Below are 104,599 nucleotides of genomic sequence, written 5' to 3'. Positions count from 1 at the left end.
ATCATAAAAGTTGTCGTTGGGGAAATGTCTGTATTGTTTTTGCAGAATTGTCCCGGTAAAATCAGTGCTGAACCGAAAACTAATTCTGCAAGTGTGCTCTGCAAATCTTCCTTCACAGTGTTGCGAATTGCTAGGAGAATGAGTGGCAGATTGTCTGACCAGTTTGCTTTGTTTTCGTTCATAGCCAAAGATGCTTTTAATTGTCCATGAAACCGTTCCACCATACCATTTGCATAAGGGTGGTAGGCAGTAGTTTTAATGTGCTTTGTTCCCAACAAATGGTTGAATTCAGGGAAAAGAGTTGATTGAAACTGTGAGCCCCTGTCCTTTGTGATTACGAAAATCGCTATCCAATCTTGTAAAATTGCTCTGGCTATTGTTGTGGCTGATATGTCTTTGTCTGGCATTGCTGTCGGCCATTTGCTGAATCTATCGATTATAGTAAGGATGTGGGTGTGTCCTTTTGAAGTGGGCAAGGGTCCAACCAAGTCGATATGAACATGAGTAAACCTAGCATCTGGTACACTGAAAGTTCCTGAAGGTGATTTTGTGTGCCTGTGAACTTTGTTTTTTTGGCAAGGAATGCAAGTTTTTTTCCAACTACAGATGTCCGCATTCATATTTGGCCAAACAAAATGTTCCCCTATTAATTTCACGGTGGCGCGTTTTCCTGGGTGGGACAAATTATGGAAGTGTTGGAAAACTTGTCGTCTGAGGCTGGGTGAAATATAAGGGCGAGGGTGTTTTTGTGAAATAGAAATTTGTTGTTCTGAACGGTATCAGCATTTCTTTCAGCTTCAGTGAAGTTTTGTCCATTATAGCTGGGAGTGTGGTACCAGCTAATTTCTCTTGTGCTATTAATTCAATACTTAGTGGAGTGGAATTTGAAGAAGCAATTGTTGCGCGAGATAAAACGTCAGCTAGAACGTTTTCTTGTCCTTTTACATACCGTATATCGGTAGAATATTGAGCTATATAGTCAAGATATCGAATTTCTTGTGGACCGTATTTGTCGACATGTGTGTGTAGAGCAAATGTTAGGGGTTTATGATCCGTATAAATGGAAACTTTTCTGCCTTCGAGGAGATGTTTAAAGTGCTTAATTGCAAGGTAAATTGCAAGTAGCTCTCTCAAGAAAGTGTTATATTTAGTCTGCGCTTTGTTTAAGTTGGCAGAGAAGAATGAAATAGGGGTCATCTTGTTGTCAGAAATTTGGTGAATGACAGCTCCTACTGCTATTTCTGATGCGTCCGTCGTAAGTGTAAGTTCCGTTTTATCGCTATCTTGGATATATATAAATTTGGTGAAGTTTGCCAAACCAGTTTTCGATTGTTCAAAGGCCTGTAGTGCAGGTCCTTCCAAAACTAACTGTTGGTTTTTGGTTCAGTTTTTTAACAAGTCCGTTAAAGGTGCAAGTAACGCAGAACAGTTAGGCAAAAAGCGTCGGTAATAGTTAATTATGCCTACAAAACGGCGTACTTTTCTGACAGATGTCGGTAGAGGGAAATTTGAAATGGCAATTACTTTTTCAGGAAAAAGAGAGATTCCATCCTTGTCGATTAAATGTCTGAGAAATTGAACTTCCTGGTGGCCAAAAATACATTTATCGGTGTTTAGTTTAAGACCAAAATGTGACAGTCTTTCGAAAGTTTGTTCCAGGTGTAACCAGTGTTCTTCGAGGTTTTTGCTGGCGACTAAAACATTGTCCACATATGCGGATATGAACGGCAGACCTCTGAAAACTTCGTCAATCAAATGTTGGAAAGTTTGACAGGCGTTTCTAAGCCCGAACGGCATCCTTAGGAACTTGTAAAGGCCAAATGGTGTGTTCAGTGCAGTTTTATGAATGTCTTCTTCTGCAACTGGAATTTGAAAATATGTCTTTACGAAGTCCAGTTTGGAGAAAATTCTGGTGCCTTGGAATCCATTAGCGAAATCATGGATATGGGGAATAGGATATCTATCCAGACCTGTTTTCGCGTTTAAGTGTCTAAAATCTCCGCACGGGCGCCATGTGGTGTTATCAGCTTTCTGCACCATGTGGAGTGTGATGACCAAGCACTTTTTGAGGGGCGTATTATCCCCATGTGGAGTAGGTTTTGAAACTCGGATTTTTCCAATTTGTATTTATCCAGTTTCAAGCGTCTGGGGGTTGAATAGACGGACGGTCTTGTGGTCTTAATATAGTGGTTAGTGCTATGCTTGATGGGGTTCATGTTTTTAAATGGCTGGGAAAGTTGAGGAAATTTTTGGAGTAACCGGGAGACGTGTAAATGTTTGGGTAGGGCAGCGCTGATTCCGGTGGTTAAAAATTTCGAGGTAGTTCCTTTCACCGAAATCTTCGTTTCATTGTCTGTCAATGTGTGATGAGTCATGTCGACGGACAGGTTGAAATGGGCTAAAAAGTCTGCCCCCAAAATTGGTGTGGTCACGCTTGCTATGTTGAAATTCCAGAAAAAATTCCTTCGCATTCCCAGGTTTAAGTTTAAAGTTTTCTCGCTCGCCAAAAGTGGGTATTTTTGTACCGTTGGTGGCTTGTAGGCTGAAAAATTGGGTCCCTGTTGTGTGACCATGCAGTGTCGGTATGACGCTGATTTCCACTCCGGTGTCTATTAAAAAGTTATATCTGTGGATTTTGCCACAGATATAAAACAGACAACCTTTTTTTTGTGCTCCAGTCGTCGTCGTTACTGGCTGGAAGGTTCGTTTCCCTGCGCTGGTTTTTTGAACGCGCAGGGTGTAGTGCATTTTCTCGCGTCAATGCTGAATCTCCTGTGGTAGAAGCAAACATCTTGTCTATCTCGTAACGTGGACCGGTTCCTGCTTAAACTTCTTCACCTGTAACTTTGTCATGTGTCGTTGTAGTTTCTGGGATAATGTTGACGCATTTGAAGTACGTCGGCTAGCTGCTTTGAAAGCTTTTTAACCGTAGACTTTAATTCAGCTAATTCTTCGTCGAGGTTTTGGTCATATTGCCGTTGGTGGGCGTATACTTGTCGGCTCCAGGAACTTTCATGAATTCTGTCGGCTATGCCGGCGAGCTTTTCTGTTGCCTTCTCCTCTGACATCGGAGCGAGGATTTGCTTCGTAATTTACCCAACCAGAGACTCCTCATGATGCTTTCCGACATTTTGTTGTCTCCCAGCAAGGCTTTCATATGGCAAAGTAGTTGAGAAGGCGTACGGTCTCCTAACTCAACTTGTGTGAATAAGGTATGAAGCATGGCTTCGTTGGAAACACCGGTTCGTTGCAGGATTGCTTGCTTCAACGTGTCGTACGGTCTTTCCTCAGGTACATTTTCGAGAAAATTTGTGACTTCCTCTACCACCTACAACGGCAGTTTTTCCACTAGGTAACAATAATGCGCACGTTGTGACATTACCCGTTTAGCGTCAAATATGGCCTCTAATTGGACGAATCATATTTTTGTATTTGTCGGGTTGAAGGGTGGAATATTTAATGCCATGGTTTTGTTGTAGGAGTCCGTCTGTTAAAGTTCCATTTTGTTTTTTGTTCTTTTTTTGTTTTTTTTGTTTTAGATAAAAATTATTTTTCGTGCGTGCCGTGGATTTGTGTGGAAGAGTTTAGTTTACACCGAGTGTTTCATTCAAACATATTCTTTTCGTTTTAAATTAAAGGGTCACAATCTTTTTCTGCAGACCAGGAAAAAAATAATCCTAACTCGCTACAAAAAGAAAATAATGAAATGAATGGAAGGAAGGAAGGAAAAAAAAACTCAATTACTGAATAAAATAAACATGTCGTTTATTTTCTGTTGAAAATAAATGGTTTAGGTGGAACGCGTGTTCAGTTCAGTCGACGACTACGCACGTGAAAAAAAAGGAATAAAGTAGTGGAAAGAGAAATGGCAGTCCAGCATGTAGAAGAGAAAAGAGAGAGAGAGAGAGAGAGAGAGAGAGAGAGAGAGAGAAAGAGAGAGAGAGAGAGAGAGAGAGAGAAGGTTGACCTCAGTAAAGCCACGCATGCATGGTAGCAGTCGTCCACATGGAAGTGTCTTCAGGTCACAAGCTGTGGACGCGAACTTGTCTGGATGACGAACCAAGGCAAACGGGAAGAAAGAGGAAGTTGAACGTTGTTGTTGACTTTTATACTGACTGTGCATGTCTGGATTTCGCTTAAAAAGAAGTGACGTCACCAAAGTGTTCATGTTTGCGTGCACCCGAGCGTGCATGTGTGTGTATGTGGATGTGTATATACGTGCGTGTGTGTGCATACGTGCGTGCGTATGTGCGTGCGTACATGTGAGGAAAAAAACATGTTCGAACACTTCCCTAATAAGGAAAAAGCATTAACATTTAAAACTAATGCTATATTTATTGCATATATATATACCTGTCCTAAGATGTGTATTACGTTAATACTATCTATATCTATCTAATGGATTTAGTAAAAGCGAGGATTCCTCTCTATATTTGATCAGAATAACTTTAACAATAGAAGTTATATAAAACATCTGTTCGTCACAGATATAAGCTAATTGTTGCTATGTTTTAAAAAATAATTCTGTTTCCATTTAAAATTATTGATTTTTATACTTAACCGATGAAGAGTTCTTGCTTTGATTACTAATGTTATAGAGGGAATCCAATCACACCATAAAGATAACAAGCCGAGTTCGAATGAAAGTCAATTTTCTGTATTAGTTCATATGCATCATAATGCTAAATTGTGAATAAACGTTGACGGCACTCAAATTTATATTTTCCGATTCAAAATAATACAAATAGTTACATTTTCACTTAATAAATAATATGGAAATTTACATTTTCGAATTATTAATAATATAAATATTTACATTTTAATATTATAAATGATACGAAAATTTATGTTCCAATTATAAATAAAAAAAATTAAATTTTCCAATTAAAAATAAAACAAAAATCTTGATTTTCAAACTATGTAGAATAACAAAAATTGCATGTTCTAATTAAAAATAACCCAAAAATTTGCATTATTCATAATTGGAAAATTAAATTTTTACATATATGGAAAATACAAAAATTTACATTTTCCATTTATAAATAATAGAAAAATTTACATCTTCCGATTCTATCTGATACAAAAATTTACATTATCTGATATAAAAATTAAAATTTTTCAATTATAAATAAACAAAAATTTACATATTCTATTTAGAAAAAATACAAAACTTTACGTTTTTCAATCATAAATTATACAAAAATAAACATGTTCAAATCATAAATAATGCACAAATATTCATTTTCCAATTAACAATAATACAAAAAATTACATTTTTCAATTTTAAATAGTATAAAAATTTCGATTTTCACTTTATATAGAACTAGCAGGACCCATGTACCTGCGCCCCCCCCCCTCTTAAAAAAAAACAATTAAACTACAGTTGTTAGTAGGAACCATTGCCAACCCAATAAAATAGCGGCAACTGGTGCCCGTGGCCAACATGAATGTATCGTGCCGAAGTAACACTGTTAGTATCTATAAACCCATTCTTAACATGGGGATTTGATTATCTGATGTGATTATTTTGTGCTTTCACCTAACGTGTCAAATAAAAGTAGGGTAGGTAGCAGGTGTGACCGTCCATAGGTAATCTATAATGAAAATAAAAGAATGAACTAAAAATTAATTATAATCCAGTGCATTTATTCCAGAGGGAACATTGTGTCATGAGAAAAAGAAACAAGCAGAAAACACTGTGGTGGACCTGAACAATGATTCCGTAGCCTTTAAATTTTTCCTTTTCATTGTGTCAATTTTTTCTGGCAATTATTATCGAATACAGGTTTAATTTTCACATAAAAAAAGAAATTTAAGGTAGTATTTTAAACGACTGTAACAGTCGGGGATTAATTTGTAATGATACAGTTCTAATAAATGGGACACAGTTTTTTATCAGTTGTTAATGCTGCACCTAGCTGTTACATGTCTCCCTTTTCTGTTGGTAAGGTGTATACAATTTTTTCTAAGGTATTTTCGTAATGTGAAAGCTAAGTGTGTAATCTATGATAAGTGCCATAGAAATTTGCAAAAAATTGTAAAGGAAAAATCTAAATGCTAGTGGTAGCATTAACAATGGGAGTGGCCAAAAAGTGGGTACTAACTGTTGTAGAACATTATAATTCCAAATTTAAGCCTGAAAAATTTAGGGATAAGTGAAAAATAACATAAACTAAATGGTAGGGGCAGCATGGTTCAAGTCGACCAAATTAAAAAAAAAATTTTTTTTGTAATCTGAAAGTTATGGCTGTAATCGTTGATAATCACTGGAAAATAAAGTACGAAAAACTGAAAAGGTGAAATCAAAAGACTAGGGTCAGCATTGTTCAGGTCCGCCAAACAATGTTAGGGTGTACCTGAAGAATTAAGACCCCCCCCCCCCGATTACCAAAGTTGACTTTGTCGCAAATATTTGTCCATATTTTAGTCATTTTCTCTATAAACCATTAATAATTAATTGTTCAAAAAAAGCATAACGTTATTACATACAAACTATACATTGGCGACAGTTTTACATGTGATATTCATTTTCATACCCGAAAACCTGTAAATGCTGTCTAATCATATGGAAAAGATAAAATAATAGCCAAATAAACTTCCATATTTTTTCTTTTTTTTTTTTTTTTAGGGGGGGGGGAATCTTGTAAAAAAAAAACACAAATATTTGGGAGCTAAACTCTTCAACATATAAATATATATGAAATGCATCGATTTGAAACATCACCAATCCACACAAGCAAACAAAAAATACATAAATGTTTATATATTTATGAACATGCTCTTTGTTTTCTCAATTTGGCTATTGGTTTTTGAAAATTTGGCTCTCATTATCAATTTGGACTTTTTTTTGCCGTTTTTGGCCTTTGTTCTGAAAGATTTGTATCAGATGTTTATTATAGTCTGGCAACCCCAATTAGGATCAACTATTGGACAAGTTTACCTCTAAAAGAAAGCATAATGTTAACATGTGTGAACGAACAGTATGTAAACTGGAGTAAAAAAAAATAAAGGGAACGGAATACAAGTCTTTATTACGAAGTGTGTTCAATGGTAGAAAAAGTCGATTACAAGGGCTGTGTAATTTTTTGTTGTTGCTTTGACAACGACGTTGACAATGATAAAAGAGATTCTTATAGTGGATAGCGTGTTTCAAACTTTGTCAAAGAAAGCAAGTAAACTGGTTATTGAACATTAAGTTTATGAGTTTCTCTCTCTTGTATTTTTCAATCTTACATGACTGTAATGACCTATGCATTAAATGAACTTGACACCAGGCGAAATAATATGTCTCATAGTGACGCCATATTCTAATGTTAGTAACCATTTATTTATAAAGTGAAGAACTGGATTCAGAATATGAGAATTATCAGAGCTCAACCAATCAGAATGGACATACTTTTGTGAGGGAGGTTTTATTATTTATGAATTGGAAAGATTATGTTAGATCTATGTATGGAGCAGCCAGTTATGGACGGTGTAATTACAGAATCTGTGGAACATGTAGAATTTCTCCTGATGACAACTGGTAGCAGTGGTGGAATTAAATATTTAGAGAGAAAAATATGGACTTCTTTTCTATAATGATGTTGCGCTTGTAACAGTGTTGCTCATAGGATGTAATGTAGTATTTTATTATCACGACTGAATCTGTCTGAAATGGTGTTCGAAAACTACATAAAATAGTGGCTATTAGCCTATCTGTATGTAATTTGTATGTGGCATCTGTTGTTGCAAATCTACAATACCTTTGCCAAGAAAGGAATTCCTGCGGTTACTTTATAAGTATAGAAGAAGAAGAATAGGAAGAAGATAAAACAATTTTCAATTTCTCATTAAAAATAACAGTAAAGTTTGCATTTTTAGATTTAGATGATATAAAAATTTACTTTTTTTTAGTTTTAAATAATACAAAATTTCACATTTTCCGATTATAATTTATTTTCTGATTACAAATGATGCAAAAATTTATATTTTTCAATTATAAATAAAATAAATATTTCAATTTCTTATTGAAGATAAAACAAAAATTTATATTTTTGCAGTTTTAAAAAATATAATAATTAGCATTAACTGATTATAAAAAATATAAAAATTTACATTTTCCAATTTTAAATAATACAAACATTTATATATTCCGATTATAAATAATACAAAAATTTTAATTTTTCAATTGTAACCAATACAAAAATTCATATGTTCTAATTAATATAGTAATTTATATTTTCCAATTTTTTTTTTTTTCAATTTTCACCCCAAACAAGGCAGTGCCACTTTGAAAGGGACATAATTTGCAAGGACATTATGAAGGGTTATGAGTAGAAAGATGTTTGTTCACATTACACTTAAACTTCTGCATATCAGTACAGTTGGGAAAGCAAAATCCCAGAAGGGAGTTCCAAAGACCTGCAGTTCTGGGGAAGAAACTATTGGAGTAAAAGGCTTTCTTGCACCTAGGGATCTCTACTGTAAAGGGGTGAGACTTAGTGGCTTGTCGGGTTTGTCGGAGGTAGTTACGTCGAGGAGGTACAAGTGTTTTCAGTTCGTCAGAGCATTCACCATTAAAATATTTGTACAACAGACAGAGGGATGCAATATCTCGTTGATGGGACAGAGGTTGGCGACTCTTTTTTGAACCCTGTCCAGGAGTGAGAGACAAGCAGCAGATGCACCAGCCAAGATGTGACAACATACATGGGCGAATGTTGGCCTTATAGAGGTACAGGATACTTTTAGGCGTAAGTAGTTTTCTAGCACGGTAGAGGGAGCCAACATTCTTTGCAGCAGCCTTGGCAATGCTTTCAATGTATCTATTCCAGTTCATATTCCCTGTAAACGTTAGGCCAAGGAGTTTAAAAGAAGTACTTTCAGGCAATATGTTCACCATTGCTATTGGTGGTAGAGAAGATTTCTTGTAGTTATTGAAGGAAACAAGCTTAGTCTTAGCAGCATTGAATGTGACCATCCATTTTTGTCCCCATTCCACTACTGATTGGAGGTCATCCTCTAGTGTTTCTGCTATTTCCTTGGATATGTGTTCATTTGTTTTCCCCTCATATCTGTTATAGAGAGTGGTGTCATCGGCAAATATACCCATCTCCGAAACAATTTTATCAGGGAGGTCATTTATGAATATCAGGAATAATAGAGGTCCAAGGATAGACCCCTGAGGTACTCCCACATTTATGTCATATTGTTTAGATGTACGACCGTCGAGGACAATTTGGATTTTTCTCTTACTTAAGAAGGATTTAATTACATTATGTATTCTTCCAGTGATTCCATATGATCTAATTTTCCTTAGAAGACCATCGTGCCATACCCTGTCAAAAGCCTTAGATATATCAAGAGCTACCGCTCTACCCTCCCCTGTTTTGTCCAGTGAACGGTATATATGTTCAGAGACTACAGTTAAGATATCTGCTGTTGAACGGGCTTGCCTTAATCCATATTGTTTGTCAGTCAGGAGTTTAGCAGCTGTTAGGTGCTGGACTAAGGCTTGATTAACTAAGGACTCAAATATTTTGGCGAAAAGCGGGAGGAGGCTAATGGGGCAATAATTTAGTGGGTCAGTTCTTTCATCAGAATTCTTGAAGACTGGTACCACAGAAGCGGTTTTCCAGCAGTCGCGAAAGCAAGATTTGTTGAGGCATTTATTGTAAAGTTTGGAGAGAACTGGAGCAACCTCGACAGAGCATTTTTTTAATAGCACAGCCAGGATGAGATCTGGTCCACATGCTTTTGATGTGTCTAGGTTTTTTATAATACCATGTACCTGAGAAGGGGTAATTTTCAAATCGTCTAGTGTGGTGTCTGTTCATAAAAGAAAGTCAGGGAGAAAATGGTGTGCCGGGTCCAGTGTGGAGTTTGAGGCAAACCGACTGGCAAGCAGATTAGCCTTGTCAGTTGCCGTGTAAGCAACCTCATGATTGTTTGCTAGTGAGGGGAATCGTTGACTGCCCATTATTTACTACGCTGTTGTAGATTTTCCAAAAATCACGGGTTCCTAATTTCTGTGCTTTGATGCGTTTTCTGGTGGTTTCAGAGTCATCTGTCTTAGCTGTCGCTATCACTCTCTTACAATTATTTCTAGCTTCTATATACTTCTGTTTGTTTGAGCTGGACTTATAAATAATACAAAAATTTAAATTTTTAAATAATAAATAATACAATAAGTTACTTTTTCATTTTCAAATTATAAACAATACAAAAATTTACATTTTTCTGATTATAAATAATACAAAAATTTTCATTGTCCCATAACAAATAATATAAAAATTAATATTTTCTAATTATAAATACTTAAAAAGATGTATGTTTAGTTTATAAATGATTCAATAATTTACATTTTTCAATTATAAATAATAAAAACTGCACATTTTCAATAATAAATAATATACATTCATATTATCATTATAAATCATATAAAAATGTACATTTTCTGATAATTAATAATATAAAAATGTACATTTTCTGATAATGAATAATATAAAAATTTACATTTTCTGATTATAAATCATATAAAAATTTACATTTTCTGATTATAAATCATATAAAAAATTTACATTTTCTGATTATAAATGATATAAAAATTTACATTTTTACTTATGAATAATAGTAAATGTTGTATAAAAATTTACGTTTTCAATTATAAATAATATGAAATTTACATTTTCTGATTATAAATCATATAAATTTTATATAAAACATTATCTCTCCCCCCCCGTCTCTCTCTCTCTCTCTCTCTCTCTCTCTCTCTCTCTCTCTCTCTCTCTCTCTCTATGTACTGTGTATCTCTCTATGTATCGCTGGATTGGTAGTGTGGTCGATTATAAACAAAACAGATATAATTCTTGCACTGTTGAGTGTCTGACTCTCTCCCTCTATCGCACTCTCTATCTCTCTGTCTATCTCTCTCTCTCTCTTTATATATATATATTGTTTTAACAAAATCAAGACATCAAGGAATAGATTGATAGCAACAAATAGTGTATTTCATGAAATACACTATTTGTTGCTATCAATCTATTTCTTGATGTCTTGATTTTGTTAAATGAATACATGGATGCTCAATTATGAAATATGATAATTTTGTAGCTTACAGTTTAAGTCATCTCATTTTAACTTAAAACCTATTGGTATATGAATGGTTACCAAATTTTCAATTATATAAACCCTGTAAACTTCGGAATACTATAAATAAGACTATATATATATATATATATATATATATATATATATATATATATATATATATCTGTCTACCTATGTATCTGTCTGTCTATCTATCTGTGTATCTCTTTTTTTGTATGTGTGGCGTTTGAGCGTCCATCTTGAATAAGGGTTTTAGTGTTCATCTTTTGTATTCTTGTGTATAAATCGGAATAATAGAATTTTTTGGTCGAAGCCAATGAGAATCGGCGCAAATTTACTAGGGAGAATATATTTTGAATAGCGACATGTAATAATAGTTGTATGTTTATGAGTGTTCAATCCAGTTAATAAGGGTGTCAGGTCCAAATAGTTGTATTGGCTATATAGTTACCCAGTCTTTACTGGGAGAATGGGAGGACATATCAGGAGGAGGAGAAAATACAAACTACTTCCTCTGTAGATCTGGACAATAGTGATGATGACTCTCCTCAGATGTAATATAGGATTTAACTTTAACGAATAAATGTGTATAAAACGATGTAGTAAAGTTACATAAGATGGGGGTTGTAGGTTTAGACATAAATTTATCTTTCATTAATTATTTATTTTTTATGGTTTCTTATTGGATGATTGGTTTCATTTAACTATGTTCTATTTATGCATATTTTCTGCATTGTGCATAATTGTGTAGCATTTAGGATGAACACCTCTAGCACACCCACGTATATGTGTAAACTTATCTATGTGTGGAAAGGTCTCTACCAAACTCCTGTCAATTTTTTGTCTATAGACTTGAAACTTGATATATAAGGAATTTGGAACAAATTTGATTTGAGTAAAAATAACTGCTATGAGGTCAAAATTTAAAGAAAAACATAAAATATACATTGTTATTGAAAATCTACGGTATTTTTGTTAAGAGGGAAAAACTCTGCCTCCTTTATTATATACAAAAAGAAGATTATATAAAAATGTACATTTTCTGATTATAAATTATATAAAAATTTACATTTTACGATTATAAATTATATAAAAATGTACATTTTCTGATGATAAATTATATAAAAATTTACATTTTACGATTATAAATTATATAAAAATTTACATTTTACGATTATAAATTATATCAAAATTTACATTTTACGATGATAAATGATATCAAAATTTACATTTTACGATTATAAATGATATAAAATAAAATAAGACTGCATAATATAAAATTTCATATTTTCTGATAAAAGTTTAAATTTTCTGATTTCTGCATTGATTTTCTGATAGAGAAATACTGTTCAAGCAAAGCAATGGCTTGGTAAGTTGTATTCGAGCTCTGCTCCATTGGAAACAATAGACAAGAGGTGGCGTGTTGATTTTAAATGCAATCGTATACACACAAATGATGCTGAATGCTCAGGTTGTCACTATTCAGCAGTTGTCCTGCAAAACATATGTTCACAAAAGTTCAAATTGGGTTAAAATTTTGACACATGCTATTTGAAGATTTGTATTTTATAAAGAGCTTTTTCTTAATGGATTTTTTTTTTATTAGTGGTTTTATCTTTATCTCAGGTCCGGTATTTATTGGGTTGCGGTCTATTTTTCATCCCATACTTAAAAATAAAATTCTACTTTTTTAGGCTATTACATTTAAACAATCTAAAAAAGTTGATTGTAAAAAGAAATAAAACAAAAACCACTATCTTAGACTTTAGAATTGAAGTGGGGAGAACTTTTGCAATTAAAATTTAATGTAAAATGATCCCCAATTTTGGACTAAATAGCGTTTTTATGGATATGTGACTCTTCTTTTTTTTTTTTAAACTTAAACATTTTCTTAATTTCTTTGGTGTATAGTTTGGAGAAGGTAACTAATGTATTTTTTCTGATGAAAAATACATGGAAACATTTTATACATAAAATAATTATATTTTTCTTTTTATTTATGGGCGTATCTTTTGAATGGTGATCATCCTGTGATGAAGTGATTCGAACAAACACTAAAAAGCAAATAGCTCTAATTGCTACTCTTTTTTTTTCTCCAATTATGCTCTCTTTGTCACTTCTTAAAGTTAGTAAGTTTTCACAAGGATGTGTTTTCTCTTCCCTGCAACCTCTTTCCATAGAAGAGATGTTTCGAGCCTCTGTTATTTTCATGGCAAATGCTCGACTGAACTCCAATCTATAGTCCTCCTCCCTTTCCAAACTTTCACAAAAAAACACCCGACTAGTTACAGCCACTATATACAATTTCCCCCACTCTCTATCTGTGCCTAAATCTAAACTCAGATTCCATGAATAAAGCTTCTTTGCCAAAACTGCTCATTTGTGGAACATTCTTCCACTGGTCTGCTTCCCAGTTGAATACAACATGATAGCTTTCAAATCCAATGTAAACAAAGTCTGTTAAGCCTGTTGGGGACTTGCATAAGTTCTCCTAAAACAAATAAATAAAAAGAAATACACTACTGTTATGGGGTTAAATGGTAATAAACGAAAGGAACACAGGATTTTTTAGGAACGAAACATGTATTCACATATATTACAGGCAAAGTGAGTTGAATCATACCATTCCTCAACGGTGGGGCGTTTGCACACGACCTGCTTCACCGAGTGCCAATCTCTGACTGCTGGGCATCAGTACTCGATACCAGAAATGACGTCATCAGAGGAAGTAACGTCATGAGATAGTCCATTAATCCCATGGAGGATCATCTCTAACAGCCTCTCCCAAGCTTTTTGTTCGTAAAAGCTGTCAGTATCTCTTCCTTTTAGGGTTTACCATCAATGGCTCGGTAAACTTTCTCTTACGGAATGACCACCATAGTTCAGTGTTGGTTGAGGAGGTTCAAGATCAAAAGTTTCGAAGACAGTGTCTATCGGCTAATCTTCTAATGGTGAACTGTCGCTGGTTTCAACTGATCGACATCTTCTTAGTTGGTTCTGGTGACGTTTGTGGGTATATGTTGGTTCTTGGATGATATATACCATGTCACCAAACGTCCCCTCCAACTCCGGTTGGTAGTTGAACATTTCTATAGCATTCCATATTATACTTTGGGAAAAAGCAAAACTGTCGTCCCTGTGTTCCGTTCTATCGAATATTTTTAACAATAGCTCTTCTTGTCTCTGTTGTTGAAGTAGCATTCTCTCTTCCAACGCTTGTTGCCTTTCTTGAAATTGTAACTGTTCTTTTAAATTTTTCTCAGCTTTCTGCTGCTGGTCCATCTGAGCTTTGATTAGCTGTATTAATACTGTTTTAATTATCTTTTAATTGCTTTTTTTCCAAATGCACAATGAAAAAATTTATTTCTGTTTTTGACTGGAGAAGAGAGATAAAATAATCAAAAAAATAAAAAATAAAATGTCCTATCCTTGAGTGTGTGCGTATGAAGAGGTAGCAATTTATCCCCTGTTTCTTGGTAAAAAACCTTAGAGATAATCCAATATGAGGGTGGACAAAAAAAAATTTTACTTGCAAAACAAAAAAAACAAAAATGTGCTGTGATACAATACAGTTGCAAAAGAATAAAAATAATCGTGGAATTGTCTGACAGTTAACTAAAATGGCTCTTTTTTATGTGTGTGCGTGTGTGGAGGGGGGAGTTGTCCCCATGAAGCAAGAAAAAATTTTTTTCACTTTAGAACAGACAGTTGAAAATAGAATATTTCAGAAAATTCCACTCAATGAAAAATAAAAGTATTTCCTTTTAGTCCAAGTAAAACGAAAAGGGAAAAAAGAAACATTTCTCTCTTGTTAAAATATTGCATGAATTAGCAGCACAAAACAAAAACAAAAAAAAACTTCATTTCATTTGAAAAATTTTCAAATTTGCATACTAATAACAGTCGACATTTTACGATAGAATTGTCCTCACGATGAAAATTGGGTCAACATTTTTCTCTTTTTTCTTTCTTCTTTCAACAAGCAACCAAATTTATTTTTAAGCATTACAAAAATGCGTTTTGTACAGTTCTTTCCAATTTAAATATAGAGACAAAAAGAGTAACTTGCAATTGCGTCGATAACTTTGCCATGTGTTTGTTTTCTTTTTTTTTTGTTTTTAATTTTTAGAACGTAATTGCCAGCCGATTTCTTAGCTTGTAAATCCGACTTTCTTTTGAAGTCAATTAGAATTTTTTTTTTCTGTTTTTTTTTTTTTTTTTTTGTGGAGTTAATCCATGTGAATGTCGAATCCGACGTCGCCAGTTGTTACGGGATTAAATGGTAATAAGAACGAAGGAACACAGGATTTTTAGGAACGAAACATGTATTCACATATATTACAGGCAAAGTGAGTTGAGTCATACCATTCCTCAATGGTGGGGCGTTTGCACATGACCTGCTTGACCAAGTGCCAATCTCTGACTGCCGGGTACCCGTACTCGATACTGGAAGTGACGTAACCAGAGGAAGTGATGTCATGAGATAGTCCATTAATCCTATGGAGGGACGTCTCCAATTACTCTCAAATAATGTAAAATAAACTTTTTTTTATTTTCGTTAAAAGAAAAGAAATTACTTTTTTGTCTGTGCACAAAGGTGGCAGTCTGTATGAAAGAAAGAAGGGAGGAAGAAGGTGAACACTTGAGAGCATGAGAGAAAGAGTTCAACTTCATGTTGTGGCGAAATGAGAAGAAGAGAGTCAAGCTATGTTCTTTGACATGCGAGAAAAACTGTCATCTCAGCTACTGAATTCACTCAACAAGCGTTCGACTTGCGATTTGTCTTTTTACTGGTGTCTGTTGTTCCTCTCTGATGAGAGAAGTTCTTGCCTTTTTATATTTTTTAGAGGCTCCCAGAGGCTTGCAAAAAATAAGTTTTTTAAATCGAGCCCTGCTTGGTCAAAAATTTATATTTTTGACAAAGAAACATGCTTTCAACTATATCGGCCATTTCTCATGCATCCTGCTTTTTGACCCAAGAGGTTTTATGTGGGTGAATGCTGTAATGCTCACACAAATGAATTTATAAATTTTAATGTGTGTGTCTTAGAAAAATAAAATAAGAAACAGCACAAGCCTTCCCCACAAAATATCAAATTCTACCCAACTTAAACCATTGACAATTACTACACTACCACCTTACATTCATTAACACTTATCCTCGAGTAGCCTTCAGGCCTTGATAAGTGGTGACTTTCTTGTAAAAGAAAAAAAGTGTTTTCAACCAATGAAAATCATTTTAACCCCCAAAGTACCAAGTGTATGTCAAAATAGTAAGCTGGTGGAAAGTTAGAAACTCTTAACCAACCAAAATATAGAGACTTCACCAGCTGTGCATGGAAGAACCCCAAAACGTTGCTCATCCCTCCCCACTGGGCCGGAGGGAGGCAAGTCATAAAAGAAAAGCACTCATTGACTCTTGTAGCAGCCTTCATCAACTCGCGCACATCTACACACGCACTTACAAGAACAAGATAAACTAACATTTTACAATAAATTTATATGCCGGAAAGTGATCTCCACTCTAAAATGTTGTCTCTTTAATTTTTTTAACATTAAATCTTTTAGGCTGTTTAGATATAATCGCCTAAAAAAGTATAATTTGCCTAATTTTGTTTTGTCAACTTCTGTTTTCGAAATAAAATAATTAATCAAAGTGTAGTATCTGTTCTGTCATGAATCTCTATATGAAGACAGAATTCCGCAAAAAGGGGCACTCTAGATTGGGATAAAAAATAAAATTGCCTCAGTAGAAGGATGTCTCCGTTACTGATCAATGACAGAAAGATGAAGTACAGCACCAGAACAGATACTACACTTTGCTCCTATCCCAAAGTTTTTTGCTTATTTTTTTTCATGAGAAATGTGATATTATCAACACCCCTCTTCACAAACTATTAAGAAGAAAAAAAAAATAAGAGGAAAGACTATAACAAAAACTAGAAAATAAGTTTATAAGCAGAGCAAAGGTTATAGGGAGTGAGCGTAATAGAAAGACAATAGATAGGAAGTTGTTTGCGAAGGCACACAACGGCAGCTGAAATACGATTGTTAATCAAGGTGCGACAGGTGACTGGGACAAAAGATTGGACATACAAGTCTTAAGTTTGCAACAGTTGAGGAAAATTTCCAGCTTGGGATAGAAGGAAGTCCCCCCGAGAGAGATTGGAGTCAAAGCCGAATGAAAGTAGATTGGGCCGAGAAGAATGTCGAAGACTGGTGCGACCAGACAGCTAGTGACAGCCAACATTTGGAGTTCCTTTGTCTATGCTACATGACGGTATCTCTCTCTCTCTCACACACACACACACACACACACACACACACACACACACACACACACACACACACAAAGCTTTACATCAACGTCTTGTGTTGTTTTATTGTAGCACGACCACAAAGGTGATCATCGAGTCACAAAAATACTTTTAGACTGAGGTCATTTTTATGTTTGTCCCGATTCAGAGTGTCTATATAATGATGGGAGAAATATGCTTATTCAATTATATTTCACCTTTTATTCATACCAATCCTCTAATTTATGAAGCTTGAAGTAACTACAGAGCATATAACAAATAAATGACAAAAAGTCTATATTCCAAATTTCAAGATGTTGACCATCTTGCCATTTATTTCTTCAAGTCTGTTAAAACTGCACAACAACACCTGTTTCGTAGCGCAAAATCATTCATGTAATTATTATGTCAATTATTGAATTTATTTTGGACTAAAATCATCAGAAGAAAAAGCATTTACCAATTTTAAAAGAAAATAAAGGTATATAGGCATTATTATAAAATCCGAAAAGTGTCCTTGTGTATAACGTGGGGAGGCAAGTAAATAGCGACTTTTTTTTTCTGTGTCCTCTCCACTGAGTAATATATATCTACCTGAGCTGCATCGAGCAAATGCATATGGACAGCAATAATAAAAAAAAAAAAAATGAAAAACTGCAAAATATAAAAGACAAATCAAATCAAAAATATTTCGTAATTTCTTTTTCTGTGGAGTTTTTATAAGATTCTGGGTATTACTGTAGATTAACATAAAAATTAGGATTTAAAAATTTGTTAACTGTCTTAAAAAGCTAGAATGGTCAGGAAATAGGGAATCATCTTACAATTTTAATGATCAAGCTTTTCAGGGTATTTAACCATACCTTTAAAAAAAAGTAGCACCTTGGTTTTTTTAGGGGGGGGGGGCACTAAGCTGCCAGATTCTAAATTTGAGAGAAGTGATTGATGTTTCTGGTCTTATATGATGACGTCACACATCCTTAAACGCACTCGGTGGCCTGGGCCGGTGCTTGTATATTTGTAGCGAAAAAGAGGCTGATGATTCCTTCCACCACTCGATTTCACATTGTGATGATGCCGCCCCTCTACGCTGAGTCCACGTGCTTCTTGACGATCACAGCATAAAAAGAAAATACAACATCGACGGTAACTGGTTTCACTGAGTTGTCAGAAAAGAGCTAGCTTTATTATACTTATCGCTTTGCTATTTACACATTTTTCATTTTATTACAAAAAAAAAAAAAAAAAAAAGAAAAAAATCATTATTTAGTGATTCCGTGATGTTTAACTTAAGCAACCTTGAACTTGGAGTGGACTTGTAATAACAGAAACTAAAGACGACTTGACTTTTCCCCAACTGTTTTCTTCTTTGCTTTTTGGCTTACAAGAAAATCGACCTCCTTGTATGGTAAGATTTAACTTCAACTTTCAGCTGATAATTTAAAATTTTTTTTCTTTGAAAACAGAAAGTAGAAAGCGCCCCCCTCCCAACTATATATAATTATTATTTATTTTTAGAAACTTCTTTAGAGGAGAATATTACAAGTATTATGACAACTTACAAGGTAGCGAATTACTCGAATATCTTTTTGTTTTTTTGGATGGGGGGGGATGCATACAATATGCTTTATTATACGTAAACTCTTAAAGTTCATTTTAAATCATTTCCAATTAATTAAAAATCGTACAAAGTTCATTATTTATATTTTCCGTAGTAAATTCGATATTTTGGTACTTCTGCAGTTTACAAACGCCCTCTTCCTAGGTTAAGAATGGATTTCTAAATGTTATTTCAACACTGTCCATAAACTGCAGAAGTATCCTTTTCAATTTCAATAAGCAATACATAAAATGTAAGTCACATAGAAACGAGAAATAGTCACTTAAAAAGATAAATGTCTGACTCGGTGTTTCGAAAGTGAGACGGACTTGAACGAGAATCACCCCACACCTATAATTTTTATAGTATGTTTTAGTATGTAGTGAAGTTTTCAAGGTTGGAGGTGTTTATTTCGAAAGCCGTTTTTAACATGGGGAAGTTGGAGGTGTTTATACTACAATGCGTTAGGTCGTAAAAAATACTAACTACAAAATACCGGTTAAAATCAGAGGGGGGGTATTTCTCGTTCAGGTCCGCCGAATGGGATTTTTTTTTTTTTTTAGGGATTTTGTAGCATTTAAATGGCTTGGTGTAATTTCTGCCTGAAAAAAAAGGTAGAGTATTATGGTTTATACGTGATTTAAAAACCGAAGAAGCCACTCTGCAAATATAGGGTGGAAAAAAGACAACGGACCGAATAGAATTTAGAGGGGGGTTGCAATAATTTGGAGAAAACGCTGGTACAAGTTTCCATCACTTTCGATAAGTAGAAACGTAAAAAAAAAAAAAAAAACACAATAACAATAAAACCGCGTGCCCTGACACAACATTGTTGTCAATAAAAGCAAAAAGAACGTAATGCTGATTCTGTTGTGGCCGTTGTAAATTTATAGATGTTTAGGGGAGGAAAGAAAATGACGATATAATCTTTTAAAACTTGGGCCTTTTTTTTTCTTTCTTTTTTTGTACTTATGCATGTCACCGCACTGAAATAATAGCGTTATTATTTAGAAACCCATTCTTAACATGGGAAGTGTGTTTTGTAGCTATTACGTACTTTTCTAATAATTTGCTAAACAAAAATATCGTAAAAATGAAATTTAAAGTGAAAATACGGTAATGTCGCTCGCTAAGTAATTTAAACAACTTTTAGAAGTTGTTTAAATTATTTGTCATTCTAAATTATATATATTGCCAACCTGGATAGGTCCTGCCTGATTCCTGAACTGTCATCTAAGCTTCGGCCTCTGTCCCATCGACGAAATGTTGCATCCTTCTGCTTGTTCTACAAGTATTTTAATAGTGGATGCTCCAACGAACTACAAGCCCTTGTACCCCCTCGACGTAAATACCCACAACAAGCAGCAAAATCCCACCCCTACACAGTAGAAATCCTAGGTGTAAAAAGCCTTCTACTAGTTTCTTCCCCAGAACTGCTAGACTTTGAAACTCCCTTCTGGCTTTCTGCTTTCCCAACTGTACTGACATGCAGAAGTTCAAGTGTAATATGAACAGACATCTTGCTGGCTGCTCAGTGCTCGCTCAACTCCCGGCATTATCTCTGCAACAATGTCCCCGATTGTAGCCTCCTACATCAAAGTGGCACTGTGCCGTGTTTGGGATGAAAATTGACTTAAAAGAAAAGAAATGTGAGAATATTATTGAAAATGACAATATTTTCTTTTATTGAATTTTTTACAAAAGAAAAAATGATTCTTACCATTTTCTCAAAAACAAATCAGGAGTGAGTGTTATGATACAATGTCATTTTTTTTTCATAGCAATAAATAAAGAAAGCAAATGTTTGGCCACCATCAGTAAAGACAAAGGCATTAATTTTAATTTAACTTTCATTTCTAGGCTATTATTGGATTTTTTAATTTCAATTGTAATGGGTAGTCTGAAACTTTTGTTACTCCCAACTGTAAAATAGCAATGATAACGGAACAAATGATACAGCAATACTAGATTCAGTTTTATTAAAGAGCAGTAAAACAAAATAAGAACACTAAAATACATATAGTAAATACAATAAAAAACAAAAAAACAAGTGAAGCCTGCATGGTGCCCTGTGAGTGCACAGTGAACGGATCATAAAAAATGACTAAGTTCAGCATTTTCCCCTCCCTCCATTTAGCCTGAAAAATCCCCAGGGAACATCAAACCCTGGTGAAAATGAACAAACGGTGTAGTTTTAGGCCTTAAATTTGAGTTCTACACCAAGCAATAAAAAATAAATAAATAAATGACCAAGTCTATTATTTGTCCCCCCTCCACCCAGTTAGCCCCAAAAGTCCCCAAGGCCTTAACATATTTAAATTTGAGTTCAGCACCATGCAAAACTACTAAATAGAGAAAGAAAAAATTTTTGGATAAATATGATAAAATAGTCCCAAAAATGGAGTGTTCTTATTAGTTCTAAAAGAGTTATCACGACGTATAGGCAAACAAATTATATAAAAATCAGTTAGTTACACTTTTTCAGAAAGTTTTATAAAAATCCAACGCATCAGTTTTTTTTAATAAGCACAAAAATGTCAATTTTAGACATTTTAACCCGAAAGGTACCCCTAGAGGATCACCGCACTTTTCCCAGAAAATCTGTTCTGTTACTTTTTTACTCTTATCATGTTTAATGTTTGTGTAAAACTTTTTAAAAATTCCAAGACTTAGTTATTGAGAAACATGCGGACAGATGAACGGATGAGGGTAAATTTACAGGTCCACCCTCCTTTTGTCGGGGGACCAAAAAGAATGTGCAATGGATTTAATTTATTAATTTTCATCGACATGTTCAGTGTTTTTTTTGTTATATTCACAGAGCTGTAAATTTACATATCCCCGTGCGTGTTTCTCAGACAGATAGGAGAGACAAATGAAGAGGTCTAAAAAAGACCTCCGAATCCTCTCAGTTCACCAACCAAAGAGAAGGAACTTTCTCTTTTCTTCACTGTCTCATTTCAGACGTCTTGTTCATGATGAAATTTCCTCTAGATGTATCTAGATCTATTAATTTCTATTAATTTAAATCTATAATTTATATCTATTAGAAATTTAAATCTATAATTTAAATCTATTAGAAATTTCCTCTAGATGTATCTAGATCTTGTTCATGATGAAATTTCCTCTAGATGTCTCTAAGTTGGCTTCTAATGAAAATTTCATCTTTTTGTTAATTAACCTTAAATGGAATTTTCTATTGTCAACCTTGTTTTTTAACTCAACATCTAGTCTTGTTGTATTCCGAGTGAAGAGTTTCCCAGAGTCTAAAATGGAACTTTAAAACTTCAGGGGTATAACGTTTAGTTTACTAACTCCACATCCTTGACAGAAATGCTCCACGTTCTACAACTAAAGAGACTCGTCGGTGTGTATTATTGAGTAGAGGCTTAAGCATACAAACTACTCTTAATACATCACATGCTAAAGATTTTGAGCTTGGAAACTGTACATTACTTATTTATTATCATAGAAATGCAATGCTAAAACATTAGTGCACATCATATGCTTCTAAGAACTATCTATAATATAAATCTCCCCTGTCTGTTTAAATGTATGTAGATATGTCTCAAAACTTTTGACAGAGGCGATGGATTTTCACGAGATTGGTATAATTTTGAAGCTCAACCTTTCAGACAACAAATATAAAAAAAAATTGGCTAAAAATATTAATTCTTTCACTTTCAACTGGGCACCTTTCTACAGGAAGGGGTCGTTTTTTTCCGCCAATATTTTCGAAAGTCATCCCCTCTTTTCAATTGACTATCTTTAATTTAAACCTTCGCCACTTCCGGTTTGGCGATGGATGAAACGGCAGACATCTTGTTGGGGGGGGGGTCACATTCTTTTCCTCCTTTGCGGTACAGGTTCGAGCCTGCCTGCCTTTTTTTTTTTTTTTTTCTCAGCATACACCTCCAAACACCTGAGCAATGCCAGGCACCCAGGCTAGTTTATTATTAACTTATACTTTTTTTTTTTTATTACACTTTTAATCATGAATGCATATACAGAGAGACATGGGTGGCAAATTATGACCTGTGGGCTCTCTTCCCTTGAATTTCTTGCTTTGTATATCACAAACTGATTTTATGTTTTAATAACAAAGTATCGTATTCACAATCTCTGCATTAAATTCTAAAAACGTTCCTCTAGCAAATTAACATACTTTTCTCAACAATTACTAAATAAAATATAAGAAAAAAAAAAGCTAATGTATTCATCTACCTAATTCAGGGGCAAGGATTAAAGCTACTGTAACCAGATATGGGTGTTTCATCACAAGGTGTTGGAAATAATATCCAGGTGGTAAGAGGATAACCCTGGCTGGCTTGGAGGACCACCCCAAACTGACAGGCAGTATCGGTCTGTAAAAGATTGGTGAGAAGACAAATGTGGGGTAAGTTTTGAGATCAGAATTTGCTAGAATGTGATAGTAGAATCAGAAAGTTCTGTATCTCTTTCCCATCATGAAAATATGTGACACAAAGGTCAGAAAGTGGGATTGAAGAGCCAACATCACAGAAGAACACTCTGGCCTGCAAAAAATGCCTGGGCAGCTCTATTAGCATCCTTTGGTAAGGGCGCCTCAGGCGATTAGTAATAAAATAACTCCCTTCTTGAAGAGGAAAGGCAAAGCCTGAGAGGGTGGATCTCATAGAATTATACAGAATAAGATCTGAGGCTTGTTCCTAAAGTAAAGCCTCCTATTTTTTTTTAACTCAAAACAACTAAAACGTTAAAGAGCTACGAAGACAGGAGTGGTACCATTTAAAAAAAAAAAAAAAAAAAAACTTTTGCCAACCTCTTTTGATGCCTTGATTGTAAAAGCTCGGAGCATGCTTTGTCACAAATTGCCACTTTGAAATCAATAAACCCATCTCTTAACTGTGCTGACATCAACTGTAGTGGCTTTGTAAATGTTCAATAAGTGCCGGTGAATGTTGATCGGTTCAATTTTTCTTACATGGCTGAATTTAATGACGCATCTGCTCCTGGTGCACGTCCATGACGTGGGTTGCTTTCTTAGTCTCACACCATCAATATCTGCAACAGAGATGAACTTTCAGATCATGAATGCATAAGTTCAGTCATCATAACAATGCAATTTGTAATTACTTCTAATCCATTTGGGCGGGATAAAAAAAGAAATAAGATGCATTACTTTAGAAAGATCCCTCCTAACGCAGTCAACAAGAAAATAGCTATTTCAAAAATAACCTAGACTGTTGGTATTATTGGCTAGGGGAAAAAATTCCTGGTATAATAGAATCCGGAAAGTTCTCCAATAATAAACCTCATTTTCAAGAACCAATAGTGTTCAAGAACCAAGTGTTCTTTTTTTTTTACTCCAGATGATAGGAAGGCGGAGCGGGGGCAATCAGAGACAGACACAGCCAAGATGTCAGTTTATGCCTTTATCCCAGCCAAGAAGATATTAAAAAAAGTACACCATATGATTTAAGAAACGCATTCCTTATACAATTTTGTGCTTTACTAAATTGAATATTTAACATGAGGAGACAACTTTGCAAAAAAAAAAAATGTCAAAAATGGTAATTTTTCTACATGAAGAAAAAATAAGCATAACGTTAGAGTAGTGGAAAATTCCATTAGAAATTAACAAACTAGAATTATGATTAAGTCATGAGAGGAAGTTCATGGCAGATAACAAGATAAATCCTGCCAACTAAGGGAAGAATATGTTATGTATGAAACTTATTATCTGCAATCTATTTTACATGTCCACAATGTATGAACACATTGGGTGAATTAGATGTCAATTAAAAAGCAATGCTGAAAAAGAGTGTCGTTCTATCTCAAAAAATCTAGTGAAGTGGTTGAATCAACCCAGAGAGAGCAAAAGGAAATATATAGGTGGCTAAGTGAGAGATGGGTGACTTGTTAATTATAGAAGGTGCAACTACACTATAATAATGAAATTCAGAAAATGAAAAAAAGAAAAAACTATGGTATCTACTCACTTTTTGTATTAATTTCAACTAAAAACAATGATATCTACTTAATTAGCATGTACTTTAATGTTATCACATTATTAAAAAAAAAACCCTTTTTTTTATCTTTATCATAAAAAACCCTTGCCGTATTTATTTGGGAACATCTGACATAATAACAATGAAAGTAACTCAACTCACTTATGCTAAAAACAAGTCAAATAACTCATTTATGATTATTAACACAGAATTTATTTAAAAATTGTTTATAGTTACACACTATTTACCTCCCCTTGGAACGCTCCAGTGTGTTTTTTTTTTTTTTTTTTTTTTTTTAGGCAAACATTTTATTTTCGCTAATTTTCATCCAAAAATATTTCTTTAATAATTTTTTTACTTCCTTTTTCTTATCATTTTTCATAATTTTTGGATATGTTACTGTAACATGACAATTAAGTAGAAACAATTGCTTTGCCTTGAAATTCAATATTAAAAATTTTGAATTTTGGTATTATAGTGTAGTTGCACCTTTAGTATATGAGTACTAAAATGGACTTTTTTCAAACATAACTCAATCCAAAAAGAAATTGGGATTTACTTTCCTTCTCAAATTATCTAATAAACTTGTCATGAAATTATACATCACACGTTTATCTGTTTATTCATTTCCAGTTTTTATTTTTTCATCCATCTGTGTGCTTATGATTTTCCGTTGATTGATTCTACACACACATACACACACACACATATATTAGAATAGAAAAATGTAAGCATGTAAAGTAATATAGTTAAGCTTAAATATGGAAAAGTAAAGGACTAGTTGTTAAAAGTGGAAAAGAAAAGATATTGTAGTAAAAATTTAAATAAATTTATAACTTAAAATATTGCAGCATTAAGAATTTATTTTTAAATTCAATTTAACATTATATAATCAATTCTTAATGCTGCAATATTTTAAGCTATAAATTTATTATATTTTTTTACTAGAATATCTTGTCCTTTTCTTTTTCAATTTTAACAACTAGTTCTTTACTTTTCCATCTTTAAGCTTAACCATATTACTTTTCATGCTCGCATTTTTCTATTGGAATCCATGATTTTTCTAGGCTTCCAGAAAATTCACTTGTTCTTTGTTTAATTTCAGTCTTATTTTTTTGCCCCCATAAACATAACATACAGATATGTAATAACAATGTACGGCACTCGTCTACTTTCAATAAAATCCCTCAATTATCTCCCTTTCATTCTCTTTGTTTCTCTTGTTACTTCTCTTTTCGCAAGAGCGGTGAATTGGTAGCAACAGTAGTCGTTGAAGCGACATGGTTGCTATGGAAACTAGTCATAAAAAAACGTCGCTCACCTCCTTACAAATTTTTACGATTTTGAACACCAGTAAATTTATAACTTTTGTTTTACTAAACGAAAATTGAAAAAAAAATTTTTCACAATATAGCTGAGAAGGTGATCTATAAACTGTAATAATCGTTTTAAATTTGGTCAAAAAATGAGTGAGTGGTGAAGCTTTAAAGCAGTTCTAAATGACTAGAACTGCCACTTAACCATATATTCAAACACTACCGTGTTTGAATGATATGTATTTCCATGCCTAAAATTCATAATGATTTTTGGAACACAGCTTCCAAGCATAAGGGTGGGTAATGTGGGTTATATTAGTTTTATGCAAAGATAGAGTGGAAGCATATTATGAAAATTCAGATACCCTTGATTTTGTAAACTTAATAAGTATTAAACCTCAATTAATGAATTTCATAATTTCATAATAATTTCAGTTTCTTTAAAATATTTTAAAGCCATAATATGGACACAACCTTACATTTGAAAATCCAAATATTTCAGATTTGCATTGAGTTTGATCTTTAGTCATTAGACATCAATTAAGCAAGATTCCCTGAATTTCAGTTTCTTAAGACTCTTTAAGCTTTCAATTTTAGACATTTTTCTTGAATAAAAATCATGTAATAGAATTTTGATAAAAATTGGAATAAGGATTCTAGACATAAGATTAGTAGCATTTTGTCTTTATTTTAATCTTGGTAAGGGACATAAAACTAAAACTTTAGTTTGAAAAATTACTCATACCTACCATCTATAATATAAATCTCACCTGTCTGTTTAAATGTATGCATGCCTAAAACTTTCGACAGAGGCAACGGATTTTTATGAAATCGGTAACATTTTAAGCTCAACCCTTCAGACAACAAATATTGAAAATTTGGCCAAAAACATTAATTCCTTCACCCTCAACTGGGCACTTTTCTACAAGGAGGGTTCACCTTTTTTGCTGATATTTTCAAAAATCATCCCCTCTTTTCGATTGACTAGCCTTAATTTAAACCTTCACCAGTTCCGGTTTGGTGATGAACGCAACAGCAAAGATGTCACTTTTTTTTTTTTTCACGTTCTTTTCCTCCTCCGTGGTACAGGTTCGAGCTTGCTTTCTACTACCACTTTTTTTTTTTTCTCAATACACACCTCCAAATACCTGGGCGATGCCGGGCACCCAGGCTGGTTTTTATATATATAAAGAAAAACCCTTTAAAATACTCTTAAGAAAATGAAATTTAAGCATTATAATTTTCCTTACTTTATTGTAAGGGTAAACAGCACAAGGCTCAAGCACATAAAATCAATGTCTATTTTAGGACCAACACTGATTTTCATTCATGATCTGCCAAATCTTATCCTGAGATCATTCATTGACATCTATACAGATGACAATACTACCTTAGCACTGACAATCAAGATTTTGATAACTCCCCACCCCCACTCTCTCTCTCTCTCTCTCTCTCTCTCTCTCTCTCTCTCTCTCTCTCTCTCTCTCTCCAGACCTAGAGCATGTGGTGCACTGGAGGAAAAGGTGGCTTGTTACATTTAACATCCTCTAAAACGAAGTTTCTCTCCTTTCATAATCAATGCTTAAATCCTTGTTTTTACCCCAATCTAAATGAATGCCCCCTTATATCCTTGAAGAAGTCCCTTGTTTTGATAAGCTCCTTGGACTAATGTTCACTTCAAATCTGAAATAGAAGACATTTATCCAGTCTGTTTCTAAGACTACTGGAAAAATCATTGGATCATTCTATCACTGAGAAAGTACTTGACTCCAAATGAAATCCTCTACCTGTATAAGATATAGATATGTCCTAAGATGTAAATTAATGCTGGATTTGGAGACGTGTCATACAATGCACTCTTTCTTGCAAAACTGTTATTTAAGTGTTTAGCAAATGTACACTGAAAAAATGTTACTGAATAGCAAATCAAAGTCCATGAAAAATAAGAATCAAAGTGAAAGAGAGCAGTGATTTTTATTTATTCATTTATTTTATTATTTATTTATTTTTATTTTTTTTGTATTACCTCAGGAAATCATAAATGGTGAAAAGTAATGATAGAGTGAATAAACAAAACGATAACTGTCTTTTTCTAGAAGTGGGTATGTGAATGATAGGAGTTAGATTTTTTTTTTTTAAGTATGACTTGTTTGAGAAAATCACTTTAGTTTGAATCAATCTAGGAAATTACAAAGATGAAAGAAACTTCCTAATAATGCTGGAAACCTGCATCAGATACTGTCAGGATGTGTGACCATATTAGAATTATGTATGATGTCTGTGTTTATAGTCCTATGACTGGAGAGGAGGAAAAAAAAACCTTACTTTATTAATTTAGTAGATGAACTTGAAATGGTAGAAATTTAAAAAAAATATGATAGAAATGGTAATATAAGATTCATAGCTTGGATCGGAGTAGATAAAAATGCCGGATATGTCCCTAGTGTATTTACTTCCTCTTCATGAAGTAGGACACAGGGTCAAGTGGTGTTTTGGACTGCCAGGTGCATTAGATGAAGTGTACACTGGCATACAAAAAATATCTGAGCATGTACATGTCAACAAAGATACTCAGTAAAGTTGTATGTCCTAAGTATAAATGTAGTGATAATTATTTCAATACATGTTGCTGTATATGCACTGCTTCTTTAAAATAGAATATTATGAAATAAAGTAATATTGTGTTATGGACTGCAAACAGGAAAGCACAGGTTTCCTTATTCGATCCTAGAAAGTGCCAGGTCTCCCCACTAGTGTATAATAAAATTGTTTATATGTCCCTACTTACCTGTCTCCCCCTGCAAGGGTGCAAAGTTAAACACAAAAGTTTTTATTATGGTAAAAATCAAAATCCTCTAAAAAGGGTCATTTTGAATTAGAACAAAGATAAAAAGATTACCCCAATGTAGAAGGATTTCTACTTTGACTGTAGACACAGCAGATACATTTTCAGCCTGCCATTTAGTAAACAACCTTGAGCTATACTTTTCATCACTCTTCAATAGAAGGAACACGAAAATTCAAAATAAGTTCTTGACCCTTTTCTTTTGGCTTGTTTCCTATTCATATCCAGTTAATTATTTTGTTATTCGAAGATCAAAAGATTTCTTTTTTTTTTTTATCATTTTTATTTTGTCCTTATCATGCGCGCCCCCTCCAACTAGAGTCAGCCATCTTGTTTATCACTTTTTTTCTCTCTATTTTCTAGGAAAGTTCGACTCCCATAATTATTGCTTGTTTTTTTGTTTTTCTTGTAAGCATGTTTTTCTTCTGACTGAGGAGCTTATTTTATTTATTCATTTTTGTTTTCTTTTTTGTGTACTCTTCTGTTCGTTCACTGTTTGGCTTAGATACTTGCTGTATTCTGATTTATTGGTTTCCAATGATTCTGCTATCAAAGCAGCTTTCTCTCTCAGGGTATTTTTATATTGTTAGGTGCAGAGATGATTTTATTTTTCTCTTCTCGATGCTTCTTGATGTTATATATAGAATGAAAAGGATACCCATCCTAGAATGGGTAAAATTAATTCCTCCAAACAGAACAATTTTACACCTCTTATATCCTCTAACAAAGATTAAAGATATGTCATTTGGATTATTTGGACTACTATTTATCACACAACATTTTCTCTGTTGTAACCTCCAATGCTAGAATTGTCTGCAAAGATCAGTGACATAATTGATAAAATTCTTAGTAAAATTCAGTTGTAAGTGATACGCTTCAGGAGATTGATAGTTTAATCCTCAGTGTGGGCACTACGAAGAATACAGCTATGAATTATTTAAGATTTTTACCCAGTCATGGCTGACAGAATAAGACCATGCTACCTCAGGGTTCCATTAGAAATTCTGTGCAGAATCTCCAGTTTGACAGCATACACTTAAAGGTCGAAAAATATGTCAGTAATCTGAATAATACAAATTACACAAATTATCAGTCCTCATCTAAAAAATTCAGAAACAAAAATATAATTTTAAAATTTTTATTCCAATTTTGATCAAAATTCCTTAAGTGATGTTGATTCTAAAAAAAAAAAAAAAAAAAATCTAAAATTTCAGATGTAAATGTTCCAAATTGAAATGTTGAATATTTTTTAATTGATGTTAAAATTTCACAAAAATCTGAGGTATCTGAAGTTTACACATCTTTTTTGTACCTTTTCATAAACTAAATTAAAGTAAATACATCCCATACTACCCACTTTATGCCGAGCAGCTGTGTTTCAAAATTCATAATGATCAAGTAATTAGCTGAATAGCGAATCCTTTACATAGAAATATACCAACATATTCACCTGACTTTGTAAAGATACTTGTTAAAAGAGGAGGAAAGAAAATATGCTGATGCAGTAATGGATGGTGGTTTGTGAATTAAGTTTAAAATTTGATATTTTAGAATTTATCATAATCATACATTTTTTTTTTTTTTGCTGATTCATAGTTTGAGAAACTTCCGTTGTAATTATTTCTTTGTAAAACTATCCTTTTTTTTTCTTTTTTTTTTTTTTCTAATGTCCTAACATTGCCTGGGAAAACTGAGAAATTAAAGATGATCAATTTCAAATTTATGAATAGAGCCGAAGGGATGGAATTTCAGTGTCAGTTTATTTAGTAAAAGTTTTCTAGTGAACTTAATCAGAAATGACAAAAAAATGCTTTGCTAGTATTTACACTAATATTTATATTCATATAAAATAACATGAATCTGTAGAGATAAAATCTCCAACTAGATATTTTCATAAAGAAAAAAAATAATGTCCCAATCCATATAGAAAGGAGAAAAAATAAAGAAAATGTCTTGATGAAATAATGAAGTAATTTCTTACCAAATTTCAAACGGCAATGAGTAGGGTTGCCAGACTCTATTTACTTTCTCCCTTCTCCTAAAAACTTGAAATTGTTTTATCAAGCAGTTTTTTTCTTTCTTTTTTTTTTACTTTCTAAATTTTCAATGATTGGGTGGATATATACATATCTATATCTATATAAAGTTGATTTTTTCTTTTCTTTTTTTCACACTTACATTAATATTAAATTTAATTTTTCTATTGAAAAATTATCAAAATAGACTTATTCCTGGATATGTAAGCTACAAAATCAAGATTAACAAATTTGCATATTCCTTTGAAAAACTAACTTTAGTTTTTTAAAAATTCTTAATCAATAAAATCAATCATTTTATTAGTTCTATTTATGCATATTTTCTAAATTGTGCATTGTGTAGCATTTAGGATGAAAAAGTATTTAGATATATACAGTAGACTTGTTAAAGTGACCTTGTGTGTGTGTGTGTGTGCGAAAAGTATCTACTAAACTCCTCTCTGAATTTTATGTCTACTGACTTGAAACTTGATATATAGGGGATTTGGACCTGTGGAACAATTTCGATTTTGTTTTTAACCTTCATAGTCCAGTCGCTTGATTTTTAATCTTTCGGATCCATCTGTTAGTAGCTTAGATGTTAACGACAGTGGAGACGGTTGGGACGCTAAACGTTTTGGCTTCAATTCTAGTGGATGGCACCCAAGTTATTTTTTTTTTTTTAAATTTAACTTTTGAAATCATTACTATATATTAGATAATAATCAATAGAGACTTGGTTTTATAATAACGAAATCTGCATAAATCAAAAAAATATTTATGCATATTTTACAATCGGGCAATGCCGGGCGTCCTGCTAGCGCGCGTGCGTATGTGTGTGTTATATATATTTTATTTATTTATTATAGATATATATATATATCTCCAATATATAAATTATAAATCATTTTGAAAATATGCTTCGATATAAATATTAGTAGAAATTTACACCGCCAAATGTCAGATTTACATTAAAAGACCACAAAATAGACATTAATAATAACCCATCTATTACATTAATATCTCCATGTGTGTCAGACTTGTTAGCAATAATAAAATTATAAAAAAACAACTTTTGATGAGTGGTGGTTGGTGAATAAAGCCTAAAATTTGATATTTCATAATTTATTTAAACTTTCATTTATTTAAATGCCTTAAATAATTAACAAATTTTCTTTTCACCAAAATAGTCTGCTTATTTTTACATTTAGTGAAGTCATTTTTGTTAAGCTTTATTTGTTAAAACTTAAGATAGACAACTCTTATTGCATTTGATTTAAAAGGAGCTATCACCCTTTCTGATTTTTTTAGGTGATTATTTAAAATACTGTCTACACTATTAAAGTCTCCACGACGTTGTCTTCATTCTTAGCATTGTTCTTTGTCTGGGAACCAAACTATTGCTGTTCGACATATTCTTTGGAAACATTCGGTTCTTAATGCCAGTGCAATTTATGCTCCCATTCTTAATGTTGACGATCATGATAAATTTTTACAACTTGCAGACTACTGTTGACTGCATACCTTCGAGTGATATTCAAATTATTGCCAGTCATTGGAACACCCACATGAGCACAGCCAACATCAACAACAACCATATTCTTGGGTGATTTGCAGTTGTTGAGATAATCAAATGATTATCCATCATGTGATGGATGACAAGGGCCTGTCATTCATCACATTATTAACCAGGTTGAAAGGCTAAAATACTCTTCTAAGACAGGAATGCTGCAACATTGGCAGTATTTAAGGTGATAAGTATTACTGCTGAAACTACCATGATATCAACCTAAAGTTGTTTTTTTTTTTCCAAACATAAAGAAAGTAACTCTGTATTGACGAATACAATCATATCTTATCTTCTATTTATAAAAGAAAATAGATGGCATCCGTATAAAAATAATTTCAACCTAGTCAAAGTATTTTTTGGAAAGAGTTAAATCAAAGTGAATGTTATTATTCTTAACAACATGCTGCAATGATTCACCAAACAAATGATGAACAAAAATATTCTGAATTTTTTGGATGGGGATTGATTACTCATATGTTTTCTTCAGACGACTGTTCTCATATTTGGGTGATATAAGGTCTGACCTTTTTTAGGGGTTATCGAACTTCGGAATCTGCATCGTAATTCGAATGGAACCCTTTATTTAATCCAAAGGGCCAGCATGCTCCTGTTCCATCAGTCATGACTTGGTATTTTGAGTGTTGCCTTCACTAAGGAATAAACCTTCAATCTCTAGAAGAGTGTAACGTACAAATGAATTTTACCAAGTACATTATCCACCATGCCATGGATATATGCAAATTACTTAGGATTTTTACTCCGGCATGGCTGATGGAACAAGAGCATGCTACCCCCATGGATTAAATAAAGGATTCTGTTAGAAATTTTCTGCAGATTCCTGAGTTCGACAAGATACACCTGAAGGTCAAAGGTTATATCGACCGAAATGTGAAAATAACTCAAGATGAGGATGGTAGTTCAAATAATACAAAAAATCTGATATCAATTTCATAGGAAGAATGACAAAAATCAAGTTACATTATACATAGATCTAATGATTAAACATTCCTGGATCCCAAAAAACACTCTTCAGGATTTATATTTTATTTCATTTGTTTTTATTTTCAGCAATGGATATGGAATCCTATTATGGAGATTTGGAAGGTGATGAAGAAGGATTAAGTTACTTTGAGCGAGATGATTTTGATGTCTATGATGATGTGTATTATCCCAAAATGTCTTTCTGGCTTCTCTGTGAAAGTTGCCTCCTCCCTGTTATCCAACAGACTGTTAGTACCACAATGCCTTTGATGGTAGCCAGTTTTCTATGCAAGCTTGTGTCCAGCCTCTTGTCAACAGGTAAGCATCAATTTTTTTTTTTTTTTCACACTTGTGAATTGTCACTTATCAAGACTAAAAAAAATACTCAAAAACAAGTTAATAGGATAGAATGATTGTCGGTTGATCAACAAAGTAATGAGAGGACTGGGAAAGACTTTTGGGATGAACTCAGTTCAAATTACTTGGTCACTCTGGTTTAGAGCTTTATGTCCCTGTTTTGCATTGATGACACAAGATTTTTTTTTTTTTTTTTTTTAGCATTATCATTTAATCTTACATAATGTTGAATTCTAATAATGACCTCATTAAAATATTCAATTCTGTCCTGTAATCCTTGCATAATCTTTTTTTTTTTTACTAGAACGTCACCACTTATCAAGGCCAAAAAGTCACTGGAGGATAAGGGTTAATGAATGTAAGGTGGTAGTGTAGTAATTGTTAATAGCGTGAATTGCGTAAAATTTGATTATATAAGGGGACGACTCAACAAGAACTTGTTTACATTGGACTTGAAGTTGACCATATTGTAGTCAACTGGGAAGCATGCCAGCGAAACAGGCAGGCAGTTCTAGGTAAGAAAATCATGAAATTTGCGTTTAGATTTAGACACAAATAGAATGGGGGAAATTGTTGATAGTGGTTGTACTTTTTTATGAATGTTTGGCAAGGAAGGCCATAGATTGGAGTTCAGTCGAGCACTTGCCATGAAAATAACAATAGATCAGAGATATGCTCACAAGATCTCTTCTGTGGAGAAAGAGGTTGCAGGGAAGAAAAAATGGTATCCTACTAGGTTTTGAAGCCGGTTTTGAACTCTTATAAAGGTAGGATAGGGTGCGTCGAGCAGCTGCTGCCCAGATGTGGAAACGGTATTCCATTTTAGGATATATTTGGCTCTTATATAGATGGAGAATCGCATTGGCAGTGAGTAAAACAATTAAAAATATCTGATAGTTGTAATTATTGAATATCAAATAATGACTTAATGATTATTACTGATATCCTTAATGTACAAGAACACTCAGATTGCAAATTTGTGATGTTTGCATTTTACATAGCAATGTTTGTGATTGAATGTCCGAAAAGTTAATAGAAACCAAATAAAACAAATTTGACAAAAACTGCATGATATATTACTAAGTAACTAATTTTGTTTCTATTTAGCTGAATCTTTTTTTACCCCCCCCCCCAAAAAAAAATGGTACCATTTTATGGTTCTTTGTTCCCTCTGTTACGTTGTCGTATCATAAAATGAGCGTTTGTTGTATATTGGTTGAAATTGGAATGGAGATGATATATTAAAACGTGTCTATTTATAAAAGATTGAGTGTTTAATTATCTTACCAGTGTTAATGTCATTGTGTGTGTGATCATGTATTTGAACATACCTTCTGCCATTTTGTTGGTCCATCTGGAAATTCTCGTCTGGGAGGGAAACTTGATACCTGTTTTTGGGGACGAAGATTTATTTCACACCAAGACAAGAAATTGGTTCTATAGTTTTTTTTATTCACCTTCCAGTTTGTTCACAGAAGGTTGGAAAGTGAATTTGGCCTGTGTTTTCTTCTAGGTCTTATTTCTACCACGTCAGCATTTGTTCCCCACCCCCAGCGAAGGGGAGGAGACAACGGCGAAGCCGTCCGCTCTTGTCCAAGTTGCAACCAAATCTCCACGATTCAGCTAACCTGATCACGTGACTCGCACGCAATCCAATCAGCTGATCTTGACTTCCAACGTGTATACACTATAATTCACCCCCCTCTCCCTCTCTCTCTCTCTCTCTCTCTCTCTATCCATTCTCTAACACCTCCCTTTCTAAATTATTTGGTATTTTATGGTTTTTGCTCCCTCCTCAAATATTTTGCATTTCATTCCACTTTTTATTATCATTATATTATTATGCTTATCGCTCCGTCCATTATCATGCTGTGCATCCCTAAAAAAGGAAAGTGGAATATTCCAAATAAACCTTGTCACGTGTTAAAAAAAAAAAATTGGTGTCGCTGTTGAGGCAAAGCTAATAAAAATTATTTGTCTTTCTTGGCCTTTTGGCTAAGATCAAAGTGTAGTATCTGTTCTTCAGCTTACGAAACTTTTGCTCTTAGAAGGGATCCACCACCGGGCTCTCGGGCTAGGTTTAAGGTGTTCATTTACTAACCTTCGTTTGCAAGGACCAGACCCCCTCCTTTGGGGAGTCAGGACCTGAAGGACCGACTCCACATTTGTGGGAGCTAGGACCCGAAAACCGATCCCCTCTTTTGGGAGACTGGAATTTCGGGACCAGCACCACTAAGCTGGTAGTTGTGACCTGCTTTTGTTGGTTTTTTGTTTTTTGTTATTGTTTTTTCTTCGTTTTGGTCTCACCTCTCGAGACCGAGATGGTCTAATTTCTCCACCCTTAATTGCCTGAGCAGCACTCTGACCTGCCAGGCCAAAACTTTGTCTATCCTTTCGCTGCTCTCCCAGAGGATTGAGCAGACAGGGTTCCCTTTATCGCTTCTGTTTGGGTAGCTAAGTGGGCAGGGGGACGTGGGGTAGGGTGGGTGCTTCGTCTCGGCTCCCCTCAGTGGGCGGAGATGCCTATCCCCTCTCGCTCTTAATTGCGACGCGGCGCCCTGTTCCGCTAGCACCCACTGCGTCTTCCTTCTCTGCTCTCCCCCCTCGCGGGGGGATTCGAGCTGCTAACCAGGCATCCCCGTGAGGGGAGGCCGAAACTCTTTTTTCTTCAAGAGCCCGCCCCTTCTAAACCCCCCTTAGTTCTTCCTCCCCCCCCCCGTCCCCTCCTTTTTTCTTTTCTCCCCACCCACGCTACACTTTGTTCGACGTCACGGGGTCAGCGAACTTTTAGTAGACCACGAGATGCCGTCCAAAAAAGGGGCAAAAGAAAGCGCCACTCCCCAGGAGGGTTCCCCTCCGAGGGGAGCAAAATGTGCCAAAAAGGCTACAAATGACGATGAGAGGGGAGAGAAGCAGCCCGCTGCTCCCCTAGATGTAGCTGAGCAACTGGGGTTACCAAACCCACCCCATGCTCCCCAAGAGGTCAGCACCCCCAAAAGCGGAGCCGACCAAACCCCAGCAATGGCAGATCCTCAAGAGACTCCAGGGTCCCAGTCGATAGAGAGGATTCCGGAGGAGGAACCAGCCATGAAAACCAAGAAGGAGGGGACACCAAATGTCCCACTCCTCCCCGCTTCTGATAAGCCAAAGAAGGGGGATGTACCCGATGCGGACGGGGCAACTAATAGAGATGCCGAGCGAATTAAAGAGACGCTAGCATCTCTAGAAAGACTCCTGGGGCCCCCTCCAAGTTGGAAGGATCCAGCAACTGTCGCAGGCAACAGCCCGCCGAAAGCTGACCCACCTAGGGTAGAGGCGGCAAAAGGAAAATCTGCCGGCTCAACCGGGAACAAACCTCGGACCACAAAAGAGACGCCAGCGGAAGGGGAGACAACTCTAGAGGCAGGAGAGGAATGGCCTGCCTTACCTTCTGCCAAAGGCTCCCCCAAGGATTTAACGGTGGAACCCAAAGATGGGGCAACAACAGCCGCTAAGGTTAAGGTGCCACCCACCAAGGAGTGCCCCAACAACAACAAGAATAGCAACCAGGAGGCAACCCAAGCCTGGGGCCCACAAAAACAACTGTCTCCACAGGAATACAGGGAGCTGTTTGAATCTACATTCAAGCAGTACACTGATGGAAATGTAATTCTGCCTCTTCCTGGAGCTGTGGAGGAACTGGAGCAGCGGGTTTTGTCCTTCATCACGACTGACAACCGTAGCAGAAGCCTGACAGGAGTGCCGAAGGAAACTATGGCGCAGCTGCTCCAGGACCTAAATGTGCCGGCGAGCTACATATGTCGTTGTAGCTACGCCAAGTGGGAAGTCCTGCTGCCCGATAAAGAGGATGCTGAGAGACTTTCCAGGAACAACCTGACGTGGAAGCACCTCTCCATGAAGCCGGAGTATCAGGGAAGAAGGAGGACAACGGTGTCGATACTGGGTGTGCCCTGTTACTTGGGCTCGCGTCAACTTGGTGCGGTGCTCAGCCAGTATGGAGAGGTAGAGTCGGTGTGTCCGGTTAGAGGCCCGCGGAACCTCATGACGGGAGATTATAAGCTGGTCATGAGAGTCGACAGGAGCGGATTCAACAAAATTCCGGCGGTGTTTAAGTACCGAGAATGGACAATGTCGGTGATAGTAGAGGGGAGGAAGCCACATTGCTGGCATTGTCAAAAGCAAGGACATATGTCCAAGGACTGTCCCACAAGACCAGCGGCTAAGGCACCAACCAAGCCGGCAGAGACCAAGTCAACCACATCTGCTCCGGCGAACCAAGGGAACGACGACGGCTGGAGCAAGGTCGTCCGTAAAAACCGACCAGGACAACAACAGACAAACAGCAGACCTCAGAACATCAACACCAACAACATCAGCAAAGACAATGCAAAACCCACCAAGGACAATACAAACAATTTAAAAAACATTGCAGTCAACACAAACAAAAACACACCGGTCACCACAAACAAAGACACCACAAACACAGACAACTCAAACAAGAACACCACAATCACCACAAGTAAAAACACCACAAACACAGACAACTCAAACAAGAACACCACAATCACCACAAATAAAAACACCACAAACACAGACAACTCAAACAAGAACACCACAATCACCACCAATAAAAACACCACAAACACAGACAACTCAAACAAGAACACCACAATCACCACAAATGAAAACACCACAAACACAGACAACTCAAACAAGAACACCACAATCACCACAAATAAAAACACCACAAACACAGACAACGAAAGCAAAAACACAGAACAGGCAGACTCCAGGTCTACGAATAACGGAGGTCAAGAACCGTCCCCGGAAAAAATGGAGACGGTGACGTCCAGTAAAAGGAAGCTTCCTTTCTCCCCAACAGAATCGGAGGAGGAAGCGGGCTCGGAGGAGATTGTCAGGGAGCCCGAGGAAACAGGAGTAAAGAGAAAGGGGAGAAGGAGGAACAAAAGAAAGAGGGAAACCACTCCAACGGGGGATGTTACCAACAACGAAATGGCTCCACCGGAGGAGGGGAACAACATCACCAACGACACGCAGGCGGAACAAGCCGTAGCCCCTCTAAACGCTTCTCCACAAACCCCCCTTTCTTCCGCGGCTCCTGAAGACAAAGCGGACCAGAAGGAGAGCATACCTGTCAGGACGGAACGCACGAAAAAGCTTCCGTTCCTGCCAGGAAGCAAAATATGTGAAGTTGGCCCTACGCAAACCAACACCGATTTGAAAGGCAAACCTAAGGCCCAACTTCAGAAGCTAAAACAAATGGAGGCAGTAGAGGGGAAAGACATCACAAACCCTCTGCACTTCGCGGATGCCCCAATGCTGACCACCTTTGTGAGAGCAGACAGGGACGGCAGAACCAAAGGACTATGGAACATGCTGGAGGCTGCCAAGACGGCTTTTGAAGAAGTCAAACTGGTAGACCTCGAACACCCATCTCTTCATAAACTTTCTCTAAGGTGTGAAGGAAGGATCCCCGTTTTTGTGCACCCCTCATTTTACAGGGCACTTAAGTTAACCTTCCCATTGGATGTAGGAGGCGCCTCCCGAGACGGAATATTTTCATCCGAACTGCTCACGGGCAGTCTCGGCCATGCCTGCTGCGTCCTCACCCCCGAGGATTTCAGACCCGTTTGTGACACTGCTTAAGGTAAGTGAACATGTCTTTGAACTTGGCCACTTTTAATGTGAGGGGCATCAGGTGTCGAAGCAAGGCCTCGCGCGTTGTTAGAGACTTGGTGTCCCTTAAGGTAGATATTGCCGCTATCCAGGAGACCCACTTTGTTTGTGACGAGGATTGTCAGGTGCTGGTAAACGATTACGATGTCTACTCAGCATATGGCAATACTTATAGTCGTGGAATCTCCTTGCTAGTGAATCGCACCCTGTCAGCGTCGGTGAATGTTGTTCACGCAGGCGAGGACGGGCGGGCGGTCGTTGTTGATGTTGCCATTAATTGCAGTGTTTTTCGGATTGTCGCTGTTTATGCTCCTAATTCTCATGGAGAGAGGGTATCCTTTTTTCGACGGTTGGAGGGCTACTTAGTGGATCCGGAACGGTTAGTGTTAATGGGTGATTGGAATGCAATCCTTGATCCCAATATAGATAAGGTCGGGGGGGCTAGCGGGTCGGTGTGGTATGACAACAGTCTGTCTGACCTGATGGCTTCGTGCGACCTCGTCGACAGATTTCGTCTGGATTACCCGGGGCGGGAGATGTGGACGTGGCATTCCGTAGTGCCTTCCCATCCGAGTACTTACTTGGATCGGATGTTAGTTAGAAGAGGCGACGTAGACTTTCTATCGTGCCCCACGTTCCACTTGCTAGGACACTCGGACCATAAACTCGTTATGGCCCGTTTGAACTTAAGTGCTAGGCCCAAACTAGCCGGATACTGGAAGTTCAACAGCACCTTGTTGGAGCTGGAGGACTACCGGTCGAAGGTTACCGAATTAATTCAGCGGGCTTTAGTGGGGGCGGTTACAGGGAGTAAGTGGTGGGTTAGCCTTAAGGCCAAAATTAGACGCTTCTCTGTCCAATACAGCCAACGCCTCGCGCTAGATAAGGCCAAGGCAAAGAAGCGTATAGAGGATAAGCTGACCCGGGCGGTGGAGGGGGGGGACCCCCTAGAGGTAGCACTAGCTAAACAGGACCTCGGCCGCTTGGCTAGCGAGCGGTATGAAGGTCAGGTAGTTAGGGCTAGGTTAATGAAAGTCTCTAACGAAGCTGTTAACGTTGACGCTGTTGAGCGTAAGGCTGCTCTAAGACGCGGTTCGGACGGGTACATTCGGAAAGTGTATAACCTGGAAGGACACGCTCTGGTATCGACGCGGGAGATTTGCGGGGGGTTTCGGAAGCATCTATCGGAGCGCTTCACCCAACTACCCGGACTCAGGGTCGATGAGTTTGGCAGCTATTTGGCTGACTCGCCCCGCCTCACGGCGGCTCGAGCGGCTAGCTGTGATGGTCTTGTTACGGAACATGAGGTCATTACTGCGTTGAAGCAGGTCGGCTACAACAAGTCCCCGGGGCTTGATGGTCTACCCTACGAATTTTACTTGAGGCTGTCGCCCATGTTGGTCCCTATTCTGAAGGATATGTTCAACCATTGGTTTGCCCAGGGATCCATCCCTGGACAGGTGACCAAGGGAGTGATCACATTGCTGAGGAAAGGTCAACGGCATGGTGGGGTGGAAAACTTTGATGACTTTAGGCCCTTGACTCTGCTAAACACAGAGTTAAAGATTTTGGCAAAGATTCTTGCGAATCGCTTGCAGGTTGTCATCGCTGACTTGATCGAACCCGACCAGACTTATGCTGTGAAGGGGAGATCGATTCAAGACAATCTTCATTTGATTCGCTCGATCATAGAGGGAACAGAAGACGACACGGAAGCCGCGCTGATCAGTTTGGATCAGTCCAAGGCGTTCGATAGGGTCGACCATCGGTTCCTGGGATCTGTTTTAGAGGCCGCCGGATTTAATCCGGACTTCCGCAAGTGGATCTTTGTCCTGTATGATAGGCCGGCGGTAGCGGTGCAGATCAACGGTAAGCTGTCGGAGTCTTTCGCCGTCTCCCGGTCGGTGCGTCAGGGTTGTCCGCTGTCGCCTCTTTTGTACGTCCTGGCGTTGGAACCCCTCCTTCGCAAGTTAAGGGACGAGGCGGCTACACCAGTCCTGCGCGGAATAGCCCTCCCTGGAGGCACACGAGCCAGGGTTTCCGCGTTCGCCGATGACGTCACCGTGTTCGTGTCTTGCCCCACGGACGTTCAAGCGGTGGTCGAGGCGCTCGCTCGATACGAAAAAGTCACAGGGGCCGTCTTCAACCGCAGCAAGTCTGTCGGCCTGCGGTTGGGGGCCTGGACCGGGGTAAACTCGCTTCCAGGCATCTTCAGCTGGACCGATGGTCCGGTCCGTATTCTCGGTGTCTGGTTTGGACCGGGACTTCAGCTGGAGAAAAACTGGTCGGAAGTATATGGCAAGGTCAAATCGTCGGTCAAGACTTGGATTCGAAGGAAATTGTCCTTGAAGGGTCGGGCGGAGGCGTGTGCTACATACGTCTTTCCGCTCATCCTTTACCGTTTGTCTGTACTTCCTCTCCCTGCACAACGCCTAACCCGCTTACAAGGGTGCCTCGACTCACTGCTGTGGGACGAGGGTAAGCACTATGTGTGCAGAGAGGTCTGTGTCCAAAGTCCGAGTGAGGGAGGCCTGGGTCAGCCCAGTCTCTCGTGTCATAAAAACGCTGAGAGATTGGCTTTCCTGAGCCGTTCGCTAGAGGAGAACGCTCCATGGGTCCCTGTGGTTGAGAACTCGTTTCCCAATCTCAAACCTGACCCCTCGGTAGAAGGTCGTCGTAAACCGAGGGGGGAGCCCAAGTTCTTTGCCGAATGCCGGACCGCACTTAGAGCATTGCCGGGGACCAGTGTCCTCGAACAGCCTAGAAAGAGCCTTTATCGGGAGTTAGTGGTGGGTACCGCGAAGGATCCTCTTTGTAGGCGGTTAGGTTGGTCGATGGAGGTTATCCGCTCTCAATGGAGTTGGGCGCCGGGTCGGGATTTTTTGACTAACTCTGAATTTTCCCTGACCTGGCGACTGGTCCGAAAAGCACTGCCCCTCTTCGACGAATTCAGCAAGTACAAACAACATACAAGTGCCTGGTGCCCGCGCTGCGACGAACACAAGCTCGAGACCCTCGGGCATGCGTTTTTTAGTTGCAGCCGGATCCAGGCCCTATTGGAATACGTCGAAGGGGTAACGGCCCGCATCGATGCCGAGTGCCCGCTCGAACTCGACGAAGGATATTTTGTTTACAACATGGAGCCGCCGTTCCCCAGGGAGGAAAGAATGGTTTTCCTGGCGATCCTAGCAGTGGCGCGCATGGTGATATGGATCACGCGCCTCAAGTTGGTCCGCGAAGGGATATCTGTTCCAGATCGGGATCTGATCGTTTACTTTAAACATCTGCTTAAAGTAAAGATCAGATGCGATTGGAGGAGGTTGCCTCGAGCGGAGTTTAATAAGAGGTGGGTGCACAACACTAGTCTGTGCATCCGTCGAGGAGCGAAGTTCCAATACGTGTTCCCTCCTTAAGCATGGCACGGGCGGTGCTGGGTCCTTCGGAACCCATCCCGCTTAGTTTAGCATAATCAAGTAAAGAGACTCTTGACTGGTGGTATAAACGAGATCCCGCCCCAGTTATTATTTTTGGTGCTAGAGAACCTCTGAGTCCACCCACTCCCCAATTACCTGTTTTTTATTTTGGATGTAATCCTGGTCTTTCCCCCCAGTACTCAGAGGTCACCAATCAACCCCTCCTCCCGTTGTTTTTTCTTTTCTCCTATTAAGGCTTCACCCCAACCCCATATAGGGATCACCCTGCTTGTTTTCGGTTTCCCGGAAAACAGTGGGGGGTCTAGACGTTAGATTAGTAGGGGGGGTCAATACTAACAAACCAAGTAGGCTTTATTTTTTATGTTTAAATTGAACTCTTTTTTACTAGCTTGCCCCACTCCACGTGCTTTTACAAATTGATTACAAACTGTACATATTTTTAATGAATTTGAACTTTTTTGGACTTTTAACAAATGCACTCACACACACTATTTTGTTTTTTGTTTTAAAAAAAAAAAAAAAAAAAAAAAAAAAAATGCACACACAACACACAGACAAGTTTTTTGTTGCAAATTGTAAATATGTTATTTTTACACTGAACGCTGGGGTTATTAGTTAGATTAGGATCCACAGAGTGAATGAGGTATTTTGGTAAATGTTGCCAGTCAAGAGTAAGACTCCAAAGTCTGCATTTTCAATAATGTCAAATAGTCACAAAGACCCTGTACCCTCCCCCTCCCAATTTCTTATAGGGCCTTGTGCCTAATTTTGTTTTTTGTAATTGTTGTATGTTTTTTATAAAATTTCAATTTTTGTGAAAATATGTATGTACTTTTACCGAAAATAAAATATATAAATAAGATCAAAGTGTAGTATCTGTTTTTCAGGTGCTACATTTCAATTTCTTCTCTCTCAGTAGGAGAGAAATCCTTTACAACTAAGACAATTTTTTCTCAACATTAAAAAAACGACCCTGGTGTCTAAATCTGTCCCCTGGGGAGGCATTGTGACTAGGTACTATGTTTAATGTAACAAAGTTTTAATATTAAAAAAGTAACTGGAAAAAGTGATTTCTGATTTAATTACAAAATGCCCTGGAAATGTCACTTCTGATTAATTATAAAATGCCTTGGAAAATGTCCACTCTGATTTTTTTTTTTGTTTACTTGCCTTCCCACAAGGGCGGAATTGGACATGAGGTCGGTTAAAAATTTAGGGGGAAACTAGCTCCCCAAAAGGGGCTCTCTGGTCAATAACAAAAATAAGAATTGTATCAGGATTTCTCCTCCATTAACCAAGACCAAAAAAGGGGGATTTAAGTTATTGGAATGCTGAAACTGATACTACACTCAGAAATTCATGTTGAAGCAATGGTTACCTAATCCCTAACCGTGTTAATGTTTTTATGTATTACTTTTGAAAAGTTTATGATTTAAAAATTACTTTATTTCAAGTGGGTTTCGGGATATGAAGTCAGTCTCGGAAATTACTCAAACCGTTTACGATTTAAACATTACTTTATTTCGTGTATATTTTAACAGTGGGGGATATTAAATCAGTCCCGAAAATGGGTGAAACCGTTTATGCTTTACATATTACTTTATTTAATGTATTGATTGAGATTGTCGGACTGACTTCCTCATCTTGGTTGTTATTGTCACGTTTCGGCCATTTTGCCTTATATTGAACTGGGAAACCGTTTGTTAGGAGTCTCGAACCCAACCCTTTATTATTATTATTATGGGGGTACCGTGTTCGGACTCCAGCTAGGCTGATTCTCTGTTTTGAATGTTATTTTTTCACTGCCTTCGTTCAGGATTGAACTCAGCACCTTTGGGTAACTGTAAACTTTGGTACAACGTCTAGGACCACTATATCACTAGGACAATTCTTAGTTGGTTTTTGTTAATGTTAAACCTATGTTGTTATTCAAGGTTTTCTCTCTCTATCAGAGGTGTCCAAATTGGTTTGCTCAGTAGGTTGTTATGTCTGAGCATGTGAGCTGTTTCTTTAAGTTTTCTCACTTTCCAGTGGGTCTCTGTGTTTATTATTTTTACTTCATCCCATAGGGGGCGATGGTCCCCCCTCTCCATCCAGACATGGTTGGCTATACCCGATTTTTCTGTCTCCCCTTTAGTTACCGCTTTTCGGTGTTCTTCCACCCTTACTTTAAGGGGGCGGCATGTTTCACCCTTGTAAACCTTTCTGCAACTGCATGGGATGGAAGTATATGCAGTTTTTGGCCATGTTCTCCTTCATGCGGGGCTTCACTCGTACCAGGTGTCGTCTGAGTGTTGACTCGCTCTTGAATACCGTCCTGATGTTGTAGGGGGCACATATTCTCTGAATCTTTTCGGAGATGCCTCGTATGTATGGTAGGCAGACCGTTGGAGGTTTTTGGGTTTTATTCTCCTCTCTTATACTATTAACACGTCTGGTGGATAGTATGCTATCAGGGTAGTTGTTACGACGGAGGGTATTCTTGAACCTGACCATTTCTTGGTGGTATGTAATGGTGTCGCTACTTATTGTCTCTGCGTCGAATGAGATAGGGGAACGATATATATTAGCAGAATATGCGGCATCACCTGGGATTGGATAAGATAGGTGAAACATATATACTATGAGAATACCCAGTAGTTATTGATTTGTTTGTAATGAAATAATCAGGCCAGGCAATATATCAAAGTTATTATTTAAGTAAGGGGGTTAAAGTTATGAAAATTATTGTCAAAATTAGTAACATATCCAAGAATTATGAAAAATGATGAAATGTGAGTTACTCACCCCAGATAATATATCAAAGTTATTATGTTTGTAGTGGGTTGTTGATAATGTGGGTTAAAAATATTAAAAATAATTGTCAAAATGAGTAACATATCAAAGAATTAAGAAAAATGATGAAGTGTGAGTTAATTGATAGTCATGTTTTTTATGAAATAATCAGCCCAGAAAATATATCAATGTAAGTTTTTAGTAAGAGAAGGCGACGAGGATGGTTTAAATTATAAAAAATTGTCAAAATTAGTAAGATATCAAAAAATGACAAAATGTTATTTAATTGATTGGTGTGTTTATAATAAAATAATCAGCCTTAACAATATATTAAAGTTATTATATGAGTAAAGGGGAAGAAGATAAGGAGGGCTTAAATTATGAGAAATTATTGTCGAAATTAGTAACATATCCAAGAATTATGAAAAAATGATGAAATATTAGTTAATTGATTGGTGTGTTTGTAAGGAAATAATCAGCCTAGACAATATATCAAAGTTATTTAGTACAGAGGGAAGGGCAAAAATGTGGGTTAAAATTATGAAAAATGATTGTCGAAATAAGTAACATATCCAAGAATTATGAAAAATGATTAAATGTGATTTCAAGCATTAGTGTTTGTAATAAAATAATAAGCCCAGACAATATTTCAAAGCTATTATTTTATTAAGAGGGGGCGATAATGTGGGTATAAATTAAAAATGATTGTCGAAATTACCCAAGAATTATGAAAAATGATGAAATGGGAGTTAATTGATTAGTGTGTTTGTAATGAAATAATCAGCCCAGCAAATGTATCAAAGTTATTATTTTAGTAAGGTTGGGCAACAACGTTGGTTTAAATTATAAAAAAATATTGTCGAAATTAGTAACATGTCCAAGAATTACGAAATGATGAAATGTGAGTTGATTGATGTGTGTGTTTGTAATGAAATAATCAGCCTAGAAAATATATCAAAGTTATTATTTTAGTAAGATGTGCGATATGGTGAGTTTAAATGATGAAAAATTATTGTCAAAATTAGTACCATATCCAAGAATTATTAAAATGATGAAATGTGAGTTAATTAATTGTTGTGTTTTTTTATAAAATAATCAGCCGATACAATATATTAAATTTAATATTTTAGTAAAGGGAGAGGCGATAATGTGGGTTGAAATTATGCAAAATTATTGTCGAACATAGTAACATATTCAATAATTATGAAAAATGATAAAATGTGAGTTAATTCACCAGTGTGTTTGTAATGAAATAATCAGCCCAGGAAATATATCAAAGTTATTATTTTAGTAAGGGGGCTGTACAGTTTTAATAAAAAACTAGAATAATATTATTGTGCCTTCATTCATGCTGAATAGAACGCTCACAGCATGCCCAGCAACAATATATTACATAGGAAAAATGCTGCTGTGGAATTTCCACAGGTCCCGCTAATTATTATTATTATTGGTATACAGTTACTCTAATGATATCGTTTTAATAAGCACTTTTTTAGATGTTTTGTTTTAGTTACACAATTTTTGTAAATAAAATATTTTTTTAATTAATAAATAAACACTAGTTTAAAATCAGCAATATTTTTTCCTAAGAATTTCAGTTAATCTTCATCAGGAGAGTAATGTGAGAATGTGTAGTGCAACCGAATATCTCCTCTGAAGTCCGTGTAATATTCGTAACAAAAATCACTCTTGTTTACATAATATATTTACATGCTGACAAAAAATTTAAATCATCTCCAAAACTTTTTTAGTGAAAATGTGACCACACAACTGAAGATTCTAAAAAAGTAGTCTGTATAACAATCATCAAAAGTGGGTAAATGTAGAGCAACTTTTGAATGCAAAATATTCTATTGAGAATGAAAATGACAGTATTCATGCATATGAAACTTGCTGCTTTATTCACTCAGCTATTAGTTGAAATGTGCATGCTATGTATTATATTCACATTTACATGTTAAACAAATGTTACGTTCAGTTTAATGTAAATGTTAACATTATTAGAATTTATTTCTGACAATTCTTATAATCTATAATATAAATCTCACCTGTCTGTTTAAATGTATGTCTGCCTAAAACATTCGACAGAGGCAACGGATTTTCATAAGTTTGGTATCGTTTTGAAGCTTGACCCTTCAGACGACAAATTTCGAAAAATTAACTAAAACGATGAATTTCTTTACCCTCAACTGGACACTTTTCTACAAGGAGGAGTCGCTTTTTTCGCCAATATTTTCTAAAGTCATTGCCTCTATTTTTGATTAACTAGTCGTAATTTAAACCTTCACCACTTCTGGTTTGGCGATGGACGCAACGTCAAAGACGTCACTTTTTTATTTTTCTCAACACACCCCTCCAAACACCCGGGCAACCCAGGCTAGTTTTATATATTTTGTATTTGTATTACTCTCTTTTTTTTTTTTTTTTTTTTTTTTTTTTTGTCATGGTTTGGATTTTTGTATTAAATTGCTTGCAAGTAGTTCCATGGAAATGACGAATGCTGAATTATGACTTTTTAAATCTAGTGTACAGAGAGTTGTCGCTTGTAATAGAGCACATATGAGCGTGTGAAAATATCAGCAGCAACCAAAGTATAGCTGGCTAGCAAAAATATTAGCAACAGCTGTTAAAGCATGTATGCAAATTAGCAAGTGTGTGCAAGCTTGCATTGTTTCAAAGGAATAAATGCATTTCATTTGCACTTAAAAAAAATGTCAGATTTTTATTTTTTTCCTTTTTTTATTTGTTTATTCCTTTATGGTGGTACCAGACAGTATGTGGTTCCAAAGGGTTTGAAGTGTAACAACACAATTAAAAAGTAATGGACACGTTACACTGAGACAAGATGTTGTCACCTGGAATCTCTAAGCACTTTGATTCCTTCAAGATTATACTATGAAATTCATGCTATAAAGTTTATTTGAAAATTAATTCATCTCAAAGTAAAAACTAAGTTGACATTGAAATGTCAGATAGTTCCAGAAGTTTTTCTTTTTTTTACCCTAAACAAGGTATATTGCCACTTGGACTTAAGGGGGTACTAATTGGAATCATATCTATAGGGATCCTATGTAGGGAGTTGAGCAGTAAGAGGTCTGTTCATGTGACACTTGCACTTCTACAGGTCAGAATAGTCAAGGAAACAGGAAATGGGGTTGGTGGGGTGTTAAGTCTACCAGTTTGAGGAAAAAACTATTAGTGTAGGAGGCTTTCCAGTGTCTAGGGAGCTCTACAATGGAGGGGTGGGATTTTGCTGAGTATCATGTTAGTCAAGGGTATTTATATTGAGGGTTACAAATGCTACGAGTTTGGCTCAGCACATTCCATTAAAATACTTATAATATAGGTACAGGAATGCAATATTTCAGTGATGGAGTTTGGTTGATAGTGTGGGACCTACTAGGTTAGAGCACTGCCACCGAGAGTAAGAAGGCCTGTTAACTGAAAAATGCCTGCAGGCAATGTAAGTAAGATTTGTCAGACTGTCAGTACTATATGAGGGTCATTTGAAAAAGAGCAATAAAACATTTTTAAAAAGGAACACCGTTTGATTAATACTGAAACTGAACTTTATTCAATATAAAATATAAATATTATCTATGTAAAATTAATTTTAAAGCAATATACAATTTAATACTGATAAAACTGAATTATGAATTTAAGAAACAAAGAATTGAAAAACATATTAAACACCAACGATAAATAATTTTAAGAACGAAAACAAACAATATTTGTTTTCATTCTAATATACTTGACACCACTTTTGTTTGGAAGTAAAGAAAAACATAAGTTAAAACATTAGTAACTCATCTTGTCTTTGGTAACATTTATCTTCAGAACAGGATCACAGTGTAGTTCTGATGCTACACTTCATTTGTTCTGTCCTCGGTCAGTGGAGAAATCCTTCATGACTGAGACAATTAAAATTTTATTTTTGTTCCTATCCAGAGTGCCCCTTTTTGGGGAGCTAGATTTCCCACATTAAAAACCGACCTTGTATCTAACTGTATCTTCATGGGGAGGCGAGTAAATAAATTAAAAAAAATATATATTTTTGAAAAATATTCTCATATAAAAATTATTTGTTTATAATTCTTAAAAGAAACAATCAGATTTGATATATAATGTTCAGTCACAGCTAATTTTATTAATACCCGCATGGTGAATAATTTTCAAACAGATTTTAAAAAAAAAGATAGAACATTAAAATATTTGGAAATACTCAATGAAAGGTTTTATTTATTATTAAAAACATTTTGACAAATATACTCATGTAAAAATTATTTGTTTATAATTTTAAAAACTAAAACAAAATGAAATTTTCAACCTTCCTGATAGATTTTTTAGCCTTATAAGAAAATAAACAGTTAAAAATATCAACATAATATTTGGTGTATTAGCAATAAATAGTATTTTTTCTTTAATTTATACTAGCAGGGGGGGTACCTGGCGTTGGCCGGGTGTTTGTAGGTGTGTGTAGGGGAGGGTAAGTAATAACCCTGCTTAAATATTATAAAAAAGACAATGTTAAAAAAAATCGGAAAAACCAAAACGGAAAAAAATGGTATTAATAAACCTGTCGGATCGAACCTGTGTGTATAGGGGGGAGGGGGGGGGGTAAACTAAAGAATAAGCAAAGTAATAAAAAAAACGTTGCTCGGGTGTTTAAAAGTGTAAAAGAAAAAAAAATAGTTTTGGTCAGGAGGCGGATTGAATCCGGAAGCCTTGACACGGAGGTGGAAACAAAAGCCAACTACTTAACCGTCTTGACCACGAGTGAGAGTAATTGATTAGCATGTTAAGTCAAGAGGGAAATAGCACAAATCTTATAAAAGTCGATGTAAATAAATCTAGATGCGACCCACGTTCCCAAATCCTAGATATTATTATCTAGAGGGTATATAAACACTTCTTAGCGATAGTAATGACCCTGGGACCGTCGGGGAGGGGGGGGGCTTTTCGAGACATACAAAAAATGCGCGCGCATTTGCCTTTTAGACTAGCGGGGGTACCCGGCGTTGCCCGGGTGTTTGGAGGCGTGTATGCTGTTAAATAAAAAAGAAATGGGGGGGGGGAGACCCGAAGCCCTGAGGTGAAGTTTGAAAATAAAATGTGAAAAAAACATGAACCATTCGGCCAGCCAGAATGAGTTACTGAAAGATGTTTGAATTTATTTAAGTAAGAACCAAATTGACAGGTGCCTACACGGAAGTCGTAGAGCATTACGACTACGACGTAAGCAATAGCTATTCAGCAATGAGGTCAATGACCAGGTTTGTTTGTTATAAGCGAAGTAAAAAAAGAAAACCTAAAAACGAATGGTAAAACTTAAGCAGGGGTGGGGGTAATGAAAACATCGAAAAAAAAACAAAAAAAACTAACGTAAGGCAAACAAACGATTTTAAATGTAAAAATCGAAAAAAGAAAACAAAAACGAACACGTGAAAAATGGCTTAAATAAGCCTGTTTTTATATTAAAATTTAAAAAATCGGTGGGTACCCGGGTGTTTTTGGGTGTGTGGTCAGGGGTGGATAAGTGAAGTAAAAAAAAAAAACAGAAAAACGAACGTTACCTGAAAAATGGCTTAAATAATACTGGTTCAATATTTAAATTTAAAAAATCAAAAAACAAAAGACATTTCACACCACGATTCAAACCCAAAACTTTTAGATAACGAACCAACGCGCTAACCAACTGGGCTAAGGCGACTTACATGAAATTTAGTCAGTTCTTCAACTATTTAAAGTAAATCAGGTCATGACGTCATCTGACGCATGCATAGAATTGATCGTCGTCATGAGGGGGCGATTTATATAGCCGCTCCCTGTTTATTAGGAGGAGCGAAGACGAAGTCGACATTGACCAAACTGGCTCTGGGCCTGTGATTAGAGTTGAGGTTCGTTTTTTTTCATACCGAAAAGCGAATGTAAAGCGTGCCGATGCGGGAAATGTGGAATAATTAACGTTTGAAAGTCAATAAAATTAAATAGAGAGGCGAGCTCCGTGGATAATTCGTAGATATTACAATTTATAGATGATATAAAAAGTTTTAAAAAGTTGTGAAGCGAGCAAGCACTTGTTTGAAAGAAGCCTTTCGTGGACATCGAGGAAAAGCGGACATACATACATACATACATTTTCGCTTTTATATTTATAGATATATATATTAACATTGTTATTATCAAATGCTATGAAAGTAATTAAATACATGTTTAATTATAAACAAATAACATTACTTACTTTACTATATTTGGTTGGAATAAAATTTTCTCTTCTAATGGCACGTATCCAAATTGAGACTTGCTCCTTCTCTTTAGGAAAAGAAAATATATGTACTTTGAGGACTTTTTGATAATTTCCCCAGCAATTTGGAACAATGCAAGAATAAACTATGTTGGACACCAAACTGAAAACTGTAGACTAAACTACTGCTGATAGGAACCTTTAGCCTAGACCATATACCTACAAGTGGATCTGATAACGACGTCACGCTGTTATGTGCATCGGCCTTCTTCTTACTTTCGGTAGCCACGGTTAGAGACGCTTTTTTAGACCCTGACTAAGAAAGATGCACCAGCCCAAATGTGGCAACAATACTCCATGCATAAGAGATTAGTGGCTTTGTGGAGATATAGAATACTCTCAGGTGTGAGTAATTTTTAAGCATGGTATACAGAGCCCAGCTTCTTTGCAGCAACCTTAGCAATGTCTTCAGTGTATTTGTTCCAATTCATGTTGTGTGGGAGTTTGAACAAATAGCTTTCAGGTAACATATTAATCATGTCATAGTTCTTTATAATTGTTAAAGGAAAGAAGGTTAGTCTTAGTAGCATTGAATTTTACCCTCTATTTATGTCCCCATTCTACCACAGGTTAGATGTCATACTCTAAGGTTTCAGCCATTGCCTTGGAGATAAGTGTTTATTTGTTTTCCCCCTAGTGTCTGTTATAGAATGTGGTGTCTTCAGCAGATATACCCGTCTCTGAGATAATTTTATCAAGGAGGTCATTTATAAATATCAGGAATAATGACCCCTATTGCAAACCATCATTTATATCATATTTTGAAGTACAACCATTAAAGGACAACCTGGATTTTTCTCTTAAGGATCTGATTATATTAAGTATTCGTCCAATAATATTGTATGATTTAAGTTTCATAAGAACTTTATGCCAACCCCTATCAAAAGCCTTAAATATATCAAGGGATACTGCCTTATCCAGTGCATGGTAGATATATTCAGAGATTAGTTAGAATAACTGCAGTAGAATAACTTTTCTAAATCCATACTCTCAGTCAGAAAGAAGTTTAGTATTTATGAAGTGGTGAACTAGTGCTTGATTGATTAACTCAAACATTTTGACAAAAAGAGGAAAGATGGAGGTATCTGACTGCATTTTCAATCATTTTGAAGGGATCCTCTAAAATTGATGAATTTCTTCCTCTCGTGTCATTTCAATGCTGTATTTTTCTTTAAAAAAAAAACAAATGTTTGTTATGAGAAGGGTTTTGAAGCTTTTAAGCTGGCGATTTGTTCAGAGACTTTATTCTGTAAGACAACTGTTTTTAGTGAGAACATTTTGGAAGTACTCCAGTTTATTTGTTCATTAAAGCACCTGGAAAATAGTATTTTTATAAGAAACTGTTTAGAAAAGCAGTTTATTCATTTTACAGGAGATTTTTAAAAAATTTTTAAAAATTCATTTTGTTACTTTGTTTGTTTTTATTATTCTTTATTCAAATGTCCATCAAAGATACTTCACTAATATTGTACCTCCTCTTGGAGAATTTTTGTAAAATAAAATCTTTTGTGTTTTAAAATTTTTTGATATGATGATTGATAATTTGTATTATATGGACTACTATTCTCATCTGGGATGATATTTTCATGTTTCAACTGATGTAACTCTCAACCTTCTTCAGGTACACCTTGTCGATGCTAAATAATAATCACTTCTAGATATCATTTTTTATTTATTTATTTTATTTTATTTTTTTTCTGAAGGTTCAAATTACTTGAAACTTCTACCCGCTCATGGTTGACATAACAAGAGAAAGCTACTCTCTTGGATTGAATAAAGGATTCCATTCAAAATTCTGTACAGATTCTTGAACTTAACAAGCCACACCTGAAGAAGGTCGTAGGTTAGATTGGCTCAAACGTTCAAATAATCCAAAGAATACTTTTTTTTTTCTCTCTAATTTTTAACAAGCTCACTTTTAATTTTACTTTCTGTACTCGCTCCTTCATTTTATTTTTTTATTTTTATGTGAGTTATTCCTCCCAGGTCAGATTTGTATGAAAACATCAATTTAACATATCCCCATCCCCACCTCACCCGATGAAAGATCTTATAAAAATAATTTACTAAAATAATAATTTATAAATATATGCAAACAAAACTTAAATCACTACACTGCATTCTGGGCAACAGCTAATTTATTGTATAAAAAGTTTACTTTAATAAAAATGAAATGAAAACTACTTCAAATCAATAAATGTGCAAAATACTTACATTTATGTGTGGTGGAAGTAATGGAAAACGTGACTTACACAAGTGACAACATCTCTGTTTATCCTGTTGGGTGATAGAATCATGAAAGGAAAGAACAGAAAAACTTCTATAGACAGCTTATATATATTAGTGAATGAATGACAAAAGTCTATATTCCAAAGTTCATGATGTTGACCATCTTAAAATTTACTTCTTTAATTCAGTTGATATTTACAATTCTTGATAGTATGTTTCGTAGCACAAAATCAATCACTTAATTATTATATCAATCGGTGAATCTATTTTGCCCTTAACTCCTCAGAAGAAATAGCAACAACCAATCCATCAAAATGAGATAAAGTGCGTTTTGACATGATTAAAAAATCCAAAAATTGGGAGATAAGCTGTAAATACCTTATATGTTTACATTACGCTATTTTGAATTTCTAAATTCTCTCTATTACTAAAATATATATTTTCCTTTCACCTTATTCAGGTCATGAAACTGGTGTTTCCGCGTCAGTTGTGCATATATCCAGTGCTTTATTTGGCCTTTACATCCTTTATAGCTTCTTTCAATCAAGTATGCTTTACCTGCTCATTAGTGCCGTTCTTGGTTATATTCTGATCACCATAACGATGTTCAAATGTCGTGCACAATGTGGCTTATGCGTATCTCTTACTATTGTTGCAGTCATCATATTGCTGTAAGTATCTTTTTTTTTTTTTTTTTTTTTTTTTTTTTTTCATTGTACTAAAAAAACTTTTTAAAAAAATATTAAATTGTACAAGAATGTGAGTTCTCCACTTTTTATTTTTCAAAATTTTATGGTCATTTAATCCACAAGATTTGTTATCCACTTTTTTGATCCAAATTTCTTTTATTACTAGCATTTCAGCCCGGCGTTGCCCGGGTGTTTGGAGGTGTGTGCTGAGCAATAAAAGAAAAAAACGGCCAATTTTTTTTAACTTTGCCCCCTATTATGACCTCTGAACATTTATTGTTTGGGCTTAAATCAAGTTATTAAGTTAAATCCATGTCCAAGGAACCTGTATCTAAAATTTCAAGTGTTTAGACCCAAAATTGTCGGAAGAGTTTGGTAGAGTTCTCAAAGGTCAAATCGTTATACTTTGACCCCTTAATCGCCAAAGTTCTGGCCGAAAACCGATCACATCGATTTTCCAAAATCTCAGTACCCTGTATATCAAATTTTGAGTCTGTAGACTAAAAGTTGACAGTTATTGCCTATGGAAATGTACACACACACAGACACGTTCACTTTTATAGATAGATAGATAGATAGATAGACTAATAGATTAAACAAAAATATATATCTATATATATAAAAATGTAACTCCTTGGTTCGTTCGTAATTAATAGTCTAAATAACCACTGGACAGATGGCTTCCACATTTTGATATAATATGTTTACTGTACCCATGCGTGTTTCTATATATCTCTTTTTAATTATAACATTATACTTAATTTTTCTATAATAAATAGGTGGTTTTCTTTGTACGGATGGGCCATTTTTTATTTGGGGACAATTATTTCACACCGCATGACATCACTAAACGGAACTTTTATGTACCAAATTGACTTTTTTCGTTTAAAAATGGAATTATTTCTCTTTTGTTAATATTTTTTTATTTTTTTTAATATTTCGTGTTTTATATATATAAAGTACAATTGTTGAATGTTATTCTCTTGATTATCTTTGTTTGGGAGAAGCACAATTAAAAAAAAAAAAAAAAAAAAAAAGATTAAAACTGAGCGAAATTTAAATTTCCATTCCATTTTTACAACAATCCAGTGCGTACTTCGCAAGTTTTATCGTAAGTTAACGAGCAACCCATAAAAATCGGGTAACTGAGTGTCAAATCTGCTTAAAATATTGTAAAAAAAAAAGAAAAAAAAAATAGAACCTCTCCCTAACATACTGGCAATAATTTGGTTCCGTCCTCCCCTTGAGTATTCTAATAAGAGGGATTGATTTACTAGGATCTGTATTAGAAGCTGAGCAAAATTATTTAATTGAATTTTTTGCATTTTGGTTAAATTTGTTAGTTTGCAATCGCTAAAAGCCCACACAAAAAATTGAACAAAAGATAAAATTAAAAAGAATGGTACTCATGCAGAATTTAACCCCCCCCCCCTCTCATCACACCGGATTCCAATTAGTTTAGGGTTCGACCAGCAATCACCAGATTTAGCTGAGCGTTGTTCAAATGTTGAAACACTAAACCAACATTTTATTTATTTTTTTGCAGAATTAATTAATGATGAGAGTATTTTTTCCGTTTATTTTCTTAACATCTATTGACAAAAAAAATTTATTTTTTTGCAGAATTAATTAATGATGAGAGTATTTTTTCCGTTTATTTTCTTAACATCTATTGACAAAAAAAATTTTTAATTATAACATTTTAATTGAAATAATTTTTAATTGAAAAAAAAAATCTAACTTTTCTCTACTTTCACCTAACTATTTACAGTGTTCATATAAAGCATTCATCTTTTCTTTTTATAATTAAAATTAAGGTACTCCTTGGGCGTTGAGTTCCATGGTGACCAGCATAAAAAACATGCGTCGCTCTCTTTCTGGCGCAAGCGCACGGAACACTTTTTTTATTTACTAACGTTGTTGTAGTAACTAAACGATTATCTGTCACATTATTTTGAAAAAAAGGTTTATTCTTTATGAATATTAAAAGAAAAATTACTAAACATTTATTAATAATGCCTCACTTTTACAGACATTTGTTTTTAAATTTCTTAAATGACGACTTTTATCGACTTTTTTTTTTAATAGCATTTGCGGATGGGTATGCTGACATTTGTTTTAATTTCTTTTTAAATGACTTTTTATCGACTTTCTTTTTTTTAATAGCATTTGTGGATGCGTAAAAAACAAACAAAAAAAAATAACTAAACCATTTACTGATAATTCTCACTTTTACAAATATTTTTAACAAATAAATGTTATCAAAGTCAAGATACCGAGAAATTGTCAGTAAATGGTTTAGTTATTTTTTTCGTTTTTTACCCATCCGCAAATGCTATTAAAATAAAAGTCGATAAAAGGTCATTTAAAAAGAAATTAAAAAAACAAATGTCGGCATACCCATCCGCAAATGCTATTCAAAAAAAAAAGTCGATAAAAGTCGTCATTTAAAAAGAAATTTAAAAACAAATCTCTGTAAAAGTGAGGCATTATTAATAAATATTTAGTAATTTTTCTTTTAATATTCATAAAGAGGAAAACTTTTTTCAAAATAAATAATGTGACAAATAATCGTTTAGTTACTACGACATCGTCAGTAAATAAAAAAGTGTTATGTGCGCTTGCGTCAGAAAGGGAGTGATGTGTGTTTTTTTTATGCTGGTCGCCATGGAACTCAACACCCAAGGAGTACCAAATTGTTTCCAAAAAGAAACGTTTACTACCAACTTTCTTTAAAAAAAAAAAAAGTGACAAGTTTCCCTGGAAAAAAAAAAAACTTTCACCTAACAATTTATGGCAAAAATAGCGACCCATAAAAATCTGGGTTGCTTCTGCACTTTATTGCCGAAATTGGAGACACCATTTTTTTTTTTTTTTTTTTTTTTTCACGCACTTGCTATCCAAATCAAGGGGAGACCTCATTATATGGCCGAACGATTGCTTCCAGAAGGGAAAGAATAAATTTACCAAAATTAACATTTATTACTTCCGGAAACATTAAATTAAACTAAAATTATCATTTATTACTTCCAGAAACTTGGTAAACCAATATTACTGGAGAAAATTAATCTTGACGATTCAAAAAAATGTTTAAAATTTAGATTAAATGAAAAATCCTTTATAAGAGAGGTGTTAAAAAAAAAACATTTAATAGAAAAAATACAACGATGTGTGCATTATACAGGTCCACTCTAGTTTTGTGTGTGTGTTAACAGCCTTATAAATATCAGGAAATAATAATTAACTGATTTAGTAATATTTAACGGTAAAATCTTTTAAAAAAAATAAATAAATAAAAAAAATACCCCCCCCTTCACACATACGTTTGAAGTGTTTCTATGTATTTTTAAAATGCTTGGAACTTATGATCCCACCTCCACTCCATTCCCTCTTTCTGCTTCCCTGCCACTAAACTTGAAAAAAATGCTAATGATTACATGTCTCGCTACATCACTAAGAAGTGGGGTCTCATTTTACGTTAAATTTACATAGGAAAGTGATCCCCCACTCTAAAATGTTAAACTTTAATTATTTAAAAAAAAAAAAAAAATTCCTTTTATATTATTTTTAAAGGCCGTTGAAATGTATTAGCTAAAAAAAATGTAGATTTTGATTTCTTTTTAGGAGGTAAACTACATGGGGTTAAGTCGTAAAGAAAACCCAAATATTTTTTTAAATATGTAAATTGATCAAGTAGGTTTTTTTTTTTTCTTTTTCATTAGAAAAATATATTTTCTCTGTTTTTTGTTTGAAAACAATTTCAACTTACAATAAAAAATACAAATAAAATAATCGTAAATAAATAATTTTGGACATGAAAAACATACAGCTTTTTTGTTTTTTATTTCAATCCAGTTTTAGTTTTAAGCATGCACAACTTCGATAAGAAAAAATATTTTTAAAAAATATGGCGGTGCACCTGAACAATCGGCACCCCTTTACAATTTTTTCCTTTGTCTTTTTTCAACTATTTCTGCAGATTATTATCGATTGGACACTAAGCTACCAGATTATAAAAAAAATTTTTTTAATTAATATTTAAAGATTTGGAAGGGGGTTCAGTTTCACACAATGTTGTAGTAAATTGATCCCCCATTTCGAGAATCGATTTACAGCCCCAATTTGACGTTGGCTCCTTTACCCTTCTCGCCATTATTTTATTTCCTTATTTTTTTTTCTTTTGAGAAAAGTTTGGTCTGCCCTCTCCTTCCTGTCATTATTTTTAAAAAATTTATTTGACTTTTTAAAAGGTGTTTTTGCGTTTAACAACCTGCATTATTTTTTAAATAGCATTTTCAAGTTAATTTCAAGTTTTATCTTTTTTTTTTTTTTCAGTAAATTATTAAGTGTAAGTACAGAAAAATTACAGAAACCATATCCTCCCCATGTTGAATAATAGGTTTCTAAATAATGCTATTATTTCAGCACAGGTTGTTGAATACAAAGTACCTTTTTTTTTTTTTTTTTTTTTTTTTTTTTTTTTTTAAGTAATTACACCTGAATTTATGTAAACAAATGGAGGAAGGGGCTGAAAAGAGGGGTCTAAGCCGTTGAAAAAATTGAAAAAAAAAATATATATATAGTGTGCATTGTACAGGTCCACCCTATTTTTGTGTGTTAACAGCCTTAAAAATATTGGGGAAATAATAATTAATTAATATTTAACAGTGAGACCATATGAATTATAAAAACTTCTATTTATATTGTTTACAATTAAAAATAAAATGTTTATATTCTTTAAAGTTATGAAAAGTTCTGTATGCATTGTTTAAAGCAAATAAAAAGTTTTTATTATTTAAAAAAAAGTTTTGTTTATATTCTTTATTTTTCCAAAAGAATTTCTGCTTATGGCTTTGTTTTTATTTCTTTACGCATGCACATTGTAAAGCAGAAATATGGTTTCAATGCCCAAGCAAGACAATCTGAGTTTTATAATATAACTAGACTACTTGTGACCCATTGGATCAATATGTTATAGCTAGCTATGGAACAAAATTAATGTATAAACGTGATACTCGTAATGAAAAGAAAATATTTATAACTATTACATGAATGGATCAAATATATATATATTTTTGTTTCATAACAGAAACATTCATGTGAAAATATGTTAAAATGAAAAAATATAGATAGATTTCTCATAGTCGTTTCACGGTCCGGGATATGACCTAAAACTATATCCGATGGTAAGGCCCCACCTTGCGGGCCTTAGGGAGTGTGGAGCCACCCTTTAATTGCCATTGCTCCCAGGTCCACTCTGACCCGGGTTTAAATAGAATCCGACTTAAAAAACAAATATACTCCATTAAAAATCGTTCCTCAAAATAACTAGATTCGGCATTAAATAACCTGAAAAAGGTTGATATACTGTAAAACAAAAACAACCAACCAACCATAGTCGTTTCAACATTAAACCTAATTATACCCTCTGTATATGTACAAGTGTGATTATATTCACTCGATTTCATATACATGATGAAAAATTATTATTTAACAAATGTTTTATTGTTTTTGTTTTGTATTTTATTTTTGTTATAAGATGCAGCAAACTAAGTATTATGGTATCCCTTTGATGCACAGTTATGAATTAATGCTGATTATTTGTTACAATACCATATAAATATGGTGGCTTTCATTAAGAGTCACACTTCTTTGTTTACAAAGCCATTCAGCAGAAATGAATCAGACAAACTTTACAGTACGGATGACTAACACTATATATAATGTAGCTTCATTTAAAGCAAATATAAAAATAAAAGTTTTATTCAAACTGTTTTTATTTGAACTTTTTATAAAAAGATTATAACCTTTTATAATCAATGTTTTGCACTGTTTTTTTTTTTTTTTTTTTTTTTTTTTTTTCAATTATTTTTTAAACATCAGGTGTTGGCTATTTTTTTCCTCTTCAAACATAAAAATAGATCTGTTATAAAATATTTATAAACTGTTTTTTAATATTTTTGAACTGATTTTTCCAATATGTGTATGAACTGTTTTTTTTTTTAATCAAACAAAAAACAGTTCATAAATATTTTTTGTGACAGTTATATTTTTATGTTTGATGTAAAATATATATATATATATATATATATATATATATATATATATATCAACACTTGCTTAAAAACACATAAACATATTTTTGATATATGTTGATGTAAAATATATATATATATATATATATATATATATATATATATCAACACTTGATTAAAAACACATAAACATATTTTTAAAATAAATGCTATAATTTTGTTATAAGAGTTCAAATAAAGACTGTTTGAATAAAAATTTGGGAAATTTTTCTTAGTTTCCACCTTAACATTTTCCTTTAAAATGACAACCTTTATACAAATGTTACATGAATTAATTGATGGATTTTAGAACAATTCTGAAGTGGAGAGAGTAGGTAAAAATGGCACAAAATGGAAATCTTGCAAGTTTATGAAAGCCTTTGAGAATAAAGGTAAAGCATTAAGAAGTTTGTCAATTTTATAAATAAATTATATCTATATTTAAAAGCAGATGGGGGACCCTAAGCTATTCTCCAAGAAATTAGATTCTGTTTTTTTAGGCGATTAAATAAGAATATTTCGAAAAAAAAATATTTTAGAATTTAAATTGAGGATCATTTTTTCATATAACTTTTATTAAAACGATCTCTCATTTCTAGGACATTCGAACTTTTGGGACTGGTAACTAATCTTTAGTATCTGTCTAACCCTGTTTGCCTTGCAATGTTGCAAAATCACACAAAATAACCTTAAAAAGTAAAAAATGCAAAATTTACCTCTCGTAGCAAAAAAAAATGCTTAACAGTTTTTATTCCTATACTGTTACATAGCCCTGGAAATTTACTTTAAATTAGGCAGCACTTTTCATGCTAACCACCATTCCCAATCGAGAATATTTTTGTTTGCTCTGAATATTTAAAAAATGAAAAAACAATTACAATTTAAATATTTGCACATTTATACTATCTTTTTATTTTCTGTTTATTTGTGTTATTTTTTACATTTCCAACTAAAATGAACATTAAAGTATAGTATTTGTTCCGATACTATACTTTATCTTTTCTATCCTTGGGTAATGAATGAGACATCCTTTAATACTGAGGACTAAAAAAAAATGTTGCTTCAATCCTGAGTGACATTTTGGGGGAATCAGGGCTTTCACTTTATTAAAAATCGATTTTTTTTTTTGTCTAACTTTGCCATCATCTGAAAGCTAGTAAATATATTTTTACATGTGGAAAGCCTTTTTCTGTTTTTAATGTTTGCTAAAAATTAAACGCAATAAACTTTGCTGAGGTGGTGACATATACTGCATCTTAGAAAAATTGGTTCACACTGATAATTGAATGTAATGCTAAATGTTGAAAAATTAGTAAAAATCGATAAAAGCATAAATGTTGACTGTTTAGGGAGGTAAGTATGTAGGAACAACACAATCATTCATTATAGTGCAGAATAGTTAATAGTCAATAGATTGTAAAAAATAACAAAAATCAAGAAATACCTTATACCAAATGCAGTAAAATTAAATTATTTATCTTTTATGTGCTGAAACTGTTTAATTTGTTTTAGATCTGTTTATAACAAATAACTGGTTGCTTGTCGCTTAATCATTGGGGATTTAATTTGTTAAAAATTGTAAAAAAAAAAAAATCTATGGCTACCACTAACTCTAAATTTAAGAGTGCAACTTGAACTTAGGGTTAGTAGTAGAATAAGTCATTTGTTTACAATTTTACAGGAATTAAGTATGTACACCCGTGAAGCGATAAGCAGCCATTTGTTTATTTTTTTTATTCAGTACATAAAAACACTTTGAACAATATATTTTGAAATTAGAAAAATCTTAGTTTTAGCACATTAAATATATACAGGTTGGTAGATGATTATTACTTAGCATCGACAAGGTGTGCCTGATGACGGGTACTTTTGCTAGTATATATTGTGATACATTTATTAAAATGTATAATAAATTATTTTATTGATTTTTAGCCGAGAGGAGATATATTTTCAGTATATTTTATTCACTGTATCATTTTTTGTGCTAAAAGGATTCAATTCACGTCTGCTCGGTCACATTTTGTAAACAAAACAGAAGAAAAAAGGGGAGGAAGAGGCCTGCGAACAGGAGAAGGGAGAGACAGGGATACTGTGAATGAAGAGTGGAAAAAGAAAGAGAAAAGAAAGATAGAGAGAAATAAACCGTATATATAGAGAGAAACTGTGTAGAGAGAGAGAGAGAGAGAGAGGGGCCTGAAAAAAGTTGTCCAAGTATATTCCATAATTTTTTTTTAATTAATCCATAAGTTTCAGGGTATTTAAATTTTTTTTTACTATTGAGTTAAAACTTTGTGTAACAGAATACACAATTTGAAAAAAGTTATTTTATTTAGAAAGTGAAATGGGTACACATGATATATTTTAGAAATCAATGCATTCAAGAAAAAATTACACATTACTGTAAGGAGCAAAGCAATTTGATTTTCATTGAGTTGTTTATTCTAAAAGTAGAGATGTAAATTCTACTTTTTGTAATTCAGACAGTGAAATTTCACTTTTTTTTATAAGGGACAAATTTTTTTTTCTCTTCTTTTCTCTCTCTTTCTCTCTTTCTCTTTTCCCCTCTCTTTCTTTCTCTCTTCCTTTTTTTTCTCTCCGTCACGGTTTCTGATGTAGTAATAGATGTAATTGAAACCTGAATGGTGAGGGTTGAGAAATGATATGAAAACGAGAGAATAAATGTGTAATACGAATCTTAAAGGGGTAACTTCTTTATTTTATTTATTTTTGTTTTTTTTGTTTTTTGCTAAATTTAATTTATTACAGAAAGATTAAATCTGGACAGTATAAAAATGTGTGCAGATAAGTAATTTCTATGTAAAAAAAAAAAAAAATTGGTAGCAGGCCTGTTCACAGGCGAAAATTAGTGAAAATATAGAAGGAAGTAATAAAGATGAATTTGAGAGAAAAAGGAATAAAGACCTGACTAGAGAAAGGTTAGTTTGAAGTCAATTTCTAAACACCTTCAAGCGAATATCAGCATATAAAACAGACATTAAACTGAATTTGATGATTATTGTATTCAATTTTTTTTTTTTTTTTTTTTTGCTAAATGTATTAATTTATTTTTATATAGGGAAATATATATAGTTGACAATACATCCTGGCATAAAATTAGGGGTAAGTTAATTTTTTTTTTCCTATATTTCTAAGATGTTTCAAGAACATCATTAAGATTGAAAAAAAAACTAGTTTCGAATGATTCAAATTAATGATATTTCTTTTTTACATTTTATTAAAACATTTATTTTCTTTTACACTTTCTGAACAACAAAAAGAAAAATAAGTTTTGTAAATTTAAAATGTTATTCAAAATTTTTTTAATATTTATCAAGAGTCATATTTTAGTATTAACAAAATACTAGAGGACCCAAAAGTAATAGTTCAAAAAACAAAAAAATGTTGAATTGGCTTGTTAAAAAATGTTTTTCCTTTCTAATATTAAAAACTAAACCATTGGTTATTTTTGTGGGTAAAATTAAGTACAACCAAGGAAAAAAAATGTTGAATGTTAAAAGCAACAAGTCTTTACAAAGGAAGATAAAAATGGAGGTGTTGATTACTTCAAGTTAGATTGGAAACTGTCTTTGCATTCTTGTACAGAAAATTTAGCTTTCTGTACAAAAGTGAGCTGACACCAGTACACAAGGGGACAGAAAGACACCAGTACACAAGGGGACAGAAAGGTCAGTGGGTTATGTTTGGAATGTTGTTTGAATCGAATCATGATACATATTTGTTTACCTTGCCATTCACTTTGTCCAACGGATCACATGTGCTGTTTGTCAGCCCTATGTCTTTAAATATGACGATATAATTCCAAATGAAAAAATGTTATTTTTAGTATCGGAAACAGTAAAAGGGATAAAGAGAAGAGATTTATTTTTAGTTAATGCTTTTTGCATATTTTAAGAAGGAAAAAGTTTTAGGTTTGAGATTGTAATATTTAATTGAAGTTGGTGTCCTAACAAAAAATATTGTTTAAAAAATAAAGGATAGAATGAAGATTTTACTAGCATATAAATCTAACATGATGTTCAGGATAGATTTCATATTTTTTTTGAGTTTCTTTGATTCCAGATTCATTTGAAGTATCGGTTATAGTCAGCTAACATACTTCCTAACTTCTGGCATAGCGCTATTTGAAGAGGTGACAAAGCAAATCATCAGTTCTTTCGCTTTTGCTGTTCTTCAGTATTTCTATTGTGAAGCAATTTATTGAAATAAAATATAAGGAAAGGACATCATTGAAAAATATACAATGAAAATTAACAAAATTATACAGATAAAAAAAGTCATTTTTTGCACTTTTTAAATAGTTCATTATTTAAAAATTTTTTAAATGTTTTCAATAATTCTTATAAAAAAAAAGAACTAATTTCAATAATTCCTAATTAAAATAAGACCGAAAAAACTTTTCAGTGATTATTAAATAAAAAATGAAAGATCAGAAAAACGTAATAATTAAAAAAAAAAAAGTACATGTACATGGGAGATATAGGTGTGAAAGAAAAAAACTAAGGAACTGATTTGCCTTGTCACTGCTTCTGGTAGCACTACATCAGAAGTTAGGAAGTATGTTAGCTGACTATAACCAAAGTATCTAATAGTGTGTTGGAAGACACCATACAAGTCATCAAATAAAAGAAATTGAAAAATTCTAGAGTTGCTGACTCCTTAAATTTCTGATCAGTTAATGCTAATTAAGTCAAAGACCTAGTAAATTCTCATTCCTTATCTCTGAGGATTTCAATTTTTCTCTATATCACTATAAAAGGCTCCGTTTCAGTCTTGACAGGGTTCTGTGTGAAATTTTTGTAGCAAGAGTTGCACAATCACCAACCACATCTCTCCTGAGTTTGCACTGTTTTATTCCAGTGGCAAGTAGAAATTCAGGACAACTGAAAACAATGCAGCAATAAGTGGAGAGCACATACAGTGCCTAGTATTCCCAAATGGTCACCTATCTGGTGATGATGGGTGATTATTTAGATCTTGCAAACAGCTTGCTTGTCCCCAATATCTAGTTTAAAATGGAACTGAAATCATAACTAAAGTCTGGAGTTTAGATGTCTGTCATCCCAAAACATTTGGTGAATGGTAGATTTTCGGACAACCAGGTAAAAGGTTATCTTCCATTTTGTTTGAAGTTCTTCAGTCAACAAATTTCTCAATTGCATAGGAAAGTGTCTGTATAATATCCTTTTCTTTTATTTTCTTTTTTTTTTTCAAATGTTTTGAGTACTTGGGCCTCTGTTTTGTTCATATTTAGTTACACAACTCTTACCTTTTTGCACAAGTTTCACATGTGCATAAAAATTAGAAAACTGAATTTGTTTTTCTAATTTTATAAGTTTTAGTCTATTGCCACAACAGACTCGTACAGTTATGGCTCTTTTTGAGTTAAGTTTAGATTTTTTTTTTAATGACCCTTGGTTTGTTTTCAACTTGTATCCACACCTTCACATGTATTTCATCTCTTTTTTTTTGTACCTTTGAACTTTCCTGTCTGGAGCAATTTTGTTTTTGTTAATTTCAAGTTTTGTATTTACTCTAAGAATAAATAAATAGGATCATAACAAGAAATGGTGCATCCCACCCCTGGAAAAAAAATGTGATTCTACTTTTTTCCTCCTCCACATAATTCCATATGAATACGCATGTGAAAAGAAAAACAACAAAAAGAAAAGCAATTATTTTAGAGTGAGTGATCAGTTTTGCCTATATTTTGAATGTAAAATGGTCTCCTATTTCAGGGCGATTTGAGCATTTCAGGACAGTTAACAAAACTTTTTACCACCAACCAACAAGATCAAATTGCTACCAGTTAGGATTAGACTAGAAGATTTTTTTTTTTTTTTTTTCAAAACATTCATTACAATGAATGTTTTGAAAAAAAATTTGTCAAAAAATTATTTATTGGAATGTTTTAAAAAAAATTATTTATTGGAGAAAAAATATTTTGGAAAAAAAAAAAAAAAGTGCATCTATATTTGGAAATTTGATTAAGTGTTTTTGTCTTTAATATTTTATCTTCACAGAAATTCCAAGATAATTTAGCAAACAGAACCAAAATTGACTTAACGTCAATAAGTGAGACTATAAAAAAATGTAGAAAATACCTGAAACATAATTGCTTAAGTCTGGCAAATTTAATAGCACCGTTCTCTCGTCTAACCATTGCTTCTTTTAACTAGCTCTCTTCTGAAAGCATCCCAATGACCACACGTGCCTCCACCCCACTCCCCCATCTTTTTAATTATTTATTTTGGAATTTCATTTTATTTTCTATTATTTTATTTGAAGATTTTCAAATTTGTTTCCATCTTTTATTGCAGGTTCTCAAATGCTTATGTCAATGAAAATAATCTCATTAGCTTTTGATATCAGTAACTGTGCTATCGATTATCTGCCCGACATGTGGCAATATATGGGTTATATCTTCAATGTAGGAACTGTGATATTTGGGCCCTGGATCAATTACCATGAATATTGTAAAATAACCAAACAACATTTACGCCCATTGGTGAGTATGTGTGTGTGCGCATATATATATATATATATTGTATGCTAGGCTATACACAAACCAAACATTGACAAATTTGACGAAATGCATAACCACCTTGAATTTACAGGAGCATTTAAAAAAACCTACATATTGTTGATGCTCACAAGCACAGCAATCCTTTTTAAAAATGTATTATTTAATATAAGTCAAAATCTGATGTAGCGCAATTCTTTTTGCTATTAAATCTTTTGTATCTGTCTTATTTTAAGTTTTGTTTGGGTGGGTGTAAGTTTGGATGTGTGAACCTCCTAAATGGTAAAATTAACAAAATAATAATGTACCCATATCATTCATGTTGCCATATATATATATATAGATATGAATATTCCAAAATTTATTATGATCTGTTCATTAGTTTATCCTATACAATGAAATATATAACCTTTCTTTATATGTATGCTTAAATATTAAAATTTATACAAAAAAGTGTCCATATTACCCACTGTATTATCTAGAATATATATTCCAGTATTTATAATGATCTGTTCATTAGTTTATAAGATTATGCTACAGATGCATTTATAATTATCAAAAATGTAAAAAGGTTATTAGATAATAATACACATATTACTTATTGTTATGTTTATTTATTTTTTTTATTTCCTATTTTCAGAGTTTTTCATGGCTGCTGAAAATATTAAGAAGCTTTTTTGCGGCTTTGTTATGTTTAGTGATATCTTCTTGTCTTCTGGTATGGATAATTTTAGACCATCATTGGAAGTAAGTACTTAAATGTGCATGTGTATAGAGTTGCTTTATATATATATATATATATATATATATATATATATATATATATATACTAGCTGTACCCTGCTACATGTTGCTGTGGTTCAATTTAGTGTAATGGAAAAATCTAATAAAAAGAGAAAATGCATGTTTCTTATATTCTTAGTACAGCAATCCACTCCAAAAGTGTTAAAAAAAAAAAAAAAAAAAAAATGAAAATGGAAAAAAAATGGTACTCCTGCAGAATCTGACCCGAATCCTTAGGAGTTTCCATCAATCATGGCTTGGACTTGACCAGCAGTCATTGGATTAAGCCGAACATTCCTATAATGTTGAAATGGTTAATCGAGTGTGTGTGCGTTTTTGTAATCAAAAATGTTACTTTTCAATTAATATTTTTTTGGGGGAGGGGGGGTACTATACACAGATTCGAAAAGTTGTCCAAAAACAAACAAACAAATGAAAGCAAAGGTAAGGTAAGTTACGTTTCTACATAACTGGATAATTTTTTTGTGTTTTTATTTAATGTAAAAGGTTTAATGGGCTCGGAAAAGCAGTGTTTATCGATGTATTTGAAAAAAATAAATGGTCATGGACTCTGTTGAATATGTTAAGTTTGGGAAAATAAGTAAAAAAAATTATACAAAACAGTGTAAGAAACCCACCGAATACATGTGACCATGAATAAACACCCTCAACCTCCCCATATTAAGAACGGCTTTAGGAATAAACACCCTCAATCTTCCAATGTTAAGAATGGCTTTCAGAATAAAGACCCCTAACCTCCCCATGTAAACGGCTTATGGAATAAATACCCCCGTCCTCCCCATGTTAAGAACCGCTTTCAGAATAAACAACCCCTACCTACCCATGTTAAAAATTATGGAGGTGGACCTAAAGTAAAAATTTAGCTTTTTTTTTTTTTTTTTTTTTCAATTATAAAAACAGGATGCACACAATAGAGAAAACAAAAAAAGAAAAAAGTAAACAACACTTCTAATTGAAAAAAATAATATATAAAGAAAAAGGCAGGCTGCAAAACAAACCCCCCCCCCATCCCCCGAAATAATGCAATGGTTCTGGTAATCAGCTCGGCTGAAATCAGAAACTTTCCTCAACACCAACACCGTCTAGGAAAGTTTTTTTAATATGGTAATATTTTTTATTTTTTAATATTAAAAAGTTTGTTTAATATGGTAATAGTTGTAACAGTTTAGTATTTAAAAACAGTTGGGTTTTGCACAAAGAAAAAGTAGGAATGGGTGGTTCTTTTTTTTTTTTTAATTATAAAAAAAAATAGAGAAAATAAAAAAGTAAACAACATCGCTAATTGAAAAAAATAATATATAAAAGAGAAAGTCAGGCTGCAAAACAAAAAAAGAAAACGAAATAATGCAATGGTTCTGGTAATCAGCTCGGCTGAAATCAGAAACTTTCCTCAACACCAACACCGTCTAGGAAAGTTTTTTTAATATGGTAATATTTTTTATTTTTTAATATTAAAAAGTTTGTTTAATATGGTAATAGTTGTAACAGTTTAGTATTTAAAAACGGTTGGGTTTTGCACAAAGAAAAAGTAGGAATGGGTGGTTCTTTTTTTTTTTTAATTATAAAAAAAAATAGAGAAAATAAAAAAGTAAACAACATCGCTAATTGAAAAAAATAATATATAAAAGAGAAAGTCAGGCTGCAAAACAAAAAAAGAAAACGAAATAATGCAATGGTTTATGATATTTATCGGTGAGGAAAACCGCTAAACATGCATAGTCAGAATCATTATTTTTCATCATTTCAAAATGGTAAACCGGAAGTATTTCTGGTAATCAGCTTGGCTAAAATCGGAAACTTTCTCGACGAATAAAAATTTTTTTTTTTTTTTTTTTTTTTTTATATGGTAATATTTTTTACTTTTTAATATTTAAAAGCACAGTTAAATTATAAACACCCACTGTTATAAAATTTTACGGAAAACGGGCTTGTAAATTTCTAGTTTATCAATTTTGAACAAACCAGATGTTTGATTTTTATATATATATACATATATATATATATAGATAGATAGATAGATTTACAGATTAATATGAAGTTCAGTTTCAGATTAAAATATGCTTCTTTTTTTTTTTTTTTAAGGTAGGTATAAATATACAAGGGTACATAAATTCTATGTGGATAATGGTTTATTTGTACATTCAAAGTTTAACCATACTGACGATGGGTGATACCCAGAAACATGGATAATTTTCATGCATGTAAAAAATTTAATAAATCTTTCAATAAAAAGATATTTAAATATTTAATAAATAAAATTAATAACAATAACAAAATACATCACCCAAAAAAGGGGCAATGCAAATGAGCAAAGTACAGGTAACTCCCTCACCACTTAAGCAAAACAAATACAACAGAATCCAAATAAAAATAATAATAAATAAACCCAATAGGTCTTGCATTTAAAAGCGATAAAGTTGTGCATACAAATTTGACAAATTAGCTCAGTGGTAAAACATCAGGCTGCCGATTGGGCAGTTATAAGTTCTATCCTTGTTAAAAGTTTAGCCATGCTGACGACAGATGATACCTAGAAACACATGTTCATAGTTAACTTTTATGCGCACAAAAATATTTAATAAATATTTAAATAAAAAATATATTTAAGCATTTAATAAAATTAATAATATATATGCAAACCTAGAAAACAAAATATTTAATAACACTATAAAACAATCAATTTTCCTATGCTATTTTGATGATATTCTTATTTTAGCCAACAATAATGACCAAGTATACAAACTACAAGATATTTTTAAAAAACTGTTCTTAAATTTACTGTAGAACTAAACATAATCAAATCCCATTCCTTGTTCTCATTGACACCTAATAATAATACACTCGACATTTATTTAAAAAAAACTACCAACATAAACTGTAGTTTCTTAAATTACAAAAGCGAATGACCTGACCATTACAAAGTCGCCAATCTTAAAAACCTACTAAACAATGCAAAACTAATCTCCTTCACCAAAAAAATACTATTGAATTAAAAAAACAAAAAAAAAAACTATATAACAAGTTCTTATTAATAACAGATTACTGATTATCTTCAAGTTCATCATCCCCAGGTTTAACTGTTATAATATAAAAATAGTTTACGTTAAAAAAAAAAGTTTTTATTTGAACTGTTTTTGCTTCTTAATCAAACATTATTAAAATAGTCTTTGAACTTTTATAATAAAAATATATTTATTAAACAAGGCTTTACATTTTTTTTTTTTTTAATCCAACATAAAAAAAATTATCCAATCCAAAATATTTTCAAAAGTTCAAATAAAAGCTATTTTTATGTTTTTAAATTACTTTAAAATATATTTTAGATTATTTGCTTGTAGTAAAAAAAAAAAACTATTTCAAAATGAGAAATGAAAAACTTTACTATTGGAAAAATAAACTTGGGAAAGATTTTTTTATGGTCGTCACCATTCAGTCGAGAAAACCTTTGTGAACATAGGGATGCTGAACTTGAAGAGAACTGAATTAACTAATTATATCTTTGACAAGCAAATTGGATTAATTATTTGAATCTTTTAAAAAAGATTATTAATAATAATATCCAGTATAATAATTCAAACTATTAGTTAACTCTCGTACAATCAAATGTAACCAAACTTTAGATGAAAAAGCTTGAAAAAAAATGGTACACTGATTCATTATCTCTTACTGACTGCAATAATAAAATAAGACTAAATGAATTTAAGCAATTCTTCCATAAAACATTAGAAAGAACCAATATTATACAAGATCAGCTTCGATACTCTTTTGGAGAATGCGATTCCAATAATAATAATAATAAAGCAGTTACTAAATTGGTATTACTACCACTATTTTCCGTAAGCTCGCTATGCACATGGTAAATTTTAGTTTAATTTAGCAGCATTTAAAAAATATAACTGCCCTCTCTTCACTGATTTAAGGAACATTTTAATTAACAGCATGAAAATATTGGACTCAAAAATTAATGTTAAATTAAAAATACTGAAGCTATCTTTATTAAAACCCAGGTTTTAATAAAAATAGCTTCAAGTATTTGCAATAAATAACATTACATAAAATAAAAACTAGTAACAATATTTATTGTAAATAGAATTTATTCTGGGATGCTAATTTTGCTGTTTTGGAATATAAATTGTAATGTTTTTTCCATAACTACAACAGCTTGTTGACATTTAACAACCTTACACACAGCATTGTTTGTTTGTTTGTTTTTTCTTCTTTATAATATTATCTTTTTCTCCAGTTTTTCTTTTTTTTTTTTTTGTTCATTGTCATCTGAAGATGATTTGACATAGAATTGAAAGTACTTGAGCATATAAAGCCTTTTTTTTTTTTTTTTTTTTTTTTAATTAAACAGACTAGGAAAATCGAAGAAATAAAAAGAATCAGATTAATTAAAGACTTCTGTTGCATTCACCAATGTATTCTTCAATATATATATTATTAGCAATTACTAGCATTTCAGCCCGGGTGTTTGGCGGTGTATGCTGAGCAAAAAAACAAAACAAAAAAAAAGCGGTAAATTTTTTTCACTTTGACCTCTTAAAATTTATTGTTTTGGGCTCAAATCAAGTTAAGTACTATGGTACTTCCTTTACTGAGTCTCATTCTATTTAAAAAAAAAAAAATGTGCCAATCGTGCAAGACATATCAGATTTGAACTGACAATATTTGTCAACAAGATCAAATGTATACTTTTGTTGTATCCACGAGTGAACCACCCCACATGGTTAATACCAGCAGAATCAAGAGAAAAAAACAGTAATATCTTTGAAAAAAAAATTAAATGATTTTATTCATTTAATAAAGACAAATTATTTAAAATTATTTGGTGTTTAAAATGCTCTAAATAAAATGATGTGTTTTTATATATTTTTCTTTTCATATTTCTGCAGAGAACCAATATGATGTCTGTATGAAATATGTTCCCAGTCTTTGAAGAGTAGTGGTCAGATTACGTTTTTGTAGCAGAATATTAGTTCCTACCACGTCTTAATGTCACTAAGCAAAAATAGAATATCAGTCTAGATTATGTTTTTAAGATAATTAATTTGAAACAGATTTTTCTAAATGGCCGAATATGCATCAGTTGTAAGTTTAGTATATATGAAAGTAGATATCATTATTCTAGGAACAGATAATTATATTTAGGAATGAAATAGGAAATTATTATGAATGTTCAATGGTAAATTATATTGTGTGGTAATTATTGGTATATTTGTGAAATTTAATTTAGTTGTCTAGCCCATGCATCCATTTAGTTCATATATTAGTCATTGCTCTTTCTGCTTACTCGTAAAGTCTGTTCTTTCTATTGCTGTAAACACTTTCTCGAATCTGACACTATTCTCTATCTCTACAAATCTATCAGATCATGTATGAAGTATTGTTGTCATATTTGGGTTAGTGAATCTCTGTCCTATTTGAGGATTCTTGATAAATTGCAATAACATATTTGTAATTTGATTGGCCACACCTTTCTCTTATCTGCAAACTCTTTCTCACAAAGGTGATGTTGCTAGTCTTGGTCCTTTTTTTTATAAATACCATTATGACATATGTTCTTCAGAATTGTCTGATTTTTCATGCTTCTTTATTCCAGCTTGTTTGATGTGTCTGTCAAGTAGTCTCCATCAATTAACTGTTTTAATACCTCATTGTAAGACAGCTTTTTATTCCAGTAGCTTCTTTCTAAGAACTGCAAACCCGACGGAACTCTCTTCCTTCTGTTTTCCTCCTATAACCCTGGTCTTTTCAAAACTGGGATCAATGGTAATCTTTTTTTCTTTGTCAATAATCATCTTTCGTTCTTGATAGCTGCTTATATCAATATAAAGTGGCTTCATGTCTTGTCTCAAGTGATTTCCAAAGGGATGGGTGTAAAATGTCATCTATATATTTACATAACTTAGAAATTTCTTTAAACTGTATTTTTATTTGTTGACTTGTTTCTGTTTCAGGTGGCTTTTGGCCTATCGAGATGCCATGTCATTCAGATTCAGTCATTATTTTGTCTGTTACTTGTCAGCTGTCTCCCTCACGCTGAATGGCCTTGGTGCAACAGAGTCAAATGGAGAAGTCAAATGGTAAGTTGAACAGTTTTAGTTCAATCAATAATCAACTCCTTACTTTATGAATTCATCAATGACTTCATGGGCATAAATTAAAAATAATATTTTGAGTAAATAAAAAATAAAAAAAATCCTCAATCACATTTCAACATTAACAAAATGGTTCAATATTAAAAAAAATACAATAAAATTTTCTAATATTACTTTTTGTTTTTTTTTTCTCATTTTTACTAAAGTTGATTAGTATAACTCTCAGTAGGTCCACATTCTTTTTAAATATCAAATGTTTGAAATACATAGCATCTATGGCAGGATGTCTCAAGTATCTATTCTGAGCCCAACTCTCTTCCTGATCTTCATAAATGATCTTCCAAATAATGTTCTATGCTGAGCACACAACTATTTATAGCAGAAGAGCACTGATGATCCAGATTTTTCTGACTTTGAGCATGTGATACAAGTGGCTTGTTGCTTTTTTTTAAGCCTCTAAAATCAAGCTTCCCTCTTTTCACAACCACCCCTTGGGTTCTCACTTCTTCCCAATCAAAATTAATGGTTTTCTTAAAGAAACCTCCTTCTGTTGCATTGTATCAATGTTCTCAATTACGGCATATCAACCATTTTGGGGGTTTATAAACAGCAAAACCAAATATCCTGCTCGTGTGCCCCTTGGCAGTGTCTCGAGTGATTTAAGTCGCGCTGTTCATCGCATCTGGAATTTAAGCTCTCTCAATGCCTAGCAATAGATGCAACTCTCATTTCTTTCTGGACAAATGAGTTTTATTCAGTCACCATGGTGTTCCACAGTTGAAGTCACGTCATCGCTTAGGAGGGTGGGGTGGGGGGGGGGTCTATTTTGCTATAGTTATAGCTACCATTTATTTTGATCTAGTTGTCTCCAAGAAGTCTGCCAATCTATATTCTCAGGGAATCAGAGACAGACTTTTCTGATCTGCTCTCTCTGATTCCCTGAATTAATCTTTCCCCAAAATATTGTTCCACAAATTGTTCTGTGACGTGACGATCCGTATCACTCTTTGTCATCAATTGCTCTGCCTATTCGACTTGTCTCTCTCTTTCCCCAAAATATTGTTCCACAAATTGTTCTGTGACGTGACGATCCGTATCACTCTTTGTCATCAATTGCTCTGCCTATTCGACTTGTCTCTCTCTAATTTTGTTGTGACACTTTTTTTTTATAAACAAACAACATGCCTGTGCTAATAACTTCTAATCTAAAAACAATGAGTTCAGTTCCTAATTCTATATATATTCCATTAACCACAACTGCCAGTCCGTTTATGGTCAGCCTATTATGGGACACTTCTTTAAGAAGTTTTTAGGGCTAACTTTCATCTTGGACTTGGAATGAAAGACTTACATCAAATTTTCTGCTAAGGTTTATGGAAAAATAGATCATTCTACTGCTCCAGAAGGAACATCTCCTCTTATGCAATTCTCTACCTTTTATGAGAACGAGATACATCCTAAGATGGTGTATTGTTGTCATATCTGGAGAAGTGCTGCTCGGTGCATTCATCCTTGTCTTGACAGTACAAAATTAATTCTGCCATCTAGTAAGAGAAGATCTCTTCTTATGCCTATAGCTTCTTTCACAAAAGAGACATTGCTAGCCTCTCTCTACTGTTTCAAATAATGTTTTTATAATTGATTCTTTGTAATATTTTTTGCATAAATGTGTATATTTTTTGCATTTTTTGTTGCATTATTATTATTCCCTGATTACACTAAGTTTCATATTCTCCAAGCATATGTATATGGGTCAATCGATTGTTTTTTGAAGACAGGTGTTCCATATTGCTTGCCATTTTAATTATATGTATTCTTTGATTTTTCTTTTGAAATATGTTTGATATCTATTTTTAAAGATCAATCTTATATTGTTTTATTTTTCATCTGCACCTGTACTAATCTGGCATAAGGCTACCAACTCTAAGCACTCGTTTATGTCATATAATACATTATGGTTACTAACCTGAAATATATATATATATATATATATATATATATATCTCACCATGTGGCCTTCTTTGTTTCTCCCTCTCTGTCTATTTTTATCTAGGCACTGACAGTTGAATAGATTGCAACAGGCCATTGTTAAAATAAACTGAAATTAAAATGCATGAAATAATTCTATTTATTTCTTATATTTTTTTAAAGTTATTTAAAAGATTGTTTTGTTGTTTACTCGGATAAAAGAAAACTGTTTAACATACCTTTTCTTACAAATTTGTTTGATTGCATTCAACTGTGTAAGTGTGTTGTATTTAAGTATGTCGGAAAGTTCCGGTCAGTTGAACCAGAATGAATCAGGGTGTCAGTTTTAATAAGGACAAAATATCTTTTTTTTTCTTATATATATATATATATATATATATATATATATATTGGGGGTTTTATTTTATAATAAAAATGTTTGGTATTTACAACCAAGATTTTGGGAAAGATTTTTTTGATAGTTTTTTTTTTTTACTTTCTATTTCTTCTCTATTATAAATCAACTTTAGATTTAATGACCCGAATTATCAAATCTGCCAGTCATCACGCCAGATTTTATAATAGAGAAGTTAATAAATGTGTGTATATGTATAAAATGCCATAAACAGATATAATATTTTATGTATCTTTTTTCTTCTTTTTCTTTCAACAGTGCTCAATACTTAATTAGAGCTAGGTAGTAAAAAAGAAAACCCCAAAAAACGCATAATAAAAACAGCACTTGCAACTCTACTGCCTAGCTAAACTAAATACCATGTGTGTATTTATAAAACAATCCTGTAACACAAATGCCATTCATTTTAGCCTGAGAAACATCATATTGAAAACATGATAAACTCACTTTAAAGATGGCAATTTTCTCATCTTTCTTTTTTCACCTTTTTCTTTTGTTTTGGAATAGCGTGCCTGTTTTTATTAATAAATCATCTCTGAAGATCAGCCTATAAAACTAAAGACAATATTTTTAATTGCACATAAAATGTGCATAACAAAGAAAAAATATATAGGCATTCGTTCAAATTTTGGTTATTGGAATGCATCCAATCAGTATAAATGCTTTGAGGCCAGAAACATAACTTTCTTGAGCTTGTTATTTGAAACAATTTGTACAATATTATAAAGGATGTATTTTTTTAAGAAATATTTTCTTTTTTTTTTATATATATATATATATATATATATATTACCCTAGCAGGACCAACTAGTGTTGCTCAGAAAGTAATGAGTACCTATGTTCCCAATCTTGGACCTCATCAATGTTTTTATTTTACTTTATTTTAAAAATAAAATTAAAAACTAAAGCTTCATATTTGCCTTTTATGAATGTTTCACGCAAACACAAACCTCATAGGTCCTGGATATGACTTAAAATTATATCCGATGGTGAGGCCCCACCTTGCGGGCCTTAGGGAGTGTGGAGCCACCCTTTAATTGCCATTGCTCTCAGGTCCACTCTGACCCGGAGTGGTAGTACCTGTTAGGGCCCCAACTATGGGTTAAATAGAATTTGACTTTAAAAAAAAATATACTCCATTAAAAATCGTTCCTCAAAATAACTAAATTCGGCATTAAATAACCTGAAAAAGGTTGATATGCCGTAAAACAAAAAACAACCAACCAACCAACAAACCTCATATTATTATAAAACATTAAGAACTCTTATAAAATTTTCCTTTAGCATAGGTTTTTCTGGTTAGTGGTAATTAGAATCTGTAATTGTGAGACAGGCTCGAAGGTGCTGTAAACTGCAAGCTAAATGCACCCAACGGGATAGACACTGACAGAGGTAACATGCGACCGAGAAAAGAGGTAGTGGTGGGGCGGATGACAAGCGTAGAAAAAAAACCCAGTTGTAAACCAAAAAAAACATAAAAAGGTAGATAGGGCCAGAATGGTATTTGTAAAGGATACTTCTTTTAGCCAAGAAAGCAGTAAACGCTAATTGACCATGACAGCCCGGCGCCGATCACCAAATTCATGAGTAGCGGAAGGGTACCAATGAAATTCCAATTTACAAAGCGACCGTTGTTGGCTGCTCCCTGGTGGGCAAATGGCCTCTATTGAAAAGACACGTGGCCTTTGTGGAGTTGGATTTGGTTCATTTTTATGATCCCTCAAAGTTAATTGAATGAGACCATTCTGGTTTTAATGGCCCATCAAATTCCATTAGGCACATGCCGGCTGAGATTGGGGGTCCGCCTATTCTACTCGATTGCGTACAGAAGAAGAAAAAACAGCCCCTTTTTTGGGCATAGGCCGCCTGGTGAAGATTTGAGTGACAGCGGTTCCGGCATCCTGATTAGCTAAAGGGCCAAATGAGAGAAAAAAAAGAAGACGATCAGGAAGAAGATATAATTCCCACCCCCACAATATAAGCAGCGAGTTTTGAGCGCAAGACAGACACAGACAGACAGACACAGAGAGAGAGATCTGCTCCCCTGGGCTCGAACGAGCGAAAAAGCCGACTGCCTCATCGATTGACCCTGTCCCGTAGCTATTTAGTTTTTATCGAAAAAGAAAGAACTTTGCAGTTAACAAACGGCCAATCTCTAACTTAATAGCAAATTACGAAACAACGATTGTAACCTTTCTGAATAACAAGGAATTTTGCATAAGAAAAAAAAACAAATATCGACTTGTCTTTTTAATTTGTTTTGCATGATTGCAGAAGCACTCGACGAGTCTCTTTCAGGTACGGGTCGCTGACATTCTCATCAAGGAGACACGGAGACCAACAATCGGGGAGCGTTCCACCACTAGACGACACGCGGGTGACGTAAGTGTCACAATTGGACCCTAGTGTTATGTCCATGCAAATAGCATCACTTTCACAACATTCTGACTTGTGCAATTGTGCAGATAAAGGAGATCCGTTTATGATGTCCTGCTCCTAGCAGATGACACAAGCGAAATTGCAACAAACAGAATTCATTCAAAAAAATGTCCAACTTCAATAGGAGACAAGAGAGAAAAAATAATATATAATAACCTAATAAGTTGTTTGTACGCACATGTCTGTTCATTAGATCAACATTGGTACGATCCTGGATATGACCTTAAACTATATCCAGTGGTGAGGCCCCAGCTTACAGGTTTTGGGGAGTGTGGAGCCACCCTTTAATTGCCATTGCTCCCAGGTCCACTCTGACCCGGAGTGGTAGTACCTGTTATGTAGTATGGGTTAAATAGAAACCGACTTGAAAACAACAAATATATTCTATTAAAAAAATTTTCTTTAAAATCTTTTAAAATAATCTGAAAAGGGTTGATATGCCATAAAACAAAAACAACCAACCAATATTGGTACTTTGTATGTTAATATATATATATATATATATATATATATATCTGTGCCCTTAATAAGTCATAATTAAGTGATTAGTTTTCAAAAGAAAAATCAGAAAGAACTGTAGCATAGTCATTACTAAAAGAATTGTCAGCAAAAAGATGAGCAAAGAGATCAACCTAATGCTTACAAAATGAAACAATCTGAAGATCATTAAAAAGAGGAGGAATATCAGATTTGTCAATATTAACATTATTGTAGATTCTCAAAAAATGATGAGAACCAATCTTTTGAGATAGTTCCGAATTCTGTGAGAATAGCTACACTTAGCCTCAGAGATTGCTCTCTTGCAGGCATTGCTAACTCTTCTGTAGGATTATGTGGAAGCCTTAAAAGCATCTCAATGATACTGCTTAAAATAATGATTATGATAGGCAATGCCAAAAGAACAGATGAAAAGCAGCAAGAAGTTTAATTCGAAACTTACAATGGGGGATGAAGGCGTCAATTCCAATAAGAAGCCAGTGAGTAACCTCTTAAGCAACACAATTAGGAGATATACCAAAGATAGGACCCCATGGAACGTCACATAGAAAGCTTTCTGATAATTTTTCTATGAAAGGAACGACCAACAGAAGACTTCATAGAAAAATCGATCTCGATATCAGCAGCATGATCAGAAATATCGAATGGAGGAGAACAGTCACTAGAACATGATTCACGAACAGAAGTGAGAAAAAGATCACGTCAGGGTGGTTGATGGTCATGACCAGGAAACCATGTTGGGAAGGTGATAATTTGAGACAAATTATGAATCAGATAAGACAGATTTCACTGACTAGATCTGTGCTAAAGAGGCATAACAGTCGTAATGGTGAGCACTAAAATCATGAACGGATGAAGCTTAAGCAATTATTAATATTTCTGGATATAGTATCAACAACAGCAGTCCTTGTCAGAAAGGGAATAGTGTAAAAAGAACAAATAGAAAATAGAATGCAGTGAAGACAACCTCGGACAGATAAAAGGACACTCATGAGATTCAAGACTAGGGACACCTGCAATGAGGAAATCTCTGCAAAGAAAAAGAGCAGGATCATGTAAATGCTTCTGAGCAGACAAGCGGCAAATAACCATCCACATTGTTATCACTAAAAAGCATCCATATTAGTCTTACAAAGACGTGAGGAAAGTTGCCTAAGAGAAAGGACTGAACACCAAGAAAGTTTGACATAGGGCCTCTTATGTTACTAAAGGAAATAGTAAGGTGTTTGTGTTAATTTATAGAAGCATAATAATAAAGAGAAAGGTAGAATCACTTCAAAACAAACTCAGCCTGAAAGAAATTCCACCAATGATGTTCAATCCCCTGGACTCCAAACAGTCTAGCCAGAAAGTAAACCGTTCGATATCGATATAGGGAGAAGGGGTTACAAAGCTGTCTGACAAAAAAGTATTCTCCAAAACTAGTTAAGTGGCTTATCGTGGCATTTTATTATGACCTCATCACCAGAAGGCTTTCTAATAAATGCTAAGAAAGGCCTTCTCCCCAAGAGGTAAGACTAAACATGCCAGATACTAACCTAGCATTTTTAAGAGTCTCTGTGATCAAAGGTGGCAGGAATTATGCAAGATGAGAAGTTGGTGTCAGATCTCTTAAGTATTTGCATACCACATATTTTAAAGAAAAAACTCATCCAATGATTTCAAAATTGTCAAGAAATTAACTAATAAAGTCAATCTTTTAAAAGGAGTGAAATTAAGGATTTCTTCCATATTTTTTTTTTTTTTTTTTTTTTTTCAAAATCAAGAAGTTTGATTCCAAATAGAACAGCACAAGTAAAATAAATGTCCTCCAATTCCATAAACACTTTCTTATTTGTTGTTGTTAAAAAATAAGAATTTAACTTGTATGTTTCCAAAAGTTTTTTTAATTTAATTTACTTCAGAAAAATCAACCTCAATATCAACAACAAAATGATCAAAAGAACATGAGTAAGAAACAGGAGAAAGAAAAATTAAAGTCAATTAAATTTAGCCACTCTATAAACCCAGGGACCTTTTGTTGTAACCAGCTCTCCTTTATGTTGCTGTTCATGCTATTCCCTCCTCTTACCACTTATCCCTTTCTCTATTCCACTTGTCTAAACACTTGTATTATTTGCCCTTCCACCATCTGCAAGCAAGATTGTCAGTTTAATGTAATATTATACAAATTAAATTGGCATGAATCCTGTCGATCAAAAATCTTTGAAATTCTATTATTCCCTTTCCATTTTGACTATCATGTTTTTAATATTTGTTTATATTTCATTTTTCATTTCTTTTTGCTTTTAGACTTGTTATTAATCCATTTTCCCCTTACTTCTACCAATTAAATTTAGCTACTCTGTCTATCTTGACCCTTTTACCCAGGGACCTTTTTGTGACCCGCCCTTCCTTTATTGAACTACCCAGATCTCTTGTCGAGACAGTCTCAAACTGGAATCTTCCAATGCATTATTGGCTTAAGATCTGTGAGTACCTCACCTTTTACCCTTTCGCTTGCCTCTCTTTTCCAAACGTCTCTCTCTTTCTACTTCTTTTTATCCTTTCTAATATGCATTCTTCAGTGATTTTTTTTTTTTTTTGAATATTGCTACAAGTGTAAGTCAATATTCCAGTTCTGAAAGAAAAAAAAACAATCAAATATGTTCACATCTTTACAAGTATTAAAAAAAAAAAGCATGTATTTTCAATTTGACTTTAGTTTCAAAATAAAATTTTTCCCCACTAAAAAAAATAAAAAATTGCAAAACAAATTTACATTTTTATAAAACGTATATATATTTAGATTTTTCTTTTCTTTATAAAAATACAGTATAGCTCCTATAATTTGAACATCTACTTCGTTCAAATTAGAGGATGCTGTTCAAGTTTCATGATAAAAAAAATGTGCTGCAGTTAACTTTCTATTTCTAAGAATTAAGAAATAGTAAATGAAATGCATTGCTATATGATACTTCAAGTATATATTAAGTTGAGTTTACGATATATTGCAAGTAAGAATTGTTAAATATTATTACCAGGAACAAAAACATTGAAAATAAATTAAATCTACTCGTTAAGTATTTATTACCTAAGTTATCATCTACAGAAATCATACATTTATGTAAAATACAGTTTTTTTAGTTATTCATTGAATGAGTCTCATTGCAGTTTCTATTTTCATCAATTGAGCTCTCAGACGCTGCCATTGTATTCTGTAAGCGATCACGAAACTCTACAATTTCTTTGTTCTGTAGCTTTATGATTATATCCCTTCGGAGTGACATTGCTTGCTAAACATAGTTGTCACTAAAGTAAGGACTTTTTTCTAGAAATTTTATAACCGTCTCCATAGACTTTTCTGCGTCATCTCATGATATTGCTTCATCAGAGTGTTCTTGGTTATTTACATTAGGGTCAAGAGAATGAGAGCTGTCGTTATTTTCATCACCATTACTGCCTTCAGGATATTGATCAGTAGTTTTCTCATCTTGTTGCACCCACATTTCAACATCATTTGCATTAAGTGATTTAAGAACAGCATGGTTGGTAACCGTTTGGTTTCAAGAATTTTTTCTAGACCAGTTGCAAGCCATTGTGATGGGTTGTTTTACACTATTTTAAATATAGCAATCTGAAAAAAAAATTTACAGTTAGTGTAAATTAATTATCAATAGCTAATTTACATTAATTACATAGTACCAATATTAGCATTTCTATGCAACATCTGACTAAACAATGTAAACACTTTTACTGCAACTCCGCATCAAATATGCTAATATAATTTCAATGACGAGACAGTTCAAGTTTAAATAAAGTACAGGTTTAGAAGAAGTCCAAATGAGAGAAAGTCCAACTTTAGAGGAAGTTCAAATTAAAGGAGTTTTACTGTACTTTTACTTTTAACTTGAAATTTTCTTAGGTGTACATGATAATTTAAATAAAATAGTATATGAATTGATATTGTGTTTGGAAAGAAATCAGACATCCTCCAAATATACTCTTAATTAAATTTATCTTGCACAAAAAATATGCTTATTTAACCATCTTATTTTTTTGTTTCTGTTTTAATAACTTGCATCTAATGAGGTTCAAAGAAAGAAAGACAAATATACAGTGGAACCTAGATAGAAAGATTCTGCTTACAAAATTTTCAGCATATGAAAGATACAAGTGACAGAATATTTTCAGGCAATTAATTCTTTGAAAATCTTTAAACTCTGGATTTTATTCAATTAAAAAAATTTTTAGTGATTTTCTGGAAACATTTGTGTTGAATTTTTTTTTTTTTTATCTGAAAAACAATTTTTTTCTCTGACTTGAATTTATTTTTACTACTTACCCCTTCCCCATAGATTAAAATTATTTTAAGAATTTAAAAATTAATATACGCATTATAATATTTACCCCACCTGAAGAATGTAGATGTTTTAATTTTTATCGTACACCCTCTGAAATATTAAAAAAAAAATTCCCATCATGCACTAGTTGATTGTTTTGTTTATCCCAAGCTAGCTTTCGTTTGAGCATTCAGCATTATTCATTTTTGTCATGTTTTCTGTTGCTTTATTGAAACTGTACTGTAGCCATGGATCCAAAGAATTATGCTGGCATGGAAATAAAGTTAGAGATAATTAAGAGATATGAGAGTGGTATGCAGCTGAGTGCTATTGTAAAGGAGTAAGGCCGAAATCCATTTACAATTAGTACCATCCTGAAGCAGGAGGAAGCCATCAAAGACGAAACACATTCTAAGGACATGGCTGTCCTTCCAAATATGAGGAACCATGTCCATGATGTGATTCTTATCTAGACTAAGGAAAAGGAGATCACCAGAGACACCATCACCAAGACTATAATCTGTCAGAAAGCCATTGCCATTGTCAGTGACCTCGTGTGTGCTCAAGCAGAAGATGACCTAGGCAAAGAGATATTGCAGGATTTGCTGCAGGCACCCCTAGAGTTCAAGGCTTTATGGGAGCAGTTTGATAAATTTAGGAGATGGACTGGCATTCATTCAATGGTGTGGTATGGGGAGACTGCTAGCTTGAATATGGCAGTGACTAAAGCCTTTAAGAAATTCGATGAGTTGTCTCTGCAGGAAAACTACATTCCACAGCAAATTTTTAACTGATGAAACGGCAATTTTTTTTTTTTTTTTTAAATTACCTCGGACTTATATCGCAGAAGAGAAGCTAACGGGGCATAAACCTATGAAAAATATGATTCTCTTGCTCTCTGGAAACACCAATGATGGCTGTAAGTTTAAGCCTATACTGGTGTATCATTCAGAAAATCCTTGAATCTTCAAGTTCCACAAAATACAAAAGGAGAAACTTCCAGTGATATGGAGGGTTAATGCAAAAACCTGTCTTTTGTCAAGTGGATAAACTTCACATTCAGTCTGATTGTTGTATACCTGAAAAAAAAAAAAGAAACTATCCCTCTGTGAAATGTTTGATGTTGGACAATGCCCTGCTCACCCTCCTGGCCTTGATGATATTCTACCAGAATATTTCTTTATCACAGTTTTTTTCATTCCACCTAATGCTACCCCCTCTTCTGCAACCTATGGACCAGCAAGTGATTTCTAATTTCGTCTTTTAAAGTGATGTTTTGAAATCACTGACAGCACCAACCTCACCCTCCATGAATTTTGGAAGGACTATTCTGATATTGTGATATGCCTCAAGCCCATTGATCAAGCTTGGCAGGGGGTTTTGAGGTATACCTTGAATTCTTTAGAGAAGAAGCTGTGGCCTGATGCCATCTCCGCACAAGACTTTGAGAGATTTGTAGAAGGTGAAGCAAGAACCGTTGAAAATCATAAAGATGTTCCAGAACCTGAAGTTGAGGAAATTGTTTCACTCGGAAGGTCAATGGGGTTGGTTGTCAAGGAAAAGGACATTGATGAACTTCTCAAGGAACACAAACAGGAGCTAACCACAGATGACCTGAAGGAATTGGAGACTATGAAACTAAACATTGTTCAGGAACAGATCTTTCAGCAAGGAGAAGGACGCAAATACGACAATGGCAGAAATTATGGAAATGCTATCTTTGTATCATAAACTTGGCAGAATTCATAGAAAATAAACGCTCTGAAAAAGTTCACACAGATTGTTCTCTTGAACAATTTAATGACATTTGTACGAGTCATTTCAGGAAAATATTAAAATGTAGGCAGAAGCAATTTTTTCAATTGTTTCTTAAAAAGGCCATCAGTAAACCAAGGTGAAGATCAAATTGATCTGAGAGGGGGGGGAGGCAGAATGAAGAAGTAATGATAATTAGAAACTGAAAAAATAAAAATTAATTTTAAGTGTTTTGTAAAGTTTGGACATTGCATTACTTGAAAGATAAGGTTCCACATTTTCGTCTTAAAAATTTAATTTATTATTGCATTATGTTCTAATACCTACTTCATTTACATGTATTAACTGTTAGATTAGGTACTATTGGCTCTTATTTCATTCTAGTTTTACCCTTATAAAATTTAATGAGTCTTTTCATAGGGCCCAGGATGGATTAGACGATTTATGTGTTTTAAAACGCCTTTTAGGATATTTTGTATCCTGAAAGGTATTTTACACATAAATCGTCTAATCAAGATACAAAAGCCAAGACGGAACCAATTAATTCCGTATATAGAGGTTCCACTGTATATACTAGAAACTTTCCAGATGGAAGATGGGTTCATAGACCTTACACGATAAAAAAACTTCTAAATTAGGCCATTTGCTTTTAAACGAAATAACAAAATAAATTTTTTAAAAAGCCCATTGTAAATGCAGACTTATTTTAAATAACAGACTTTTTTCTTTTTTTTTTTTTACTATTTGTCATTTTTTGCAAACACTTTCAACATCTGAGCAAAGCTAGATAGAGATAAAGGTCACAAATGACAAAGGTGTGAAATATCGATACGTGTGTATATTTACAACAGTTATTGAAAGTGGAAAGTGCCGTAAGTCTGGAGAGACATGTTGTTGCTCCAAGGAAAATCACCTGTTTTGACCAGAAAATTACTATTAAGTTTACAAGTTCTTGCAGAATTTTTAATTTTGATTTCAAATGATGTATTTTCAAATAAGTTTAAATTACAATCATTTTAAAACAATGAAGTCTTTTCAGAATGCTGAATACAAGATGGAAAAAAGCAAATTTGCACAATTTTCTTATTTCAATTAAAGCTAGGCCAAAAAGCTGCTTAAACAGCTTGCAATATCAACAAAGAATTTTTCCCAAGAACCACTACTGAATGTACAGACGATAGTGGTTTGATAAATTTTGTAGTGGCAATGAGTCTTGAAGATGAGCGTAGTGGTCATCCATCAGTTGTTGACAACAATCATTTAAAAGCCTTAGTCGAAGCCAAGTTTGAGAACTTGTTTCTGAATTAGACATGACATGTACAACGATTTCCAACCATTTCAAAAAGACAAAAAACTTGATAAATGGGTGCCTAATGAATTCAATGACAACCAAAAGAAACACTGTTATCTTCTCTTTTTTACGCAACAAGAACGACTAATTGCTCGACGATTGTGACGAAAAGTGGATTCTTTACAACAACCGGCGACACTCAGCTGTGGTTAGACGCCGACAAAGCCCCCATGACACTTCCCAAAACCAGAGTTGCACCAAAAGAAGGTTATGCTAACTGTTTGGTGGTCTACGATCAGTCTCATCCATTATTGTTTTTTGAATGCAGGCGAAACCACTACTGCGAAAAAGTACTGTCAACAAATAGATGAAATGCATTAGAAACTTTAACAATGACACCCAGCATTAGTCAACAGAAAAGCTCCAATTCTCCTCCACGATAATGCCCGACCACATGTTGCTAAACCGACCTTGCAGAAGTTGAACGAATTGGGCTACACAACTCTGCCTCCTCCACTATACTCTCCAGACCTCTCAACTACCGACTACTGTTTTTTCGAGTATCTTGAAAATTTTCTGCATGAGAAATGCTTCAAAAACCTAAGTGATATCAAAAACGGCACCAGAACGTAAGACTTTTACATTACTGGCATAAATACACTTGTTTAGCGTTGGCAAAAGTGTGTTAATTCTGATGGTGCTTATTTCGATCAATAAATTTTTGTTTGAGCTGTGAGATATGTTCACCTGAATTTAAAAGTTAAAAACTGCATGAGAACTTTTTTGTCAACCTGATAGTAATGACTCGTGTAAGAATTCCGAATGAGTAAGAAATGATATTTTAAATGTCTGTGATAATGACTTGTGGAAAGTATCTCTTGTTAATATGGCAACGAATATTTCCCACAATTATTTGTTTCTATTTTCCATATGTTTATAAATCTACAATAGGAAATGAGTAATGATTTAAGAAATCTTTCCTCAAGATGTTTCTGTCATTTTTATTGTTTTCTTTACAGACATCTTCAAGAATGCTCGCCCTTTAGGTAACTTTGCTGCTGTTCTTCTCACTTATGGCGCCAGTTCTCTGTTACATGTAAGTCATTTATCCAAAAAAAGAAAAAAAAAACTTTCACAACTGAGTAAAGAGATAGTAATATATAATTATGTTTCGGAGTTTGGGGATGAGGATTTAAAATTTGAATTGTTTAGACGACTGATGTGATCTTCCAACAGAAACACACATCCTTTTATATTTATTTATTCTTATATATTTTGGATGATTCGAATTGATGTTCTCATCTTGGATATTACTCTCGCAATGTCTCAGTCGATGTAACCTCTGACCTTTAAGATGTGTCTGGTCAAACTTGGGAATTTGTATGAAATTTTGAACAGGCAATACTCATGATGCAATTATGGATTACGTAAGATTTCTACCTGATCATGGCTGACAGAATAAGAATAATATAATTATGTGGATTAAATTAAGGATTCTCCAGAGTTTGACAAAATGCACTTGAAGATTGGAAGTTACATTGGCGAAAAAGGTGTGAGAATAATATCCAAGGTTAGAATGGTAATCCAAATAATCCAAAGTAATATTGAAGAAAAAAACGTATTAAAAGAAAACCTATAATTTATAAAGTGATTTTTATTAGAGCTTAAAATAGGTTATTGGTAAATTCACCTTTGTCCGCACTTTTCTCAATAACTAAGTCTTGGAATTTTTTGAAATTTTGCACAAACATTAAACATGAAATGAGTAAAAAAAAAAAAAAAAGTAACAGAACGAATTTTCTGGGAAAACTCCAATTGTTCCCCTAGGGGTGCCTTTTCAGTTAAAATGGCTAAATTTACACTTTTGTGCTTGTTAAAAAAAAATTGATGCCTTGGATTTTTATAAAACTTTCTGAAAAGTTGTAACTGATTTCTATATAATTTTGTTTGTTTATACTTCGCGATAAGTCTTGGGTGTGCCTCGGAGCTCTTTTAGAGCTCATAAAAACACTCCATTTTTCGGACTATTTTACCATATTTGTCCAAAATTTTCTGTGTATGTCTATTTAGCAGTTTTGCATGGTGCTGAACTCAAATTTAAATATGTTAAGCCTTGGGGACTTTGGGGGATATATTGAGAGTGGGGGTAATGATGGATTTGGTCGTTTCGTTTTTTGCATGGTGCAGAACTCAAAGTTACCTAAAAGCCTAAAACTGCACTGTTTGTTCATTTTCACCAGGATTTGATGTCCCCGTGGTGACTTTTGGGGCTAAATGGAGTGGGTGGGTAAATGCTGAACTTTGTCATTTTTTTTTTTTATGCCTCGTTCACTGTGCACTCGCGGAGGACCATGCATGCTTCACTTGTTTTTTCTTTTAACCTTCTTCATTAGTCACCAATTAATCGAAGCCTTTGAATTTGCTCTCACTGTTCCCTCCACATATGCATACATTGTGACTCGTACACTGATAATTATCTTATGTACTACACGTGCACTTTTGGATGTAGTGCTTCACCATGTATATGTAAACGCGTTTGTCTTCAATGCTCAAACAATAACAAACAAAAAATAATGCCTCTACATTTACGAGCAATAAAATTCCCTGTGATTCTGACAGTAAATACGCCTGACTGCAACATCTTTGGCCGCAGTTTCAAATCTGGGACTAGTATTCTAGTAATTCCTCAAAAATACATCTCTTTTATAGAACTCTACTAAACTTCATCAAGGAAGTTGAGGAAGGATTATAGATCGTTAGTGTTATTCATAACTATAAAAGTTTGATTTTCATAACTACTATTTGCTCATAAAATTGATTATTAGTTTTTTTTTATATAGAAAATAGTCTATTTGTAAAATTCTTATTTTTGCTCAAACAAATTTGACCGAGAATAAAAATTAAAAAAAAAATAAAACCTTTGTTCTATTTAGTTCTGAATATTTAATATTTTTTTTTCAAATTTTTTATTTTCAGGGTTTGAACTTCCAACTTGCAGCTGTATTATTCTCCTTAGGATTCTATTCTTACATAGAACATGGTGAGATTTTATTTACTCTAAAGTCTACTAATTTTTTTTTCTTTGTGTTTACCCTCAAAGTAGGTATATTGCTACTGGAGCATAAGGATTACATAAGGGTACTGTGATAGCAACCAGATTTGTAGGTGCATTTAATTAGGAAAATTCTTAATTGGATGCAAGTTCTGTTTTTTTTTTTTGGTTGCCCAACAAAAGAAAGGTGGACCTGTAAATTCACCCTTGTCTGTTTGTCCATCCACACTTTTCTCAATAACTATGCTTTGGAATTTTTTAAAATTTTGCATAAACATTAAACATGAGTAAAAAAGTAACAGAACAGATTTTCCTGGAAAACTCTGGTTGCTAGAGGTGCCTTTCGGGTTAAAATGGCTAAAATTGACACTTTTGTGCTTATTAAAAAAAAATTGATGCCTTGGATTTTTATAAAACTTTCTGAAAAGTTGTAACTAACTGATTTCTATATAATTCTGTTTGTCTATACTTCGTGATAACTCTTGGGTGTGCCTCAGGGGCTCTTTTAGGGCTAATAAAAACACTCCATTTTTGGAACTATTTGTCCAAAATTTTCTGTGTATGTCTATTTAGCAGTTTTGTATGGTACTGAACTCAAATTTAAATATGTTAAGGCCTTGGGGACTGTTGGGGCTAAATGGTGGGTGGGGGTGGGTCAAATGATGGACTTGGGCATTTCTTTTTTTTCATTTTTTTTTTTTTTTTGAATGGTGCAGAACTCTAATTTACATATGTTAAGGCCTGAAACTGCACTGTTTGTTCATTTTCACCAGAATTTGATGTTCCTTGGGGACTTTTGGGGCTAAATGGGGGGGGGGGCCAAATGCTGAACTTAGTCATTTATTTTTAATGTCTTGTTCAGTGTGCACTCACAGGGGACCATGCATGCTTCACTTATTTTAATAAGGATTACAAAGTATTGTGATGTCATAATAGGCACTTTCCCTCTCATCTACCACCTCTTATTCGGTGGCAGGCAAGCAAGATAACAACCATAATTGTAGTATATAGATGTGTTCCTTCATAGTTACATACCATTCAAATTACTAGTGCTGCAGTTATACTTATAATTTTAACAAATTTATTCATCTCTTCTTTAAGTGATTTTATTTATATGTAAGCAAATCTTTAAACATTGATTTCTTTTTTTTTAATGAATATTTTATCTTTTTTTCTTTCTTTTCTCAGTTTTTAGGGGGAAATTAGCTCTAATATTTGATGCATGTATTCTTGCCAAGAAATGTAAAGAAAATTGTACTCACTTATATAAAGCAGTAAGTATTTATTTGTGGACTTTTTTATTTTTTGAATATTTAAAACTAGTGAAGAAACCTGGTGATGTCCGAGAGTAAGACTGTGAAACATTTTCCCAATTTTTATTCAATTTAAAAAAAATACATTTGTGCCTACATGGTCTTTTGGCTCAAAACAAAGTGCAGTATCTGTTCTAATACTACAGTTAATCTGTTTTCTCCTTAGTTAGTGAAGGATAAATTTTTCTAGACTGAAGCAATTTTTATTCCTGTCCCAATCCATATGTAACATTAAATTTCTTATTAAAAAAAAAATGAAGTAAACAAAAAACGGAAAGAAACTGAGAACAAAGCGAGTATTGTTTTTCTAAGCAGTTCACTTCTTGTAATTAAAAAAAAAAAAATACTCAAGCTAAGATCAAAACTAAAATTTAGACAGTGAGTCAAGTACAATAACCAATAGCCAGCGTGACATGTTTAAAAAGTGTTTTCAAACCTACTTGTTCTTTCTTAACATAATGTGAACGATTTGTGCATGCGCAGTCGTGAAACAGTTGACAAACAGCTAAAAATCCAATGACCTCTCCCCACTACCAATTTTTTAATTTTAATCGCTTAGTAGCCCCTTTTTACCAGATGAAAACTGATTTTAAAAAAAAGAAAAAAGTTTTCCACATGTCTAAATACCCTATATACCAAATTTCAAGTCTGTAGATCAAAAATTCGTTGAGTGTATAGGTTGAGAAGTATCCTCACACACACATTCTCACTTTACATATATACAAGTTAGAAAAGCATTTCATCCAAAGCATGAAAACGGTTAAACAAAATGTTTTTACTATAGGCTTTAAAAATAAAGGTACAAGATTCAATTTGAAATTTATTTATCTTCAAAGTGCACTTTTATAAATTTTACAAAGTAAGGTATAAAACTTTAATTTAAATTGAATCAAAAAATTACCTTGGGTTTATTTTATATAATGTACATTCTGTTGCACTTTTTAAAAAAAAAATAATTGAAAATTTTATATCTATATCATTAATTGCTAGATGAAAGATAATGTTTTTAAATTGCAATAAAATATACATTACATAAAATAAATCCAAGGTAATGTTTTGATTCAATTTAAATTAAATTTTTATATCTTTGTAAAATTTATAAAAATCTTGTACCTTTATTTTTAATGTCTATAGTAAAAACATTTTGTTTAACAATTTTCATGCCTTGGATGAAATGCTTTTCTAACTTGTATCTTATCTTTTTAAGATTATATTTTAAAACTCTCCTTCTCTCTATTTCAGTTTATTTCTCCTCACACCACAACTCATTTTTGCAGCCCCCTCTTTGTAATACAGGTCTGAATAATGAGAAAATCTGAATTTTTTAACAAAAACTTTAAAATAACTTTTTTAGATTAAATTTTTTTTAACTTCTTTCAGAATAGAAAATCTTTAAAATTTAATAAGGAACATATTTCATATAGGTTTCATTAACAAATATTCAGTACATAATGAGAAAAATAGAGATGAAAATTTCAAAAGGACTGTATAACTGGTTACGGTCAATAGTAGTCCTCGTCAGCGAAAGTCTTTGTTATTCTATTATTATTATTATTTAAAACATTTTGTGTCCTGCTTTTTCACGCGAGGACTTATATATGCACACATCATTTTACATATTTATTTTACAAAGTTTCCAATAAATTACAATTCTGTCTCAAGTAATTTTATTCCCTATTTTCTTATATATCTTCCCATTAGTTTGTTGGTATTAATTAAAGCGATTTACTAGAAAAAAGGATAAAATGCTGAATGAAAACTTTCTGGTTAGATTATTTTGACATTCAGGTGAGAATTTCTGGGTAAGTTTACATTGCGTACAGATAAATTATATTTATTTAGAAAAATTAATTTTGCATTGAACGCAATGATTAACAAAGTTTTTTTTTTATAATTAAATAGATAGGTATACTTTTTATTGCTTTTTTGTTCTTTTTTATATAAAGAAGGTTGTAACTGGATTTATGAACATGGCCGTGTGTGTTCACTGCACTGGCCATGATGGTGCTACTTATGCTAGTCCAAAGTTTTTGTTCGATCTAGTCAGCCCTGCAACAAAGGACTTCTCCTTTGTGAACAAAAATCACAACTCCAGTTTATAAAATAATTTATTTCTTGGGGGTTATCAGTGGTACTCATTTTCCCAAGGTTGAATGACAGACTTGCTAAATGAGTTTTCTGTGATTGGAAGCACAATTATCATTGACAGTCCTTCAGCCCCAATCTGCCAAACTGCCTAGGAGCTCTCAAGAAAATCAACTGTCCTGTCAAACATTCAACTCCAACTCTTTCGTTAGAAGGAGGGCTCTTACTTCCCTCTCTTCCTATCTCCTGAAATCTTTTCATCTAGATTCTGGGCTTTGTTGGGATTTATACCATTTGACCATCCAGAAGTCGATCGCTTAAGATATCCAGCCAAAATAACATCCAGATCGTCTCTATTCATCAGATGCTTATCTTCAAATAAGCTTGGACATTGTTTTTCCCACAATTCCAGCATGACGTTCCCATTAAACGAAGCACTTATTTTTAAAACAAAGCAAGGATCTTCTGAGTGGTCGGATTCTGGCCAGAGATACTTTAGTTGCCTCCGCCAATCCCCTCTCATCTTTTGACCAAGCATCAATGTCTGCTACTCGTATACACCTGTGAAGCATGTTTACATATTAATTGCACATGGAGAACGGGTAGTTTTTTTTGCTAGGAAAAGGCATGATGTAATGGTTACAAGGAGGTTCGGACGTCAATTTATTACATCTTTTGCTTGTAACTTTAAAATTATTTGTTCATCAAATGTTTCAATAAATTGATTGTATCACACACAATTTGAAAACTCTGCTTGGGTGTCATCTCTTCATAGTATGAACCTATATACCCTAACCTATATATCCACTCTCTAGCTATTGTCTAAACTAGACTCAACCTATGGTATGAAACCAGTCTAAGAGAGAAAAATCTCTGAAGTAGCCCCAATCTTTCTGTTTACCTCTGTATTTTTGGTTATCCTTGAATTCACCAGTTCACTAAACTCATGCAATACTGGTTCAGGTGATGTGTAGTTAGGGATTGAACAACCTTGCTTTAGTATAGACTTAGTGTGCATGTACCCTTACATAAGGTATTCATTATCTCTCAGGATTGTGTGTGTTTGGACAATGTCAAAACCTTGTTAATTCACTGCTCGCATAGCAGCAGCCAAATAGTGCAATGGTTAGAAGCTCTGACTGTCGTTTGGGCGGTTAGATTTTGATCCTGGCTTGAGGTAGTTGCTTGTCTAGCCGCACTGATGAGCTGTGAAACAGCGAAACAGTACTGTATGTGGATGACACACCCATATATATATATATATATATATATATATATATATATATTAAAATTTAGTAATTTAAATTTTTAATGGTCTGTAGCAAGTTAAAGTAGTTTTTAAGGGGTCAAAATTGAAAAAAATTGTTATACATTTTGTACATTCATCTTAGTTTATTTTTAATTTTTAATCAATACATATGTGTCACATTGGTCACCAGCTTTGAATGCTACAGTTTTGCTTTCGGTTAGGATTCTAGCTAATGGCAACCTAAATACTTTTTTTACTTTTGAAATCATGACTCTATAATAACGTAGAAAATCTGAACAAATTAAAATATCATATTTAAGAGGTTTTTATGACCGGGCAAAGTCCCCCCCTCTAGTTTGTGTGTGTGTGTGTGTGTATATATATATATATATATATATATATATATAAACTTAACCATCTTTTGCAGAACAATCCTTATGTGATAGCCACAAATATGGCATTTGTTGGCCTTTCTATGTTCCACCTCGCTTACCTTGGTCTCATGTTTGATAGCAGTTCTCAAGAAGAAACGGTAAGATTCCAAAAGATTTTATAAAATAAACTTAACATGTTGATTCCTTAATCTTAATATTACTGTTCTTCCATCGTATTCTCATGTCAACTTTGTTCGTATAAATGCTTTTTATTTTTCTTGGGAAGCAAAATGATTTTTCCAGATGCATTTTACAATCTTTAAGAGAATTTAAATTTTTTTTTTTTTTGTTCTATGAAAAATTGATTTAATTGTTAAATAAATACTAATCTGAAGGTGTTACATTGAGTGAATAAAGTACAATGGTCAGAAAATCTTGTATTAAAGAATTGAATACCGACCAACCATATCGTTGACAATGGTATGTTTTTTAGAGGAGGTAAAGTTATACAAATATGTGGTGGATTCCAAAGATTAATCATTGGCATTAAATACAATTTCAGGCATGCGACTTGCACATGTATGGTGTAATCTAGAGATCCAATTTTCACAAGTCTACACATTAAATTAGGCTGTATTTCAGCAGTAACGTGTCGAATGTTTCCTTCTAAGCGGTGTATTGTGTCTGATTTATCAGTGTAGACATGATATTTTATATATCCTTAAAGAAAATCACATGAACTAGGTGGCTAACTGACAGGTTCATTTTGTGAAATTATTCGTTCATCAAATGTTTCTCTCAATAAATTGATTGTAACACACACAATTTGAAAATTTTGTTTGGGTCTTAGTCTCTTTATGGTAAATTACCAAACTAAGCTGAACTCAAAATAGTGCATAGTTGCCAAATCTGCAATTAAAGAAAATGGTTTCCAATTTAAAGTTTGGCGCACACACACACACATACTGATGAAAGTTCACTTGATTGGGTTGTGATTCTCAGATCCATGTGCTTGGATTATTAAACTTTGCAAACTACATTTGCCATGATGGATCATGTCCAATTAATTGTACAATTAAAAAAAAAATTTTTTTTTTAATTTCTTCCAGTAACAAAAATAATTATTTTTAGACTTGTTTTTGCTCTGATTTCATGATTGTCTACCATTGGGTTTTACAACTAACATTTGTTCTTGTTCAAAATTCCCTCTATATTAAAAAAACAAAAATAAAGACAAATCTGTATAATATACATATCTGTTACAAAACGAAAATATCATATTCCAAAGATCACAAATTCATCAAGTATTATTTTTCATCTCTCACATCGCCATTTTGAAATTAATCTTGGATATAACTCAACAATTATTTAAACTTGCAAGGTTTTTGTTGTAATGCTTACTAATTCCCATTAATCGCTTAAAAATGAGTTTGTCTATAAAAATAATCAGTTTATGATTTTTGGAATATATTTTTGTTTCATACATGATACAGATTTTTCTTTGTCTAATTTTTAAATTTTATTTCTGGACAAGAAGTTAAACATCTAGATATACATTTTAATTAAAGCATGTTAAAATGATACTCTTTCTAATTGATCGGTTTATTAAAGAAAAATAATACCAGGAACTTTTGAATTTGTTATGTAATGAAAAGAAATAACCAACTCGAAACACAAACAATACAAGTGATTTTACCTTCTCTCTTTTCAGGGCTACGATATGAAACACACTCTGTCTAAATGGTCATCATTGGATTATCTCAGTCATTGGGTGGCCATTGGAACATACCTTTTCCATCTGTTAATATGAGACTCATTCTATATCATCATTTTACAATTTACCATCAAACACATTAAAAAAAACCTACCATCTTTTTCAATTCGTCCACATAAACTGTTCATATCAAATGGAAAAAATACAGATCTGATAATGTTTTTATTAATTTTTATTTTTCTCCTTTTAATTCAATCATAAAAATCCTTTCACAAATTTTTTTTAGCTTACCAACATATTCAAGTTGCAGAAACAAGTTAATCCAAGAATGTCGAAAATATTTAATGTGGTCTGTGACTCTATTATTATTTTTTAATTATTATATTTTATCTATCATATAAAGTTAGCTTGTTGAATTTTACAAATCAGACCCAGATAACATTTAAGCTGACAAATCAAACATTGCTTCTGATGAGCCAATTTTGATTTGTCATTGTACCATGTTATTGGCAATATAATATACTTAAGGAGTAACAGTGGTTAAATGGTTAACAACATGAACTGAAAACTTTAGTGTGCCATGTTTGAATTCAGTTCATTCCGCAGAAACACTTTCATTAAACTCAAACTTGACCTTGTGTCAAATCTCCTGAAAGAATAAAATAACATAAAATTAGCTACAATTTATTTTTAGAATTGTCTGGCTCAGACAACTGATAATCTGTACATTTTTAAATCGGCTAAGAGTATTTACAAAATAAGCAAGAGGAGGGTGGTAAGTCGCTATAAATTGAAAATTATGATAGGAGTTGTCTGCCTAAAAACTGCAAAGAAATAAAATTAAAATGACTTGATTGCATCCTAAGCAATGCCAGGTAGGTACAGCTATTTTTAGTTATATATTTACAGATGTTTCAAATTCATTTATCCTTAAAGATTAAAAGATAAACTGTTGAATGCTCAATCATATTGGATCTTACTTATACACTAATTTATTCATGAAAATCCACCTTTTTTTTTTTTTTTTTTTTTTTTTTTTAAATTATGGAAGATCCTAATAACCATCTTGTGTCCTTAACACTTGGTTCTTTGAATCACGTCTAACAAACACTATCTTTTTTGCCCTTCCTTCATTCTATGGAATGCATTTAAAGACATCTATCATGATATTTAAATCCATATTTTTTATTTGGGGCCTATTATTGTCACTGCTGGTGTATTACCATTATTAATATTGGATGAATGTTCAAGAAAAATAAAAATAATTTATAAGTTATTTGAGTCGTTCATAAGAAAAAAAAAACAACAGTAGGGCAATACATGGTGCTTTGGTACAAGGAGGTAATAATTTTGTTTTATCACTTACTATACCTTCCTCAATTGTGTACACCAGTTAAGTATTAATATTACAAGGCATCTTCACCTATCAAAATTGCTTGAGAAACGTGTGTACACTCAGATATTTGACTGTACACTTTACCCAGAAAATTACCTACAGCTGCCAAAACGTTTTACTGTTATGCATTTTTTTAAGCCATACTCATATTTATTTGAAAATAAAGCTCTGTAACAAGATGTTAAGTGGCTATTATATATTTAGAAAATAATTGACAAGTCTCTTTGTTCCTTTTTTCTTTTTTCCATTTGTCTCTTAGTTCTGTCTCGCCTGCTATAAATATTCCACATTTATTTTCCAAATATGCATGGTATGGCTTTTTGTTTTTTTTTACATGGACATAACCACTTATCAAGGCCTTAAGGCCACCCGAAGATAAGGGTTAAAGCGTGTACAGTAGAAATTGGACAATATAGTAATCGTAGTAATGGAAATTTGGTGAATTTGCTAACTTATCTGGAACGGCTCATCAAAAACTTGTTTACGTTAAACTTGAAGACAACCATATTGTAGTCAGCTGGAAAGCAGGAAAACTGAACACAATTCCATAGGCGTGTAGTTCTAATAAAGCTTTGCTCATAGAATCTACATTTAGGTTTAGCTTTTGAAAAAAAAAAAAAAAATTATTTCAATAATACTTCCAATATTTTATTATCCATACACTTGGTCAAAGCCGTCTTTAAAGAATTGTTTCAACAATGGATGATACAGGAGAAAATGTTGAATTATTACAGCATAGCAGACCAAATGTACAGAAACTATATATACTGATATATTAAGGAAAAGTGATCAAACAAAATCTGTCCCCAACCATAATATTATATAAGCAAAAAACACTGCCTGCCATCTGGCGGCTATTAATCTAGCTCTAAGTATTCTTTTAATTGTATAATTTATTTTATATATGTTTAATATAATCTATTGTAATTTTTTAAATGTAAGTGTACATTTAAAAATGCCTTCTTTGAAATTTGATGAACCTAATATTTTAAGAAAGGTTTTAATTTCCTTTATTAAATTACTTTAATTAATATTATTATTCATTAAATGTGTGTCAATATATATAGATAGATATTATTATTAACTGCTTTTAATACAAAAAACAAAAACTCACATTTATTGAAAAATTATTTTATTGTTCATTAGAGCAAACAATTATTTCAGCCCTTAAAGTTCTACATATTTTTATTTTCCTTAGTTGGGTCATTACCAATAAATAAAAGTATCTACATCTCTAGTCCTGCACTATTAAGCTATTAATAGAACTTTGTATTTAAAAAACATATTTCAAATAGAAATTGTTATTTTCAAATATATATATATGGGAAAGGAAGATAAATTAAAATTACAAATATTTATTATAAATTGTTTAAAAATTAGTTATGCAAATTAGGCATACAAATAACTGTTGCACACTCAAGACGAGAAGAATAGTCCAATCAATACAAGAAATCTATACAAATAACCATTTGGATTTTTTAAATTTGTACTAGGCGTGTGTGTGTGTGTGTGTGTGTATAACTTGTGAGAGTAAATAAGAAAGAATCTGATTGGTTAGCTAGCTAGATTAAATACCATGTGTGTGTACTTACTTACTTGTACTTGAAACGACATTCACCCTGGAGGAGTTGAGTCGGCTTCATGAAGATGCACATCTCGTACCGCTGCAGCCCAAGCCCGGCGATCGGAGGCAAGATCCCGAGTGAGCAATAGCCAGTCACGTCTCCAACGAGACAGGCCATAGATGTGTGTGTGTGTGTGTATGTATGTATGTATATATATATATATATATATATATACACACACACCTGGTATTTAATCTAGCTAGCTAACCAATCAGATTCTTTCTTATTTACTCTCACAAGTTATACACACACACTTAGTGTGTGTATGTATATATATATACACACACACACACTCGGTAACGCAAATTCTAAAATGGGGATGAAACACAGACGCTTGTGTAGCTTAATTGCCATATATATTTTCATAACTTAAATACATTTGAAAAGATTGTTGTATTATTGATATAAGCAAGTTGTTTTGATGGTGAAATATGCGTGATAAATGAAAACTTTTGCATTAATTTAGATATAAACATCTTTTCTCAGTTTATTTTAATGTAGAGATTATTTAAATATTTAATTTTATCTAATAAGATCTAATTGATGCTTCAATATGGCTTCCATCTTGTAATAATTTTAAATTATCAACTCGAGGACAAATTGTTTCTATGATAAAGAAAAAATATTTTTAATCTGATTTTCATGATATAAAAGTATAATCACTAACAAGTAATTTCTTTTTAATTTTCTCTTTTTAACTAGAAAAAAAAAATTCTACAAAAAGCCAATATCAATCAACCAATCATTTTTCTACATTGTTTTTTTGTGTGAAGAGGCTTTGAAAATTAACAAACATATTTTAAGGAAAGTTTTGATGATTTCTTTTATTAAATCACTTTAATTACTATAGCTATAGACATTTTAAAAAGACAATTTTTACTGCTGAATCTCCACATATTTTTTTAATCAAATAGCATTTTCTATGCTCATGTTTGCCATTTTTACTTTATCATTTGAAAGATTTTCTGAATATCTTTATATTTTATTTCTTTCTGCATTAAGTCCTATTTAAAGTTACTTGACATTTATAACTCGCTAGTTTCACCCTGTTCCACAATTTAACTCCTATTCATTACCTGAAATCGTTGAAACAAAACTAATTGATATGAAAAAGTAGACAGAACTCCACCACCCCTCTCTGTTAAGTTAAATATTTTAATTTAAAAAAGATTAAATATTTAGATTATATCATTTTCATTCATCTGCAATGCATTTAAGTTGTCTGACAAAAAAAAAAAAAGTCACTCATTCCGTTAATTTTTTTTTTTCTTTTTTTTAGTGAATTTTTAGAAAATTCATTTACACTTTTTGTTTTCTTTTGCAATGCGATAAGTTGTGATTTTATTTTGTATTTTAGCATTTTAGCATTTTCCAAATGCTAAAGAGCAAAAGAAAATCATAAAAAATATCTTGTTTATTTCCCTATACGATATGAACATAAAAACGGAGATACCTAAGGAATTTTATAAAATAATTGATAATAATTTTAAAGAGAAAAAATATTAAGTAAATTACTTAATAAAAAATATAATAAAAGTATCCTATTCAACTATGATAAACATCAAAAAACACAATTATTGCATCAAATAAATCTGAACATAAAAAAATTAAGGGAAACTAGAGTGAATCTTAAGAATTTAAGATTAGATAGAAAATCTAACTACAAACAAAACGATTAAATGGTGAGTGCCTAAGCAAAAGTATAGTGTAAAAGTGTAATGCCATTGTAGGGGATAAGTCATCAGTATATATTAGTTCAACATGGGATAAGGCAGTCAGATGTCGGTATAATAACCATATGGCAGTTATTAATAAAACTTCTAGGAGGTATAAATCTACCATTTCACGGAGCTATTGAAGTTGTTCATAAGCTTTGTTACCTTAGTGATACAATGATTGGAGCACAGGGAGGAGAAGGTGTTAGTATGATTGCTGGTTAATAATAGCAGAAGTTCCCTGAACTTACTCCTAACTCTTAGGAAGCGTGCATTAAGCATGTGTAAACAGTGTCAAAATCTATCAGAGTGATAATGGGCCAATGATGGCGGAAAATGATATGAGATTGATACGATTGACTTATAATGTAAGTCTTAAAGATAAACTTAGTTCTGATGACCTCAGAAGAAGATTAAATCTGGACAGTATGGGGAGATGTGTGTAGAACAGGAGACTTGTATGGTCACATTGAAAATAAAATGGATAACACTTCTTGGGTTAGTAGATGTACAGTAATTAAGATAGCCTTCCCCTATGAACTGATCATGCTAAGGAAAACTTGGGAGAAAGAGGAATAATTAAAGATTTAGCCAGAAATAGGTTCGTTTAAAAGTTAATTTTTACTAAACAGATGGTAAACCGAATATAATTGATATTTCTTTCTAGAAGACATGGATTAAAATCTAAGTGTATCCTCGGTGGCATCATACCCTCTAGAGAGAACGTTTTCATCAGTAATTTCTTCCAGAGTAAACACAAATTGCTGCTATCAACCATAATTCAGAAGTGATTATTTACCTAAAGATACATTCATAATATTTATTTTTTTTATGTTTTATATATCAAATGCATTTATTCACATTCTAACTTACTTAAAATTCTGGTTTAACTGAAATTAAAATCCCAAATCTTAATCATTTAGTTTATATTTTTAAGGATTCATTATTTATATTGAAATATATTTCAATAAGTTTTGTCATTTTTTTTTTATGTTCAAAAAACAATAACAATTATACTAATTTTAGCAGTCTACCTGAGAATCCAAAATTCAATCTCGCCAACTTAACATTTACAGATAATATCAATTGGAACAATTACATAGAAGATTCTGACAAATCTGCTACAAAGAAAATAGGCTTCCTATACCAGGCTAGAAAAGTTTTCTAGCCTGGTAGAGGAAGCCTACTTTCTTTGTGTTTTACAAGTACTTCAATGGAATGTGCTCTGATGAACTTGTGCTTCCTCAATGTAAAGACCCCGACCAATCAGACAATCAGCAAAATTTCACCCCTTCATTATAGATGTCCCCAAATGTCAGAAATCTTTCCTCAAACTGCTTGTCTTTCGAATTCCCTTGCTCCATGTTTCCCAACTGCACCAACATGCACTTAAATGTATATGAACAAACATCTCTGCACAACTCCTCATTTAGCATAACCATATAAATCTGACCCTTAATTCACAGTAGCCCTTTGCGCCTTAGTGATGATGTGTCTTGTCCAAGGTGAATGTAAGTTTATAAAAAATAAAATAAATATAAATTAGTTTCTAAAAAAAACTTTTTTTTTTTTAATAATAAAGATATTTCTGGTTATTTTTAACCGGTCTTATAAAAGGTATATCACATGTTAAATTTTAAAGAAATATTTTAACTAGATAGGTTATAATAGTTTTATTTTAATTCTACGTTCTTTTTTAAATTTATACTAAGATGTCATTATTTTATACACTTAAAAAAAAAAAAACAACAAATCAGCAATATTAAAATTATTTATGTTCGGTCAGGGGAAAAGTTTTTGCTGATTTTAAATTTCATTTTGGAAATAAAAAGATAAAAAACAATTTTTGAAAATCTTTATTCATAACAGTAACAACCTTTTCTCTATAACTTGATTCCATCTGTCAACAAGCTTATAAATGCCTCGCTTCTAAAATTCTTTAGGTTTTGACATGAAATATGAATCTGACTCGTGTTCAATCTCTTCTTGTGATGTTAATCTAAGGCCATTTAAATGGTTTTGTGATAATCCGCAAGAGCTAGATCAAGAGAATATGCAGGATGAGGTAAGATTTCCCAATCAAATTTTTTGGTCAGTAGTACTGTGTAAGGACGAACATCATCATGATGGAAGATAACTCCTTCTCTAATTAAAGGTCATTTTTGGATTATCATGGATGAGAATATTGCCGGAAAATATGAATGATGCTTTAATAATCTTACAGAAAAAGTTATAAATTAATCATGGTGATATTTTTAAGTAATAACAATATGCATAGAATAAATTAGAATGGTTTAAAATATTTCTACAAACTGACAAAACCTTTTGCACTGATTTGATTTGATATATGAATATGGTATCCATCCTTGGAATCCCTGGGTTGATACTTTATGACATCTAACACCAATTAGTTGTAAAATGCATGTCTGTGGAGGACATTGGGTTTTTAAAACCAGTTCAAAGTGTCTGATTTGTACTTATATACAGTGCTCCATGCCATTTCTGACAGAGCGTTATAGTAATTTTATAAATTACATAGTTGTTAATAAGTTGTTAGCAGGGGTTTCATGCCCTGACGATCATGAGGTGGCCTAAAATACTATATACATCACAATCCTGTAGTTTCTTTGTGTATTATTGCTGGTCACTGAATTTATCTTAACTGCTCTTAAAAAAAAA

The 104,599-nt window shown here is 33.3% G+C and overlaps 1 protein-coding gene and 1 pseudogene across 2 annotated transcripts; both read left to right on the top strand.

Moving 5' to 3' along the window:
- Positions 1 to 18,450: 18,450 nt before the first annotated feature.
- LOC145240445 (protein-serine O-palmitoleoyltransferase porcupine-like) lies at positions 18,451 to 97,420 on the top strand. 2 transcript variants are annotated; one of them, XM_080103983.1, is made up of 13 exons: positions 18,451 to 18,795; positions 33,792 to 34,022; positions 54,961 to 55,171; positions 64,340 to 64,383; positions 67,602 to 67,789; positions 68,445 to 68,551; positions 74,569 to 74,694; positions 82,400 to 82,500; positions 88,417 to 88,493; positions 90,374 to 90,437; positions 91,638 to 91,723; positions 95,524 to 95,628; positions 97,182 to 97,420. In XM_080103983.1, exons 2-13 carry the CDS (start codon positions 33,794 to 33,796, stop codon positions 97,278 to 97,280), a joined length of 1,437 nt encoding a protein of 478 aa, XP_079960109.1. In that variant the 5' UTR covers positions 18,451 to 18,795; positions 33,792 to 33,793; the 3' UTR covers positions 97,281 to 97,420. The 2 variants fall into 2 exon arrangements, with proteins under 2 accessions (XP_079960109.1, XP_079960102.1); XM_080103976.1 differs by lacking the exon at positions 18,451 to 18,795 and adding an exon at positions 23,277 to 23,383.
- On the top strand, positions 36,036 to 36,121 carry LOC145284660 (U2 spliceosomal RNA; annotated as a pseudogene).
- Positions 97,421 to 104,599: the final 7,179 nt, after the last annotated feature.

This window comes from Euprymna scolopes, chromosome 1, assembly GCF_053919585.1.
Source record: "Euprymna scolopes isolate OS-2025 chromosome 1, ASM5391958v1, whole genome shotgun sequence".
In the NCBI taxonomy this organism is placed as follows: Eukaryota; Metazoa; Mollusca; class Cephalopoda; order Sepiida; family Sepiolidae; genus Euprymna; species Euprymna scolopes.
The sequence above is the reverse complement of the archived record's forward strand: the minus strand, read 5'-3'. Positions and strand labels throughout refer to the sequence as shown.

Bases quoted from the DNA above. Each gene is read 5' to 3' on its own strand.
- LOC145240445 (XM_080103976.1), top strand. The intron at 55,172-64,339 runs GTAAGTATCTTT...ATTTTTATATAG, and splicing joins GTTGCAGTCATCATATTGCT to GGAAATATATATAGTTGACA. The intron at 67,790-68,444 runs GTGAGTATGTGT...TCCTATTTTCAG, and splicing joins AACAACATTTACGCCCATTG to AGTTTTTCATGGCTGCTGAA.